Below are 117,796 nucleotides of genomic sequence, written 5' to 3'. Positions count from 1 at the left end.
GTCACATAATTTGAAGCATACAGGAATTTATTATTTATAATTTCGGCGGTTGTAGTTTTGAAAACGTTTTTTTACCACAGTGTCAAACTTGTTGTCTAATAAGAGTAGACAATACAATATACGTACTACAATAATTTTTATCTATTATTATTTTCAAACAGATGTAGCTTGTCTAAGATTGTAAATTTGTGAAATATAATTAGACGTAAACTTTTTAATAGTGATTTGCATTTGCTAAATGTAGGTCAAAAAACATCACCATAAAATTCCAAATGACCAAACGCTTCACTTAACAAAAACCACACTCAGAACAGACCTAATTTAAGACCTAATTTAAGTTATATACTCCACTTTTGCCATTATCAATTATTGATTGAAATAATACGTGCCCAATAATTGTGCGTATATGTTCTCCACACAACGAATGATTTTGTGTGAGGTGTTCATCATTCATCAAAAATGTGGCCATGTAGCAAATTGAGATTAAAAAGGGGGGAAGCATATACGCATTTTTAAAGGATGTTGTGACGGTCAAGTGCGAATTGCGATGTAAAATGTACCTGCAAAAAATTAGGCATGTCGAAATAATCAGAAAAATACAATAGAACGCACAAAGCTTAATTTTCCTATCAACGCAAGGAGTCAAATATACTTTTCATGGCTTCGACATTTCTTTCTGCTCCACATGGATTTCACGGTCTTATGTAAACAATACAGTAAATATATGCACTGTAAACGCCACCTCCCATCCCACGCAAATAAATCCCTCAAAATAAAATATTTGTTACCTTTCTATAAACTAATGTGGCACTCACATTGAATACAAATAATAACTGTACAAGTTGTAACTGACTTCATCTAGACTAATTTATTTTTTAATACAGGGTTCTCCCTATTGAGACTGCAGCTGTTTGGCCTGGCCTGTGAGGCACGATGAAAAGTGAGAGGAGAAGGTTTCAAGAATACCTTAAATGAGGTGGTGCTGGCGGCTGGACTGCTTATTATTATTGTCCCATCCGGGCTTCAGATGACTGGATCCTCTGTTCTCCGTCTGGAGGAAGTGGTGAAGGGGTCCCAGACCTCCTGCACTCAGCAGGTCCGTCTCGCACACCTTGAGCTCGGCCACAACTCGCATTTGTGTGTGGCATCAGAGGGCGAGGTCAACCCATTTCTCTGCAAACAATCACATCACACAGGGCCAAATACATTCCATCGCCCCTCCCTGCCTGCCTGCATCCAGTCGGTGAGGTGGTCTCAAGTGGGAAAAGCGCAGATTTGTGGGGGGCGGGGGGGCAGAGCTCCAGGCAGGACATGCGTCCAGCTGAAAGAAAACCTGGTCCTCATTAATATGACTTTATTGCTGTTGTACATGTTAGGAGAACCCACATCCACAGAAAAAATACTATGGTGTAAAATGAAAGAAATGTTTTGCCACTATAATAAGATTTCAGTTTCAATATTCCGCTACATTCTCATGATGACTGATGAATCTGATGAGGGCCTTTCGAAATTATTTTGGTCTAGAAATCTAGTTTACATTCATCAAACTGGTGTCATCTATATTGATCATGCATGAACATCAATGTCTAACTTTTTGTGCGGTAACCGGGTATAGCTTATTTTTCAGCCTTTAAAAAAGTACATATGGTCAAGAAATGTGTATGCAGTTACTTCAGAAAACAGAAAGAAGCTCAATTATTAACCACAAACTTTTGTTTGTTTCAGAGCTTCAATTTAGTCTAAAAATCTGCATATTTATGCACATTAAATTGTAAAAAAAACTATGGTGACATATAATTGTGGAAAAAAGTTGTGTTTCATTCGTTTGCTACTGACGGATGGTATTATCTTCCATTTATTCTGAAGATGACTATTGACGCTCCAGTGGACATTGTTCCCATGTGGAGTCTTTTAGCGCCCTCTTGTGGCTATTCCTTTGTAAACAGGAACTCAAGCAGAATTGGCAAAAAGAAAAGAACATAAGTTACAAAGTAAAAAAAGAAACAAGCCAAAAGCAGCATGACTTCATCAAACACTTCAGATGGTCCATGCATTCTCATGTACAAGTAGTAAAGCAACTTGTGCTCAAGTGAGACAGTTTACGTTGGAGTAATATTTAACAACGATAAAAAGTCCCAGTGAAGGCAGCCTGGTGCTGCTTATTCAAGTGGGAACATTAACATTTGGGGATGCAGAGTGTCTGGCTGCCTTAAGACATGCTGTCACTCAAATGCGTTAAGGTGAAGTGCCAAGTGACCTTTACATTGTGTGAATGCAAAAACAAGCAATTCAACCTCAACGGCTGAGGGGCTCATTTCTCATACTGTACATTTTTTAGAAGAAACGAGAGAAAGTTAAATGTCCAAATAATGACTATCGCATCCTGTTGGAACAAACTTGAACAGTCCAATTCCCATCATCCGTCTTTCTGCCTAGATTTCACTCAAACTAACCTTAGGGAGGTCTGTCTTTACCAGACTGAAAAGTCATTTGAACACAGCCAGCTGACATTTTACAGGCACTCGGGGCATTAGCCAACACGATTTAAACTGTTCTTTTGAGACATTTAACGTTCAGAAGCCCTCGCGTCCGCTGACGAGCACATGGTCAGAGGTCAGGACATGGTTTTAGGCGCTTTACCTAATGGCCCGCTGCACTGGACGTGTGAAACATTTCACTTATCACAAGTGTTTGGCCTTAACTGGACCCACGCGCATGGTTGTCTTTGTGTCATCAGCATGTGCATGTCTGACACGACGGGGGTGAAAGTGCAAACGAGTTGGCCTCGAGGCATGATGGCCCTGAGAAAGAAAAAAACAAAAACTTCAAGTGCTAACTAAGAATGTCTGGCCTTACGGTAGATACCAAAACAGTCGGAACATAGAAAGAGTCCCATGGTGCCCAATAGCAAAAGTAACTCATTTTTTTTAAACCCAAAAAAATTAATAAAAAGCTTATTTATAACACTGCTAGAGTAATAAGGGAAGGCCTCAAGATCCCACCAAATATTCGACGAGATTTTAGTTGTCGCCACCGGGAGGGTCGTTATTTGTTTTGTTTTTGTTCCATTTTGCCTACTAAATCAGCAAAAAAAATTACACTTGGAGCCCAAAAGACAAAAGATGACACCTATTGGACAAAGTGATGTACTGCATGGACGTGCCTCCAGCTAGGGCTCATAAAACGAATGTGTAAAGTACAGCACTGTACGTTATAAGACAAATATAAAATATTTATTATAAAAGAAGGAAAACCAACATGTGCAGACAAACGAGTGAGCAAAGCATTCAAGCACGAGTTGAAGCCTCAGGTGTTACAACAAACTATTTGAGACATCTTCGAGGAAGTTTTGAAAGTGGTTAAGCATATAAAAAGGTTTAAAAAAAACAAAGAAGTGCAAAATTGCTAATAAATTAAAAGAAACGGCAGCATTTACACCCCCACAATGCTGCAGGGAAGGGGGTGGGTCACATTTAGAAACCTCTGAACAGCTCATCTATATTATGTATTCTTCATCAAGTACCATATGGAGCGGCTGTATTATTTATTACGGCATCACCACTTCCTGCTTAGCAATGGCTGATGTTTCAATCTACACTGTTGTGTGAACTTTGTTTTCTTAAGATTGAAGTTGACTGAACACTTTCACTTGTCTCGTTTGTGGTCAGGAAATGCTTGTCGAATGCCGACAATCGCTGCGTCACACGTCTATCACGGAAAGAATGCTAAAAGAGGAGGCCTATGAACTACTAAAATATACAGTACATGCTGACAACATCTAGCATTTTTTTTTTTTTTTCTGCCCCGAAGGTCAAATTGAAGACAAGTGCAAATGGTTAAATGCATGTGCCATTTGTAGCCCTGCAGTCCAACAATCAAAGTTCAAGTTTTTGAGGAAGTTGCACAAACCAACAACAGAATCCTTTTTTTTTTTTTTTTTAAACAGCCCTCTAACAATTCAGCGCTACTGTTCCTCTTGGCTCCCAGATCATCTGCAACACATTGAGATGACTAGCTGGGGGCCCTCGTTGCTAGTCATAACATTGACACAGGGTCACCTTGTTAGTAAGGGGATATACCACAATGACCAGTCAAATAGACAAACAAGAACCACATAGAACCCACAGAACCTAGACATCAGTGGTGCGGATGCTGTCATCATCCAGGCTAAAGGGGAACATGCAGCCTGTGTGAGACTGAGGCTGCGAACGGTGCCTCCGACGCCCGCATGCCACGTCTCCGGATGCCGTGAGGATGCCCAATCCACTAATAGGCATACCGGGGCACGGGTTTAGGGTGGAGAGAGAGTTGGAGGAGGAGGACGTGGAGGAAGAGTTGGGGGAGGAGGAGAGTGAGGCCAATGTGGGCACGGTGCTGAAAGCGCTGTCGTTGTCGTCCGCATCCAAGATGGACGCCTCATTCGCAGGGATAGGCGTCCACGGCTGCCAGCCCGGTGCCACGGAGCACGACTTGACCAGAGTCGGCCGCTGCTCGACGACTCGGTGGCTTCGACTCGCTGAAGCGTTGTGACTCCGATAAAGAGATGAAGCTCTTTTAAATGAAAATCCCTGTCACGGACAAACGACACAAGAATCCCATCACTAAGGCTCGTGGAAGCTTTCGATTGTCACTGGAGAACAAAAAGCACAGACGCTTCACCAAGGATGAGGCCGATTACGGCAATGAGTGGCCTTCAAGCCAAACCCACACAAACCGCTGTGCTGCTGACAGCTAGTCGGGTGTAATTTGAATTCTACAATGATCTTATGACAAATGTCAGAGAACAGATGGAATATCTTCCCATCATAGAAACACTTGATTACATCTGTAGACAAGAGATTGCACACAAATAATCAAAGCTATAAATGTGTGTGGGGGGGGGGGGGAAAGAAAAAAAAAAACTACTCGGAAGCGGCAAATTGTGGAAAGACGGCGTTACCTTGCTAGGGCCTCTAAAATCCTGAATCTTCATCTCAATGTCCCTGATCCAACCATGCATGTCCTCTGGAGAGTCTGTCTATGGACAGAAAAGGCCACATGTCATGTCAATTAAAAACACATAATACAATGTCATGGAATTTTGGTTCAGATTTATTCGCAGTTTAACACGAACAATGCTCAGATTTGGGGCAAAATAAATAGTTCTTATCTGTTCTTCCATTTGACTACACATGTCTCTATTTCCAGCACAAAAACAAATGTGCTTATGCTGGCCATTTCTTTCAGCTGTCCTCCCTTGGGAAGGAATCAACAGGATGTTTTTGTTGTTATGGTAACAGATGGCTGCGGTTGCTTCACAAAAACAATCCTCGCAAGATCCTAAAAACTGAGTTTGTGCTGCACTTCAGTAGCGAAGCGTGGCAAGAAAACATCTCCAAACACCTGCTTGACTTCTCCATAAAACTACTTCTTGGTGGTCGTGACATTTTCAATTTTGCCTGAACGCAATACGGTAATTATGTGGTCCAACCAGACGTTTACCTGTATGTAGAAGGTTCGGGATCCGGTGATGATCTCAAACAGATTGTCTCTCTGCAGGAGCTCACTTATGGAAACAAATTGTTGCATGATATTATAAATGCTTCCATATTTGTCTTATTTGTATTTTGTTCTCATAAACTTTCACAAGGGAGGGGATTTGTAGAGTTTAGTGGTTCACCAAGTAGTTAGGTCCAAAACAACTTTAGGGTCCAAGTCAATAGAAATACAAGAGTATTATTATTCCAACACGGGATGTTAAAAATGATGCCAAAAAGCTGTTCTAGTGCGTTTATGGTACAAAACACTTGACAAGATGACCGAGAGCATTATCTGGCTGAGCACATACTGCATGTGTTTATAATCTATTACAAGCACGTGAGAAGGGCGGTGAGAGAGAGCGAGTTGGACTCTGCGGTCACACTGACTCACCCCGATTTGACGAGACATTCATGAACTTTCTGAATGTCCCTGAGGGGAATGGCTCGCAGAGGCTCTTTGTCCTGATACACACACACACACACACATGCACAACAGAGGTAAGCAGACCAAGGATAGATTTGCGAGAACCAGCGCATGTTTGTCCTCTTACCATCTCTGACTTGTAGTAACTGACCGCATTGTTATCGAGGGTAAAAAAGCGTCTCTTCCAGCTTTTTCTCTGAAACAAACACCACATGACATGCCAGTTCCTCATGCAGTGCCTCAACTCAAACGTAGTTAAACAAAAACAAAAAAAAGTATACTCACAACATTGCCTTGTTTGACACAGTAACCGAACCTCAGCACATCAGGCTTGATGCTCTCATTCTGCAAGGTAATGATGGTGTCATTAAAACAACCGCGTGTTATCAGCACATGCTTTTGGACAGCGCGTGTTTGACTCATCCATAATGACACGCGGAAAGTATTTGCTAACATACAAGTTGTAGTTTTAAGGTCAGGCCATTTTACCAGAATGGGTGTGTGCACTACCACGCCTCCGTGGATCTCCGTCTTATATGCTTGCTGCTTCCCCACTCGGTAAGTGTCACTGATAACTGAGGCCACGTCGGATTTTGCAGGTGCAGCACCAGTCTTAGGAACCTAAGTAGTAAATAATTATAATGATGTCACTTGGAAACATATAAACACACACAGGGAGTACATTTGATTGCAATGCACGAGTCACAACATTAGGTACACCTGTCCAATCTGCAACTGTTTGGAGTGGAGTTGACTAAAAATGTATTTTTTAACTTATAGGAAAACTAATTGTGTTAAAATGCAATTTAAAACATTGCTTAAAGAGTTCATAAAGTTGCTGATGGTGAGTTCAACCCCAAGAATTGATTCTCTTCAGCAGTTTTCTTTTGGGCATCATAAAAAAAAAAAGGAAAATGTTTTGCTAACCTCATTTCACCAAAAATGAAAGAAGCAAAGCTCTCTCAGCACAACTTTTGTAATTTACGATACTGTATAACTATTGGATTAGACTGAGCTTCTTTTATATCACGGTAAACAGACATTAATGGTGTTTCACGGTAAAAAAAAAAGAAAATCCCCATAAATCAGAGATTCATTTAATTTTAATTAATTTAATTGTTTTTAATTTAATTAATTTAATTTTAATTAATCTAATTCAATCTCTGCAAATTAAACACTATATGGCAAAATGTGATTTATTAGTCTCAGGAGTCGAATCTAAACTCGTGCTGCGTTTGCAGATGTAGCGAGAATTGGCAGAGCAAAAGAAAAGCATTCAGTGTGGCAGTTGAAATGCTTTGCTAATAGCAGAGCTGTCAGACAAATGAACAAACTGGTTTGAGCTGAAGAGGCAACTGGCATAACCACTGTTTTCAACACGGGTAGGAATGAACAATGAAGAGCAAGCAATATGTTGTGACTGAAGTGCAATAACACCAAAAACAAGCAGTTGAAACCTTATTAGCATTGGTACAAAAATCACGATAAATTCCTCAAGCCTGAAAAAGATATCTGGAGAAGCTCTTAAAAAAAAAAAAAAACTAATGTGGTACTTTGCTGTGCTTCACACTCACGGTGATCTTGCTGGCCTGGTTGAGAGCAGTGACCCAGTCCTTCATGTCTGTCGCGTCATTGGCTTGGAGGAAGTACCTTCGGGATACTGCATTGATGACTGTGGGGCAGACAAAGAAAAAATATATACATCAACAGCAGTTCCATACCTCCCAGCAATTACCTCTTTATCTCAGTTTAGCACATGTATAAATAATAGTGTGCGACTGTGACTCAGTGTTTCCCTGCGGACTCACCAAAGCAGAACTCTGTCTTTGGCTTCTGCTTCCCAGTAGCTTCATTTACCTGACAGGAAAGTAGACCAGACTGAATGTCATTGTCACGCATGCATCATTTGGGTTCGGAGAATACGTTTCAATGAAAGCCACACTCAGCAAAAGCATTCATCTATATTGTTAAATATAATTTGCATAGTGTTGTCTTTTACTCTCCATAAAATACATGCTTCTAAATAAAATGCAATAAAACTCAACCTTGCCCCTCCTTTTTTTTTTTTTGTATGAATTACAAACACAGGATTCTTGAGCAGGGGTTCCAAAAGCCCTTCTATGGCCTGCTGTCCTATAAACTGTCAAATGTTTTGCACCCAGTAAAAGAGAAGATTAGGATTGTGAAGGCAAAGCAGCACTGAATTTGAGGTTTTAACACCCTGTTCTAAAGTCACAGAACACAAAACCACCAGTCGCCCACACAGAAAAGATAAATTCATCTAGTTTGACTCAAGTAATGCTCACTTATAAACTCAGCAGAAAAACAGGGGACATTTAATAACTACCTGACTGAAACTGTATTTCAATCTGGTCAAGAAAAATAGAATGGTTCACCATTTGCCCATCATTTTACACTTTTAAAAAGTAAAAGAAGTCATTCTGGAGTTCATATCTCTGAGTGTGACCGTCCAGAGAGAAGCTGTCAGCACAGAGGCCAGATGCGATTATCTGTGCCGAAGTCAACATCTGGAATTCGTCAGCAACTCTGCTGCATCTCAACTCTGCATGTGACCATTAGTTTCAGCGACAGATAGATCAGACTGTTTCTGATCATGGTGTACTGCACGAAGGCCATTTCTGGTTACTGACAGGCCATTTCATTAGGTAGAGAAACATACTCTATCCAGTAGCAAACGTTCCGTCCTTACAAAAAGAATAAACACCGTCATCTGTTCATGCTTTGATCCGTAACATGCAAGAAAATAGAACATTTGCAAACGTAACACTAAACACGTGTTAGCAAATGTTTTCATTTTGATTCAACACAAAGATAATAATTCGGAAATATTTACTGTTGAGAGTTTGAAATATTGCAGATTTAGTATCAGAATAGTGGTTAGTTTATTTGATAACCAATTAGTTGTCGATTAATCGATTAACAGTTGCACAGCAACATTTTATTTTTGTTTGTTACCACTATTGTAATGGTTATGATTCAATCGTGCAGGTCTACCTTATTTCGAGACGACTGAGCATATTTCAAATTCCCACAGTGGTGGTTTACCTTGGAGATATAGGTTAGTCTCACGCTGCCAACAAAGCTTGCTCCACTGGGCAGGTTCTGAATGACAAACACACAGACACGCACGTCATGGGATCACAGTCCAAGGTTACTCGGGCTCATATTGATCATTTCCTTTTACTGTTTGTACAAGTGTGTTGCGTCATGCAGTGATGCACAAAGTACCTGAGGGTTGTCCATGTACCACAGCAAAGCATTCCCCTGAGTGTCCAGGATGAAGTAACGCCTCTGGAAACGGCAACTGTTCTCTTTCTCTTCGATATCCAGGAATCCACACACGCGGTTCAGTCGGTCCATGTACGGCATGCTGCCGCTATCACATGTCACTGGATGACACACACACACACACATTCAATCGAGATGCGTGTAAAGAAGAAGACTCGAGGGAGATGCATTTATAATAAAAGTAGGCCTCGGTTTCTAGCTCACACACACATGCACACACAGGAAGCGAGACAGCGAGCATCTCCCACTCAGCAGTTTTTCATGTGACGTGCTTGAGGCTGAGCGAAGCTGAGGCCCTCCACCAAAGCCAAAAATTACAGCGTGCACTCCAGATCTGCACACATTTCCACTGGCTAGACACCAGGCTGGCGCTGATGGTGGTGGTGGTGGCATGGGTGGGTGCGCATAGATGCTAAAATGTATTCATTAGGACCATGCTATGCATGTGAATCAGCGAGTTATTCATCTCCAGATGTTGGTATGCTGAAGATATTTAATAGCACAATAGCATCCAGCCAACGTCATGTGCTCACTCACGCAACCAACACACAAATACAGTTTTTAGGACTGAGTCAAATGAGTTCATTCCTTACTAATGTTGTCATCCTCTCTAAAGAGAAACTCAAGTCACAAACAAAATAGGTACAAAAAATTCTATGTGCCCCCAACTGCTTTGAACATGTTATTCTGATTAATATTGCATTTGGCTCATCTGTTTTCTGGGTTTGGTCATGTGACATTCGCAAGCTGAGCCCTAAGGCACTGTTTTGTCGTTTTCAGTCGACAGCAAGTGGCAAAATGTCCACCCCCCTGACATGGATAAAAACGGGTGGCTTTTACTAAAGCATTCACATTTCATGAAACAAATTATGAATCAGAAAATCAAGAAAAAAAAATGACTTGTATGAAAATACAATTCATTTGTGCAAAAATTGATTGTAATAAAAGAGAAGGACAAAATAGTCCAACTCCATGTCATGCGAGACAAAACATCTTACAATATCAAACTGAGCATTATTTTATTTGTTAAGACTAGCTTGTATCCCATTTAATTAAATTGTTAAACCAAATGTACCTTATGTTATGGCCAATTAGTACATGAGATACACAATCAGGAATAAATGACGCGCCAAAGGAATAGTCTTGCTTTCAATCTGGTTAGAAGACACCAACTATCAACATTTCCACAAATAGCTTCATGAATATGCTCCTTCAATGTTTCTCAAATGACACTCAAAATATTCAAAGCCTGGGACAGAAAAACAGCCCAAAAAGGAAAATGGCAATGCAGGAGTCAGACACACAAGGACATTGGCACACATGAAACATAAATACACACAAGATTCTAGGATCATAAAACATCTGGTTCAACCATTAAGGGGAGGAACAGGGAAGAAGTTGTGGCATTTTTGGTCAATGCGGGGAATGACACATATATTTCATCTAAACAGTGATAATAGCCACAAACATCTGTTTTATTTAAGGACTTGTTCAACCTCTCCTTAGATTTAGTGAGTCTACTGACTGGAAGCACATGTGACCTCATCAAAGTCTGAGACTAATAAAAAGAAAATCAGGAAGGCCCAAAGGTGATGCAATGAAAACAGAGACACGCTAAAATGCAACTCAAATCTTGTCGTGAAAAATGCAAACTATTCGCACTTCATTGAGGCTTAATTGATTAGCGCATTTATCAGCTAAAGGTAACATTTTCCTCTATCTTGTTTTTGCTCTACTCTTCTGACAAGATTTTGGCAGGGGTCTGGGAATGTTTGTCCGCCTCATAAGAATATTTGAGAGGTCAAAGGTCATTGGTGTGAAACGAGAGGGTCTGTGTCCCAATTGAAAGGCCGCATCCACCCCAAAATACAAAGAGGGAACAGACCACCCTGTATGTACAGTGGAATCTCGCCAACCAACTTTTCTTCATCGCTCATCTACTGTAGTTACACCTTTTGAATAGCGCCCCCTAGATTTCATACTAAGACACCACGTAACTGAAATGCTTTGTTTCAGGTAACGTTTAGTAAATTAAGAATTACAAGTTGTTACGCGAAAAGAAGTCATATTTGAGTGAAACGGCAATTCCCCGAAACAGTTGGTTGGCATCAGTTTGCGAATAGCACTTGACCAAACTCAGAAAACAGGTGAACCAATTTTTATTCCCTGAGCCCTTAGGCACTGTGATGTCATTGGCAGTTGACAGCAAGTAACAAAAACGGGTGAATTTCCCTGCTTAATCCATACTCAACAAATGCAATATTAATCATAAAGTGGTGAATACATTGATGAGGGGTGCATAATACATTTTGAAAATTTCAATTCAATGATAGGCCAGAGCACTGGAGTTCCTTCATCCAATCATTGCTTTGTGACCTTGCTGTGTGCACTGGGGCACTTGGGACAGAAAAGGGCCTTTCTCCAAATTGTTCCAATGTAGCTGCAACTTTAAAATAGTCCAAAATGCTTTATCCATAGCGTCAATCGACGTGCCAACTTGATTTCCCATGAACATTGGCATGAGTTGCCACTGAAGTTGCAATAAACGTGCGGCGTGCTAACAGGAACTACAAGTTGAGTTGGCGCATGCATGCACAACGTGACGATGATGATCATGATAATCATAATGATAATGATGATGATGGTGGTGGTGGTGGCACTTGTGGTAATGATGATGATTACAACTTTGAACGCCAGTACGCAGACTGTATTCAGCGACACCTGACATGCTCGTGTCGACCAATGCTAAACGCACACACGCACGCATCCATGTGCGCAAACACTCGGACTAGTAATGCCAATGTATTCGTTCCACTGTATGGACTTACCCGCCTCGCAGACTCTTGCCCCAACACAACCAGCTCCCAGGACCGCTACGAAGCACACTTGCGACGACACCAGTAGACCTACATGTCGGAAGCCAACAAGTTTTAAAAACAACTTTTTGGAGGTCCAGCGTGCACCAGAGGACCCCTGCCCGCCCTGCTTATTTGTCAGTGTGATCGATAACAGAAAAGTCTGCTTCTTAGCACTTTTTCCGGGTTGGAGGTTCGTTATTAGAATAAAACCAGCCCCGGATGTGATCCCCCGCCTCCTCCTCCTCCGCCTCCTCGCCTACTCCTTTGCCCTCCTCAATATGGGGAACTTAGCAGACACATTTCGACTAAATTGTGTGTTCTTTAACCTCGACCCTGCATTTCCACTGGATAATGTAATCGGTATAACCGCATTCTGCAGTTTTAGTTGTGATGGAAGTTGACTAAGTTTGCACAATGTGCATGCTCGTTTGTTGACGCTCCCCAAGTAGGTCAAGCACAAACGCACTCGAGTGTTTCCCAACCTGCAGCCAAGTCATTTATTATACATTAGGAATAAAAAAAAAAAAATCTGCCAGCACTCAACTAAATACAAATCACAAATGGATAAACAAATATGTACAAAGCTTCTGCCATCTAGTGGAAGAGCATGTGCTTGTTTTGCTTGTCACTATACGTCGATGGCAAAAAACAAAAGGTGAAAAATATTTTGTTGTAAATAATTCATTTTGGCCCAATTACACTGGTCAACTAATTTTCACGACAATTTTTAACAGCAGAGGCAAGCAAATTTTTTTACATGATTTTTGTGCGGATTCTAAATTGGCCCTGATTTGATTGTCTAGCACATAACTTTTAAAGAATAAATTAGCAAATTATTATTAATATTATTATTTATTTAGTGACATTTATGAATTAAGGGTAAAGTTCTAAATTATAATGCATGGAAAAAATCGGTATTGTGTAAACTTTCATAGTTCAAACTTAAATACAAAAAATGAAGACACTTTGAAAGATAAATAAATAAACATATAAAGACCATTTTTGAAACTTGCGTCAAAAATACATTAAATTTGCATCTTGTATACTTTGAAATGTGTGTTTCAGGTTTCATCCCTAAGCACACAATGGGATGATGAAAGATTGAGTCATGAGGTTAAAATGCTCTTCAAAACACTCTCGAATTACACCTTTGATCGTTTGTACACATCTGATGCGGGCTACGTGCCGGGGTTGGACTAAGGCTCATCTTTAGCAAAGAGCTCACCGCTAAGAGGAAGTGACAGCACGTCATGACTAGATTGGAGCCACAGATCCACCTCGCTGATTTCATATCCTGTCACTTCAAGTGGATGTTGCATCCTTCAAGTTTCCACAGAACCTTTCATTGTCTCTCCTGCATGTCTTTGATTGTCCATGTCACTGTCCTCAGGCCTTTCTGCATCAGGAGTTGAACTGTAAATGTCACAATATGCATTATGTAGTCAAATGTGTAGAAAAGTATGGTTGTCACTATATTGTTTATTTACACAAGCTGATACAAAACAAAAACAATTAAAGTACTAAACACAGTATGACAGCAATATTATGAGGGAAAAAAAACCATCCACTTATTCATTATCAACTCAAGACTGCAGCTGGTTTGGAATTGGGTTTATGAGATGTTTTTCTTGGGTACTATTAATGCGAAGTCTGATACATTCTCCAAACTGACAATCCTCACTGTGGCGGGAACACCCTAAACTGGTCGACAGCAAAAGGCAGGGGTCGTAGACTATTACAAAAATCCAACATAATCTTATTGTGTGCTCAAAATTAAAATCCAAAGAGCCCAACAACTCTGAGTGAAAACAACCTTGTGGTGGTAACAATGAACCAACTAGGCTTGAAAGGCTGTCATTAAAAATAACTTTTTTATTCACCACACTCTTCAAATGCCTAACCAGAGGAATGCAGCAGCTCATCCTAACATTCAAGAGGTTGTAAAAATCTCAGTGGGGCACTGCAGAAACAGCTGGGGGTTGAACTGATGGATCATGTAATAAAAGAGAATTACTGTAGGCGAATACAATAAACTGTGGCGTCAGAGTGTTTACACGTAGCTAACGGCTAGACGCAGGAGCACGACACTGAGCAGCAGGACGGGGCTGCAAGTTCGAGCTGCCGCGCCGCTATGGTGCTGGTCTCCTTGACTGTGGCTCCTGTGCGGGCCGTTACAGTTGTCGCCATAACAACACTCCATCTTGGCTCCAGAGTTGCTGCCGTGAGCTTTGTCACAAAAAGCCTTGTAGGTGCACGACTTGAGCACTGTGTCTGTAAGAGAAGTCGCACAAAGTTCAAGATTCTCTAAAGTAGGACGCAGATGCATCATACTCACCACAGATCCCAATTATTACATTTCCTGTGTTTATGGGTGTTGATTACTACTGTTCAGTTACCTCATGAAATTTGAGATATAATTGGTTAAAAAAAAAGTCGAATTGCTAAAATAGTGTAAGTAACATAGGCCAGCACACTTATTCTGAAGTTCCTGGCCAAACTAGACTGACATGGCAGCACATGTAAGCTGAAATCTGATTGGGCCCCTCAAAAAAAAAAACATACATCCATATACAGCCAAGAAAAATGCCATGGTTAAGTACGACATTCATAACTCAGAAACTTTTCAGGTGTATGTGTGTATTGTACTGACGGGGTCCGGTGATGGTGGCGCAGGCATCAGCATACTGCGGGCAGGAGGCGGAGCCTTGTTTGTTACAGTCATCCTCGCTGGATGCTGCACATGTGTGGCATTTGAGGGCACCGCCTTTACAGACAGAACAGGGAAGAACACCTGATTTCAAACTAAGCATGCAGTCTCACTTTGATACATCATCACAAACTGGTCGAGCATGTTTACAGATTTAAACCCTATCGAGCATTTGTGGGGCATCACCCAAAACGGCATGTTGTTCAATAAAAAGATATTATCCAAAAGCTAAACTTCCAATGACAAATGTTAATTTATTTGACCTCTTAGCAAGCCCACTAAAGAACATTGGAGTATGTGATGAAAACTTACTGTGAGTGGCCAGAGAGAGCACCAGCAGCAGGACAAAAGGAGCCTTCATGGCAGCAGGCGATGGGTCCAGAGAGCGAATGGATGAGACAAAGCAGCGAGAGCGACGGGGGGGATGTCCAAATTGGACGCTTCGGACATTGGCGAAGAAGCATTACAGTCTAATCTCTCTAATCTCAATTTATGCTGCACAGCCAAAAGACTGCACTAATTGACTTAGCAGAACAAGCTTCAACACAGTTCAGCTTTTTGTGGACCGGGTGATGGTTTTCAAAGGTGAATGTTGCGACGAACTTGAGATTCAAACGTCTATGGACCAATAGAATGCAACGTCACTGGTTGGGAGGGCAACGCTGTGGTGTATTGTACATACTGACAACACATGACTGTGCCAACTGTATTAGTATATTTAGGAATGCCTTAATAAATAGCCTGACATTACAGAAAAGTGATATCTGTTATTTATTTAAGCAAAAGTGCATCAGTACATTGAAAGGCTGCAAGATCTCCACACAAGATTTGACACAATGGAGCAATGTAATGAAATCAATGTGGTATATTTCCTTCCGTATACTTGTGGTGGGTTAGTGTTATTTGGGTAAAGTTCTGGTTAGTCTTTTTATTTAAATGAATCTCATTTCATGTAGTAGGTGCTTTTTGTAGATTCACATTGCATTCACATTTCTTTTGAAAAGTGTGAAAAGCGTGGCATGAACTAAAACACATGGTTCACAGATGGGAAATATGATTAGAATGGGATTGTTAAAAAAAAAAAAAAAAGAAAAAAAAAAGCAGCTGGTACTTGGCCTTCCCCATCCACAGTTGTTAGAGGAATTTAATATTTGCTGTTTCAGTCCCAATGTCTGGCTGGGTACTATTCTGATTTTTAACATAAACATTACTTGAATGAAAAAACAATGGCAGTGTTTATATAATCTGCATGGGGAGTCATTGATTGTCTGTTTTTATGATTAAAAGCTGTGCAATCTTTATGCTGTAGTGAAGTTGTAGAATTTTTTTAAGCAAAAGGGGAGCAGTCCAAAGCCATTCAGGCGCTTTAGTCCACCCAAATGACTCAATCTCTCTTGTTGTGCAACCATGGCGATCATCTGATGCCACACAATTCCATTATTTGAAGAATAAATCAAATTGCTATAAACATAAAATAAATCTTGTTTAAGTTTTTCTGAGCATACGAGTCAAAAGGGACTTCGGCCTGCCTTAAATTTGATGACGCCATGCAGGGAGAGTTGGATGACATTTACGTCGTTAAGCGGCTGGGAATTTCAGTCCAGCCACAAGCACATCGTTGTTATTGTTTGCAGGCAGGATTTCCAAAAGCACGAGGGGTCCACAAATTGCAATCGAAACAGACGACTACGCGTGAAAAGTCATCGGTAGCTTCAGCTCAGTGATGACTTGTCTCAGTCACCGGTGCCCATTTTGGCAATGAGCTCGTCACAGATCTTTGTGAGCTCCTCAATCTCTTCATTCTGTCGCACAAATTGGACGGAATGACAATGTACTCATTTAACAAAGAGAAAGATGGCGCTCGGGCCGGCTTACCTTCTGCTGCAGGGTTTGATCCAGTGACTCGTTCTTCATTTGCTCCTTTCTCAGGCTGGCGTTCAGCGCCAAGCTCTCGGAGGCCGCCTTTGTGCGCACCTGAGCGATCTCCTCATTGGCCCTGAACGGGGCCGGACCACGAAAAAGAATAGCCGTCATATTTTCAGCAGCAACCTCTCAGAGTTGTTAATGGTACCTACTTGTCGAGCTTCTCCTCTGCATGGACTTTGAGTGTCTGGTATCTCTGTTCCTCCTGCTTGACTCTGGCCAGATACTCCTGAGCACATTTCTTCAGCGCCTCTTCATTCTGCAGAGGAAGCGCCCATGACACATTTGACTTTTTTTTTTTTTTTTAAACGTTCTTCCCATCTCATGCCATTCTTCATCTGCTGTGCGTGACCTGAGACCTCACAACCAATCACAGCTCACTTTCCAAAAACTGGTGAGCACAAATGACTCATTGCTATAGTCGAGAAACCAAATTCCTGCGTCACAAATTTGTGGCATTGTTAAATGCTTTCTTCTGCAGGACAAACCTCCTGGATGTTTTGAGTTACAAAAATGGACAGATAGGTGGAGAAACAAGAGCATTTACTTTCTTAAAGCCATCAAGGGTACTCTTCAGGTTCTCATAGCGCCGAAAAATGTCAGACAAGGAGCGTTCCACTGAGTTTAGGTCTGTCAGCGCCGCATCTTTCTCCATGGTTACAGCATGCAGAGCCTTCTGGGAGCTCAGGCTGTTCCTCTGCTCATCCTCTGAGGGACGACGGAATCATTGAGATCAGTCAATCTAGTAGCAGCTCATAAGAATGACTGTCAAGATAGTTTGGACCTACTCACCAATCATCTGAGCAATTGTCTTTTCATACTCGGCAACAATCTTTCTGTAAAAGCACAAAACACAGTCATCGTCTGTCTGTCTGTCTGTCTGGGTTTGTCTGTCTCTGTGATCATCTTCACCTCATCTCATTGACTTCCTGTCTGCTGTCGTCATACTTCCTCTTCCACTCGTTCACTTCAGTCTCTTTCGTGAAGATCTAAGAAAAGAGTCATTAGGTGTGATCAGAAATGGAACGTGATCAATTACTGTTTGTAATGTTAAAAGTTGGTACCTCCTCTCTGATGAGCGTTAGAACAGCTTCTTTCTCCTTCTCATTGATGCAGATGGAGTCCAGAACCTCACTTCCCGTTTTCTGTATGCCACTTCCTCCTGATTTGCTCTTCCACTTACTCGAGTCTTCTTTGTGCTAAGGGAGGAAGGAGAAAAAAAACAGTTGCTTAAAACAAGAATATGCTGTATCATGAACCGAGAGAGAAGACAGATTTCAAATGCCATTATTTGGATACGTCAGAGAAAGGGCAACAAAAAGGAACTTGAAGAAACGACTTTTTACTATCAACAAAACTAAACAGCTCTTTATTTTTTCAAACCTTGCTCACCTCTCAGCCTTTATCACCCCCCCCACCATCATGCAGTCTCTGCCCTTCCTTGGGATTAAAAAAGGCCCAACCTAATCTCCCAGATGATAATCATAATCCAAGGAACTCAGCGGCCACCATGAGACGCACGTCATTGTGCTGCAGATTCAAGGTATAAGTGGAAATGTGGCCATCTTTGTGGAGTGTATTGCAGCAAGACTCTTGCATCTAAGATCATGTGACTTACTAATAAATTCTGAAATAATAAAATTATATACATTAAGTGCAGTTCTCACCAGTGTGCAGCTGTCTGGCTCTTCCGGTGTGCAAGACTCGTGGCAGATTTCGTCTGAAAGACATCATTTAATATGAGAACTAGATCCCTGCAAGTGAAAGGTACAACAAACTGTGAACAGTATTGGCATGATTTACTGGGAATAGGTTTAAACGATATTCAGCTTTCTTGAAAAGTGCTGGTTTTTGTTACTAGTCCAAACAAAGAGTTCATTTCCATGTTAACTTCTGAGAAAGTATGTTTACATGGCAAGACACGTCTTGTTTGTCTTCTCATGCAGATAAGCGCAGACTGCACTGTAGAGTCACACGACTAACAGCATGTTGGCGCAACACAACATGGTAGCCCCCGTTAATCATTTACGTTGTCTGTATGTGTAACAGGAAGGACTAATGACCTTCTCCCTGGATTTGGTCGAGAGATTGCTTTGAAGCGTGTTGACTAAACTACAAGAGCTATCTGGTCCTGGGACAATAGTGACATTAACTGAGTTATGTGTCAATACAAAAGTATTGGGACAACTGCTCATTACGTCTACAGGAGGATAAATAAAAGATGGATGAACAACTGAATGCTGATAACTGATAATTGATTTCCTCACCGCTTTGGTCCTTGTCTGCTTTGACACATGTGCTACAGGCCAACTTCTCCTCATCAGTGGCATGGTCGCCTCGATCAGCCTTAAAAGTAAACAGTTAGTAATACAAAATTAATACAAGGTCCTTGCGATGATGCGACGAAACACATCCATCCTCACCTGGCCACTGAGGTTCTTTTGTGTCGGCTGCTCTGACTTCACTTTACATGAGTTACTGAACATGAACAACAAGAAAAGTAGAGTGAACATAAACAAAAAGGATGGCCCAGCAATTTCTCAGATGTTATGTGCTCGGCTGAAAATCCTCAATTGTGAGGATTAATAGTGTCAGATTAAAAAAAACATCTCCTGAATATTATATGGAACAACAAGCCCGTCACAAAAGCACAAGCAAGTTTAGTAAATAGTGAAACAAAAATAAAATATGAAATTAAAGTGAATACTCTCTTCAAAACACAATAAGGCATTCTTCTATAATATTTTTCCCAACTAACTATCCACTCGTTTAACCTGGAGAATGTCTCCCTCTTGTGGTGTGGCTGTGTAGTGTAAATGTCATGACAAATTTCTGACTTTTAAGTCTTGTTTCTGCATTGGACACATACACGCACGTACATCACAAAGAATTATTAGTGATACTTTTTATGGGGAGGAAAGTTTTTGTTTAGCAGACGCACTACACAGTCAAACCACAAGAGGGAGACAATCTACACATTTAAAGGAAAACACCAAAGTGTCAAGATCACTGAAACGCCACCAAAGACTTAAATCAATAATTACAAAATGTACACACCAAACGAAAAAAATATATAAAACTTTGTAAAAGCATAAATCATCTTATGTGTAAATAGCTTCAGTCTTTTGGAATCCTGCAGGAGGGCATTTGGTTTGATTTCTACATGGAGCATCTAAAATTGTGCCACACAAGATAAGCAATTGCTACTTAAGACTAGACAAACATAGAGGACACTACATTAAGAACACCTACACAAGCCAAATTTCTCTCAGTAGTTACTATGACTGCATAGAAGTTCACTTGCCTGACTTGCATGTCAGCAGCATGCACTCAGTTGCCACTCAGTAATGGTGTATGACGTGGATGGTTGCCCCCTTTCTTGAATGGATGTGTGTTGTGATTGCCTTTTAGAGACTCCAGGGGCCTCAGTACAAAAACTGGCTAATCTTTCAAAATACGGCACATGGCCACTAACACTTGCAGAGCTTTATGAATGCGTACGCACACAGTAATCCATGCAAATAGTTTTTTTCATGCATTTAAATCAATATGCAATTGGCGGCACATGTTGGGAGCTTCAAGCCCCTCCCACTTCACGCTCTTTACTACGTATGCAAATGAGCATAAACAGGGCCTGTGATGGTAGTTCTTCACTCTGGATGATCAAAACTTCACAAAATCTAAGCGATATATGCATGTAAACCAAGTAACAAAAAAAAAAATTTAACACACGATCCTCTGGAGTCCATAATAAGCAAAACAACATCCACTCATCCAATTCCAAACCCCTGCGTGTGTTAATTGCTCATTTGAGTATCTCTCAAGTGAACATCACTGAAAAATGACCGTTTTCACATCACTAATTCTGTCACAATAATGGGACATTTCAATGTTGTCTGCTAATTGAAATACGCAATAAGGTCTCTGGATAGAAGTGATACAGGAAGTACGGTTTTATTCTCTCATTGCACGTGCAAAAAGACTATTACTGTATTAAGAAAAACATAATAGAATGAATGTTATGTAACATATACTTTTATGTGCTGAGGCCCCTGCTTCACAGAAACCAATAGAACAAGCAATGAGAAGTTCGATGGATGGATATTGTTCAAGTCTAGTTCTTGTTTGAGTGTGCATGTGTACCTAATGAAGTGTCCAATCAGCTGCTGGATCCAATAAACATTCAGAGCTACACAAAAAAAGCAATTACTACACACTTTGATGGGCTCAGGTTCAGTGCGCACAATAACGTGCATTGACTGTTGTTCCCTTCAGCCATCCGAGACAAAGCTGTGTTTGTGCAGCTTGAAAAATGTGAGTCACAGAGTCCAGCTGGAGGAGTCTACAGTAACTGGAATTGGGTACAATGTGAGCATTTCTATTTTTCTTACTCACGTGATAATGTCGACAGCACTTCCCTCCTGGTAGCAGGCCGGTTTTGCATTATGGGAGTTCACATTGCCATTGAGCAAGTCATGATGCGTTTGGAGGTCATGGCCTGGGTTCAAGTTTGAGTCTGGGCTCAGGTTGGAGATGACAGGCGCCTCATCGTCCACCTCTGAAGGATCCGGCGTGTTCAGCGGGGAGCGGACTGGTAGAGACGGAGGTCGTTGCGCTGGCGATGCGGCCTTTGATTGGTATGAGGTCTTCGGTGTCAAAGTCAGATTGAGGTTCTGGTTCAGACCAAAGCTGTTGTTGTTGGGGGACGAGCCAGTCAGGTTGTTTAGAGCGTCAACCTCATCCTGGCTAAAATTCTTGTCGACAAATTGGTCTATAACAAAGAGAGAGAAAACAGTACGAGAGCTGTTTACAATATTTAGGAAACATGCCATATTGCTATATCTAAACAATAACGCTTTTTGAGCATTATAATTTTTATAATTTTTGGGGGAATATAATTTGTTAGGTTATAGTCACTGTAGAAAACCATAAACTTCTCCACCGACTATAATATTTTTGTCATCCAGGCATTTCACCCTTAAGTGGTGACCCTTCCTTCTTTCTCCTGTTAGAACACTTAGAATGGCTGCAGGCTCGCTCTCGGAGAGCCTTCACATCCTGTTAACAGCAAGCTAACGACCACAGCAGAACCATCTGAGTTGAGTCATATTTCTCATGTGTGGAAAACAGAATGCGAGTACAAATATCCCCCCCCCCCTCACACCCACACAGAGAAGTGTATGGTACAGTATACACTATATTTAAGAATAAAACAACCTGTCGTGAAAGAATAACAGCATATCACAGCAGACGGTGCCATTAATGTGCGACTTGATATGCAGCCCAGAATCGGGTCTCTCTCGGGCACGCACGCCCTTTTGAGAGGGAACAGCTGAAGAGGAGCCCCACCCAGTCAGACAGAGTTCACGGCACCAGGAGGCCTAGCAACAATGTCAACATTGGCCTTGAATGCCCTTTCTAAGCTAATTGAAGGAGATGAGAAAATGAGGCACGGACAGAATCAGAACATCCTTACTGACTCAGTCAGTATAAATAATCATAATGCTCATGAACACATGTATATAGATTTTTTTTTTCAGCATATTTAATATTATGGAAAATATATTTGTATTTTGTACACTTAATATCTCCTAAGGAAAAAAAATCTTTATTGATGCATGATACTCTCTACAGTTGAAGTAAACATGCAGAAACTTCTAATGGAGTCAGGGAAAAAGTGATGTCACCCTTTTACATAATCAAATGTTTATTCATTAGCTGCTCTGTAAGTAGCAATCAGTTGCATAATCTCAAAACATTGAGGGGAATAGCAACTTTAAAAATAAATGTGCCATTTGGATGGAACAATGTAGAGCTGTGATGCACTATGAGGGCAGCAGCTAAAGTGATTACCTGTGAGTGTGGAGTTGTCCAGTTGACTCAGCAGTTTCACCACACCTGGAGACTCTGCCTCCGGGGTCTCGTAGGTTCCTTCCGAGTCTGAACTATACAGAGAAAAAAATGTGTTTTTATTTGCTCTGCCGTGTTGGTCGTGATATAAAAAGGAACAAATGGCTTATTCATCACAGAACTGTGCAGAAGCCCGTAGATGATAGTTTTAGCAATGCCATTATCCCAATATTTCTCATTAGTCTATTTATTAGAATGTAACTAGAAAACACAAAACCTAAAAAAAATAATAAAATCATTAGTCTTTTCTACTTTAGTTACATAAAAACAAATAAATAAACAAATATCTGGAGAATTTTTATTTTTTTATGCTAAGTGTATTAACAGTGTTAGGTCTTGGCTTTCAGGGTCTTCTTGGAATACCAAGAAACAATAAAAGGGGGCATCAACTAAACAAGATGATTTCATTTCAAGGGAAGTGAGGGGGAGGTGAGGAAGTAAAGCAGAGCGTCCGAGCAGACCACCTGCATCCTTTGCCCCACATTCACGCACACACTAAACACTTGCAGTCTTTTGGCTGCCTCGACAGCGAGGCCGAATTAATTTCCTCAACAGTGGTGGAAGTGAAAGAGTTGATGTGGGAAAGTGCAAGTGTGCCCATGCATGAACGTTAAGTAGTACATCAAAACACCCGCACTCTAATGAAAAACAGAACTCGGAACAGAGCTGTCAGAGCCAAAACCCAACCGCGCCCCTTCTGATACAAGCTTGCACCATCCACATCTAACCCACCAGCCTCCCTCTCACACACACACACACGCATTCACATTGGAGCCCATCCCAGAGATGGCCCCAATGATTGCAATGTTAAATGGTTACCTAGAAACTGGAAGGGGATGGAAAAAAAAAAACTCAAGGATTGGAAACTGTGGCTCCCCCTCAACCATCCCCCAACTTTCTACAACCAAACTGATTGCCTCTCGTTTTCCTCACATAATAACAGAGGTACTAGTAGTCACATTAAGCTTAAGAGGATTAAAAAAAAATGCAAGGAATCTACTTTTAGACCACTTGTACATCTGGACCTTGTGTGTCCACCTGTCAGGGTAACTCATTACCACCAAAAAAACAAATATTTGTAGTCCACCTGTAGCTCATCTGCCTCAATATGTACTTTATTTCATCCCAACTGCAAGTGTGAGCCTCTTACTTGTCATCGTTGTCATCTCCTGAGACCCCCGTCACTGCTGACCATGTCCATTTGGCCCACTGAACAGGAGATAACCAGGACATCTCTGCACAAGGTTGTGAGTAAACAAAAAAGCGAAAGAAAAAAACACTGCTGCTGTTACTTCCTCTGGGGTTCCTCTTCCTCCTCGATTAGTTTGTCTTCCTCTTTCAAACAAGCAGGCTTCTAAAAATAAACTGCCGTTGACGCTTTCTCCACAATGTACCACTTCCTTTGAGTTCTGCCCATCGCCAGCAGAAAAAAAGGTGTCTTTCCTCGTCGCAGCTGCCGTTTCAGTCGTCTGCTTTTGCTCTCCGATGCAGATTAGTGGAGCATCAGTGGTCACTCCTCCCCTCCCTGCCTTCCCTCCTCTCACTGGGAGGAACGATCAGCTGGTCAAACAGACGCAGCTTGCTCTGCTGCGCCCTCATGGTTGCATGACTTCCTCAGGAGTCAGCCTCTCCCTTCCTTGTGGAGCCTCCTCCCCTCCTTGTGAAGGACGAGAGGCAAAGCTTACTGTTTTATGAGGCCACGAGACGACCGACTCAAGTTACTTCGAAACAGACGACCAAACAGGATGCAAAAGACGTAAAATCTAAATTTATGAGACTTTAGTGTGCCTATGTGGCTGCTTACATCTTTTATGCGATAGCATACCACTGCACTCACAAGCTACCATGAAACAAGTTCTATTTTTTATTTATCTGGCCTCAAGGAAATGAGGCAGTGTGTGGGAGTGTTAAAGAAAAAAAATCACTGAGGCCTTTTATTGCATGAAAACAGTAAGTGTAATGTAGCCGGAAAAGCTTTAAAAGTAAAAAGTTGGACTTTTTCAACAAGCACATCAAAAGTGAAATCATAAACAGAAAAGCAATGATGATATGGTGATGTCATGACATCCAGGAAGAATTCTCTGATGTCATTCCCATCGTAGGTGCTCACAATCTAAAGGGTGATTCCCGATTTCATTATTTCAGTTTAGATACGTTTTTCGTGATACTTTAGTCGTGTGGTGTGCAGAAATATTTTTCAATGTAAAATATATGCCTTGGTGCAATAGAATTCGGGAAACAATCTGAGGACACACAATGGAGCGCTCAAGTCAAAAGCTCATGAGTTCTTGCAATTTAGATTTGGGACAAAATTTGAGGGTCACAAAAATGCCACCCGCTGGCTTACATTGTTCAATCTCTGGTCGTCATGGTAGCGAAACCCATACTATCCTCACACCACCGGTAAAATACTGCAATTGCCATGCCGTTGCTCATTTGTATATGTTCACATTGTTTTCAACAATTCAAAAATAGTAAAACAATTTGCTTTAGCATTATTTGAATGGTTCACCCCGCTCTAACTTTCCCTAGTGGGTCTGTCCAAATCGCTAATGAAGTCCTTTTTTTTTCCTTCACTGATGTGTGAACACAGCCACAGAGGATCCATTGTTCACATCGAGGGCAGACAGCAAACATGTCAAGAAAGCAAACCTACATTTAACAATATCAGTGCACAACACTGATAAAGAAATCACTCCTGCCTGCTTAATCATACGATCGTGGCTGGTGGATTTTACATTATTGCATCACACTCAGCCACAAACACTTGCACACATGCACGCAAACACCGAAAGTAAGCCATCTGAAACTTACTCTTAGAAAAAAAGAAAAAAAAAACACCAACAAAGAGAAAGGCTAAAATAGTTAATAATGTGAACAGGAACAACCATTGCATTATGTTTAACATCATAAATACGAGATTCAAAAAGAAGATGATGAGGTAGGTTAGCACATGAAATTTGGTGAAAACAGAAAAGGGCCTTGCTCCGTTTGTGATGGGTCTGCAAAAAATGGGATTGCATGGATTAGTATTATTTCACCTCTGAAAGTGGGCCAAATACTAAATTCACAACATAGACTTTCTGTCAGTGACAACATCTGAGGAGAGACAAATCTGTCATGAGGAGAGGGCAAAGATGACAAAATACCGTCAATGTCAGATGGATGTGCTTTGTTAGCATAAAACACACACCATAAAGCACGAGTTGTCCTGCTTCCTCTCTCTAAACTAAAAAAAAAAAAATGCAATAAACGTAGGGAGGCGGCAGAACGGCTCTTATGTAATACCGTAAGACCACAAATAGCTCACGGGGGCGGCACTCATGCGTATTCTCACTCAGTAGCGTCACAGGAACTGTGCATATACCATCCAGTAAATCACGTGTACTGTGTAATCCAGCAAGAATGCCCACCCTTAATCATCCATCACACTGTGACTGACATGTGTGCTTATTCTGAGCTAATAATAAAGAAGCAATCAATGACTGATAGATTGTGGAGATGTTATTCTGGATTAGATCATTATTTTGGTGCTCGCGTGTTTCTGTGCACAGAGAATTGGCAAATCTTTGCAAATGTCAGCCATCTATCTTCCCACCCACACAGCCCACTGAAAAGGTGGATCCAGCTTTCATCTAGCGCCACCTTCAGGTCAACCAGCTGACAAGCAACCCTGCTGATGCATATGAAATACAGATGGATACTTCTCAAAAAGTGGGTAAATTACGATTTGTTCTTGCTGTATTGTACACATCCAGTCCGTGGGTCTACTCGCTTTCCGTGGAAGCATTCAAGGAGGACATAAAATCAAGGCATCCACTATACAAAACACCATCAGCTATAACTGAATACTGAACGAGCACTCAATCTACTCATGCAGAAAGATTTGCAGTCAGGGATGAAGCCTGATATTTTTCATTGGGTGGGAGGGGGGCGGCAATATAAGGTGCACACGCACACATGTATGCCTGAAGCCTCCCAAGTCAGCAAAAACAAATCTGGTAAAAAGTAACATTTAGCTGAGTTTATATTTTTAATTCCAATATTGGAATTAATTGTTATTCTTTAAAATTATATTAAAGAGTAACAATGACAACCCTTTGACATGGCCGTGGACAGCGGGCGTGGCTCGAGAATATGTAGCGCCGCCTCTGGTTATATGCTTACAGCCACACAAAATTAATTTTCAAGAAACCTAATTTATACTGAGGGAATTAAAAGTACCACAAGACTTATTACTTCCTGTGAAAAACATTTTGTGTAGTTCAGAGTCACTGTAGAAAGCTGAGTGATGTCACTAACTGCTATAAAAGGGGGCTCCAGAGCAAAAAGAGCTTCAGACTACACAATTGCCAGACTGTAGTGCGTCATGCACATTGTGCAGCCATGCATTCACCCGGCAAGTCAAGCAACACTTCCTGCTCTGCTGTTGTACTTTAAAGATTTTACACTTCATCTAGTAGGATTCTAAATTTAGCTCAATTAAGAATCCATTTCTAGAGGACATTTTCACAACATATTTGACAACACTAAGATGGAGATATCCTCTACTGTAACATTGTTAAAGAACATTACCATAAATCTTTAATTTCACTTTTATATTTCATTCATGTGTATTTCGTTTTGGTGAAATATTTTTTTTAGGCAGTGCAATTGCCCTCTCCATCACTAAATCCACACACCGAATGTGCGTAATACATGTGACAGAATCGTGAGTCGCGTTTTTTCTTTTTTTAGATAAAAGCACTGCTGGGATTAGCTGTGCTGCAACAAAGCAAAATGACTCATTGTAATCGCTATGAAGGATAAAAGACAAACAGTATTAGTGCTGTTTTGACCTCAGTCCTTTAAAAGCAGCGGAATCAATCACACGCATAATTTAAAAAAAAAAAAACATGTACGATTAAAAGTCAGGAATGAAGATCTAAATCGATGCATATTTCATCATTAATGGCTGCTTTTAAAAATGCTCATTGAAAAGAGAAGCAATCACAAGGTGTGTTAATGCAGAAAGCATGACCGTCAGCCCGGTTTGTTCCTCTGCTATCTTGTGACAAGCTCAAAAACAAGTCATCAGATGAGACTGCACATCTGTCGACGCTCGGGTATCAACTGCATCCTTCCCGTGACTCGGCTATTCTTGAGCATCCTCATCAAGCGTACAAGACAATGAAGACTCTTACATGCTGTTCTTGCGAGGTGGATTCTTCTCGTGCTGGCTGACGGAGCCCCCCATGGCATACCCCCAAAAAACCGCCGTAGTATTCCCCAAATTCCAAAGTCTTCAATTCAGCTCTCCTCCAGTAAATCAAAACTCTGAGGTTCTGGTTGTCATTTCAGGTCGGTTACGTCACCACGACTTGTGTGGATGTTCCGTAAGGATCAAACATAAACACTGGTGACAGTTCCGCCTCCTCACTCCCTCACTTATCCTCATCCTCGCTCTCTTTGGGCCAGATTACAGTCACACGGAAGAATAGAGGCGGGGTGCAGAAGAGGAGGGATGGAGCGTCACAAGGGGTGTCCCAAAAAGAATGCTAAAAACCTTTTGGGACTACTGGAGAAACCCTAATCCCAAAGAGTGACATTAGTGACAAAAGCAGATCTATATTCAACACCTTTAATCAAAATATTAGTCAAAGTATTTTGCAGTGAACTCAATTCACTTCACAACAAGAAGCAGTTTGGCAGAGTTAGTGAACAATTCTTCAAAAAGACCCCTCAAGATGTTTAATGCCAATCCAAATTGAAGTTAACAACAAATTAGTTGTCTTCATTAGTGCGTTATACTGCCCCTTAGTGGCCTAACCTCGCACATCAAAAGAAGCTGTTGTGGTTCTGGATTCAAAGAGAGTATGTATGGACTTGAAAGGGATGACTGATTTTGCTTTGTGTCCTTTTGTGTGATTTATTAATGTAAATGCTCAGAATTGCGAATCCAAACTGCAATGAGTGAGTGTATCTGGGCTCGGAACTTCACTCGGCATGCTTCCAAGATCTGGCACTTAGGTGATAATAGATAATAATGCTAGCTTCAAACCTGCTATCATTTTAAGTTTCATTTGCATCCAATAAACAATGTTGACATAGCGGTGGAATAGAAGCCATTGTTTTATTATGGCACACAAAATAGGTATAAAGAGTCACTATTGTGCGCATCAACATACTTGTCAAGGGTGCATTGCAAAAGCAGAGATGTCAAGTATACGATAAAACAAAAAACATGTTCAGTGCTTCTTTGGAGAGTGTAAATGTCAGATGCACATGCTTGAGATACACCTTTAACTAGTTAAAAACGTCAGAGTCTAGTAAACAATTTAGTTGCGAGAAGGTGAACAAGGACTGCTGAATATGAATACAAACTTGAGTTACCTTAGATTGTTTTTAGGTTTTGATTAAGCTCTGAATATGACAAAATGGCAACTATGCTACTTCAGCACATACCTGCATAAACTGCAGTCGAATGTTGAGATAATCAAACATAGCAGAACTACTGTACATGAGATATCAAGGCAAACTCTTAATGGTGTATAATCCCTTGCTTGATACACAAGAGTGCAGAATTTGGTCCTTCACATGATCAAATCGAGCTGTGCAAACATCTTCCCATCTTGATAGTCGACAGTATTATATCTTAAGAGCAAAAATTTGAAATGGATAGATTAAGGATTGATTGCTAAGTAAAAGAATAAAAATTTTCCAAAATTATACATCGTAGCAGCAGCAGCAGCTTTTGGTTTCTTTGGATGGGCAGCAAGCAAATTTTGGAACACAGCAAACACTTCACTTTGCTGACTATACAAAAATAATAATTCAGTCAACCAAAACAAAATAATACGAAGGAGCGTTCCCTTGAACACTTTCTATTATAAATTGTGTTTGAATGTTTCAACACGTTCTTTTTTTTTTTTTTTAAATGATCTCTTGGTCATAATGTAAAACCGTCCACAATATCTAGTTACGGTTGTGTGTGAGATATGCTGATAGCAATCCAAGTGCAAGGAGGTAAGGAAACGCACAAAAAAAGTGCAACACATAGCATGATAAGAGTTGGACACCAACACCACTTGGGCGGTGACTGAAAATTTAACTGACATCTCTAACCAGAGATCACCTGACCAGAAGGCATTCTCGAGGAAGATATCTGTTAAGTGTCCTTCTTGAACAAACTCTCAGGTCCCTGAAGTGGATTTTATTACGCAAAATCAATTTACGGTTAAATCTATTCTAATGTCACATCCAGTTTGTCGTAAATCTCCTTCAGCAGCAACAGAGCGGTATCCTCGGATTCCCTGAGAGACAAAAAGTCAGAAATAAAAATCTTACAGGGAAAAATAAAAACAAGTAATTCAAATGAAAGGGGCATCTCTTCTGACTATCACGTATGACTTACCAATAGCAAAGGTGAGACTGAATGGCAAACAAATATTCGTTGAAGCTCTCGATGGGTTTTTCCTGAAGCACATAGTCGATCCGTCGCCCTCCATTCAACATTCCCATTTTTATTTCTGCGTGCTCTGCCTGCTGCGGCTGCTCTGCTGAGCTTGACGATTCCACATCCTCGTTCTCACCTGCAGGGGCAACAGAAAAATATATTAGATATCTGCTTATTAGGACTATTCTTCAAAAAGTCCAAAGCCGGAATCAAACCCTGCACCTTTGAACTGTGAGGCGGATGTGCTAACCAGTGATCCACCTTGCTTCTATAACCAATCAAATATAAAATTAGTCCTCACAGGACCAGAGCGCCAGCCCTCAATGGTATCAGCATGTTTCCGTCCTCTGATTGGTCGGTCAGAGCCAAATTTCAACGAGCAAAATTAGTCTGTACATATTTTTAAATTGCACCACCTGCCACTGACATAATAATACATACTTTGAACATGCGTGCATGACACCTGAAAAGGGAGCACCACATAAATAGTCCTGAACTATTTAGTTCATGACAGTGTTGAAGAAATGTTTTGACAGTACAACAATTTGTAAAAAAAAGCAATCAGTCATGGAGCTGTCAAACGTTACATCGCCTAAAGTATGACTCTCGGTGACAAGAATGATGTAGCTCACTGTATTGTGTTCAAAAAGGGGACAAAGATTTCAAATTAAAAAAATGATGACACAGTCGTGATTTTTTTTTGCCTTTCACAAAATGTAAAAAATCCATTCATCCATTTTTTGAACCACTTTTCCTCACGGGGGTTGCAGGCGTGCTGGAGCCTATCCCATTTTAAGTAAATATTATACCTCTTCCATGTTAGCCTGGCTTACCTTGGAAGTAATGCCTATGAAGGGCCCTGGGCCACTCCAATATTTTAGTCCAAAAGTCACCTCTTTGTTCTTCCCTCTGAGCAGAGGCGCAAACTGGAGCCAACGCTGAGGTTCACAGTAAAGTGCAAAGAAGTGCAGGAAGCAGATGTGACCACCAGACAGAGTTAAGAGACAAACAGGCAGGATGTTGGCAAGCAGAGAATGAGGAGTGCGAAGACAAGGGGGTTAGATGGGCACATGCCCACGCACACACACATTTACAATACTCCACATATTTACACAATATGCCGTCAATTTCACAAAGCACAAAAACTCAATCTACCTTGCGTTTCCTGAAGTTTTCCATCTGTTGTAGTTACCCCTTCATCTATTGGGGGCAGTGCAGCAACAGACGGTCTGGAAAATGACTTCCAAGCTGTCCTTATCGATCCCAATAGATTATTTTTCAAATCTATGCTCATGCGGGCCAAGCTGTCCTTCAGTTCTAGTAGATAAAAAAAAGGCATATTTTTAGGATTCCTGAAGAAAAGGTCATGCTATAAAAGTGTTTGACATAGATTGGGGAAGGGGGGGGGGGGGTCCATACCCAAGTGCATCCTCTTGCGGCCTTTGTGGTGTGGAATGAGCATGGGCTCAAACTCAGCTTCTGAAATAATCATGGGTTCAATCCGGTAAGCTACAGGATCAAACTGCACAACACAAGACAAGACAGATGATTTTGCGTTTTCATCCAAATGATCAGACATGATTACATCAACCCAATGTCTGATAGTATTTTTTTTTTTGTTGCCCACCGGGTGGTAGATGTTATAAAAGCTCTTGCAGGTTGGGAAGCTGTAGTTGAGGTCAATTCGTTTAAGTCCACGGACTGTTAGGAACATGCCAATCGGGGATCCAAACGCAAAAAAGGTCTGAGGCTGGAACGCCAACTGTGGATAATCAACAGATACCTGTAAAGAGAGAATGTTCAATCGCTTTTCTCAAAAAGCAATCATAAAAGATTTTCAAAACAACTTTGAAAGTGAATGAGCGCATGCAAGGAAGAGAGCTGGTCACTCATGCAGGAGTGGATGAGAACAGAAAGTGAGGATGGTCCTGGGTTCCACAGTCTGTTACGACCAATAAAACAATATTGATCATAAGTGACTATCCCAGGGGTCACCAATTTTTTTAGTTAAATTGAGAAATACCTTCTTGGTACTGATAAATTGAAAGCTTCTACACCATACTTCAGTGATCACAATATCGAACCATTGGCGAACTACTTTTGGAACAGGTCTTCGGTTTACTGATGCACTTTTTGGTGCCGGCGAGCATCATATCAGTGACCCCTGGACTATGCTGTGTTTCAAGGCTATCATGTGGAAACCACTTGAGACAAACCTGTCCCTTGGCTATGCCTCCACTGGTCTGTCCGGGTAAGCAGGCGGGAGAGAAGCAGGAGGGTGATGCATGAAGGCTGGAAGCAAAAATAATCCTTTCCATGCATGCATGCTTGGTACCTGTCCGATGCCCATGTTGAAATATTCATAATCTACAGCGCTGGTGATGGACTGTGTTCTGAGGAACTGGCCCTTTCCCACTGCCGATTCCGGAGACTGGTTACCATTGTCCTCACAGCAGAGGGAACCTTGTCGCATTTGTGCCAGGCGTCCTGTTTTGGAATCCTAAGTGAACATTTTTAAATACAGTAAGTAACTGCTGCTATCACAGATAAAGCACCTAAAACACATTTAAAGAACCTTGACTTTGACAAAAAAATAACCATTTCTGACCTCTGAAAAGTATTTTCTCTTGACATATTTCAGGATCTTCTTCCGGGGTCCAAGTGGAATTCCAATATCTTTGAGATCTTTTTCCTGGCAAAGAGCCTAAAGAAAAAAAGTACATTATAAAAGTTTCCTCAAGACATTTTGCTTTTTCATGTTTATGTGTCACCAGTGATTCCAGATCCAGGTTTTCTGCCTTCAATATTGTTGAGTATTGCTGTAGTCCCAGTCGGGTGAGAGTCTGCTCTAGTGTATCATGGTCCTGATGACATGGGTCATCAGACAGCACCTTCAGCATAAAGTTGTTGGGTTTTTGTTAACTCTCTATTTCGTGCAATTACTGAGAAAGCAATCATTGTGAACACACGTGTACCTCCTCTTTTGCAGATTCTTTTGAACCATTTAGCTGGTTGGTTAGCAAGTCAAACAGGATCAATGAACCTATTGAAAGAACGATAACAACACAAAATGTGTTTCAATGCTCAAGGTGACTTGAAAAGTTGAATGTGTTTCTAACCGAGGCTATGACCCACGACGGAAATTTCCCCCTTGAACTTGGGGTGTCTCTGTTTGAAGAGAGTGTGCAGTCTGTTGATCTCTGAGACGACTGTGTCCACTATGGTCTGGCAGTAGGTGGGACTATTGTAAAAAAACAAGTCTAGCAGCGTGTCATTGGTGAAATGTCTCAGTCTGCTGATGCTAGGCAGAGTGATCCGATGGATATCCCTGGGAAATGAGAAGAAAAATAAATCGAACAAAATCCAGTGAGTCCGAAATAATGAGGTAGCTTTGTAAGTGTTTACACTCAAGTTTTTTTTTTTATACACTTACTCATCCACACCAGTGGCACCTCCATGTAATGCGCTGTGCCAGTTCACTGGGAGGAACTCGACTTTGCCAACCTTGCCCTCGAGCTGAGCATTCTTATAATGAGAAGCCAACAAGGACAGTGACACACTTCGGAAGTCGTTCACTAGACAAGGAATGATCAATTTCAGTACAGTGGAGAGAACATGCATAAAAATGAAAATAAAAAAAAACCTACCACACTGTATGATTGATCTGAAACGCAGGTCACATGCAGGACCGATACCATGGACCATAAACACAAGGTGGTCCACCTTTTCGGGTTCACCTTTAAACAAATAGTAAACGTAACTGTTATCATATTCTAAAACAGCACTTCTAATGGGTTACCAAAATAAAGTAGCCAGTATGGGAATGTTACAATGTTGGAGGGAAAAAAAAACATACCATCAGGAATTTCTACAGGGATGTTGTTAATGCCACGTTTGACTGTTCTAGGACGGGTGTTCTCAGATGGCGAGGAGATCCAGTCTTCCTGCAATCCTATTGGCTGATAATGCATCATCAGCTGAAAAAGTGGGAGAGGAAAAGATGAGAATATATATTTTTTTTAAAATAGAAGAATGCAGCTTTGTCATAAATGTAATTACGGCGACATTCTAGGTGAAGGAATCACCTTGGGATTGTGTAAAATGACTGTCTCTCCCGTGGGAAAATCCAGCTTCCTTTTCCACTCGTCTAAAGTAACCGCGATCATGTAAGCGTCCTGTAAAATTGGAACAAGTCAACGATTTATTGAGGAACGAGCCAGATGTGAAGGAGCTTCCCTGGTGCCAGACTACCTCCAGACTGTTGCTGAAGTCTTCAGAGTATGGCGTGAACCTCATGTCTTTATCTCCTTTGGAGAACCACGTGCAGCGGCGAACCTCAATAGGTTTTTGTTCCCAGTACACGGCATAGCACTTCCTCTCCTTGACATGCACATCATAACGCTCGCCCTCCACGGCCACCACCACCTCCTCATTGTTGCCTCCTAACATAGAGCGACATGACACGTTAGACCAGGTGTAATCGAGGTGTCTAGGCACAGTTTGAGCATGCTTACTTGCATTGTCGGCATTCTCTAATTTGTCTGAGTCTTCCCTGCTAAAAGGGAGCCAAAGCACATTGTCATCGCCCTGTTTGTAGAAGAACCAGTGAGGCTGCACTTTTTGATAAGGAGGTGGGACAGGCTCCATATCGAGCATCTCAAAGGATGAAGTCGAACCGGGAGAGGCTTCATCTCCTGCCGGCAGTCCCTGTAAAAAAAATAATAATACATTTAAAAAAACACACCAAATGTGTCAATATGCAAGTTAAACATTATAAAGGTCAGAGATCCGTCTGTTTTGTACCACTAAGCTCCTAATGTGACAATTTGCCAAAGTAAAGAACAACAAACAGGAAGGAATCAGGCCTGCTTTCCACTTGGTCAGGCAGACAAAGCTCTATTCTACTCTGCCCTCTGCTCATCCAGCCCCCCCTCTTTGTGCGAGTGACACAAGTCCAGCTTGTAAACAACCCTACTTCCTTGAATCGTAACCATTTGGAGCCTTCCACTACTTGACACATCATCACACAATTGCTAAGTCAGGAAACAAGTCAGGAGGGTGTTGACATTTACAGAAATAATAATGAATAATTTGGAAAAGGTCTTTCCTAAGAGCCATTAAAAGTTGCTTAACCTTGGGAAAGTAAATGCAATACCCTGTCACCAAATGTTAACAGTGTGTGCAACCACAAAAAAGAACAGTATGTGATTTCCATGTATAGCCTAACTATTTCTTTCTCAAGACACAAGGACAGTGTCTTCATTTTGCCGTGCTGTCGCTCAGCAGGTAAAGAATGTAGCAGCTATTTTTGTCCTTTAGAACAGGAGCACAACCCAAGTCTCACGCTAAATAAGAATTAGTGAGCACAGAGATTGATGGACCCTTGAGTGGTGTGAATTGTGACAATGCTGAGTCAATAGACTATTTCAGTCCTGCCTGGCACAGCCTTGGAGTTGTGCAAGGTGTCAGAAGTTGTTGCAGAGAGCCACATTGTTTCTTTTATCACATGTTCAGGACTTGGTCAAGCTTTTCTCTGTGGCCTGAGGCTCAGTCAAGGGAGGGGGGCATACCACTGGATTATAACAGTTGCTAGTCGTTTTCTTTGCTAATTTGCATTTCACTAATCACTGTTGACATACTTTCCAGGAACCGACCACAATAAAGATATGGAAGCACAACAAAACGTTCAATCAGATGATGAAACAGTTGATGAAACAGCAACATTGACACAATTTTCAACATCTGTACATCACCATAACGGATTTGAAATCAAACAATCAAATGTGCTCATACACATAAAAAAAAAAAACACTGATGTCCAGATCTCGCCCACAAGCCTTGTGTATGACACCTATGATAAAAAAAACTTCAATCAGTAGGGTACATTTGAGAAAAGGATGTACAGTTACCACACATCACAAACTCCTTCCCACTCAGGATATCACCAAGCCTGATCACCCTGAAATCAACACAACACTAACAGTAGGTTGCACAAAAAAGGATGCACACACACCTGGTCCACATGTGTGTTCTCTGCAGTCACAACTTCATCGGGACAGTTCGACTGGTCCTTGTCTTCGGTGGATGGGGCGGCCTGAGTAAGACCACCCTGGTCAGCAGAACTAAGGGACATTGGCTCAATCTTATGCCAAGCCCCTGCCGTGACCTGTGGGAGGGTGTTTGACTCAAGTCAAGTCAAGTCAAGTTTGACAACATAAACACACTCCTATTAGTCAAACTCGACCTTTGGGAGGACGCATATTGGTGTTTACATTTACGCGAACTGTCATTGCATAACCACGAAACTAAAATATAGGACACAAACTATGTACACACAATGTACACAGCTGCCCAAAGATCACATGTAGCAGCATTTAAAAAATATTTTAATTAAACGTTTCTTGTCCACCATCACAGCTTTGAGGAGAAATGTTTGTTTACATGCTAGCTTGGTAAAGGTTGCGAAACGGAAAGCGACGTTTACGAGTCTCACATTCTAGCTACATTCAAGTACAACATAAAAGCTAGACTTAAACTCACCGACAAACTGCAAAATGCTAAGGTGGAAATGCTTCGTAGTTGTTATTGTGCAAGCCCCGACCAGCTGGGTAGCCATTAGCCAAGGACGGTTGACTGTCAAATAATGCAACATTGAGGTAATATCGGGAATTTGAAAATGCAGTGTGTATTTGAATATTACACATGACGCGTTAGCTGGGGGAAAAAAGGACCAAATCTAAATGTTTTCCGATCAAAATTATTTCGGTTATCAATGTTAGTATTTGTACATTTTACTGTAGAATGTTATCGGAAATATGCCGTATAAATAATCTAAAGTGTCACGTGGCAGTAAAATATACGAGGAGAACCTGAAGACACCATTTTCCCGCCCCCACACTGCGATACGTCACGAGTGACAACGTTTTCCGACGCCACGGTGAGTACGATGCTGTAAAAAACACAAAAAAGCGTTCCATAATCGCAGCGCCCGTCCTTTATTTTTCCCCTCATTCAAATGCTGTAAACATAAATAGCATATATGAGGTAAAGAATCAACGTTACGATTTACGTGCGTGACATCTCCGTTCTTCTGAGATGTGTTGAAAATAGAAATGTTATGTTTATGGAGTCCTGGTCCAACATAGAATGAAGTCGGTCGATTTGTAAATGAATTTTTCAGTAATTCGTGAGTAACCACATCACAAGGCAGACGCACCCAGTTGAGGAAGCGGCCAAAAAAACAACAAAACCAAAAACACGCAACCATTTATTTGTAGTAGTTTCATTTATATATGACTGCCCTAAGACATAAGCACGTCACCCAATGTTGCCAGCATAATATTTCAAATTGAATGATTCATGGGTTGACTGAGGTCTAAACTGTCAATCAAAACGTGTACGTACTTAACTTCCACATTCCCCTCCCTCTAGGCTCAGGGAGTGAAACATGCCTGGGGTAGAAAGTGAGCACAGAATGCATAGACACACCCAAGCAAGCTAACAAAAAAGTGTTGGAGACACGCAGAGTAGGCTGACTGTGGAGCAACAAGAGGGTGGGGCTTTTTTTTTCTTTTTTATATACAGAGTGAGAACAGATAAGTTGAGTTTGCAGAACAGAAGGGGCAGGAGTCATAGTCCTACACAGTCATTTACTTTCATTCTGTAAGGTTTACAAGTTATCCAGCTGCACGTTTTTAAGGACAATCATTGCATTTCAGCTTGAAGCAAGACTGCAGCACTTTTCAGCATAGTAAAGCCAAAACACCAAAAGAAAAAGGGAATCAACACACAGACATGAAGGACAAAGTGAGGAAGGGAGCAGCAGGAAGAACTCAAGCCAAGACGAACGGTGAGAAATCCAAACATGCTTGTGACTTTACTTTTCTTTTCCTTCTTTTTCTTTCGTACCTCCCCGTTGGAGAGTAAAAGGGGGGTGGGACATTCAACATGCTTCTGCTGCTACGAGTATGTCTGCCTTTTGGTATTCATAGTGCAAATTCAGAGGGGAGGAAAAAACTGATATCCAGGAATTAATGAGTCTTCATTCTCCTACAACTTAACGTTGCCACTCCCCTTAGACAGATTGGAGTGGTTACGGTAGAATGTGTGCTGGCCTGTCTGCAGGTGAGAGTGCCCCAAGGCCTTCTTATCCTCCTAAATGTATTGGCACACTGTTCAACGCCTTATTACAATGTGACGACAAGTGACCTTTGATTAAATAAGTTTTGGGCATGAAAATTAACTTGTCAACTATGAAGGTTTGTGCAGTAGTAAGAAAAGGCTGGTGGCGGATGGCCAGAAAAGGGGAGGAAACTTCCTCCAACCAATTGTGAAGAGTGAAGCTGTTCTTTGGGTGATTTCCAGTAGTGGACTCCCACGCTGACAGCAAGGGTTTTATTGTAGAACAGCCACATTCCTCCTAAATGAGTGTGCACTGCTTGGAAAAGGTGTAGTAGCATGCACATGCATGCATGTATGCAAGGCTGAAGCCGTGTTAGTTTGGGTTGTAGCACTTTGCAGTTTCCACATGCCGCTGCTGGGTGTGGCTGTCACTTCAACCTTGGATGACATGAAGGCTGATAGGCAAATTCAACAGGTTTAGTCACAATGTAGGTTATACATGCTAGGTCCTGCTTCTCCTGATTGAGTAGTTATTTGTATGCCAGTAAAGACACACCCTTTTTTTTTTTGTTGCCGAAATTCACTTTCACCTAGCGCTTGCTCATTCTCCCTCTTTGTGTGTCATGTATACTACACATTAAATTGTTTATTGACTTTAGGCCTGAGAACTTTTTACACCAAGTCCTACGTTAAAAAAATATTATCCAAAGGATCAACAAAATGACTAACAGTGTAGTTAACTTATGGTAATTTGTGCTCATCAGAACCAATTTAATATTTATCAGCGTAAATGATCCATTTAAAAGGTATTGCAGAAAAGTTCAATACAAATTATACCTGAATGTTAAGTTAAATACAGCTCAACTGTGCTTCAAGCGAGAAGGGAAATATTTAGTGCAATACTTGGCTGTAACCAGCAGAGGTACTGTTGATTCAGTCTCAAATACTTTGTGGTCTCCAGAACAAGTTGAGAATACGGTAGCTACATTCAGAGACCTCAACTATGACATAACTCCTCCAAGCAGTAGTCGAGTCAGTGCAAGACTGGATTTGAACCTGAGCTGAGGACATTCCAAGGGATTTGTTCATTTTCTCTGCAGCCATTTAAGTCAAATGGGCAGTATTGAACGAACAGTATGAAGACTGACTTCCTGGTTTCTCCCTCCAAACAGACGTTATCAGTGTTACTCATGGAAAAGATGCTCCGACAATCAAGCAAGACGATGACTCATCATTCCCGGTCAAGATCCAGGGAGCAGGATTGGAGCCTTTTGAGTTTCAGGTACAAAACGCACTTGTTTTCCTCATTCTGTATCTGATCTCATCGGATTGTGCAAGTTTGGCTAATGTTGCTATTGAGAGCACAAAGAATATATTGGGCATTTTATTAGGTACTAGCAACAATTTTAACAGTCATAGTGGTCACTTTTAATTGTCCCTGTCAGAGTGGTGTTCATTTAAAAATATTATTGTTTATTATACTTTGCATTTTTGCCATAAAGTATATACAGTACAATTGTGACTATTTCATTCCTGTGTTGTTGTTTTTTTGTGTGCGAAGGTTCGTGTATTTTGGCTGGTTCAAGACGCGCTAACGACTTTGCTCTCGAGAGATGAAGTTGCTCCGCGCACCAACCTGTCCCTGGCCTTCGCTGGTGCAACCCTCGACCCCCTTGTCGGATTGCAAAATGTCAAAGGACTCAAACCTGGTGCAATCCTTCGTCTGGTTGAAGGTATAGCACCTTGTTTCTGTCATTGATTTCTACTGAATGGGTTGTATTTACAGCAAATATATTGATTGGCATCAATGGCATTTTTCGTCAGCATCGATCATTAAATCAGAATATTGACTTTTGAAATGCTCATCAAATTAACTCATAAGATACAATTTTCAGAAATAAATGCACAGTTGGGGTGAAATTTTTCATTTTCCCTCATTCAAACATTTACTCTACTTCTATGTGACTTTGACTATCCAGAGCCTTTCACCGCCCGCTCAGCAAGGCAGCACTTGTCTCGAGTCCTCGAGCTGTTGCGGGCTTCTGGACCTCGGGATGCATTGAGAGAAGGACGTTCACCAAGCATACTGGAAACACTTACGCTTGCGCAAACATCAGGTGAGCACGTTTGCATACTTCACGTGTGTTCATTTCAGAAGGTCATTGTTGAGACAAATCTGAAAAACTGTACATTATTACTGCTGCAGAAACGAGCTTGCCAAATGGAAAGAATCTGAAACGCTCGTCAAGCAACCCAAAACCAGAAGCAGCCAATAATGACTGCACACCCCCCCAGTACCTCCTTCCTGGTTCCTCTGACAGACCACTGATGGCCCTATTACCACAAAGCTCCAAACCACAAGTGGGATACTGTCTGTACTAATACATTCAATCGGATTGCGCAATTCGATACTGTCATTAACCTGTTGAGTTTTGTCATCATCAGGTCCCAAGCTACCTTCAGGACTTGTCTCTTAGCTCTTGGGACCCTCCTCCAGGACACAGGAAGCTGCAAGGAGACTTTATGTATATTACAGTGGTGACCACAGAGGGACAAAGGTGTGACATTACATCATGTCCGAAAGGTTTCTTTGTTAACAGGTAACGATTTAAGATTATTTTCAGTTTTATATTATCATTGCTGTAGATCGTATCATCAACTCTTGGTCTGATTCATTTCAGATCTACACCAGAAGCATTTGATCCCCGCCCTTCCCAGTCATCACCATTGTGCCACTGCTTCACTGATCTGCTCTGTCACATTAGTCCTGCCTTCAAACAAGCTTTTACTAAAAACAGGTAAAACTACAAGAGCATGAAATAGGAAAAAAAAAAACATAAAGTACTTGTGTTTGAATCAAAACACTGCGGTGAGCGGAAGTTTCATGAGTAAGGCAGAAGATACAAAAATTGCTTTTATTTTGAAGTCGGACACAAACATAAATGGCATAGTCCTCTTCAATCCTAAAGCCATTTAACTAAGACAGTTTAAGTAAGATGTATGTTGTGTTGTGTCTAATTTTATAGCGACTCACACTATAAAAAAAAAAAAGAGGAAGAAATTGTGTAACAACCATGCAAAAATCATGGAGGATCATCTTGCTTTTGTTTGCGCTTTACTGTACTTAGCAGGCAGGATGATGCATGTTAGGATTATATTTACCAAAATTCCATTTGCATTATCAGTCAAAGGGAACGGTTCCATTGTTACTCAATGACAGGAAAATGAAACAATAGATCACCCACAAACTGACACTTTGCAAAAGTAACTCTTTACTACCTGATTATAATCCAAAACCAAAGTGAAATTTTACAATATGGTCTGTATGGATTGAGATTGCTTTTGTGGTTTCTTTCAGGCATGACATATCCCAAGTGGACATGATGCCTACTCCTTATCAAACCCTGTGCTGGCTCGGTCCTCCCTGCGCCACCCGCACTCACAAAAACACCTTCAGCAGGCTAGGAGTGGATGATCAACCAGCAAACCAGGTTATTAATACAAATGGGAATTCTTAACGATATACGTACCGAGGGAAGTGACGCTGAGTCCTTCATGCATCTCTGCTATAGGCTCCAGACTGGAATGAAGAGCTGCAAGCAGCCAGAGATCGTCCACAAACAAGCCTGGAGGAGAGATTGCAGCGAGAGCGAGCTCTCCTGCAGGTAACCGAAAAACATCAATTCAAATTCGATTACGATGAGTGTCATTAGAAATCTTTGTCTTTACACCTTATTCTTTCCTTAGGTAAACAGTGCATTTGTGAGAACCGTGTCCCAGGGGGCGGAGACTGTGGTTGAAGGTTTTGCTGAACCAGTCAATGGTAACCCCGAGGATCCAGCTTTCCTGTTTGGTGGCCTCTTCATGAGCCAAGGGGCAGCTAGTACAGTGTTTGGTGGGGAGAGGGGCCGCAGGTAGGGACAGTATATTGTGGTTACTAGACTGTTTCGATTAGCTTCGTGACTCGGAGGTGATTTAATTCAATATTTTGACATTGTGTCATTTCAGGGCTGCTCAGAGACTGGAGCTGAAAGGAGTGCAGGTGTACAGTGATCTGCAGGGGCTGCAAGGTTTGCACACTCTACCTACAGCTATTGTCGACTACAGAGGCGTGCGCCTGTCAGCCCAAGGTTTAGCTCCTGGCTTGGAAGGCACTGAGCAGGAGGAGGGAACCCCACCCGTCTCACGGTACTTCCTTTTAATTCTATTTCTGTGTACATCACTTTTACATCCGCATCAATAGCTTGTATTCATTGGTGTGTATCATTGTGCAATTTACCGCTGACAGATCTATATACATCAACCTTCATTTCTCTGGAGGATCACTCAGGGTGTCCGCAAAACAAAAACATTTTTTTGTATACTGAAACAATTATTCAGGAAACTAAAGATTGGATGGATGGAACTGTGAACAACAAATCCTGGGGAAAAAAACTGAAAATACCGGGGGCGGGGGCAGTGCCCCAGCAAGGCCCTCTCTAACTGACTTCACGAATGAAAGCGTTAGTCTTAGTCGACGTTTCCTGCTGTATTTAGTTTAATGAGCTCATCCATTTGTCTTTGGTGTAGGGGGTTGCTCTATGGAGTGAATGCTGGCTTGCAGGAGTCTCCCCGTCGCAGACGCATGCTGGAACTGCTGGCTCATGCTGCCAAAGCGCTTTCTCTCCAGAGACATATTGTCTTAGCACCCAATGGACATCGGGTACCACTGTTTACATCAGTGGACGCACAAGGACTGCTGGGGGCCGACGAGCGCTTCTACATACTAGATGTGTTTAGGACTTTTCCAGCTGATGCCAACTACTGTCTAGAAGTCAAAAGTCAGATAATAAGTGGAGAAGAGGAACAGAAAGAAAGCTGCAATGGGGCTGAGGAAAAGAGTGTAAATGATGGCTGGCCACTGAATTATCAGAAAGACTTTGACGTTCCCAAGAGATTTCCTCACAGCTTGTGTCGGCTGAGACCAGAGTTGATGCAGATTTTCATCCAGCACAAGTGAGTTGAATTGGATTCGATGAACATCTTTTATTTGTTTTCATTTCATTAAAGTCTTGTGCTTATTTTAGACACACTCAGTTCACACAGCTCGTCAGGGAGAAATTGGACAACAATGGAGGCTTTGAAGAATGTGCGACAGCTTGTAAGAAGACGGACTCATTCGATAAAATGCGCTTCATATTGCGCAAAGTTGACAATTTACATCAAGGATTCTGTTTTGCAGGCGACTCTCGAGCTACTGATGCAATACGGGCTGCTTGTAAAGAAGTTGGCTCCCTTAGTGAAATCATCTTTGAGATGCGATTTTGCCCAAATGTCCTCTCTCCAGGTACCAAGAGAAATGAAAGTTAATCAATCAATAATTTGCACAAGCGTTACATCATATGCTTCTCGTCGCGTGTATACAGGAGTATCATTCCCCAGCGCTGAAAGTGAATCGCTACAGAGCCATGAAAAGTTACTGCGAGAAGCTGCGGCTTTCATCGTCACGCATCAGATACCAGCTTTTGTACGTACTTCCATTGATTATATTGCGTAAACATCCGTTGTTGGATGGTTACAGTACTGCTTTAAATACCAATGTGCACATTTCCAGGTGGAGTCTAATCTAGAAAGTAATGTGACCCCAATGGATGGAGCTTCTCTAAAGGAAGCCCTACACGAGAAGGGCATCAACCTACGCTATCTGGGCCATGTTGTCAAAACCATCAACCAGTCAAAACACAAGGAGCGCCTCAGGCATTTAATGGTATGTTGAGCAAACACAATTCAGTTGAACTAGCCTTGATCATGTGAGCACTTTACAGAAAATATTGACTAAAATTCCTCGTGTTTTCGCCAGAGAATAGTCATGAGTGAAATATTAATGCGCTCAACAAGGAGAGTCTTCAACAGTTTCCTCCAGGTACTTTGAATTTTTTTGAATTGACGTTTTACATTGTCATGAAATAGCATTTGGGTTTCATTTGAATTTTTGCAGGGCGTGGACATGCCTTGTCTAGCAACAGCAGTCAGTCACTTCCTGTGCTGCCTATTGGTCCCTCACTTCACAGCCACCGCCCTGGGAGAGGAGACGAAAAAGAAATCAAAGCGCCGCGGCAAAGGGCCCGGGGCCTCGGAGAGCACGCCCTGGAGCACGCTCACTGCGGCCGAGCTGTGGAATCAAGTCTGCCAGGATGCTGTTGAAACATACAGCCTCTCTGACACTCTTGGGTAAGACCATTGCTTTTGTTGCTAAAGTTTGTTTTTAATGCGAGTTACAACAACTGCCATTTTTCTTTTTGACAGGTCCGGTCTGAACCAACTGGTTGAACGCTACAAGCTTCAGAAAATCTCCCTGCTTAGAGAGTTCTGTTTAAAGACTGGAGTACAGGTAGTAAAGAAAATACAATAGTGCTCAGTTTATAATTGGTTTTTTTTTTTTTGGGTTATACGAGGGTGTGACGCGCTTGTCAGCATTTTATAAAGTTAGGATAAATACAAATCAGTTAGTGTCTAGATTTTGTGTAAATAAGCTAACAAACAGAAATCAAAGCAGATCCTGTTTGTTCATTCATGTTTATTTTGTGTCTCCACCAGCTGAGACTGAGGGACTACTTGTTCGACAGCCATGGTAAAGCTCCCATCGGACCCGACGACATCATCAACATCTTCCCTCTTGTCAAACACGTTCAGATGCCAATTTCAGATGCTTCCAAGGCATTCCGCGCTGCACAGAACTACTTTGAGAAAGGTGCGGCAGTCAATCTGAATCCTGGTACTGAGGTGTTTGACCTTTTTTAACCTCAACATTTCTTTCCAATGGCAGGTCTGTTGGATCAGGCCCATGAACATTTAAAAGATGCTGCATATTTGTTTGGTAGAGTGTGTGATGATCTCCATCCTGAGGCGTGTTATTGCCACAGCCTGTTGGCCAAATTGGCATTCCTACAGGGTAAAACTGCTGAGGTAGGCTGCAACTTTTCTCGCTGTCCACAATTACAGGCAGTTTTATCACACAGCACGAGACCAAATTTAATGTGAGCAACTTGGCACATTGGTGCAAGCATCATGCTGGATTATCTCAGCAAAGAAGAAATAGCAAAGGAGGGTTGCCATTTTGAAAAGGCCTTTAACGTCATTCAATGTATTTGATAGAATTTGATGAAAAGCAAATCATGTAAAATATACACACTATTCAATTTGTCTTCCATGTTTGTCTGGCAAGAAGAAGAAAAACATGACCTGAATAATATTTTCATCTTTCTTTGTTCCTAAGGCCCGCAGTGTCCAATTGAGAGCAGTGGTAATCAGTGAGAGGGTGCTCGGGTTTGACCACCCCAACACTATCCATCAATATGTAAGTACAAAAACAAGCTCTCCTTTTCACCCATTACTACCCACAACTCCAGCTGTCAAGGGTGACAATGATTTCTTCATTTATTGATTTATTTTATGCTTCTCTTTCCATAGGCCCTCTTGGCCGTGTATGTTCTTGCCGGAAGGGAGACCAACCTAGCCCAGAAATGTTTGCTTAGAGCACGTCTACTTCTGCTAGCCATCCATGGCGAAGACCACCCATACATTGCCAGGCTAGATGTAGGTTATTTCTAAATATTATTATTGACCTTGTCACCATTCTAAATAACATTGTTGTCCTTGCAGAGTTGTCTTGGCTTGCTTTTAAAAGGGGACCAAGCAGGGAAATACTTAAAAAACGCCCTCAGACTCAACGCTTCTTTCTTCGGCCCAACAAATCTGCACACTGCCCTCTCGTAAGATTCACCTATGCCATCATTTGGCCACATTCCCAAACTCGTGACTTTTCCCTCTTTCTTATGCAGTCAGCATCTGGTGTCCCAGTGGCTGTGCAGTAAAGGAGACTACAGAGGTGCTATGAATCACGAAAAGGAGGCCCTTGCTGCTTTTACTGCCTTGGTCAGCATCACTTTTTGTTTTGTTTTTTCTTTAGACAACTCAATTAGAATCAGTTGCATTTAATGCCACCGCTTTTCTCTTCCGCAGTTTGACGAGGATCACCCTCAGGCACGATGCAGCAAAGAATTTCTCTGCACGATAACCAAGCAGGCCGTGCAGGTAGAACGTTCCCTCAGACAGGCTGGACCTAATGTTACCGAACAAACAGTGGAGGTAAGAAGCAACTTGTTTAAACGTTCGGAGGGATGGTCTGTTAAGCCCTTGGTGCCCTCTGGTTTTTTTCCTCCCAGTGCCTGACTCCTACAAATGAAACAATTCTGGAGCAGATGGTTCTGATCACTGGGATTAAGAAGATTGCGGTCATGTAAATTGAAGAAAATATTAAATAGGAGATTTTCAAGATAACATCACCCATGCATTTAAATTAATTCTTGATTTGTGTGTTGATAGTGACAAGTTCCAGGAGTTCAAGCAGAGACACAAGGAACTGAAGGCAGCCGTGGCAAAAGAGCTGATGAGCAAAGCAGCTAACGAGCTGTTGGAGGTTACGAACGGACAAGCAAAGGAGCCAGCTCAAGAAACAGGAAGTGGCGAGGAAGTTCTGAACAGTCCAAGCCTGGCTGTGGAGGAAACTACTGAGAGTCAGCGAGTGGAAGAAACCTCAGTCGACACGGTCGCCCCAGCTAACGGTCACGTGGTAGAAGAGAAAACAGAAGTGGACGGAGACGAAGCAGAGCCCAGCCAAAGGGTGGTTTTGGATGCTGAAGCCAAAATGGAGGATTGTGCTGATGTTGATTCAAGTGCAACAAATGGCATCAAAGCCACTGAAGACGTGCGATGTGACCCATCTGACGAGACCAAGTCAGATGACGTTACTGAGAGCCCCAAGAGTAAGGGGACATGGGCAGATGTTGTCTCAAACATGACCACAGCTGGACAATCAGGAAGCAACGGTGTGAAAAGCATCTCTGTAAATGGAACAGATCAAGTTTGAAAACATCGGACGGAAGAAATTAGTGTAGCAGCCCACTGTAACGTAAACTGAGACGTCCTGAGCTGTACCACGTGTCCATGCTGGGGGATGTCTGTATTCTCCAGCGCTATTTTTCTTTTAACAATAAACTTTTTATCGTGGTGCTTTCTCCTTTTTGTACTGATTGAATCTTTTAAACACTCACACTTTTACAAAACCATTGTTCATGTAAATATCATTTGCAGTCACAGTTAAGAAGCAATAGATATGATTTCATGACAGCACGATGCTGACGTACATCAACGTCTGCAGTTTTGAAGATTAGGGTTCAACTCTGGCCTTTGTTTGTGGAGTTTGCATTGTAATTATAAATTGATTGAAGATTTTAAATTGTCCATGGATGTGAATGTGACTGGTGTGCCCTGATAATGACTGGCAACCAATCAAGGGTGTTATTGATCAAATTTAGTGGGGATGGGCAAAATGGGAGAAACAACAATTTACGGTCCCTTTTCAGTTCAGAGAAATATCCGAGTCCACGTTTTGCAGCTAGCCTTTGTGATCAAACGTTAACTGTAATTACGGAAGCCTACACACGCCCTGTTTTCTCCAACTCCTGTCAAACACATAAAACAGGTCTACAGAGGAAACCACACCTATTTTTATTATCCCCAAAATCCCAAGGCGCGACAAGATAGGTGCAACAAAAACTGCTCTTACGTTCAAGTTTCCTTCTGTCGTTTTGCTCATATTTACTATAAAGCTAAAACAACTACAGAGGTCCTGTTTTAGATAGTTCTTTTGCCAAGGTGCAAAAGCACTGAAGTCAGTCTCAAAGAGGTCCATCTCCTTTCTCCTCAGTGATGTATATCTTAATATCAAATTAAAATGACTTTGGTGATGATATTACGCTGGGCGTCGGCATAGCAGTAGTAAAGGAGGCCGTGAGCGCATATTTCCAAAGGGAAGCAGAAAGAGGATGAACAGGAGTGGGCCATCAGGCCCTGAGGTACACTATGGGAAAGCACTTCCCCACCCTTTAGAACAGGGGTGTCAAATTATTTTTATGTCGCGGGCCGCATCGTAATCATAGTTTCCTTCGGAGGGCCATTATGACTGTCAACCCAAATAAATGTATCAACATCTCATTATATACAGTATATAGGTTAAACAACAAACTGATGACTAACTAGTTTTGAAATCAGAGACTAGTAAAACCAGTTTATTTTTAAAAAGATGAATGGTAATGATGAAGCAACATATCTATTTTTTAAAAGTGAAGACAATTTGCAATTGTATTGACACAAAGTCGATGCACAATTTGTCTTTGCAGGCCAAATATAATTGCACTGAGGGCCACATTTGGCCCACGGGCCAGGGACTGGTTAATCCAGTAGTTCATGTCCTTTCTCCATTCTGCGATTCTTTTTGTATTATTTCCAAATCAGAGCAGTGCTGATAATGTGGCTCAGGCGGCTCTGTCCAGGTAGACTGATTAAGAGTGTTTAGTTTGCTATAATTAAAGGTCATGAGTGCAGTGTCACTAAAGATGTCAGTCAGATGAGATGGACAGTTCAGTTTTCTCTCCTCACACATAGTCACTGCCTGGCTGATGAAACTGTAGTCCCGCTTGAACTCTCTTTCAATCATTCTGTTCGGATGGATGGGAAAAAAAACAAATTAATAAAAATTACAATCCTATTTCCAATCCAATATGTATTGTACAAACCTCTCCCTCATGCCACCAAAGCTGTTTCCGATTATTACCACAAATGGCAGACATTTTGGACTCCAGTTCTTCCACAAGAGGTTGTTGTACAAGGCTTTCCCACAATGCATGAGATAAAAAAGCGTAGGTTTTGTAGCCAGTCGTTTCCCTTCCTGCATGTCAGAGGGTGAAAATTCAAAGTTAATGAATAATCGCATGCCTAACTATGCATGTATACCAACTCATTATCTCACCAACCTCATTATCTGTTAGCACAGTCAGGCCCAACTCTCGGAGTACATCTTTTTCTCCATGGGAGAAAGCAGGATCAAAAACAAAACAGTCTTTTAATGGAATCTAGGAGAGGCACATTCAGTTAGGTTAGTATACTTGAACATTGACATACACAACTGACCACATCAACATATACTTTCACCATTGCTGCATCCAGAAGAAGGAGCATTAGTGCAAGCTGATAACGAGCAGACACGCATGAAGAAAAGGTGCCCAGTCCGTAACACACACATTCAAGTGGACATATTTTGGCATCTAAACTCTCTTGCAGCTGGCCTGTAGAGACCTCCTTGTCCTTTTGGTTCAATGACACCGCCGCCAGCATCTGCTCTGGTGACATAATCAGAGACAATAATGGTGAATCTAATCTGCTGTTTTGGCTTTTTAGTAGGAGGAATAATGAGAAATAACTTTTGTCTCAATTGAAGGGACACTCACCATTCCATTCTTTCCAAAACCCTTCGCATCTCATTTCAGCCCTGCAGAGAATGACAATTAGTATAGAAGTCTGAAATGATTGAATAAATCAAAGTTATAGCTCCGTTAACACATCTTACACAGTTTCTCTGATTCTTTTAAGAGTCTTCCCAACATCCAGTGGTTCAATGCAATGGGATGGAGCTCTTTGGAACGACTTCAAACTTCTGGATGCGCCTTTTCGTCGACGTTGCACTTGCCATTCGCCGTCTATGTCAGACATCTTAATTTAATTCAAATATGTATATGTAACGAATAAATGCCGATTTTGCATTTTCTTTTATTCGCTAAGAATGTTAGTGGCGCGAGGGTATATTTTTGTGTGACACCAGTTTTCTACTTCCGGAGCGATGTCTGATCCGGGGGCAAATAATATTTATGAGTGACCTGAGAAAAAAATACCTAGAATCTATACCGAAATTTGATGAGTGGTCTTTTGTTTCCCATGATTTATAACTACATTTTAAGATCAAAACGGTGGTCAATAGCGTAAATATTTTTTCCCCCCGGAAGTACTCAAAGTGTTCCTGTGTGTGGTGCGCCTAGAAGCTAGTTACTGTTAGCTATCGGACTATTTTTGATGCTACAAGAAAGAACACCCATTTATTCCGTATAGAAATAGGTAATGTGAATTAAAAGTAAGTGGTTGTCGTTTAATGTATTTTTACTAATACATCAAAACGCCGGTTTTATTTATTTACGGTTTCCTAATGACATCTACAGTTCGCAAATAATTCAGATAGATGCGAGGTTTTTGATTTGTTACATTTCTGATTCAAACAACAAAATGTATGTTATTTTGGATATGAATATAATGGATGTTCACGTGCATGCTCTCAATGCATTTGTAATGTTTTTAATCTTGACCCCGGTTGGGTTTGTTTCATCGTTCTTTTCAGAATGTCAATGTCACACCTGTATGGACGGAGGGATGCAGAGGAAGATGGTGTAGATATTGAAAAATTTGAAATCACAGATTGGGATTTGGCCAATGAGTTCAACCCAGACCGCCGCAGACACAGACAGACCAAGGAGCAAATGACTTATGGCATCTGGGCAGAAGGTGACTCTGATGAGGACGAGAGACCCCAATTTGGAGGCAAGAGGTAAGTCATGGTGCTGTTTCCATGCTGAGCCACATCAATCCACGATAATCATTTGGAGGGAGCAAACGACAACTCGTTTTCAAAGAATAGATCATTAAATCAAGTGTTTTTCTAGATCTAAAGACTACACTGCTCCAGTGAACTTTGTGAGTGCGGGATTAAGAAAAACTCCATCCGATGAGAAACAGCAAGAAGAAGAAGAAGAAGAGGAAGGTCCTGATGATTCTGATGATGACGTTCCTTCTGCACCACCGCCGCCTCGAGTGCTAACGACTAAAAAGCTTCAAAAGGTAAATGACAGTTTGATAAAGTGTTTGTTATTCCCTGAGTTGTATATTCTAACAGGTTTGTATAGTACAGTAAAACAAACAATGTTTTATTGTTCTTAACTTGTGGAAAACGTGTTGTGACTTTGCAGCAATAGTAAGATGCGGCTCCCAGGATGACAACAGTTGAGAAGCACTGCTTTTTTGTTTTTCCAGGGTAATATCCGTGGAAACCAGTCTCAAAGGTTTGCAGGGGGTATCCAAACTGGACAAGGAATTGGTTCTTGGGAGAAACACACGAAGGGAATTGGTCAAAAGCTGCTGCAGAAAATGGGCTATCAACCAGGCAGAGGCTTGGGCAAGAACGCGCAAGGTGTGCAGAATTATGGGTACTTAGTTTTAGGTTTGAGGAGGACTGAGATGCACAGTTTGTGACCATTTGCTTTATTAATCCTCCAGGTATCGTCAATCCTATCGAGGCAAAGGTGCGGAAAGGAAAAGGAGCCGTGGGTGCTTATGGCAATGAACGAACCGTACAAAGTCTTCAAGATTTTCCTGTAGTTGACTCGGACGAGGAGGAAGAAAAGGTAACATGCCACTGGTCTTGGCATTCCGATCTTCACCCTCAATTGTCTTAGCAATTGAAAGTAACCTTACGTTGTCATGACATTCTAAATCATCTGTCTCTTTAGGAGTTTCAGAAGGAACTAGGTCAGTGGCGTAAAGATCCAGCAGCCACCGGAGCAAGGAAGAAACCCAAGTACTCCTACAAAACTGTGGAGGAACTGAAGGCTACAGGCAAACTTGCCGGGCGCAGCATAGGAACATCTGCTGGACAGCTGGCACAAGTCAAGGTGAACTAATTAACCCTTTTTATTTGAGACTTGCTGTATCAGCAATAGAATGATGTGTAGAAAACCACCCCTTGATATTGCAAGTAAATATAGTCTACAAGAACGCTCCCCACCTCAGACATATCTTCCCATGTTTAGGTCATCGATATGACTGGAAGAGAGCAAAAGGTATATTCCAGTTACAGTCAGATGTCCAACAAGCACAGCGTGCCAGAAGACGGTCCGCCAAGCACGTCCATGCGGGATCAGAAGGGATCCAGCTTTGCACTTCCTGAGCTTGAACATAACCTTCAACTTTTGATTGACCTTACGGAACAAGACATATTACAGGTACAAGCAAGCTTCTTACAGATAAACACTTCATCCAAAACGTATCACATACCAACATCTGTTTTGCGGTCTCACAACCAATTGTGTAGTCGGCCCGCCGCTTGCAGCATGAGAAAGATGTGGTTGTCTCGCTGAGCCATGAGTCTCAGGCGCTGCAGACCAGGTTGGAAGAAGAACAAGACGCCATCTGTAGAATGGAAGCGGTGCTGGCATTGGTGGATCGTTTCCCTTCTGGAGACACAGCACCAGGCGAGGGACCCACTTTGCAGGTATGTTTTTTATTTTTTTTTAATTGAGCACCCCACAGGACTGACAATCAGTGAGATGTGCAATTATCCTTATTGAAAATATGTTCTTAATTTTGCCTCCTTCAGGAGTGCGCTCGCATCTTTGAGACTTTACAGACAGACTATTATGAGGAATACAAGACGTTGGGTTTGGCTGACTTGGCTGTAGCTGTAGTTCACCCCTTACTCAAAGAAAAACTTTTTTCCTGGAATCCATTGAAGGTGTGTTACTCCTTTCACGTGTTATCAAGTAGGCTGGTATCTTTGATTTGCTCCTGTCAGACTTTGTTTTTGTTTGTTTCAGGACTCTTCTTATTGCCTTGAAGAGGTTGGTAAATGGAGGGTAATTCTCGAATCTCGAAACCTTCTCAATAATGGGCAAGATTCAAACATGGACCCTTACCACAGGTAAAAGCAAACACATGAAATGGCCTCAACTTGTTTTGATGCCACGTGTGTGTGTTGTTCCAGGCTGCTGTGGGAAGTGTGGATCCCAGTGATGCGGTCCTGCGTGTCCGGTTGGCAGCCTCGCATGGTTGGGCCAATGGTGGACTGCGTTGAACTGTGGTCTTCTCTTCTTCCGCTTTGGATCTCAGATTATTTGCTTGAGCAGCTTGTTTTACCGCGGCTGCAGAGAGAGGCAAGACATATTTACGTTAACGCTATATTAGGGGTGGTTTTCTGCGTATTTCTTTTTACTGGTTCTTCTTTGTGTACAATAGAGCACTTTGTGTTGCATTTTTAATACCTGAAAAGTGCTAATCAAATAAAATATGATTTTGATGATGAGTGTATAATCTGATATGATATTTGACTTTGTATCTGCATCTCTCAATCGTGTTTTGTGATTACCAGGTGGATGCGTGGAACCCCTTAACAGACACTGTGCCCATTCACTCATGGATCCACCCTTGGCTGCCTCTTCTCCAATCACGTCTTGAACCTTTATACGCGCCCATCAGGAGCAAACTAGCTAATGCTTTGCAGCGGTGGCACCCCAGTGATGCCTCAGCACGCCTCATCCTGCAACCGTGGAAAGATGTTTTTAGCCTTGGAGCTTGGGAGGCCTTCATGGTGAAAAACATCATCCCTAAATTAGGTAAGCGTCTCCTTCTTGTCTTTCACGCCTTTTTTACCCCCTATTCTTTTTCTGACGGTAAAGTGTTATTACATCTGGCCTCTTACAGCTCTGTGTCTGGAGGAGCTGGTTATCAACCCTCACCAGCAGCAAATGGAGCCCTTTAACTGGGTGATAGACTGGGAGGGAATGCTGTCACCATCTAGTCTGGTCTCCCTGCTGGACAAAAACTTCTTTCCAAAATGGCTGCAAGTAAGGAACTCTCACAAGCAAAGCAATGGAGCAACATAACTTCTAACTCATATTTGACTTTGTTTGGTCTGTTCACAAAAGGTCCTGTGTTCATGGCTGAGCAACAGTCCTAATTATGAGGAAATCACCAAATGGTACCTCGGTTGGAAGACCATGTTCAGCGATGCCTTGTTGTCACAGACAGTCATAAAAGACAAGTTTAATGAAGCGTTGGACATCATGAACCGTGCAGTATCTTCGGGCATGGGTGGGTTTCAGGAAATACGTAGCGGTACAAGCCCGTGTCTGCATTTATTTCATGAAATATTAAGAGTCGAAGACATGGCATGACAACTTAGTGTGCTTCGTGTGTACCCACAGGTGGATACATGCAACCAGGTGCGAGAGAAAACATTGCATATCTCACTCAGACAGAGAGAAGAAAGGACTTCCACTATGAAGCCATGCAAGAGCGCAGGGATGCGGAGTGTGTCGCTCACAGGGGTGCCAGTGTTAGTGTACCCACAAACTTCAAAGATCTCATCCAGACCAAGGCTGAGGAGAACAACATTGTGTTCATGCCCATAGTGGCCAAACGGCATGAGGGCAAGCAGCTGTACACATTCGGGCGTATTGTCATCTACATAGACAGGGGTGTGGTATTCGTGCAAGGAGAAAAGACGTGGGTTCCCACATCCCTGCAGAGTCTGATAGATATGGCCAAGTGATTTTAAATACCAGTTATCGTGTAAAAGTTAGGTACAGTAAATGTTCTATTTTGTGTGTGTGATTCCATCAGCTAGTATCACAATAATTATTGTATACTTGTTAAAACTATGTGGAGTTGCAAATAAATGATTTTCCGTAAAAAAAAAAAAAGTGATTTCCCTATATTTTAAAAGTCAATGTATATGGCAAGAATGTCAGCCCTTTGTTTTCGTACAGTCCAAGTAAAGTGGTCATAGTCATAACAAATAACATACGAATTAAAGGATATTTGATTTTCTATTCAAACTCAATCGCATCTTAATGCCCACAATATTTATAAACTGAGATGCTCCAATGTGCATAAAATAAAGGAACAGGAATTTGACTAAATATGAAATAATAAATATGGTTTTATTAAGTTACAGATGTTAAAACACCAAACAGTATTTTAATGTTGAAATTAGAAAATATTTACGCAAAATGTGCACACATTGAACTATTGTAAAAATGTTTAAAACGACTTAATGTACTGCAGACTGTAGTTTATTGTTATCACTGTCCTATAGGTGGCAGTAGAGGACAGCTCGCTTCGAAATGTCGAAGTTTTTGGCCCTGAACAGCTTCCGTTTGCAGTTCCGTACTTCAGAATGCGCTCTGTGTGAGAATTCCGCCTTTATATTCCTGCACATCATACAGGTACGTAGGTGTATGTAGAAGTCCTACCAGTATGTATCTGTTATTATTTTGTTTATTTGAACTGAAAAAGGCTCTATAAACCGTCAACCTAAGCAAAACGTATTGTTAAAGCGAGTTAAGCGTGCTAGCTAACTAGCCCAGCCGTCCCTGCATTGTTAGCATAAAAATCCGTGGCATTGAATGTAGTTATTTTTTTTCCCCGTCTCTCACATTATAGAATATTTTGATCCCATCCAGCTTTCAAATGTCTTCCGACGCACTCAAAAAGCGAAAAGCGAAGGTTCTTCGCAACGAAGCAGGAAATCCAGAGGTGAAGCGAGGCAGAGGTGACGGAGATCAGCAGGTAAATTGAATGAGCTCAGAAACCTTTTGCACTAGATTTCCATTTGTGTATGGTTTTAAGCGCTGATAACGCACATAATATCATTTTTGGACTGCGCACTTTTTGTGTTAAGCAAATGGTTAATGTGTTGGTGAGGAAGGGGAAATAGCGAGTCACAAACACGTAGAGAAGTCCCACTGCTTGAGATGAGTTCACCTTGCATTTCCAGGATCAGAGCTTTTGGGCCTTACTGACCGCTGTTGATTCACCCAATTATGTGTATGTATATTTCTAGGATGTACGTGTCTACAATGAGGAGGTGGAACTGGATGGCCGGGACCCTGAGGACGACTTCCTCCAGTTTAAAGAATCCTGTGACGGTTTGGCCACACTGATGGGTGAAATACAGAAGCTCAAAGCCAGTGGGGCAAAGGAAGGGGTGAGATCAATTCTCTTAATCAGTTAAGTGTGGGTTGAGGGCTCTGGGAATAACGTGTAGGCACATCATCTACCTGTGTACTAATTTCTTTTTTACCCTGAAAAGCAAATCATTGTCAATGTGTCTTGCAGTGCGCTGAAGTTGAGCGGAAACGCTTGGAGAGTTGCAACCACTTTATGACTCTGAAAAAACTCAACCGTCTGGCTCACATGCGTCTCAAAAGAGGCAGAGATCAGACACATGAGGTAAGCACATTGAGTACTTGAGCAATCATTTAGACTCACATATTATTGTTGGTCATTGGCATGTAGTGTGACGGCGAAAAGTGATTTATGCTCCACAGGCAAAGCAGAAAGTGGATGTGCTTCACCTCCAGTTGCAGAATCTTCTGTATGAAGTCCTGCATCTTCAGAAGGAAATCAGCAAATGTTTGGAGTTCAAGTAAGCATGAAATACCTTCTTAACCTTGAATCAATTTTAGACAAAGCTATGGTCAAGTGAAGATATAAAGTGTTATTCTTACTTAAACTTGTTGTCTTATCTTTTGACAGTTTGTCTTGAAAAATGCGACTTAATTAGCGTCTATGTTGTCGTCTCAGGTCTAAGCATGAGGAAATAGAACTCGTGACCGAGGAAGAGTTTTACAAGGATGCACCGCAGGAAATTTCCAGGCCGCAACTCACTAAAAATGATCCGCACCAGCTCACACTGGCACGGTTAGACTGGGAGCTTGAACAGAGAAAAAGGTACTCAAACTTTTTGTACACCACAGCTCATTTAATGCACGATGCCCCGAAATTTCTACATACGGAAAGTTTAATTACTAATTGACGCAGGTTGGCCGAGACATACAAAGAGTCTCAGGCCACCAAAGAGAAGATCCAGAAGAGTATTGAGGTTAAGAAGGAACAACTGACGAGTTTGCAGCCTGGCCTGAATGCCATCATGCAGGTATAAGTCCCATTTGTTGTAGCTAGGCCGGTGGATCGATACAAGATACTTTAGGCTTATCTTGGATTGTACATCAACAGTCTGTTTGTATAGGTTTGTTTTTGTATTCCCTGAGTGCCGTTGTGATTATTGCGCCCTCTTCTTTGCCAAGGCCTCCCTCCCGGTGCAAGAGTACCTTGCCGTGCCTGTTGAACAGACCCAGAAGCACACCGAGGTTGCTCAGCACTTGCCACCACCCCTCTACGTCCTTTTTGTTCAAGCCAACGCATACGGACAAGCATGCGGTGAGGAAGCTTCGCTTACACACTGGAATACTGGCCACTCTTTTATATTTGCTCCTATACCTGGAGTTTGGAGAACAAAGTTCTACTCTGAGTGATTTTGTTTTCATTCAGACAAGAACTTGTGTGTAACAATCAGCGGGGACGTGGATGAGGCCAAGGCTATGTCCAAACCTCCAGAGGATTCTCAAGGTGAACGTCAATAGTATATGTGCACCATTTATGTGCAAACAAAACAAGAAACCCACACTGCACTGCTATTTTATCAACGCACTCGTTCTGTGTCGTGCAGATGATGACAGTGACTCAGACGCAGAGGAGGAGCAGGAAAAAACGGTGAGTCTCGGCTCATCCTAGGCACACACGGGTCGGTGAGGTCAGCCAATCCTTCAGATTCGCATCCCTGCGACTGTCACAACATGTCCCCTGAAGCTCCAACTGTCGCACTGAGGATGGAGAAGGAATGTTGATCGCTTTCTGTATCAGAATGGCTGCCAGCTGACAGATTGTTGGTTTATGTTTCTTTTGCCAGGAATGGCTGAGTAGCTTTGCCCTAAACACACTTTAATGGAATGACAATATATATTTATTTTTACATGAAGTATCTCAGAAACTTTCATGTCATCAGTTTCTCTATAATTAGATAGCTCAGGTGTAATATGTTTTGTCAACTAAAAGGTTTCTGTACATTATTAAAACATTATTATACACTTTGCAGAAGAGGAGACGGTCAACTGCAGGCGGCCACCTGGATGACAAAAGACGAGAGATGCTCAAGAGGCACCCACTGTCCCTCTCTTTTGACCTGAAATGTAAAGGTAATTCATTTCCCACTATTGATGCCTTGAAATGCCAAGTCTACACAAAATTTGATGAGGACAAGCTCTCCCCATGTCATTTAAAATCGCACATTACCCTTTGTGTGTGGTGGGAAAAGTGAGAATTAATAGTTGTGCTTAGATATCACACTTGAATTTTGTGTGACTTCTGTGCTGGTGACTAAAGGTGCACATATAGAGCTGCATTGCAGGTTTTACTTACCCTAAAGGGGGGGGGGGGGGGGGGTGCGCTCATATTTGTGCTTATACAGCAATTCAAGGTGCTGTAAGCACATTTTCTCATGAGTGCTCTTTGTCTAACTGCTGAGCTCTCTCACACCTTACCTCTGATCAGCTGTCGTCTGCCAGCTTCACGCATCGCTTGGTATGTCCTGAAGGTCATTATGACTCCATTGTGCGTCATCACAAGCGCATCCTGTTTGATGCACGAGGAGGTCCGAGCGGGACAACCACGTAGTACTGTAGCAGGTTTAAGTGTTCACAGACCGTTTTGTGGCCTTTAGATGATATGTTGTTAATTAATTAATAAATATAATATATAACAATTGTTATATATCATTATTGTTATTTATACAGTCGATTAGAATATAGTATTTCCGTGAGGTATCTACGTCGTAGATGATCCTAGTATCGAGTTGACTTTGGAATGTACTAATTACCAATTTGTTTTTGCAGATGGCAGCGTCCTCAATCTGTACTTCTACTACCTGATAAATCTCAACATCATGACAGTCAAAGCTAAGATTTCTGCAGCCACAGACCTCACCACAGCCATCAGTGCAGGGTAGGTTCACGTTTGCGTCTAGATTTAAGCCTTCACCTCTCCGCTGCTAATCATGAGCACTGCCTTTATAGGGCACTGGTCGAATCCGAGACCCTTCTCAGCTGTTTGTACTCCAACGATCATGGAAGAGAAACACCCAATCCAGCCAACCGTTATCAGTTTGATAAAGTCGGGTAAGGAGGCCGTTCTAAGCAGTCGTGTCGAAAACAATTTAATTCGGTACGATTTACAAATGTCACGTTACCTCCCCAGTATTGTTTCTTTTGTCGACTACGTGGAGGAGCTGGGTCATCCCTACAAGTGGGTACAGAATCTTGGAGGGCTGCATTTTCCCAGTGATACCTCAGATGTGAGTGCTGTGCTGTATGCATGTGACATTTCCAGTATTTTACATGTTGCTTGTATAAGCACCATCATTTGGTCTCACGTCTTACTGCCTGTTTCCCCAGGGTGTGCTTGTGGGCAGCTCTTTGAGCGCGAGCCATATGGAGAACACCATGAAGCTTCTGAGGGGGCGGGTCCTGTCCCGCTTGGCTCTACATAAGCAGTTTGCTTCATTAGGTAGGTTCAAGCTACCATTAATTGTGCACAATTGGTCCTAATGAAGATCTCTTCAATCGAGGCTGAGGTTGTTCTTCTCTCCAACAGAGCACAACATCATCCCCGTCACCAGTGAGTGTTTGCACATCTTTCCAGCTAAGATTATTTCCCGGTTAGCTCAATGGACCACCATCACCCACGAGGAGTACATGGTATGGACACACACTCCAGTCTGAATGCTTGATAGTGGCGTTTTGAGTGTTTTTTTTTTTTATAGTTGGGTCATTTAATTATGCATCTCTTCTCTGCTAGGACCTGACCTTTACACGCCATGTGACTGATGCTGGTCTGGCAAAAGAGACTGACATGTACTTTCTTGGAGTTGTTGAGCGGGGCACTGGTAACCTGTTGTTTTATTCCACGACATTTTGTTACCCCTTTATACAAATTTCTCAACCCATATGATATTTGTATCCATGTTTGTAGCTCGCCTGCAGGCTGCGGTGGTGCTGAATCCCCGGTACCCAGAAATCTCTCCTCTTTTCTCACTCTCTCTCAACTGGAAGGGGGAGCGCAGCGGACGCGCTGATGACAACCTTCGGGTAAAAACTTTTTATAATTATTGTTAATGTCCCGTACACTAAAAACAAGCTGACTCGCGTGGTTTGGGTCCAGGCCATGGAGAGTGAGGTGAACGTGTTCAAAAACGAACTGCAGGGGCCACGTCCAGGCTACCAGCTCTTGACCAATCAGATTTCACGCCTGTGTGTCTGTCTGGATGTCTATTTGGAGACTGAAGAACAGGATGATGGTGTGGAAGGACCACGGGAGTTCCCCCGCGAAAAGATGTGCCTGCGTACTGTCAAGTGTGTACTAAACAGAATAAAATGCACTGATCTCTGACATCCACTTTTATCTGACTTGCGTTCTTTTTTTTTTCTTTTTTTTTTTCTTCTTTTTTTTCCCTCCTAGGGGTCCAAATCGTCTGAAGCCATTCAAATACAACCACCCTCTGGGCCTCTTCAGTCATCGCTAAAATTTGACTTGTGATTCATTTGACAAATTTTAACTCATGTTTGATTTGAAGCATTTTAGACAAGCTGTAGACATATAAAATAATCATATGAGTTGAAAATAAACTGATCCCTTATTTTCCTGAAAAAAGAAAATGTGTCTAGGCTGTTTTTGGTTGTCTAAATTGACCACATTTCATGTTGCCGCTACACCTCACTGCTGCTTTATTTATAAAACGTGCACTCACTCATTGTGTGATACATGCACAGCATTTTCATTGAATACATCTACAAACGGCAAATCAGTCACGTATACTTTGTGTTTCGTTCTATTAGTTGCACACACTCAAATCTAAGACAGAATATGGAAATATGCAACCAAAGAGGAAATTGACTGGTGTCACGACGCTCCTCACTTATACATGAGTGAGGTTTGCGAGATGTGAGGATAGCTGCAGTCTCCACCCCTTCTACTGCAATGCAGGCAAGTTTTGCTGCATTTACCTTTCAAACTTCCCTTAACAAATCCTCACATCAGGCTAGCATGACAGCTTCCCCTGCACACCACAATATATGATCATTCTTTTCTTTTGTGTTGCATATTTATCAGGTTTATTGATACACATGACAGTCAAGTGTTGTCAGAGCATGGCGGGCCAGAGTGAGATGTCTCACCTGTGAAGCCAAACATTAAAGTGCACAAGCATCCAAGATTGTCTCACTAAGTTCTAACATAGCAAATGTAATATAGATATTTGTATAGACTATATTGAAATATATTTTTGGGCATCATGATATTCTCATCCTTGAAGGCTAGTGCAGGTAAAGTGCACTTATTATTGTCACATTCACTTGAAGAGCTTGCCTACAAACATGGTAGCATACGTACATAGGAAGTAGCACAATAAAAACAAAAATTGCTTATACTTGAGCATCCTTCCTGCTCTCACCTGAAGAGTTTGTTTTTTTTAGTTGGCTGAAGCTTCACTTCTCCTTTTTGTCTTTGGACTCTGTGCCAGGAGATTTTGCCACCGTCTCTTTCTTCCCTGCGTTATCAGCACCTTTATTTATCTCCTTTTTCTCTTCTGGTTTCTTGCTCTCTGGTATCGCAGGCTCAATTTTAGGCTTCTCCTCCTGCTTCTTATCTGGCTCTGCCTTGGCCGGTTTAGGAGCTGAGGGCTTCTCCTCAACTGGGGGAGGAGGAGCCTCTTCTTTTGGTTTGGAGGTTGGTGCTTTGCTCTCAGCAGGTTTTGGAGTTTCTTCCTTTGGCGCCACAGTTGTTTGGCTGTCTTTCTTCACGTCAGGTTTGTCATCCTTCTTACTCTCTGCTTCTTTCTCCTTGTTCTCCTTCTCCTTTACTGGTTGTCCAACCTTTTCCTCTTTGACTGGTGGATCCCTCTTTTCATCTTTAACAGGCTCCGGCTTGTCTTTTTTCTCCTCTTTAGTGTCGTCTTTGGCAGCAGGGGCTGGTTTGACCTTCTCAGACGGTTCAGGTGTCTTGGGAGGAGGGGATTTAGACCGTGGGGATTTGTTTGGAGGAGATTTGGGTGACTCTTCAGGGGATTTAGCAATGGGAGATTTAGCCGGTGGTGATTTGGACTCTGGCGATTTTGGGGGAGATTTAGGCTGAGGAGACTTTGGGACTTTCTCTGGTGATTTAGCAATGGGAGATTTAGCCGGTGGTGATTTGGACTCTGGCGATTTTGGGGGAGATTTAGGCTGAGGAGACTTTGGGACCTTCTCTGGTGATTTTGACTTGGGAGAATTCGGGACTTTCTCTGACGATTTGTCAATCTCTTGTTCACCTGCTCCCTCTATTTTGTCCTCCTTTTCCTCTACTTTGTTTTCTTCCTCTTCTACCTCTTTGTCTTCCTCCTCTTCTTTAGTCTCCTCACCTTCTTCTTCCTCTTCTGCCTCCTCTGTCACCTCTGTGACCTGGGTCTCATCTGTCTGCTCTTGAACAATCACTTTATCTTCTTTCACTTTGAGATGTGCCGAAAGTCTGTTATCCAAGTAGGAGTAGGGACTGTCTGACACAAGACGACTCTCTTCTCCCTCCAGTAGTTTCCTGGTTTTGGGGACATGGAAGCTTTGATTATCAGAAAAAATGGAATGAGCAACATGTAATATTTTATCAGGGCACCAACCTGTAGGCCGCTATTTCAATATCTAGAGCCATCTTCACATTCAGAAGTTCCTGATAGTCCTTTAGCTGGCTGGCCATCTCCCATTTGGTGTTTTTCAGCTCAGAGTCCAAATGATTGATGGTGTCCTGCAGAATGAACACATGATTATGACATGGAGATTTAGCAAACCATTGTCTTTTGCTTGCTTCTATTGAGATGTTTGTGGTTGTCCTGCCTGGAGTAAATCAAGGTCGTCTCGGTGTCTGTCCTCGCTCGCCATACGCTGCCTCTCCAGCGACTCCTTGGTTCCCCGGAGAGTCTCCAGCTCGATGGTGCGACTCTGGAGCTGACGACGATATTCCACGATTTCCTCTTGGGTCCCCCGGATGGCATGTTGATTGGATCTGGCCGCCTCTGTCAGACGCTCCATGCGTACTATACAAAGTCAGCCCAGATGTTTGGTTGGTCGGTCACAAGATGCATAGGACAAACACAGCACATTTTCATGTAGCTTCCCCACATACTCTGTAGTGTTTCTGACAAAGCATCATGCCCAGTTCCCCTCTTGTAAGCATGAGTGAGCCTCACTGCTGCAGTCAGCATGACATCACATACAGTAGACAAGGTCATACTGCTACCTGTGGTTGTTTGGTCCCAAACAGATCAGCAGGGTGTTTCTTTCCATACAATGTGAGCCTTCTAAATATACTTGAATGCTTCATCTTCACCAATTTATCCAATAATAACAACAATAATCTGTCTTACAGGCTAGATATATGTGCAAACACTTGGTGCATATATCAATCAAGTTATTGTTAAGAGATGAAGGTTACTCGTCATAGCCTACTTCCACACCAACAAAAATTCGAGAATTCATTGACTGTGACCTTGAAGCGATTATACTGTATTTGTTGATGTTTTAGCTTCAAGGTTAAACAACTTAAACACCAATACTTCAGGCGAAAAAGAAATAAGGCTTCCTTACCAGTATTTGGTGCTACACTGCGGCATGCAAGGCGTTTTGTTTCACAGAATCACTTATTTGCGTTTCACAATTTTTCATGACTTCTGATATCAAAACAACATACTACATGTATTTATTAGATGCAGCCTGAAATTAAAATGAGTTTGACACCTCATTACCCCTGTAACCCCTTAAAATAATGTTTTGGAACTTTTACTCCCGCTGGTACCCGCCTTACCTTTGAACCAGTCCTCGGCTTGGTTGGCGTTATTTCCTGTGTGGCGGTCAAGCTGTGCGCGGATCTCCTGCAAGGCTCCGGTCACGTCCACTTTTGGTGAGTCACGCAGATCAAAGGTCATCTAAGTAAGGGAAGCCATTTATTTGAAATCCTACTAGTGCAATGACTTGTCAATATACCAGTGCAGTCATTTTTCTCAATACTGAGACAACTCAGCACACTAAGGACTAGTATTGTACAGTAAGATATCGAACGCCATGCCACACCTGTGCGCCTTGAATTTCAGCAAGGAGCTCGGCCACTTCTTTCTCGTGGTTCTTCTTGAGGAAGGCGGCCTCCTCGTCCAGGGCGCCGAGCTTCCTGTCCAGATCCATTCGGGTCATCTGGCACTCGTTTACGTACTTCTTCATGGCCTGCACTGTCGCGTCCAGCTCCTCGCGACCGCGCGCCTCATCTTCCAAACGGGTGCGCATCTGCTGGATGTCTTCCTCCAGGCGTTCGTACTCAACAGCCGCGCGACCTTTTTCTCTGTTAAGTTGCCCTATGAAAGCCCGGAGGTCGTCCAGTTCCCGCTCGTAGTTCTCCCCCACGGAGGCGCGCCCGCTCTGGCTCTGCCGCAGGGCTGCCGCTTCGGCTTCTAAGTTGCGGTTGTGCATCTCCAGGCTGCGCACCTTGTCGATGTAGCCGGCGAAGCGGTCGTTGAGCGCCTGCAGGATCTCCTTCTCGCTCCTGCGGGACATGTCCCCGTTGAAGGCGTCCAGGTTGTCCCCGCAGGACTGCGGGCTGCTGTAGGTGAGGCGACGGCGCTGGGAGTGGAAGCCACTGGAGGACACCGAGGCTGGCCGAGCCTTACGGAGCCCGCTCGGGCTGAAAAAGTGGCTCTCCACGGTGAAACTCATGTTGAGGACTGCAGCAAGAGGTGGGGAGCGTCTGGCTTATATATGTGGTGGTGGGGGTGGGATCACCAAGTCAGCACCACTGCTGTTTAAAGACACACTTTTGCACGAGTTTTTTTGCTCTAATACAATGTTTGTCAAACTTTCTACACCATCCCTCAAACCCATCATGACCAACATCGGAACGCAGTAGTGTGTAGCAGGTTTAAGTGTTTACAGACCGTTTTGTGGGCTTTAGATGATATGTTGTTAATTAATTAATTAATATAATATATAACAATTGTTATATATCATTATTGTTATTTATACAGTCGATTAGAATATAGTATTTCCATGAGGTATTTTTGGAACATTCCCAAATAGCACGCAGTCAAATATACTTTTGATGAGTTGTCATCATTAAAAAAAACAACGTAATTAATCAACCCAAACAAATAAAAGATGCCAAATTGAAAACATCTATTCAGTTAAAAGAAAAATACACTCGAATCCTATTCCTATGATAAAAGCCCTGCAGAATTAATATACGCAGGTAGCATGGCTGTGCGATGTGCATTCTGCTGATGCTTAAAGCCTTGATGCTGCAGTGTGAGTTTGCAGATCCACACCAGTCCCACGGGGAGTCTTGGCCCCACACACACAAACACACATCAAATAATTCCATTGTTTTGTTGCTGCCCTTTTGCTTTCTTACCCCGCGCACACATTATTCATTCCAGTCACTGGCAATTGTTACATTCCAAATGAGGTGCTGACAGCATAAAGCAAATAGTGTACATCATGTTGTGCACAGTGTTGTGCTGATACAGAATGACATAACCTGTCCTTGCACTTCTGCTTCGAGAAGAGGTCATGCCCATGACTTATTTCTGCAAATCATAGTACCGTGGATATTGTTGAAGGGTAAGTGGATCAGAGCGTACTGGTTAATTTCGCTGCGTCAGCCTCTCTCGCTCCCAATGATGTCACAACAATGTCACCCATGACCGCATCCTGTCATTGCATTCTCCTGAGAAGCACACTTTGAACTATTTCTGTCATTTGTATATATATATATATAAAAAAACAAAAACCTGCTATGCAGTGTACAGTGGGTACATCTATTTATGTTTGATGTAAGAAGCTGCTTATGGGTCAATCAATAGCATGTAAGATACAAAAAGTTAAAATGACAATTGCTTCTGTGTGATAAAATAGTTAATCGGTATCACCCACAACAATTAAAAAAAGACCTATTAAAGATAAATAGAACCAAAGACAAATGAACCCAACACTGTAAGCATACACCAACATCAGTCAGTGACAATGCATTATTATTTTGTTAGTGAGCCTGTTAGGAGGTTCACTGCATGCTGTTATAATGTCAGCACTGATTTAATACAATGATCGGAAAGGGGAGTATGAACTTGGAAGGTTGTGAAATAACCAAACACTTGAGGGAGGTTTCAGACTACAGGGGGCAGAGGATAAATGGATGATGCCGAGTGACGCATGGATGGGACATCGGGCAGACAGAACACTGAGAAGGGAGAAAATAAGGGAGAAGAGTCACCTTCACAGGGACAGCTGGAAGAAAATGGCTGCCATGGTAGTTTCAACGATGACTAAGCTGTAATTTTATTACAGCATTGGAGTTTCTTGAAACATTTCTGTTCTTAGTGTATGAAAGGAAAAGTAAGATGCAACCATGCAAGGCTGCACATTTGACTGCATGTATGCCGTATAATTAAAAAGCACTTAACAGACAAATAAATAAGTTCCCAGGTCGTTGTCTTCATCACATTTCTGTGACCAAGAACCCTTTCATTCGAGGGCCGCATGCAGAAAAGCCGAAAGATGCTAAGGCTACTGAAATTATTTGGTACCACCTATAGTTGCTGGAGATTTATCCAATCTGCCAACCAGCCACAAGGGGGCAGGATAGCCTCACTGTTTTTCGTTACATTTCCGGTTGTGCTGCAAACGAGGGAAACTTTAACCATTTTGTCTGAAATCGGAACCTAAATGTCCATTAATAGGCAACAATCATCGTCTAAGTTAGCAGAAAGATGGATCCAAGAAAACAACGAATTTGTCAACGAATGGAAGGTAAATCAAACTGATTTCCTTACGGCTTCTAGATTCATGGTGGTCAATGAGGATATGTTTCAAGATTCAAGAGTTTTTGTCATAAGCACATTAAAAAAAAGAAAGAAACATGCAATAAAATGCTTATTCTCACGTTTTCCGTTACCCGTTGGACTCTGCAGAGCTTCGTCCCAGAGTACAACAACTTGAGCCCACGTAGCCCATCTTGGGCAGTGAAGAAGAATGAAACTGATACAAAAAACAACTGCTGAGTGGTTTGTGAAAATATCTGCACAATATGCATTATTGGATATGTAACTTGTGTTTATTTATATAGCTGTGTCCAAAGAAAAAGTATTGAACATGTAACTTTTTATTTGTACTATAGCTCCATACGAATATTGAAAGGAAAGCAACATATTTGTATAATTTTTAGATTATTATCATTATTATTGTTGTTGTTTCCTACATGGAACATACAGAAGCAGTATGCGTAATTGACTTGAGCATGGTGTTGCTTTTGATAAACTGCCGAACAATTACAAGTTTGACACAGCATAACTAATGTGAATGTTTGATTAGTGTACTAAGCGTCAGCAAAGAAATGTCACTTGGATTGTTTGAACCACAAAAGGGTAAAAGCACACGATTTAATTGGAACTGTTATTGATGTACTTTTTTTGGTTTGTAACAATTCGCCAGGAAACCAGAGTCCTTCTGACGTAGCAACACATCCACGTTGTCCACGAGATAAACACCAATCAAAGAACACACGTTATGTTGACGTCTCAGGCATGACAGAGCGCCACAAATGACACGCTTATCGTAGTTGTTTCACCGTTTGGTCGGATACTAAACACGCAGGTGTCACGTTTATTTTTATATACTATTTTTATTTTTTGTAAAAAGTATTTATCGTATGACTGAAAAAGAAGGGTGGAAGTGTGTTTTAAAATTTATTGATTCTTAAACGCGGTACATGGTCATTGGTTTACTCTACGTTTACCCCGTCTTAACTGACCAATTAGATCAAAGTAGGCGGACCATAGAAGCAATTCATACGTTTGCAATTGGCCGAAGGATACGTTACTCAACGTGACGTCATACACTTTTCTTACTTTCTCATTGGTCAGCGACTTTGACAAACGGCATCAACCAATCAGAATCAATGGAGCATCAAGAGCTCTGTACACCAGTATAGAAAACCACGGAAACCTCTGGACATTCGCGGATATTTTGCGGAGTAGGATAACGAAAGCCGGCGAAGCATCGTAACTTTAGCTAGATTTTCTGTATTTATTGTTGTTATCCAGGTGGACAACCATGGCATCGGGAGGGGAGTAAGTAGACACATGAATATATGTTTTCAAAAATAATGTAATGTTAACGTGTCAGTATACACAAGTTTATTAAAGTTAGCACGATTGCTAAGATATTAGCGACAAAGCTAACGGGGTCAGTTACTTGTCCATTGCCTACAGAGGCGTCAACATTTAAAACCTACCGATAGTGAGGTGTTAACCCGACCAAATATTACTAATTGGTGCAATCCCCACTGCTGTCGTTCTCCAGTTACTAGTTTTCAGCAAATACTCTTGCGACAACGGCTTGACAAAGCACAGTCATTGCTGTTGGATTGTTGCGCGTCTTAGCTTAGCAACACTATCAAGGCCAAAGCCATCCACCATTACATAGGGATGGCCTTTACATAGAAAGCAAACACCATCTACTGGTTTGGAGTCATTCTAGTGTTGGCCTGGAACCGAGGCGTGGTGCACATTAAACGTTAAGCCAAATAATGCCGATTGTCAATGCTAATATGCTAGCCAATAGCGTCACAGCTACTCACAACAGTGCCGCAAAGCTAGCTGGTTAGCACAATTAGCTTTTATGCTCAATGACAGAGTTAACAGTAATGGTGTAATATTTATTTTCATCCGGTGAATATTCGACACAGTGGAAGCGATCGTAGGAAACTCCACAACTGGCAGTTTGGAAATGCACATATATTTTTGTGTGGATCAAGAAAGCTAGCCAAAGTTTTCTTCTCGATTCTTTTGCTGTGTCATCTGGGCTCGCTTGCGTGCCCGTCTCTTAGCGTAAAGGCTAACATTAGCGTGCTAACGACACGGAAACGCATTCTAAAAGCAATATAACAGTACCCTAAATACTAAATTTTACGGGAATATAGCTGTTATTTTGCAATTTTCTGTTTGACTGTACATCAATCATGAACACATATATGCTAACTTTTAATTGTTGACACAGTCAGTGCATTTGTATTGTATGTATAAACGTGAGTCAGGGGAAACCATTTATTTGTATTGAATGCTCACAAACGGTTTGACTCATTCAGTACATTTGTGTCATGAATAAATGTCAGTCAGGTTAAAAACATACAAATCTAATTAGAGTGAAGCTTCACGTACTGGAGAGTTTAGGACATTGAGCACAGACTATTGTACATTTGCTTGCAAACGATATCACTCAATTGAAAATAGGAATCCTTGAGTGCACATTGTGGAATCTATGTAGTGGGATGTAAGTAAGCGCTGACTTTGTCCAATTGACTAAGCAGATTACACCGTTTGAATAAACAAGCTACAACTCCGTTTTACTTTGATGTATTGATACATCCAAATTGTTTTCAATTTCTCCTTTAGATCAAAGAATGATGACTTAGCCACTGCAATTCTGAAACAGAAGAACAGACCCAACAGACTCATTGTGGATGAGTCTATTAATGAAGACAACAGTGTCGTGTCTCTCTCTCAGGTATATTGATTGTATAGAAAAGTGCTGACATTGATTGTATAGCTCAGTGCTGTTTGAACAATACTCGCATATCAATGATGTGAAATTGATCCTACATTGTTTCTAGACCAAGATGGATGAGCTGCAGCTCTTCCGTGGCGACACAGTGCTGATGAAGGGCAAAAAGAAACGTGAGACCGTGTGCATTGTATTATCTGATGATACATGCTCTGATGAAAAGGTTAGAATGAACAGGGTGGTCCGCAACAACTTGAGGGTCCGACTGGGTGATGTCATCAGGTAGGAGAATGATGCACCACTGTCTTGGCTCCTTCTCAAACTCGGATATAAAGAGTACAATGTTTTCCCCTCAGCATTCAACCATGTCCTGATGTAAAGTATGGAAAGAGGATCCATGTCCTACCAATAGATGACACAGTCGAGGGAATCACTGGCAACCTGTTTGAGGTTTATCTCAAGCCATACTTTCTGGAGGCTTACAGGCCCATTCGCAAAGGTCAGTGCAAGCAAGATCTGACTGCTATATATTTTCTATTCCTTTCTGTGAGTTGTAACTAAGTAAACATGACCTGTTTTGACTTTAAAGGTGATATGTTCCTGGTCCGAGGAGGCATGCGTGCTGTGGAATTCAAAGTGGTGGAAACTGATCCTTCCCCCTACTGCATCGTTGCTCCAGACACTGTCATTCACTGTGAGGGTGAACCAATCAGGAGAGAGGTGGGCACTAAATCGTCAAGCTGCCCCACAACTCGACAGTTATCTTATTCACATGGTTTATTAAACCCACAGGATGAAGAGGAGTCTTTGAATGAGGTTGGCTACGATGACATTGGTGGAGTAAGGAAGCAGCTGGCTCAGATCAAAGAAATGGTGGAGCTCCCGCTTAGGCACCCTGCACTTTTTAAGGCCATAGGTGTCAAGGTATGCTGTACTGATGTGCAATCTTTATAGATAATACAATGTTACTATTATCCTACTCATGATTATAATGGGTTTTCCTCAGCCCCCACGTGGAATCCTTCTGTATGGACCCCCTGGAACTGGAAAGACCCTGATTGCCAGGGCTGTGGCCAATGAAACAGGAGCCTTCTTCTTTCTGATCAATGGTATAGTGACAATGCTGCCGTGCATATGTTCTTTGCCATTGGGATTTCATTCTGTCATCCATCCAGCTCCAGCTCATTGCATCATTGTTTGAATGTATTGTCATTAGAACTGGCTAGACGAGTTCATTTGTCACAACAGTTGTCTTCTGCATTATAAAAATGCAGTCAGTCTGTGCCAGATTATGCAAATACTGTATATAAAACTAAAGGATATTCCTGCCACCTCAGTCATTATCTTTTTTTTTTGTTTTGTTTTTTGAATGTGCATTCCGCTAATGCAAATGTCTGTTTCTAAAGGCCCTGAGATAATGAGCAAGCTGGCTGGAGAGAGCGAGAGTAATTTAAGGAAAGCCTTTGAAGAAGCGGAGAAAAATGCTCCTGCCATCATCTTCATTGATGAGCTTGATGCTATTGCTCCAAAGCGAGAGAAGGTGAGGATTATTGTATAGGGTTTCTTTCTGTGTCCCAGTTCTTTTCAAAATAGTTGGAAACCATTCATAGGGTTTAATAACTTTCATATTAGTGTTGTGTATAATCTTCCCTTTAAATGCTGCTATGTGTTCATTCTGCTGTACCTGTGTATTTTTGTAGACTCACGGAGAGGTGGAGAGGCGCATTGTGTCGCAGCTACTGACTCTGATGGATGGCCTCAAACAGAGAGCTCATGTCATCGTCATGGCCGCCACAAACAGACCGAACAGTATCGACCCAGCTCTGAGGAGATTTGGTAACTAACACCTCAAAGCAACATGCTATCCGTGGCTGTGGCTCACAGTCAAGCACTTGTGCGACATCCATCTGCACTACCGTATTTTCCGGAATATAAGCCGCACCAGCTAAAATTAGGGGAAATTCTTGTTTTGTTCATATATAAGATGCACTGGACTACAAGATGCAGGTGTTTTAATGTTTAATTACCATTTATAAGCGAAAATGCACAAAGAGGATTGTCTGGGAAGAAATGGTTCTTTGGGAACGCATACCTTTTATTAACATAACGTTTATTGACAAAGATGAAGGAGCGCTACAAATATACAAACATGTATAAATCTCAGCAACGACCATAATAAACTTAATGTGGGTGAAACACTAGCAACACACAACTAATAATAAATCAAATGGGACCACTTGCAGGGGTAAACTTGGTAATGCGATACGGGCTACACGTAAAGCACCAGAGAAGGCATAACCTGAAAAAAAAATACTAAAAAGGGTGGCGCAACAAGATGTCATCAACAATAGCCCAGTGCCAGCTAATGGCCGGCGGGAACCTCTACAGTACGTGCAGCAGCTCCATTTCTTTGAAAAGCCAGCTGCCTTTAACTTAAAAGCAGCATCATATGCATTTCTTTTGTAATGGGGGTTTGTGTATAAAAGCTTCCTTTCCTCAGTAATGTCCGTTTTGATCTCAATTCTGTCTCCTTTGTGTCAATTGTGCGGCACTATTTGCCTGGCGGACGGGCATGCGATCTTCTCGCGTGACCGTGAGCCTGCTCGCATATCCCTCCGCCAAGCGAGGTGGTAGCGCTCAACAGCGGTCCACAGCCGAACGAGTGTATAAAGTGTATTAGACGTGTCAAAGTCCGGAAAATATGGTAATAAGAATGTTTCAATGTCCTCAGGCCGTTTTGATCGGGAAGTTGACATTGGCATTCCGGATGCCACTGGCAGACTCGAGATTCTCCAGATTCACACCAAAAACATGAAGCTGGCTGATGATGTGGACTTAGAACAGGTTTGTACCAGCATTGGTTAGGTGTCATTGTTAGATTGCTGTATGACAGCAGCGACTGAAGTAGACTGTAGCTTGACTTTTTATTGGGACGCCGAAGGTTGAGTCTTTCTTTTCATATGTTGGGCAATCTAATTGTAAAGCTCGCAGTACTTGTGAGCTGTCAGGACTTAATTGTCCTTGTTGACAATTGCAGCATTCCTTTTGTCCATCTATTTTCTACTTCATCAGTCGCTGACTTGCCAGTTCAGCACTATTGAGCTGTGTGTATGCCGTGGCAGGTAGCCAATGAGACCCATGGTCACGTGGGTGCAGACCTGGCTGCCCTGTGCTCTGAGGCGGCACTGCAGGCTATCAGAAAGAAGATGGACCTGATCGATCTGGAGGACGAGACCATTGATGCGGAAGTCATGAATTCTCTCGCCGTCACCATGGATGACTTCAAGGTAAAACTCTTGCGTGGAAGGCAATATGCATGCACATTTCTTTTAATGATATTCACTTAATAAATCCAATGTTTAGTGGGCCCTGAGCCAGAGCAACCCATCAGCTCTCAGAGAGACCGTTGTTGAGGTTCCCAACATTACTTGGGAGGATATCGGTGGTCTGGAAGATGTCAAGAGAGAGCTGCAAGAGTTAGTACAGGTATGGAAAACCGATATAACTGAAATATCCATCAGAATGCAATCTGCAAGCTTTCATAAACTGTCTTATCTTCCTCCAATCATCTTGAATTCAGTACCCAGTGGAGCACCCAGACAAGTTCCTCAAGTTTGGCATGACCCCATCCAAGGGTGTGCTCTTCTATGGGCCTCCTGGTTGCGGTAAAACACTGCTGGCCAAAGCTATCGCCAATGAGTGCCAGGCAAATTTCATCTCTATCAAAGGACCAGAGTTGCTCACCATGTGGTTTGGAGAGTCTGAGGCAAACGTCAGGGAGATTTTCGATAAGGTTGGTGACCCTGTTGCCGTTAGATCTTCACAAATGGTCATGGTCCTAATGAGAACCAACATCTGCATACATCCAGGCTCGTCAAGCAGCTCCCTGCGTTCTCTTCTTTGACGAGCTGGACTCCATAGCGAAGGCTCGCGGCGGCAACGTGGGAGACGGTGGCGGAGCGGCCGACCGCGTCATCAACCAGATCCTGACAGAGATGGACGGCATGTCCAGCAAGAAGAACGTCTTCATCATTGGCGCCACAAACAGACCCGACATCATCGACCCCGCCATCCTGAGACCCGGACGTCTGGATCAGCTCATCTACATCCCCCTGCCTGACGAGAAGAGCCGAATGAGCATCCTCAAGGCCAACCTCCGCAAGAGTCCCATCAGCAAGGTGAACTTTTAACCTGGCAGTGAAACTATGACAATGTGTGCTCCTAATCTTTTTAGGAAAGCGTAGTACTGTTCACTCCTGTACTGTGTATTTCACTACACAGAGCTTTTTCTTCTTTATTGCGTCCTGGCTAACTTCATCAGATCTTTGTTTTTCCTCCCAATGTAATCCCAGGATGTGAACCTGGATTACCTGGCGAAGATGACCAATGGCTTCTCTGGAGCTGACCTCACAGAGATCTGCCAGCGGGCATGTAAACTGGCCATCAGGGAGAGCATCGAGAACGAGATCCGCAGAGAGAGGGAGAGGCAGACAAATCCTTTAGCCATGGTCAGTCCACTTCGTTGTCGTCTTTGCTCAGCTTCCATCATGTTGGGTACACTTTCAACACCATCTCATTTTGTAGGAGGTGGAAGAGGATGACCCCGTGCCTGAGATTAGGAAGGACCATTTTGAGGAGGCCATGCGATTCGCCCGCCGCTCCGTCAGCGACAATGACATCCGCAAATACGAGATGTTTGCACAGACGCTGCAGCAGAGTCGTGGCTTCGGCAGCTTTAGGTACACCTTTGGACTTATTAAAATACATCCAGACTCTGTTCTTTTTCTTGGGGCGGGGGGTTAAATGTGCACCATTTTAAGAGTAATGTAGCAGTTTTAGAGATTATGTCTGATTGACAGATTATGGTCTCCAAAAATACCCCAACATGTAATCCTCTTGAAAAATGCTCTCTCGTGTTTGTCTAAACCAGACTGAGGCAAAGTACAGCCTGCAGGCCACATCTGGGTGGTACTCGTGTATTAGCGACATCATCATCCCGATGATGATGTGCCCAAGTAGGAATTGCTAATATGTGTTAGCAATTGGTGCTCATTGTCACCTTCCTAGAATAATGGCCCAATCATATTCACACGAAACATTTTTTTTTTGCCGTAAACATCAACATGCTGGCAACCTGTTCTAAATTCAACTACATCTTTAGTTAAACAGATTATTCAGTTTTACCTATGAAATGAATTTATTAATACATATAATCAACAATTTATTCAGTTTTTTTTTTTTTTTTTTTCTTAGTGACAGACCATGATTTTATAAAGGTGACAATATTGAATATGTTATAATAATTTCACTACAGGGGTAAAATTGCACTTTAGCAGATGCAGCTACATCATAAAATGACAATTTGAATTCAGACATTTTATAATTTCAGTTGCATTTCGAAATTTTTCTCACTTGTACTCTCGGCTGAAACGCTCCCATCTTGTTTTTCCAGGTTCCCTAATAGTACCACAGGTGGCAGTGGTCCAAGCCACAGCACAGGAGGAGGTGGCACAGGTCCTGTTTTCAATGAAGATAACGACGATGACCTTTATGGATAAATGTACACACTGCCCCACAGTGGTCAGCACAGGAATGACACCTGTAAAAATTCACCAGATTCCAACTTTTTAGGACTTTGTGCTTCTTTCTTGTGTTCCTACGTTGTTTTTTTTTGTATGAATTCCCTTGGAGACAGCATGTTGCCACTTGGCTTGCCCTGGCTTTATTGTGGGTGGGGAGAAGGGTGATGTCTGCAAATGGAAGGTGAGTCCTGGAGCATTTCCAGTGGGGATGGGACGTTGAGTGGCCTCGTTTTCAGTATACTAAGATACAGTTAGTGGTGGGATTCTATGCTAGACCTTGAGAAATGGAAAAAAAAAAAAAAAATTGCTAAATTTACTTTTTGTTTTTTAAAATAAAACAGTAGCATATAATGTTGTTAAATTTGTCAAGGTTATGTTGTTGAAAATAAAATCTCACAAGTGTTATAAATGTATTGGCTTGAAATTATTTTAATGAAAAATCTCATGACCCCCCATGTGTCTGTGTGATTCAAATCAGAATTTGTCAGCGGTACGCAATCTTGCTGCTGACCACGCAGTGTCACTGCAGCGAGGTTCAATCCGAGACAATTGCCAAATTGTATTCCTGCACTCCCAATTGCCATTTGGCCAGCAAAAACATTTTCAGGCAGGTTGAGTGTGAACTCGTGTCAAAGTGAATCAAAACATATCGATTATCAAATTAATCTGACTAAGTTTTGAATAGTTTAGAGCTATTGTGTGATTTAAAACCGAATTTGATTTTGTTTTGACTCAATAAGGATCATTGAATGGGAAATGAGGGTGTTCAGCATCTCGCCAAAGTGTCTTGCCATCCCTCTGTGGAAAAAACAAACTAGTCAGGCGTGCGTTTGATCTAAGAACACAGAATTGTTGACATGTCACATGATGGATCACCTTGACTGTTGGGGCGATGAAGCGTTGGCTGCGATTTAAAGCGTCCATCAACTTCATGTGCTCCTCTGACAGGGCAAAGTCAAAAAGCTGCAGGTTCTGATGGATCCTGGAGGGTGTCACACTTTTGGGGATACACACAATATCCCTCTGAATGTGCCACCTGCATAACGTAATTGACATTTTGAGACACACCCTATTTAGTCCAAATCAAAACACGGGAGATCAGAGGTACAAATTTGGATCGTGTGCAAATTAGAATGTTTATATACGTTTGCATAATTCTTAATACTGGATCTCTTTAGAGTTTTCAAATGAAATCGAAGCCCTACAACCTGAGTATGATCTGGGCAGGTGTCTTGTGGTATTGCCGAGATATTTCTCCCACTCTGGGATCCTGCAGCAGGCAAGGTTCTTCAGCGGAGGCCCAGGGTCGATCCCTGCTACCCAGAGGGCTGTAAGCCGTCAGGCAAACAGCCACTGACCTGACATGTACAAGTATGAGGGCGGCCTCTGCTTTCAATCGTAAACAAAAAAGAAATCCAACATTGATCCTCACCTACAGTGAGCCAGGAGATCTGCTTGGGACAAATATGGATGACATTCCACCTGCGGCAACAAGGAGACACTTGTTTTTGACAGTGTCCATGTATTAGGTAGTGGAGATAGTTGTAGTCTACCTGGTTTACCACAGGCTTGTGTCTGGCCATTCTGACGATGTCATCCATCTGCCTCGCATTGAAGTTGGACAGCCCGATGGCTTTGACCAGGCCTTGGTCCACGAGGTCCTCCATGGCGGCCCAAGTGTCTGTGTAGTGTGTGTCAGAGTAAAACACACTTCCATCTTGACGCCGAGGCAGCAGCTCCTTTCCAGGCCTGAACATATGAAGAACACGCAACGTGACTCTCACATACAGTTCAGTGCAATCCTCTGGCAAAGAATCCCTTACTGAAAGGCCATTGGCCAGTGCATTAGATAAAGGTCCACGTAGGAAAGACCCAGGTGGGCCAGGGTGGTCGTGCAGGCTTCCTCAACTTCAGAAGGGTCATGTTTGGTGTTCCACAGTTTCGATGTCACAAACACTTGGTCACGACGCAAAGCCTGCAGGGAAGACTCGAGTGACTCTCGATTGGTTTGTCTCCAATGACGTCATCAAGAACAGTAATGATAATAAGCAGCATTCAAAATAACAAATAATTGTTTTAGTTGTGTAGAGGTGCACTGATTCATATGGAGAACTCTTTCTGATCTTTTTGTGACAATAGTTGCATTTTTCAGGAACAGAAAGTTTCTGCAATTGGATTATCTACCGACCTGCCTGTCTGGTCCACTTTAAAAGGACCAGGGTTCGATTTCTAACGCTGGTGCGGGCCTGTCATGCAGGTGTGACTACACGTAAACGAATCCTGATGCGGATTAATGAACCAGACAGAGACCCACTTTTTAAAGTGGTCTCGGTTCTCTTCTGGTGCAGTAGGCTTCAGGTGTGAATACAAACAGCGTAGATTCGAGCCAACTCAGCACAAATATGCAGAGCAGGAATGCAGCACGTAGGACTCGCATATTTTCCTCCGTTTCCGGGTCTGTGTGCCCGCCTTCTCATTGCTGTCCAATGGAAGCACAGATCGTCACAACCGTGGATGTGTTTACAAAATACACTTCACTTGCAAAATGTACAGTCTGAATGGAAACCGCAACAAACAAACAAAAACTTAGACCGCTTTTGACCCGGACCAGCGCTGATCTAAATACGAACTTAGGTTCACTAAACAGCGGTCTCCACAGCAGAGCAGAGTGGCGCAGCGGAAGCGTGCTGGGCCCATAACCCAGAGGTCGATGGATCGAAACCATCCTCTGCTAGTCGTTTTCTATCACTTACCTGTGCAAGCAAAATCATTTACACAACGGACGCGTATTGCCTAATGATCTCTGATATTTACTCTTTATGTCCTCTTCCACTTTGCTTTGTTTGCTGCAGTACTGCTGCAGGCTCCAAAATTAGGAGATCACTAATCGTGGGTCTGTAATGAACACTAGTGGTATGATAATAGTGGGAATGAATAAATGAATAAATAAATAATCGACCTCTGGCTAGTTTTAACATAATTGGTTTAAGATGATTCTTATATATATATATATATTATTATATTGTGAATGTGCAATTATTACAATAATATTCTAAATAAGGGATGACCGATTTGAATTTAATTTTGATTAACCCTAATCCTATTGTTTTTTTTTTTAAAAAGCAGGATTAAATCCCCCCCAAAAAACTACCTAAAAAAATCTAAATAAACCTACCAACCTAAATTCAATCGGACGCAATGCTAGGGATAGCCACTAGGGGGTGCCCGAGGGTGACCGGACGACGTGGCGGCCATTTTGGAAAAATCATGGAACCGTGAGTGTAAGGGACACCCAAAATAAGGACCTTCAGGTAAGAGCAGAACACAATAAAAGATGCTGTGGAGATTGCAGTGATCCTAAGCGATCACAGCTAATGGGACACCCTGCCGATGGAATCCCCAGATGTCAAAACTAAAGTACATTTATAAAATGAAATGTGATAGTTAGATGTTTGAATTAAAATAGAAGTACAATACCAATAAACAGTAATTGACAAACTAAAATTGACAGCTGAACATTAAAATCAAAGAGATCAAAGGTATAGGGGATAAAAAAAAAGTAAGATAGTGAATGGTATGAAATGGATAAGCAACTTTTGTACTCAACAGGATGCAGCCATATCTGAAGACACACTACTCAGGGTTGAGAATATTAAAATAGGTTTTGACTAATAATCGGAAATCCAATGAAGCCACGCTCAGGGCCGCTCGAAAGTATATCCAAATTACCGGAGTAACTGCCGGAGAACGAGAGGTAGTGCACAAGGGACACACAAGAGGGAGGCACCAGGAACCTGAATGAATGGGAACCGTGAGTGTAGGAACCTTCTGAAATAGTGACCCTCTGGCAACAACAACAACAACAGCAGGTTGGCCTTCCCTGGGGCCTTGCGGTGTATGAAGCACAGGGAAGTGGAAGGAATAAATCCAGCATCTCCTTAGGTCGTGCGTTGTAATGGGACAAAGGAGATTGCTCAAGAAGAAAGGAGCATACTTTTGTAGGCTGGGTCTCACTCTGATCAGGGTGGATTGATCCTGAGCTCTTCTGCCTTGAGTGGCTTGACCTGGATACCTAGCGGTGTTAACGAAGGGTCAAGGTGACTCAGGGCTCCAGTGCTCAGGGGCTCCAGTGCTCTTGAACCCTGATGAGAGGAGAAAGGCAGCGGTTCACCGCAACTGGCCTACTCTGATTGGGGAGGATTGATCCCCAGCTCTTCTGCCCTGAGTGGCTTGACCTGGATACCTAGCGGTGTTAACGAAGGGTCAATGCGACTCAGGGGGTACGTATGCGGCCCCCCTGAGTTCCGACTCTAGGAACAATGCACGCAGGGTGTGGTGGTCCATAGCGGAAGGACCTTAATCGAGGCTCAGTCTTCTATGAGGGTTAGCCTCGCTCATGCAACAGCACATTGCACCACACACGTTAATATTGGACTCTAAATGGTGACCTGGAACAGGTTCCAAAATTTTACCCCTAATATTCACGTCCCCTAGTCCAGCTTAGGTGACTAGGCCGAGGATGCACCGGGACCTAGGCGATGTAGAGTAGGGTTTCTTTTTCAGCCATTCCCTCCACAGGTATTGCAATACAGGTGAGTCCCCTCTAGGTGCTTTGACTTCCCTGGAGCCTCGCGATGGAGGAAGCACAGCAAAGTTGGAGGAATGGATCCAGCATCTCCTTAGGTCGTGCGTTGACATGGGACAAAGAAGATTGGTCAAGAAGAAAGAAGCCTTTTTTTGTAGGTACAACCGGGAGGAGAGCACTGGGGAGGCACTGCTTAGTCAGGGCTGGCTCCAGTGCTCTTGAACCCCGATCAGAGGAGAAAGGCAGCGGTTCACTGCGGCTGGTTCTCACTCTGATTGGGGAGGATTGATCCCCTGCTCTTCTGCCCTGAGTGGCTTGACCTGGATACCTAGCGGTGTTAACGAAGGGTCAATGCGACTCAGGGGGTACGTATGCGGCCCCCCTGAGTTCCGACTCTAGGAACAATGCACGCAGGGTGTGGTGGTCCAGAGCGGAAGGACCTTAATCGAGGCTCAGTCTTCTATGAGGGTTAGCCTCGCTCATGCAACAGCACATTGCACCACACACGTTAATATTGGACTCTAAATGGTGACCTGGAAATGGTTCCAAATTCTTACCCCTAATATTCACGTCCCCTAGTCCAGCTTAGGTGACTAGGCCGAGGATGCACCGGGACCTAGGCGATGTAGAGTAGGGTTTCTTTTTCAGCCATTCCCTCCACAGGTATTGCAATACAGGTGAGTCCCCTCTAGGTGCTTTGACTTCCCTGGAGCCTTGCGATGGAGGAAGCACAGCAAAGTTGGAGGAATGGATCCAGCATGTCCTTTGGTCGTGCGTTGACATGGGACAAAGAAGATTGGTCAAGAAGAAAGAAGCCTTTTTTTGTAGGTACAACCGGGAGGAGAGCACTGGGGAGGCACTGCTTAGTCAGGGCTGGCTCCAGTGCTCTTGAACCCCGATCAGAGGAGAAAGGCAGCGGTTCACTGCGGCTGGTTCTCACTCTGATTGGGGAGGATTGATCCCCTGCTCTTCTGCCCTGAGTGGCTTGACCTGGATACCTAGCGGTGTTAACGAAGGGTCAATGCGACTCAGGGGGTACGTATGCGGCCCCCCTGAGTTCCGACTCTAGGAACAATGCACGCAGGGTGTGGTGGTCCAGAGCGGAAGGACCTTAATCGAGGCTCAGTCTTCTATGAGGGTTAGCCTCGCTCATGCAACAGCACATTGCACCACACACGTTAATATTGGACTCTAAATGGTGACCTGGAAATGGTTCCAAATTCTTACCCCTAATATTCACGTCCCCTAGTCCAGCTTAGGTGACTAGGCCGAGGATGCACCGGGACCTAGGCGATGTAGAGTAGGGTTTCTTTTTCAGCCATTCCCTCCACAGGTATTGCAATACAGGTGAGTCCCCTCTAGGTGCTTTGACTTCCCTGGAGCCTTGCGATGGAGGAAGCACAGCAAAGTTGGAGGAATGGATCCAGCATGTCCTTTGGTCGTGCGTTGACATGGGACAAAGAAAATTGCTCAAGAAGAAAGAAGCTTTTTTTTTGTAGGTACAACCGGGAGGAGAGCACTGGGGAGGCACTGCTTAGTCAGGGCTGGCTCCAGTGCTCTTGAACCCCGATCAGAGGAGAAAGGCAGCGGTTCACCGCGGCTGGTTCTCACTCTGATTGGGGAGGATTGATCCCCTGCTCTTCTGCCCTGAGTGGCTTGACCTGGATACCTAGCGGTGTTAACGAAGGGTCAATGCGACTCAGGGGGTACGTATGCGGCCCCCCTGAGTTCCGACTCTAGGAACAATGCACGCAGGGTGTGGCGGTCCAGAGCGGAAGGACCTTAATCGAGGCTCAGTCTTCTATGAGGGTTAGCCTCGCTCATGCAACAGCACATTGCACCACACACGTTAATATTGGACTCTAAATGGTGACCTGGAACAGGTTCCAAATTCTTACCCCTAATATTCACGTCCCCTAGTCCAGCTTAGGTGACTAGGCCGAGGATGCACCGGGACCTAGGCGATGTAGAGTAGGGTTTCTTTTTCAGCCATTCCCTCCACAGGTATTGCAATACAGGTGAGTCCCCTCTAGGTGCTTTGACTTCCCTGGAGCCTTGCGATGGAGGAAGCACAGCAAAGTTGGAGGAATGGATCCAGCATGTCCTTTGGTCGTGCGTTGACATGGGACAAAGAAAATTGCTCAAGAAGAAAGAAGCTTTTTTTTTGTAGGTACAACCGGGAGGAGAGCACTGGGGAGGCACTGCTTAGTCAGGGCTGGTTCCAGTGCTCTTGAACCCCGATCAGAGGAGAAAGGCAGCGGTTCACCGCGGCTGGTTCTCACTCTGATTGGGGAGGATTGATCCCCTGCTCTTCTGCCCTGAGTGGCTTGACCTGGATACCTAGCGGTGTTAACGAAGGGTCAATGCGACTCAGGGGGTACGTATGCGGCCCCCCTGAGTTCCGACTCTAGGAACAATGCACGCAGGGTGTGGCGGTCCAGAGCGGAAGGACCTTAATCGAGGCTCAGTCTTCTATGAGGGTTAGCCTCGCTCATGCAACAGCACATTGCACCACACACGTTAATATTGGACTCTAAATGGTGACCTGGAACAGGTTCCAAATTCTTACCCCTAATATTCACGTCCCCTAGTCCAGCCTAGGTGACTAGGCCGAGGATGCACCGGGACCTAGGCGATGTAGAGTAGGGTTTCTTTTTCAGCCATTCCCTCCACAGGTATTGCAATACAGGTGAGTCCCCTCTAGGTGCTTTGACTTCCCTGGAGCCTCGCGATGGATGAAGCACAGCAAAGTTGGAGGAATGGATCCAGCATGTCCTTTGGTCGTGCGTTGACATGGGACAAAGAAAATTGCTCAAGAAGAAAGAAGCTTTTTTTTGTAGGTACAACCGGGAGGAGAGCACTGGGGAGGCACTGCTTAGTCAGGGCTGGCTCCAGTGCTCTTGAACCCCGATCAGAGGAGAAAGGCAGCGGTTCACCGCGGCTGGTTCTCACTCTGATTGGGGAGGATTGATCCCCTGCTCTTCTGCCCTGAGTGGCTTGACCTGGATACCTAGCGGTGTTAACGAAGGGTCAATGCGACTCAGGGGGTACGTATGCGGCCCCCCTGAGTTCCGACTCTAGGAACAATGCACGCAGGGTGTGGCGGTCCAGAGCGGAAGGACCTTAATCGAGGCTCAGTCTTCTATGAGGGTTAGCCTCGCTCATGCAACAGCACATTGCACCACACACGTTAATATTGGACTCTAAATGGTGACCTGGAACAGGTTCCAAATTCTTACCCCTAATATTCACGTCCCCTAGTCCAGCTTAGGTGACTAGGCCGAGGATGCACCGGGACCTAGGCGATGTAGAGTAGGGTTTCTTTTTCAGCCATTCCCTCCACAGGTATTGCAATACAGGTGAGTCCCCTCTAGGTGCTTTGACTTCCCTGGAGCCTCGCGATGGATGAAGCACAGCAAAGTTGGAGGAATGGATCCAGCATGTCCTTTGGTCGTGCGTTGACATGGGACAAAGAAAATTGCTCAAGAAGAAAGAAGCTTTTTTTTTGTAGGTACAACCGGGAGGAGAGCACTGGGGAGGCACTGCTTAGTCAGGGCTGGCTCCAGTGCTCTTGAACCCCGATCAGAGGAGAAAGGCAGCGGTTCACCGCGGCTGGCCTACTCTGATTGGGGAGGATTGATCCCCAGCTCTTCTGCCCTGAGTGGCTTGACCTGGATACCTAGCGGTGTTAACGAAGGGTCAGTGCGACTCAGGGGGTACGTATGCGGCCCCCCTGGGTTCCGACTCTAGGAACAATGCACGCAGGGTGTGGCGGTCCAGAGCGGAAGGACCTTAATCGAGGCTCAGTCTTCTATGAGGGTTAGCCTTGCTCATGCAACAGCACATTGCACCACACACGTTAATTGCTCAAGAAGAAAGAAGCTTTTTTTTGTAGGTACAGCCGGGAGGAGAGCACTGGGGAGGCACTGCTTGAAGGCAGCGGTTCACCGCGGCTGGTTCTCACTCTGATCGGCGTGGATTGAACCCCAGCTCTTCTGCCCTGAGTGGCTTGACTTGGATACCTAGCGGTGTTAACGAAGGGTCAATGCGACTCAGGGGGTAAGTATGCAGCAGGGATGTGCAGTCAGAGGAGGCGAGGGAGGGCAACAACGCCAAAACAGGACTGGTGCTGCAGGTGGAGGCCATTTCAAGTTCCTCCCTCTTGATCTTTTTGAACTAGTGCTGGCTTTAGCTAGAGTCATTATCACGACTGGGAGCATGAGGCCCTGTGCTCACTGCTCAGCACCGTGGAGCTCGATTGGCATTTGCCATAGAACACCAGAATTGGCAAGTCCACCACTGGCGCCCTGTGCTTTTCACAAATGAGAGCAGTTTTACCCTGAGCACCTGTGATAGACGTGAAAGGGTCTGGAGAAGCCAAGGAGAGCGCTATGCTGCCTGCAACATCATTTAGCATGACCGGTTCGGTGGTGGGTCCTTTTGGGGTGTCTCTATACTGAGCCCTCTGTAGGCTGAAAACTTTATTTCCATCAAAAGATGTCTCATCCTTTTGTTCCTGAGACATTAAACTGTCCATATCAGTATAGATATCCAACATTTTTTTTCACCATTGAAATCTGATGTGTTTTAAAAGTGTTCCTTTAATTGCTATGTAAAAATAAATGTGCCTTTGAATCTGCAAATTCAAATCAAACTAGGTCACTGACATGGGAATTTAGACAACATCACCTTGCCTGGACCGACCCTGAGAGCCAGAGCCTCTCCCACCTCCTGTTCATTCCCATACGCTGCCGCGCAGTCTATGTGCCGATAGCCACAATCCAAAGCTGTCAGCACGGCTTGTTTCACCTGAAATGAATCAATTATCAACCTTCAGAACACAATATTAAGAATTTGTCATCCAGCACTCTTATTATAGTGGCCATTGAGTAGTTAATTGCCTCTACCTGTCCCGGCACACTTTTCCATGTTCCAAGGCCAACCATTGGCATCTTCTGGCCTGTTGTGAGAGTTACAAAGGCACTCATGTTCTACCACTGTGGAGTTGACACATAAAGTGAGGTTCTGTGCAGACACTTTAACTGGCCGGTCACCACGACTAAGTCCAAAGAGTTACTGATTAACAAAGTTAACGATAAATTACGGAAAGAAAAAGTCTGTGGTGAAAGTAAAAGTACTGCTATGACTCCTTAAGTTGAAAAAACAGTACAGACTCTTGAATGTATAAGCACAAAATTATTAGTGAGCTTTTACCGTCAGTTATACATATAATTAAACAACGATAAGAAGTCATGAAAAAGTACTCCAATCAAGATCTGAAAAATTGACTAAGTCACAGCAGCAAAGTATTTGTACTTGGTTATTTCTGACAATTGTCAACTTCTGAAGACATTAATCCCCGGACAAGGCAGAGATGGTTGAACTCCATTCAACCTGGCAAGAGCTCATCTTTATGGCTTTCCTGTGGTGCACTCATGCACATGACTTGAGTTGGCCTTAACACTAAGTCACCTGCTCTGCCTTTGGATTGTAAAAAGTGTAAAGAAGGCATGGACATGCCCGAGCCAGTGCAAAGGAGACCATTTGGTCTGTCTGGTTTTTAACAGACCAAGGTCAAAGTCTTCCTATACTTGTTTATATGTAACCAAAGCTGACGTCCAAACTCCACGCGATTCGACGCATCGGCACACATGCTGTCAAAATGCAAATGTAGCGGATTCGAGAAAACTGAGAGAAACATGCATGGCGAAGGCATGCGTATCATCAAATTGCTTGAACAAGAAAGTCTAACAAATGTCAAATGGTAAATGTTCATTTAGAATTTGTATATTGCAAGAAGAAAAAGAAAATCAAAACACTCAAGTATCTACACGGACAGAAGTCACATTTTCCTCAAACAAAGGTTTAAATACAGTTTTTATTGATTGTTTTGACGTAGCCATCAACTCAAAATCCACATTTTGAAAACAGGTAATGCAGAGGCCTAAACAGTGCCACAGTGGTCAAAATGACACATTTTGTTTGCGAAAGGCTCTTCCTGTGCAAATTTTGCCTTCAAACAATTCAACTTTGACATAAGTGTAAAAGCACCTCCAATCAATCATTACACAATGGGCAACAAAATACAGCCCTTGTGTGATTCCGTGCACCATTGCTTGTCATTGCAGCCTATAACTGCATGTAGAGTAGCTTACATTTGTTTGTTTGTTTTATTTATGATTCCCATTAGCTATGGCAATGCCATCGCTACTCTTCCTGGGGTCCTTAATGCTAGTGCCGTTTGGAGTCAAATTTGCCCGCTTGCAAAAAATGCTGCTCTGCTGAGATGGTGATGTTGCAGACTGAGAGGTTCCCAGTTTCTTCAAACAGGTCATAGCGATCCATAAAAACTGTAAACATGGCTGCTTGTTAACTGGTGTTGAAATAGCTAAAGGGGCTAACAGAGCCCCCGACATGTGAAAGATGTCACAGCTGATGCACTACTATACATACAAAGAGTTTTACTTAAAAAGTGCAAGTTTCAATGTATAAATGATACATGTGGTACAAGCAAATTTTAAATACGATACATAATCTATCAAACAAAAAAATAGACACCACGGTGTTGGCACTGCTCATTGTAGCACCAAGACATGGCCTTCCAATGAAATGAGAAAGCAAAACAAAACCTCAAAATGGCATCCCCAGGAGAATCACGAGTACACTATTTCTTATTCCTCATTCAATCATACTTGAATTCCTCTGGGATGTCCAACTTATGCTGAATTGCACTTAAGATGAATGAGTCCTCATGAGGATTTCTACTATTGTTGCGTATAATACAGTACAATATGTAGACTGCTTTTAAGAATGTTTGTCATCTGGTGTGCATTTTACACGGCTGGTTGGGTGTTACATTTGTGTGTGTGTGTGATACAACACTTGGCTAAGGCACATAAATAGTGAGCCTGGTTGTATGGTTCGAACGGAAAGCACCGATTTTCTGTGCAGGTTTTGAGCTTAGACTGCTGTTTTAGTAGATGATTGTCATTCCATGTTATTATTCCAATGACAGTTGATTGTTTTGCAAAACAGAGCCTAAGACAATTGATAGTGAGGGAGACAGATGATATCTGGAGAAGTCGTAAAAAGGCAATGCTTCAGTAGATTGAAAGAAATGCTGAGCTGTTGGTACGCTTGATGAAGAAATGTTGTAAAAGTCGTAGAAATAGACGAGGAGCACACAAATGGCGCATAGGAAACCACAGATAGTTTTGAAAAGAGTTAAGAAGATATTGAGGTAAAAATGAAATAAAACCGACCTGTGTCTCAACTGCTAGCTATTTGAATATATTGAACCGAATAGTGTCAAGTAAGCGTGTAATTCCATGTTATGCAGTCTATCAAAATGCTGCGTGGAGAAACATGGAGGCTTCATAAGAGAGAGGCTCCACAATCCATCATTGTGTGGAATTCTTCTTACGACGGAGGAAGGTGTAGTCTGATGATCTCTTTGGACTGCGGTGGGATCCTGTCGGGAAAACGTACCGAGAACGTCACAATGAGGTCGCCGCGTTGTGAGGGGTTCTTAGGGAACGGCAGGCCCTCCCCTCGGAGTCGCTTCACTGTCCCGGGTTTGATGATGTCACGGCAGGGCAGGGAGATGACCCGCTTCTCCAGCGTGGGGATGCTGAGGGTGCAACCGCACAACGCCTGCGGGGCAAAGAATAGATGCAGATGAATCCTCTTAGTTGGAAGGAATAAAATTCCAAAATCACAAGTATATTGATGCTTCCAAGAGCTAGTAAAATAAAAAAGTATCTTCCTGACACGAATGAGTAAGCACCAAGGTGGTGTGAAACCTTTTATGGGAGCAATAAAATGGAGCGCCACACAGACAACAAGGAAAAAAAACGACATCTAGTGGCAAACTTTTTTTTTCTGCTTGAGTGTGTGTGTGCGTGTGGAGGAGTTCCACATTGCACAGAGACTAATTTTAGCAAGCTCCTCAATGCCAGCGCTAATGAAGAGAGGCGGGAATTGGCTGAGCTCTTAAATAGTTGAAGGGCTTGTCACACGGTCTGGCAGCACGCACGCTCACTCGTACACACGTGCACACGCATTTCATGCATCAAACTGAATAAAGTCCATCAGGACTTCACATGTTTCTTGCCCATGGCTACAACACAGGAAAAACAAAACAAAAATGTGAGGTCCATACTAACATTAAATAACCACCTGCTGGCTGCAAATGGCCCTTGGGCTGCAGGTTTGAGACCCCTGACTAACATCATTTTCAATAAGTGTGAAGGTTAAAATGGAATAGACAAAAATATACAGCTTTGTTTGGATGCTTTATAGAGTTCATCACAATTATTTCAAAATTCAAATGCAGACATGTTCAAAAAAAAAAAAGTTGTTTGCCCAAAAAAAAAAAATCGATGGGACGCTATGATGTCGAAATAGGATATTGGCACTTGCTTAAGCACCAAGTTGAAACAGTCGCTGTCATTCCACTCACATAATGTGCTGCTACTTTGAGGGGATTTTAATGTCTCGTCTGGTGGGAATTTTAACCACCGGGGTCAGACTTGTGAACTCCTGGGATGGTTCAGTTCAGCTCAGCTCAGCTGAGCAGCCAGTTGCCCACCAGAGGACATGCTGACTTTTTCCAAATGTGACATCAGCTGCTTTTTCTGTGACTAGAATGGACAATACTGGCTCATCCTCTGGTTGGTTACACAATTTCCACATCATTGATGTAATGCATCAGATGCCACATGTCAAAGCCAAGGCAGTTGTCCACAATATATGGACAAAAAGTATTGAGACACTTCTCTATTATATATTATATATATATATAAAAAACTTCCAATCAGTACAGTTTAGCGCTTGGATTTGTCTTTATTTTCAATTGCCTTGGTTTACAAGCTGCCAGCTTTGAAACACAGTAGTCACAGTCTACCTGGTTGAAACAGATATGTCAGTCTCACTCCTATTCACGGATGTAAAAAGTGTGAACGGAGGGAAGCGTATAAGAAATTCCAATCATGTTTCACTTATCACTGATTGCTGGAGACTGCTGTCACAGGCTTGGCAGCACCGAATGCGGTTGCGACACCTCATGCGATCCGGTGAAGATGATTTGTTTGACAATAATACCGGTTCACTTTTGACTGCCAGATAAATATTTATTTGGGGATTTACAATTACGGTTGTGGTTTGCTCTTCCACTTAGTGCCAGAAAGCGCTATTTGGAAGACATTTTAATGTACGTAGTTCACGCACTGAGAAGTTCAAGTCGTGTTCCAATTCATTTAATGTGCACCTACTCACAGTAATAGCAGGCAAGTGCACACCACAGTCTGTCAGTCTGATGATTACTAAATGTGTTTACACACAGGCGGAGGCTGCCTGTGTACATGTTTACATCAACCATGTGAACCTTCTTATGGCTGTTGACTGCTTCCAGTTACACGGTTGACTGAACGGGACAAGCGAGGCGAGCCCGCGACAGTCACATAAGGACACCACCCCCTCAAGGCTGATTCGAAACACACACACACACGCACACACACACCACTCTTCGAGAGGTAGAGTCGATACGAATGGCGTGTTTGTTCCAGCAGCTGTAACGTTTACCAGCCACCAAATTGTTAGGTGCACCCTCGGTACGCCAGAACGCTCAACGTGGTGTAGAGCGTTCTCCGGTATCAACCTGACAGGGAGACTTGTTGGCCGGTCAGACCACTACAAATAGCTTCCATCATGCTATCATTTGCTGTCAGCTGGTAGCCAATGCTAGCTAGTCAGAAGAAGCTGTTGAATGAATGAGTGCTACCAATCATTTCAGCAGGAAATAAAGTGTCTTCTTGGTTGTGGGATCTGGGCTGAGATTGATAAATAAATCAGAAATGTGATGAAAGTGAGCGTCTTACCTCTTTGAGACTGATCTTGCAGTTGTAAATGATATTGGAACCGTCTCTCTTGAAGTGGGCATGGCCCTTGTCTTTGAGCACAAAGGCAATGTCAGCAGGAATATTTTCAGGGGTCTGGTCGCCCTCCTTAGGGAAGGTGATCCTGGTGCCCTCCTTCCAGCCCTTCTTAATCACAATGTTGAGAATCTTGTCCTCCGTCCTCAAGCTCCTCCCATCTGGGTTCAGCCTGCGACGTGTGATCTTCATGTGCTTGGTGCAGCCGTGGAAGATCTCCTCCAGTGAGACCTTAAGCTCGTGGACCAGCGGGGGGTCCTGCTGCTTTCGGGCTCCCTTCAGGCTCTCTGAAGGCGCGCCCCTTCTTCTGCGGACCTCTGCCGGGAAGCTGTTTTTCATCCCTCCCGCAAAGCCGAATTGCCTCCCTAAGTGAACAAGGTGGTCATCTTCCTCTAGCTCGGCGTCCTGCTCGGCGTCGTTGCCGTGTTCGTTGTGGGAGGAGAAACCGTTGGGACGGGCGTGGCTGCGATTCACGCTGAAAAACACATCAAAGGGATTGGAGCCGCCGAAGAAGGAAGCAAAGGTGGCGTGGGGGTCTCCATGGAAGGCGTAGTGGTGCGTTGTGGTACCAGGGGCACCGGAGGAACTGCTGCCTCCCGTCTTGAAACCTGTGATGATGTCACAGAAAGTACGGGTAAAATAACCGTTTTTTATTATGCTCTTTCTTTCTCATTGAGAAGCACACCAAACTTGTGTGATGAACATGTGACCACCTGCTTCTTTGATATGCAAAAGATAGCATACATGTTCCAATATTTCATGTATATTTACAATATTGTAATTAGGATGTTCGATACCACATTTTGTCAGACCGATACCCGTATGACTACTCAATTCTTGAGGAGTCAGCGATACCGATACCAAGCGCCGATACCACTAGCATTTTTGACACATAATATTTCCCCTCAAAACAGTGACAGAGCATTTTTTAAAGTATTTATATTCCAAAATAGCAATTTTACATACATGAAAGTAATGGCAATTTTCTAGTCTTCGAATTTCTAGCTCCTGATCATAAAACCGACACAATAGCAACAATAGCATCAACGTCTCAAGCACTGATACCTGAACTAAGACTGGTATCGGCACTAATACCATATTTCGTTCCCTAATCAATAATATAATTTGTGATTCCCACCCTTAGTATATGGTCCAGACAAAGGACATAGGCCGAAACGAGTGTTTGTTAGCGTGAATACAATACTTGGCAACTCCATCGCTAAGGATAAAGTCATACACACACATATACACCCACTGAGCCTGACACAAAACACCCACAAATGCAAACTCTGGCAGTCACTGCTATTCATATCTCATCTATCTTAGCCATGTGTGTCTGTAAGCTTAGCGAGTGACACCCTCAAAAGTCCAGCACTCGCGTCTAAGAAGCTAAGTTGGTTCCCGAGCTATTTTGATAACTTCACTCACAGCTCACAATAGGTACAATCAATGTAATGAGACTCAATATGAGAACCGTATCAATTTGCCTTTGACGTGGCAGCGGTCAGAGATGTTTTTATTTCACGTGTTTATCATTGTGGCTGTAGTTTGCATTGCATCTGTTTTGCTCTTTGTCAAGGTCATAAAGCCCCCGCTTACCTTCCTCCCCTAGCTGGTCATAGACGAGCTTCTTCTTGGGATCGCTGAGCACCTCGTAGGCCTCGGCGATCTCTTTGAACTTCTCCTCGGCATTGGCCTCTGTGTTCTTGTCAGGGTGGAAGCGCAGGGCCATGCGCCGATAGGCCTTCTTGATCTCCTCCTCGTTGGAGCCCTTGGGGATGCCCAGAATCTTGTAGTAGTCTTTCCCCATGGCTGCATGCACTAACAAGCCCTTTTTCCACTCACGATGTGGCTGTGGAGGTGCAGGAACAATTGTTATGGTCTTGAACCAAATGAACTAAAACTGCCTGAAGGGAAGTCGGACAACTATTGAATAATCTGTGGATATATTAAATAAAAACTGCTCATTTGACATTTGTTTTCATTTGATTTGTTGGACATATGATAGGTACTGGTAGCTGCTCTAAAGAGTCATTTTTGATAGTGACTGGCCGTGACCTTCACAAGGTAGCAGCTACGTCCGATTGGATTAGCAAGAGAGTGAGAAAATTAATTGCAATACACTACTACTACGTTATCATATGATGAAACAATGACTAAGATTTTTTTCATGTCTACTATAAAGTGTGTGTGAATCACTTAAAAGGTTTTATTTTGCTACACTTTTAAACCTTGGTCTTTTGAAAATGTTCAGCCACGGGAAGTTCACTCAAGGACTCTCCTGCAAGTCAAGAGTGTGGACAAAAAGATTGATAGTGTTGCCATGGTGATGCTGATTTAGTTAAATCAGGTACGGAAAATGCATATGACTAGGAATCCCCATCACCTGCTTTGTCAAAGGGCTTCTCCCAACCTGCTCAAAATCTACAGCATATGAATGATCGGTGTCAATAAAGCAAATTTACACAATGATGGCATCTATCTCCTCCACCTTTACTTACTGTCCACTGCAGTGGACACAAAGAGCACAAACGGTCTGGCAAATACAAAAGGTAGGTACAACATTATAAGGAGACGGTCGTCACAATACAACATGTCTCGTTTTTTTTTTTTTTTTTTTCTCCGGGTGGGAAATCCCGTATTGCCGCACTCATTCTTGAAATGCGGGATGAAACGACCAAATAAGTACACACAATAAGGCTATTACATAAAAGCGAAATAAAGAGAATAAATTGAATTCATACCGAAAGGACAAGGTTATTGGTGTTCACATCATCATGTTTCGGCTCCCCGGCTTTTCCTTGCGCTCCAGCCCGGTTCTGTGTTGCCGGTGCGTGCAGTGGCCGAACCGCCGGTTCCGTCTCCAGTGACGTCAGGAGAGAAAATAACATGAGAGCAGAGCCGAGTGGAAGACCTCGGCACATACACCCACGAACCCAGTGATTTGTTTGAGAATAACTCTCTTGTGATTAATCTGCAGTCAACCCCCACAGCACAGCCATCTACCCAACCCAACAAAAACAAATCAATCACCACTAAGCGTTGCAAAAGCCGTTTTTGCACAATCAATTTCCCCGAGTCATTTTCTTACCTTATGCCTGTGACTCCAAATCTAATAATGTGAAAATGTGTCGTCAACGATGTATGACCAAGGCCAGCCTGCAAAAGGGTTCTGCCCGCAACGTGTGCGCGCTACACACGTGCGCGCGCGCACACACGTTGTGGGCAGTACCTGTTTGAGGCATCTGACGTCACCTTGTACTATAAGGGGACGTCAGAGGCATAATTCAGGATTCTCTCTCACGCACTAGTGATTTTGTTTTTCTTGCTCCCAGGCAGACTATTGAACCACTCACCAAGCAAAATCAACTTTTACCGTGTATAGAATGATTGGAAGAGCTTATGGAAGGTAAAGGAACAGCACATTCAATCATGGTGGAAGGAGGCAGTATTATGGTATGATGAACGTGGGCTTTAGAATTACTATTTCAGTTAATGCTTGTCCCCATGTGTCAAAAATAATGTGCACTGTACATTATATTGTATATAGAGAAGCAGATCAACAAGCAACCCACTGTTTTCTAAAGATAAACTTTGTATAGTGCACCGGTGGAGGTCTGAGTCATTACTGGTGACTTTTAAGTGCTAAGTGCAGAAGAAGGGCGCTCAAAGCAGGGCAAAGTGTCCTGATGGGTCACCTTGAGTGAAGTTCAGACTTGAGTCATCAGGCCCTCTTCACCTGTTGGTCTTCAAGCACACACACACATTCAGTGTGGAAAAAAAAATCACCTCCTGTTTCAGGTTAAGGATGAGTTCTGCAAACCGATTCTTCAAGTTCTGTTGTTACAATGCAAAATACTGAACTGTTCTGTAATCCATGTGCTCGATAGTGGTTCAGACAAAGGCTGTATCGTACACAATTGTTTGTGCTCCATGAAAGTCTAGGACCAACAATCCCTGATCTGATGCTGGGTTTCCATGGTGACACCGGGACGTGCTAGACAGTGATGTGTCTGGCAGGAGGGATTGTCTCATTTTTAAAAATGTGTTTGGATGAAAATGTGTTATGTGCTTCCCAGCGTGGCCAAGTTACATAAATTGGGCATACATCATTGTATCCTCCACCACCTGAGCTGAAAGACAAGTGGACAGAAGGTTGTTAAGAGCGCCAGACAGACACTGCATAACGGCATGTGTGGGACGGCGGCAGGAATGATAGCATATACAGTACCCCCTCCTCTTATTTCTTTCTTAGATACGCATCCTCGCCTCCTCCTCTCTCACTTAAAATCCTTTGTGTAACCATAGAGACCATCGCAGCCTCAAGTTGTGTCAGACGAGGACACTTAACGTATGCGCACGTGAGCCTTGCCTCACACACACCTTTCTTATACAAAGATGATTTATTTTGCAGTTTGGACACCACCAGGGTTGCTCCTGGAAAAAACAATATGCTTTCTCTCTTGACATGCAAGGATTGTTCCTGCTTTCTCTACCCAACACCGAAGGAAACAGCAGGTGTGAGACGTTCGGTCCTCGTTGGCTCGTTTCCTATCACTGACGCATACAAAGAAATGCATTAACAGTCACCGCATGACACACACTGTGAAATGTGAACATAAGAAAAATAAATGTGTCAATCTAAACGTAAGATCTTACATAACACCATTTGTGTGCGCATGTATGATTTTTCAAGGGGGTCGTGGTACATTATGAGCACTTATGTAGTTTTTTTGTGCCAGACTTGATTCTCCATTATTATTATAATCATGCAAAAAGAGGAGGGGGTAAAAAAAAAAATGTCCGTAATGGAAAAAAGCTATCAAGGAGTATTACAGCCACAATGAAAGAAAAATGTAGTAAATGTTAAGAAAAAGTATGAGGGAAAAAATCTTGTATTTTTTTTTTCCAGAAGAAAAACAATTACAATAAAATTCCTAATTTTATGAACAAATTCCCACATGCACTCTCCCCATATCTGTCAAATGTATTCATTGGATAACATGCACGTGCAGTTAATTCCCAAGTTTAGATATGTTATTACACAATCGTTTTGAAAGTATAATGAGGATGCTGATTGTGTTTTATTATTTGTGAAAGCCTAATTAAAATGTAATATCATCAACAATCCATGTCTTAATAGGTTATACCTTGGCCAGGAATACTCCACAAGTAATAATGTAAAATATAATACTTTCCTGTAACATTACAACTTTATTCGTAGAACACTCGGGCTTTTTTCTTTCACACTTTTGTTTCTTTTCAGTGTGGCCATTAATATTCTTAGAAAGCACTTTTGGTTCAACATACTTCAAAAAGGAAGCAGTCTTTTGTGTGAAATGTAACCGAGGCTCTACTTTGTGGATTTTCTCCCAAAAATATTTTTGTGCGGTATGTCCTTCAGTTTCCTCTTTGTGTTTTCTTGTTAGATCTCCTTTCGGAAGTGTCTTGAATTGTGATCTTGCTTCAATAAATACTCCATGATGATCAATAGATGAGTCACTATAAGATGAAAAAGTCTGGATAAGAGGAACTAAGTGCAATCAAAGGGGTGCAAATAAAAGGGATGTTTGGGACGAAGGCCACTTAACAGCAATCCCAATTTCTGGATCATTGTGCTCCATGTGTCCCCCTCCAAAGAAATGTCCTCCCATCTGGCAGCATTTGTGTCCAGGTCAATGTCAATGCATAATGTGCAAGTATCTGAGGTCAGGGTAGAGCAGGTTTGTCAGCAGGGCCAGGAATCGAGGTCCATCTTTGAGACAATGACCTGGGTAGCGGATGAACTGAAGGGCTTTTTTCAACGAGTTTTCCAATTCAGCGTAGTACTTATTGCTGAGCATGGCTTCAAGCATTGCCAACATCTGCACAGAAAAATTGTATATTAATAAGGGGATAATTAAAGAGTCTAAAAGGCATACTGCCTACCTGCTGTGCTTTTGCAGAGGGTTGCAAGCCAGTGGTAGGCTGAAGTCGGAGCTCATTTTCCGATGCTACCTGCACGGAGAGGAATGCTGCCAAGCTGCGGACCACCACCCTAAATCTAGATGCACACCACAGTTTGCCTTGGCAGCACTCTTATCGTAGCCTCCAAAAGTTTGATTGTTATACCGCTAGAGAGCTTACTTGTTGGAAACAGGGGACTTCTTCCCAAGACCGATGGCCCCGAGTAGTCCAGAGTTGAGTCTTTCTTCTCCGAGCTGAAGCAGCCTGCTTTGCAACCTCAACAGACCCGTGACCACCCCTGGTAATTCACCGTGGCCCGCTTGAGGCTGCAGCTGCTCCAGTGACAGATTCAGTGCTTTGTGCCACCACAGAAACAGCTTGGCTTCATTACCGGGCCCACTTGAGACACATAATATGTCATGTTAAATGATGCATAGGGCTTACTTTATAAAATTCTAAGTGATTTTGAAGCCAAATGCGAAAGTAATGAAAATTAGCGTCGCTATGCTGGCAAGTCGAGTTAATGACGAAGGGCACGGAAATTAGCACTGTTTTCTGTATCTCGGCGCAAACCATTTGTCTGACCATGACACGTCATACCAACCAGGTTTTGCAATGAAACTCGCAAACCTGGGAAGAACCTGATTGGTCCATGTGTTGATTAGAGCCAGGGTCTTCCTCTCATTGGCTGCCGTGTGTTCGGCGTTAAGGCGCTGCAGAATGAAGGCATGGAGCGTGAGGAAGCTGCCTCCTGATTGGCTCTCAGAGAGAAAGTCTTCCACTGTGAGCTCGGGCACTTGCAGCGATGCCAGCACGGGACCCCAGCCAACACACTCGTCGTCAGCTGAGCAAGGAAATGTGATGTTACGTTAAAAACAAAGTCGACAATTAAAGCCAATAGGCATTAAGTGCAAGATTTCTCCCTCACCGTGATTAAAGTGGGCTGTGATGCACGCCTCCATGATTCGTGTCATGTGACTCACTGAGGCCAGACAGTTGGAGCAAGCAGTGAGGAGAGGCAGAATCGGAAAGCCCCTCCCCTTCTTGTCCAACCAGGTGATGACACGAACTGCGAGGGCTTCGCCTGCAGGGACGCCGACTCCATTGAGCACAGCCAGTGCCGCGCTGAAAAGGCTGCAGAATGCCATGTGCCTCTGCTCCAAACCCATTTCTGTGGTTGGGGGGGGGGCGAGAAAGAGCCAGATGGATCCGGAGTACCTGACGAAGATGTTTACAGAAGGACATGAGCTCACCTGGTGGGCTGAACGTGACGATGCTTTCCAACAGCGTCTCCAGCTGTGTCTCCAGGATGCTCACACTAATGCTGCCCGCTTGCTCCAGAGCCATTAAACACTGCACACACCAGCACACGTACGCGACCGACTTCTGCGTCTCCTCCTAGCATGGACAACATCACACTTTGCGGTGATTGATTGACATAACTCGCCAGAAAATAAGCTTATGGAGGGAGAACAACATAAGCGACACAATGGGTCAGTTGTCTGGCCGCACATGGAGAAAACCAAGTGCTGCTTAAAAAGGGTAAAAAAAAAAAAAAGTCTCATTCTTTTCACCGCATGTAACTTCTGTAATGGATCACCCAGGTTGTCAGTGGGTTTATGAAACTAACTTACCGTGTGAGCGGCTTCAAAAGGGCAGGGGTGAAGTCCAGCAGCACTACGCAGTGATTTCAGCAACAACTGAGATGCAGAATCTGTGTTAAGAAGCAGCGAGGGAGTGTAGTGAGTGTTGACATATCCCAGAACCCCTTGGTAGGATGACAGATCCAGCTGGTGCCAAGGCAACGATGTGCATTGGATCAACAGATTGAGAAGCGGGGAGTCCTGGAGAAAGAGGGACACATTATAAATTGCTGTCGTGCCTTAGTTGGGATTAGTTGGGATTTTGGATCACCTGTTGGCTGAGGAGCGGCTCCTCTTTTGCCAGAAAAACCAGCATGTATAACAGATACACTAGCATGGTGTGCGATTCCTTCTTCTGAACGTCCACACTGGACGGAAGGCTTACGGATTCTGTGGGTGGGTGTAAGTGGTTGCTGAGGACGCTGATCCAGTTGACTTCACATAGAATCTCCCCCATAAACAAAAAGCAGCTTTTGGGACTTCCTCTCTCCACCTGAATTGACAAATGAAAATCGGACTGTTTTTTTCCACCCACAGATGACTGTGCATTATATATTTAACCCTAGCAGTGTGTCATTAGAGCGCAAGCATATGTCCTATCAAAAATAACTCACAATGAGTCATGAGTTGCTCAGATTGAAGTCAGAAACAAGAAACATCAGGAAATGAGTTTGGGGAAGATAAATGCGGACAATGTGTCAATGTGCACGGCGAGACGAGGGTCTCACATTGAAGAGCTTCTCCATAAGCAGCGTGTCAGGATGCAAGTATCTCCACGGCAGGTTGCGCAGGTGAGACTGGTGCAGGTACAACAGGTACTCTGGTGTCCGTGGAGAGGTGCAGCTCTCACAGTACTGCATCACACTAAGCCACAGGGCACCTCTCTGGCCGGGCAATAGGCGGTCTGCAATGCACACAGTGCAGTTCGATATCCAAACGGAAGAACTGGCACACAAAGGCTTGGAGACCCACCTTTGAATCTCTGATGCAGTCTGTCGGTGGTTTGAGCATAGAGGCCGACCAGACGTCCTGCTTCAGCTGCATCCGTCTCCAGCCATGGATAGCACTTGAGATTGCTGTAGCGAAAAACAGCGTGGTGAGTAAAAATGAAAGAGTAGAACCGTGACCGCACGAATCTCCCAAAATAACTACAGTTGTTATCCTGTACTTGTATCGGTTTGCTGACTGAGAAGGATAGGCAGAATGGAAAATGGCCGCTAATTGCAACCAAATGTAAACGAGCACTACATACCTTCCATCTTCAGTGTTCAGGGGGAAGATCCAAGGCTTGAATAACTTCACAATTTTACCGTGCAAGTCATGAAGACCTGTGAGAGTGCCAGACTGGTGTTATGATGACATAACAAACCATTGTGTTAAGTGAATTATAATTGTGACTCACTTTTCAATATTCTATTGCTGCCCACTGAGTCTCTGGCACAGTTGCTGAGTGACACGCTGCTTAGACAGCTGACCAAGTAGTCCCAGAAAGAAACAACCTCAGTGATGTAAGGAGACCAGGCAGAGTAGAGGCCAAAACTACGCAGGTCAGGCTTGCTGAGACGACTGCGCAAGAAATAATCACTAAGCCAATCTATTGTCTCATCCACCTGTCATGAACATAACAAACATGAAACATCGGCAGGCTTTATGAGATAAGATTTTGTGTTGAAACTAACAATTTAGGTGCTCACCTGCTGAGGAGAAAGGGTAATTGGTGATCTGTGGGGAGAACCAGGCGATGCCGAAGCGCGGGCAGAGATGTCACCACCGAAACCTTGGGCGGGTTTGTTTTTGCCGCCGCGGGTTGGAGGTGAGCAGCCGAGCACTCGCATCGTCACCTTCCAGCATTCTGGACTCAGTAACTGGTTTGAGGAGCCTGGTAAGAAAACAAGGTTTTAGAAAAATGACTACTTTTTGGGGGGGGGGGGTCACTATATTCCTTGTCTTAAATGTTTTGTAAGAGTGAATGAATGGATGACAGTACTTCAATGGGATGATGTGTGCTTTGTCTAGTGCAAACCATGCAAATGAGATAAAAGGCAAATATGAATACACGGATAGGAAAAACAAGAAAGTCTCTGTTATGACTCACTGTCAGTAATGAAAATCTTTTTACCATTTGTTTTGGAGGCTCTTGTGTAAACTAACTTGATTTAAAATGATAGCTGACAAATAGGAACGTTTTTACTCAGTCTGAGGAGACTACCTGACCTCGACTACCGTGCAAAAGAGACGCACTTACTGGTCAAGAGCAGACGCAGACAATCGCTGTAGTGGTCTGGGAAGCGGTAGCGTAAAAGTGAGGTCCAGTGTTTGGTGAAAAGGTGAAAAGGGGTGAGAAGTTCCGATTCGGGGTCTCGGCCGCAGACACAAAGACCGCCGTGGACTAGCTCTAGCAAACGGGTCCGCTCGGGAAAGACGGGATGTGCATCATTGAGCCAGGCCGACAAATCAAACTGAAAGATGATGCACAAGGAAAGTGAAATAGAACAGCTGTGGTTGTATTTTGAGATGTCTTCACAAACCTTGGTGAGCAGCATAAAAATGACATCTGCGCTATCAAGGTGTAGTGACGTCACCACATCTTGGTAGAGGAAGACCAGCTGGGCAGGGGCTGCATTAGGCGTGAAAAAAGGAGATATGAGAGGGCAAAGACGACTTTGCTCCAAGATGGTCTTCAGCACGCGGCTGCATTCTTCAGCGTTGCCCTGGATGAACACCTTGAAAGAAAAGAAGACAAAAGGGGTTCATAGTTTCACTTTTTATGACCTCAGCCAGGAATGTTGTTTTTGCATTGTGTTTTTTTTTTTATAGAAGAATTTACTACCACTTCATGAATATGCGTGAGGTGGGTTGTGTTATAATCATTGGCACAGGTCTGAATGTGATTCTTAGCGTTATCACTAGTTTGTCACTATTGTAAACACACGCCTAAAGCAACGTGTGTGTGTGTGTGTGTGTGTGTGTGTGTGTGTGTGTGTGTGTGTGTGTGTGTGTGTGTATACCTGTCCTAGTATCTCCACACATGAGGAGAGATATTGGCGTGTCGGCGGATGACGTAGTGTGTCTTCACACACATAAGAGACCACCTGATAGAAGGCTGACACGCCAACTTGCTGCACTGATGGGGATTTTTGTGATTTGTACATGTTCACCAGAGCCCTGTACACAAAATAAATTCCAACAAAAAAACAAGCCATCTTTCTCCAAATGTTGCTTTTGGTTGTTGTTTCAGACTACATAGCTGATGTGATTATATTTACGTGATAAAGTTCTCTGTATGGACAGCAGCTTCAGCCAGGCTTTGAGGTGGCGGAGCCATGGCATCAGTTTGAAGGTTCTTGATGTCCCTTCTCAGTGACGTTATTTGAGTTTGCACTGCCTCTTGTCGTTGGACACACTCACACTGCACAATTAAAACACACAGATGAACAATTCGGGCCGAGACGTCTTCAAATGCTTCTGCGGCACAGTGACAGTGGTCATACCGTGACGGTGATGTTAGCTGGACCCTGGCATGGTTGCCCTCCCCTGCCTTTACATTCAAGGGTCATGGTCACTTGCTCTGGGCGGTTCTTGTAAAGCAAAGGAAGAGTCTCCAGAAGCTCCTGTTCCATTGCCACTTGCTGGGCTTCACGTGATACTGCAATCCTGACACACCACAGCAGCACCTTTGGTTGGCATTGGGCCATTCCCATTTTTCCGTGTTTTAAGGTTTCAAGATACCTGGCTTGGTCCTGCAGTATGCTGAGGTCCCGCTGCAGCAGTTCAGCGGCAGCTTTGGAGTCAGAGAGACATACGTTGGGAATTTCTGCCACTGGGGATTTCATGTGTTGGAGCTCAGGAGGTGGACGTGGAATTGGATGCTTCTTCAAGTTGGACTGGATGCGCTCCTTTGCTGTAGAACAAGACAGATGGACGGACAGAGACAGAGAGCGACAGAGACAGACACACACACACACACACACAGTGAAGTTTTGTTTCAATATTTTTGGTGCTATATCTCAAACCAAATGAAGAAATCAAGTTGGTGAACAGAACTAACAAAACATGCTATCTGTAGTTAAGAATGTTTGGATTTCATAACTGAGGTTCTACTTCTGATGGGCAATAATTTGTACTGCTCTTTTATACCATTGCTGAAACTTGTATAGTCCGTGAAGTTGGAGTTTTGGCTTTGAAGGAAAAATGGCTCGCTCTGCACCTTCTCCCACAGGGACAGAACCTCTTTCTTGTCATACTGCAGACGCTCTTGGTCCACATACTCCAGCCACAGTTCCTGAACAATTGCAGTAGATTTTTGAAGGTATAATGTTTAATAATGATGCTTAAATATTTGACTTTTTCTTCAATAAGTATGAGACAGACCTGTTGCTGCTGCATAACCTGTGCAAGTCTGTGTGGTTCATATTCGGGAGGAAGTGAGGGAAGATAAACTTCCTGCTTCTGAAGAGTTTCATCATCCAGCCACACAGCAAAAACACCAAACAACCTGCAAAAGAAGACATTATCATTGTTTTCGGCTAAACGACATAGTGAGAAATTGACAATTGAAAGTATTAAGTGAAGTAGGTGACCTACCTGACTAACTCTGTGTGTAACTGAGGTGAGGTGAGGTAAGAGCGTGAGGGGCTGCCGGGATGTTGGTTGTCTTGGTGGTCCGCTGAGGCCGTGCGTGTCGGGGGTACTTTCAGGGCCTGGCTGGCTGCGTGGTGGAAATCAGATATGGTTTGGATTCTCTGTCTCAAATCTTGGAGCAAAGTGGCTTGAGAGGAAGCTTGGAAGAATCGCCGTCCAATGCATCCAGCTGCAGCCATTCTGGAGGGCACATAAAGCATTTCCTTGAGTCCTTGAGCAATGAGTCAACATCCACTTAACAAAAAGTTATTTTTCATAGTTGCAAAAGCTTACGATTGAAATATGTGAGCATCATACCCATAATCGGGACCAGGCTGCCTGAGGTACAGTTGTAGGAACTTCTGCCAAACCAAAGGTACCAGTGGGTGGTCAGGGGGCGTGGCTAAAGCCTGCCAGGCCCAACGGTACACTTGTAGCCGCTGCAAAGATGGGGTGACTGGCAACTTCAGCCTCTGCTGGGCCCTCTGGCTCAGGCAAATCATTTTATAGCATGTTAGTTCAAAGGTCATACATCCAGTCTGATCTAATTCATTTTTGTACCTTCAAGGCTTGTTCTGGAGAGATATTGGGTTCTGACAGGAGCTCATTTTCAACACAGCGCCTGAGCTGAGAGTCTTCCTCAAATGTGCCCTCCATATTAAGCACCAGCCAGGCAAACCAAACCTGTCAACAACCAGTGAGATCAATAACCTTTGTGCAAACTCTTGTGGCCACGGAGCCTTACCTCTGCACTCAGTGATTGGCCCTCTATGAAAGAAGGTGTAGCGTTTCCAGCAATCCAGCCAACCAGAGAGGAGAGCAGACCTCGATCTCCATGGTAACCTAAAGCATTCTGCATGAAGCATTCAAAGCATGGCATTACTAACATCTCATTCCCCGATTGGATCAGACATTGAATTCTAATGGCTGACGTAAAAACCTTATGTAGTTGGTGCAGGAGCTTCAGCAGACAATCCTCCTGATGATGTGTGAATGCAGCACAGCACAGCTGATCCATGAGGAACAACACTGTTTTGTCCCGGTACCACAAGTTCTGCTGTGTCAAAATCCCCACCCAAAACTCCAGCACGGCTGCAGCGCCAACGCAACTGGGCTGCGAACTCTCAACCACATGGCTCTGGAGGACAAACATACTTGCGTTTATTAATGATGGATGGAATATTTTCGATAGCTACGCACAAGAAAGGTTTCGCAAATAATTCACCTGAATAACACTGTTCAGCAGTCGGACATTGTCTCCATAGGTTGTTCCAGTGAGGAGTGGCGCTACCCGGTGTGTGACGTGCTGCGTCACACCCTGAGGACATACGCTGTCGTACTGCAAGAACAACTGAATGCAACTCACAAACCTGATGTGAACAGAAAAAAAAAGCGTCTATGTCACAACTGAATAGTTAATGCGTGTTAAAAAAAAAAAGGTGCATTTTGTTTACTGAGAGTTGTTGACAAGGTAGAAACTGAGTGGATAGATTTGAGGAAGGATGGTATCCAGAAGATGCACAGCAGCTCGCAGGTGGCGAGACTGAATCAAACTCTTTAGCAAGCTGACACCATCAGTGCAAAAGTGCTCCAGGCTGATGGGGGGAGAAAAAAACATCAAGCACGTAGATTGATTTCATTCAGTGACCGGTAAACACAATTATGAACGCACGTGTCCATACCTATGTCCCACTGTCGTCATGGCGATCGACAGGTATGCCCCAATAGGAATGCCTGCTTTTACAGCTCGAAGAACAGAGTGCATGCTGGGAGAATGTGTTAATTCCGCAGGAGGTACTGACACTAAAGCAGGTACTGACCAGGCCCCTTTTGGGTTCTGTGCATTGGCATGAAGCTTTAGCCTTAGTAAAAGCTGCCACGCCCATTGACTGAACGACGCTTCAGGGGACACGCCTAAGCGAAGGACACTCGCAAGATAAGACACCTGAAGAGGGGGGGGGACAAGTTCTCATCGGTGAAAGTGTTTTAAAATCAAGTAGAGTGGATGTCTGACAATGAGTTACCTGTTTAATCCCTTCTGATATCAGGCCACTGTAGGGTTTGTCAGTCAGGTACTTTTGATAGGCCTCAGCAACCAGCAGAGCCACCTTACTGTGGAGTGATGACGACAAAGCCAAGGATCCGTCCTAACAAAAAAAAACCTGGTCATTTCAAAGCTAAAGCGGACATGAGACATTTTGGGAAACCTTTGCAAGCACCTCTGAGTATCCCCAGTTCAGACCCTCCAGTATAACGCATGCCAGACGATTCTCCACAGCCGATAGAGGATGCTGGAGCAACCACGCTCCGATCACACATATCTCCTCTGGTTCTGGACGCCACAGGCTCAGAGGAAGCTCTTTACACAAGTAGAGTGCCACCTAACAAACACAGAGAGGTTTGAGTTTGAGACCTGCACTGGACATATTGTCCTCTCGGAACTCACCATGCCCACAGCTTGGATGGTTTCTCTCAACCTCTCCAGAAGCACAGAGATAATGTAGGGATGAGCCGCTGCTATTGTAGCCAACAACTCTCTTCCAACTTTAGAATAAATTTCTCTGGTGGACATGCTCACGTAGGACACCTGTAAACAAAACAAACGATTTTATACACAGGGACATTTATAAATTAATGTAACTCATGTGATCATGGAAAGGAAATGAGATCTTCTTGTCACACCTGGTAGATAAGCAAAGTGACGGTTGTGACGAAGGCAGGATCCGAGTACTGAGTGGGTGTGGCCATGTGCGCCAGTGCAGTCAGGAGGGAGATACCATCAGAGCTGTTCACCTCACACAACCACAGCTCAAACCTGTCCTGGTGTTCTGGTTCTGTAACAAAGATGGTCAGCCCGGGATCACCAGTGGATCTCGTTTCAGGATCTCCCATGAGTATCAAAAACTTTTGGTTTTATACACGGCCGAAACCAGGTAGTATTATGGAACACAATGTAAACATTCCTATCTCATTTTGGCTTGCTTGTTTACCTCTTAGAGCCTGAATGCAGGATTGAGCGTCACTAGAATGACTTAGAGTTTCCAATCCTGCTGTTTCGGCACACTGCATCACATAAAGGATTCTCCAAAGCATGGAGCTGGACAAAGTCCCGTACGGCATCTCAGACATGAATAACCAAATCCCCAACCTGTAAGAAAATAGTAAAGGAGTAGGAATTCCTGTTTCTTTTTCTCAAAAGAAGATCTTGAGAATAGTACCACACCTCTTATTTTTGAGGACATGAAGAACAGCCCTGAGGAAAAGATGATCGTATTCCACCTGCAGCTTTTCCAGAGGCAGAGAGTGGACATGAGAGCTGGATCCACTGGTACCAGTCACACTCGCATATTGTGCCCAGTGATCACTGACGTAACACAGTGTCATCCTGCAAGAGAGGGAAAAAAAAAGACTGATGAGATCACGTTTCTGCTAATAATTGCATGTTATGCGGGTCAATCAACTACACTGACCGTATGATGCGTCCGATTCGTTTCACTAACTGTCTGTATCGAGCCCTGTTATAGGTTTGTAAGCCAAGGGCGAGAATTTCAATAAGCGAGGAAGCGAAAGCAAACACACGCATCATCTTCTGACTGGAGTACCCCTGAGGCTCGTAGACACCTACAAACAGATGAAAAGAAATCCTGATTTATTAGCCACGAGGTTGTTCCCTACATTATAGCTTCAGGAGACAAAAGTAAAGGCACAAACATTTACCGTGCTTGCTCATTCCCAGCATGTGTGAATAGAGCTGCCCGAACGGAAACTGGGACATAAAGGTGACAAGGTCGTCTTCACACAGCAGCATCCAACTGCTCTCTGGATCTTCGTCCTAAAAATGAGGACAGCGCATTGGTACAAACTATTTGTCCAGCAAATATTTCCAATATAAGACAGTCAATGTCCAAGAGGAGTGACAAAAACAGGCATTCTTGCCTTTCATTTCCATTTCAACATTATCTCCAAAGTGACACTTTAGCCCAGATAATATCTTAATATTTGGTTTAAAGAGTCTTTTAACCTAGAAATGGCAGCAGTTGGCAGATTTGACCCATTTCCCGTTCTGTGGGATTATCACAAAATGGATAGTTGTGTTGAAAGCAATTCTTTTGCAACAATTTAATTTAAAGCATATATGAAAGATGTAGTTGGCTAGCAATAACCACTATGTACCTCCTCTCCTCCTTCATCCACAAGCGTCCAGTTGCCTGACTCAGGTCCAGATGAAGCTGAATTAAGGCTCTCACATGGTTTCATATGACTCAAAAACTCAGCGCGGTGTCTAAAGTCATAACAGAAATGCAATTGGGTGCGGTGTTTTTGATATTGATGGGACATTTTATTTAGTGGGCCAAAAACAGTAAGTACATGTCTATTAGTCCAAGACATTAACTGTATCATAGCAGATTTGGCCCGGTCCTTATTTTGATGGTTAAAAAACATTTTTTTTGGTTAATGCTGGGGGCAGTGTCTTTATTTCTTTACTTACCGAGCAGGCGACATTAGAATTGCTAACGCTTGCATGAAGTCCTGCACTCCACAGGTGTTCTCCCATACTTCAATCTGAGCAGATCATAATGTGGTTAATGTGTATATGTGATGACTGATAGAAGAATGTTTTCTTTGCCAACCTGAAGAAAAGGGGCAGCCCACTTGCCCACCCCAGCAGGACAGCACAGCAGATGACACAACACAAACAAATGCTCTCCAGGTCCTCCAACATGCAGCAACACTGCCACCTGATGAGGGGTAATCACATCAAAATGCATCAACTGAGCAGTGCAGACGGAATGCACACAAAATGGAGCGCGAGTGTGTCCTGTAAATATTTACCAGTATTTCCAACCACTGATGGATGTCTGCCTGAAACTGTGTGTCATCAAGGACTCTTCTTGTGAAGCTAAAGAGGACACTGATGGCGTCTTTCAATGGTTGAATGGAACAGGGCTGTCTTTGGCTAGCTGAGCAATCTGATGAGAAAAATACAAGAAAAAAAACAAAACGTCACGCTGACAACTACTGTTGCTTGCCTGCGTGTGTGTCTGCTTTAATGAGCCGTATGCAACAAAAATATGACGCAGATTTCAGTTTGAGAGCTCATAAATATACAATACAATCACCTTTTAATAGGCGGTACAAGTACGATTCCACCTGGAGGCGAGACAGCGAAGCAGTGTATGCATGTAAGGCCACCTTCTGATGGAGCAGTTCACTGCGAAGTTCGAAAAGTTTGTTCAGCTCAGCCAGCACGCTCTGATTGAACTCTGCCTGCTGGAAGCGATGGTATCCACACACTTTGGATTGATCTGCGCACACACCCTTTAAGGGAAAAATTCTAATCAATCAGCAAATCATTTTTATCACCCGGTTTACCGCTTATTTGTGTTTGTTGTGGGTTTCCACTGAACCTGGAGTGTTAACTGTTCATCTCTGAAGCTCCACAGGCGATTTTGAGTGCTTTTACAGTCGGACGACTGTGTGTGCAATTGTGCGTGAGACTGAGTCAGCTGTCTGCGACAACGCCAGTAGTTCTGCAGGAGTTCAGCTAATTCGTGGTTCTCCTGTCGAGCCAGCGCGCAAAACTGCGTTGTGCATGCTTCAACGCCTTCGAGCCAAGCTCGCAAACCTCCTCCAGGCTCCCAAACACTCAGCTGCTCCAAAGAGAACGGCTGCAAAAGAAACAAATATCATGCTCGATAATGAATATTTGATCCTAATGATGAGCCAACAAGAGCTTTTTCTACTCAGGTGAATTGCACGAAATCTCCTCACACATATTTTGACAATGTTGTTTCATTTGGCTAAATAAAAAATATTGAGCAAGGTAAAATGAAAAATAACCCTCCTCTCTAAATATGGCCAAACGAAGAAATGTTATGTGATGTCGTATGTGAAATTACCTGAACTTCTGTTGTGGTTCTTGGCAATTCAGGATAGAGTTTGTTTTTGGAAAGTTCAGCAACAGACTGCAGAGGCTGCAAACTAGGAGGAGAAGATTCCTGCTCGGCAAGGGCTAAAACTGCAGGTCCTTTCCCACAATTCTTTACAGCTTCTCTGTGAAGCTCTAGCAAGGATCCCTCCTCCAGTGCCGGGACAGATGGGTATAGTGAAGGAGCGCTTGGGACATGTTTGATGTCAAAATGTGTTGAAACACACGACACTTGAGATGTGCCCCGAAGCTCGGACACCAACACGTTTGCGCCCTTGTTTTCTTTCTGTTGTATCTGTTGCACTGAGGCTTGTGCTGTTTGTGATGAACCTGGAGCGGGTTGTAATGTCTCTGTTAATGCTGATGTTAATTCAGTTTGTGATGATGTGATCTCATGAGACTCTGCATGCGGATCTAATGCCTGAGCTTTAGACTCGGAGATAAGAGTGGGCTCATGCTTTTCCTCTTGTGGTTCTTGGTGTGGGAGGCATAAGGGGATGCTGATGAATTCAGAGGTGGAAGCATCATCACAAACGGCAGCAATTATCTTGTCTTCTGTTCTTTTGTGCTTCCTGACCAGCTGAAAACAGAAATAAAACACTTAGAAAATAGATGGCAGGGCTGATCAAGTCATCAGCACAAGTAAATAATGCAGTCCTATAAAAGACCTCCATGCACCATTCGTTTGCGGCTTGTATACTGTAATAATGTTATAGCATATCAACTCATAATAAGCCCCTAAATATAGTGCAAAAGAGAACAAGTACAGATATGCAACAGTCACATTTTCACCTACTTTTGCTTTGGTCTTCTTGGGCCGCACAGCTTCCATCTTTAAGCAGTGTCACAACATCCCCAATAAACACTTTCCTGACAGAGTGCAGACAGAATCAACAACCCATCGTTCAAAGATGCAAACGACGTTTTTTTTTTTCTTTGATAAGCAGCAAGTGTCAGGCTGTGTTGACAAGATAAACACCGACAGGACAAATATTTTTAGAAGGTCGTTAGCCACAATTAAGAAGGCAATCGCCGGCGTGTCTACTTCACAAGGTAGACATAGAAGATGACATAAGAGGTACCAGAAGAAAAAAAAATACGATAGTTAAGGCTAATCTATGATGCTAACGGGAATCGGCTTGTTTGTTCGTCACGCAGTCTACTTCGACATTAATGGATCTTCCAGCATCTCCGACGTCCTTATTTTGTTTCTCATGTCATTAAAATAAAGAAAACATCTGATGCAAGCGGCGACATGCTACGGTAGTTTCGTTTGCGGTTCAGTTGTTATTTGTTTTGTTTTTCAGGAACTGTGCTGAGTCACGTGGTAACTCCACCTTACTACGGAAGTCGAGAATGGCTAAACTTTTCTTTTTTATAAACAAGCAGTGAAGCTCAACTAGGGAAATATTGCTCAACCGAATCGTGACTATTTTTTTTCTCGTTGACAAAAAAGAATCAAGTGCCGAATTTTTTTGGTATATATATTAATTCATCCCATAATCGGAAATATGCATCGTTTCAGCAACAATAATGGATACAAAAAAATTAAAAACACATCAGGCAAAAGAAGACATTAGTGCCAGAAACATGATTCACAAATTAAACCTAAATTGCTTTCCAATCCATTTTTCTAAGCCAATTCAATTGTTTTCTACAATATTCAAATTAATCGGGATATACACTTGTATGCACAGATATATTTATATGACTACATATTTGTCAATATTCAACCCTTTATGTAGGATTGGTTATAGAATGGTTGTCCTTGGTGAAGTATTTGAAAAGCCGTTTATTCAACATTACATTTACAGTATCAGTTGGTGGTTTAATTGATGACAAACACGTCTTAAAACATTGTTTTTATTTATTCAAAATTCCAAATAAAATCTGAAACACAAGTAACTGCAATCATAATGTAAACAGTGACTGACTGAGGGACAGACATTATTACAGATTTTCCCTTTTCAAAATTGTATTAGATAGTAATCTCATCAAATAGAGACGTTTAACTAAACCTCATGACCTGGTCTCTAAAAATGAGATAATTATGTAATTTAGATCTATAACAACTTCTAAGATCATCATAAATGGCTTGTCACCCAACATGTTTCACAGTTGCTTTTGGGATTCATATCAAACATCTACATGTCATAAAAAGACAAAGAACATGGCAGTGAGTTGTTTAGTATACCATAAAGCTGTACAATTTCATTATTCAGCTAAAATTATACAGTGCAGAGTGCACAGAATGTTAATTCTTACTCATAGTCAGTGTGCATCCTATATTATGCATCAAAATGCTCGATTTCTGGCTCGTCCTGAATGAAATGAGCACTTACTAAATATATTACAACTGCTATTGTGTGTAGTGCTATGTAAATATTTTACAGAATTTAATTTGACATTAATATGGCAAAGACATGCACGTGAGAATCGACTGAAACTTTTACATTTCATGTATCCTCGAAATTCTGGTTGAGTGAATGCATGTGAGTGCAAAGCGAGCAGGTTGAGGAACACTCAGAGGGAACGTTCCTACCACAAATTTTACAATCTGCTGGATCTGTGTGTTCATGACGGGTTGGTGATGGACTGCAGGATGACTTTATCGGCACTTCTCTCCCGTGGGAGAACATTGTTAGCAAGGGAACTTGTTCGTCCTTGTTATCATGTGTCTGGCTGTAGACTTCAGGCGCGTGGTGAATATATGCTTGACTGAGAGCCAAGGTGAGAATGCCTGTCTTTTCCTTATAGAACCGCAGCTCGATGCCCCGACGTCGGGCCAGCAGCAGTTCCCTTTGCGCCAACTGCAGCTCTTCCCCCAGTTGACCCGGTGATCTCTGCTCCCGCCCAAGCCAGTCCAGAGCCATGCTACTGCGCATATACTCGTCAAGACCACGCTTGTTGTAATAGGCAATAACACTCTAAATGAGAAAACGAGGGGTTTGCAGAAAATATATTACTTGGAAGAGGAGAAAATGATGCTCTTTTAACATACCTGACGAGAGCATTGCCTTTCTCTCAGAGTTTTTAGGGTTCCATTCCAGTGCAGCAACTGAAAAACTGTCATCATCTCCTGCAGTTGTGCAACAAAAGGGAAAATGTTAACTGAAAGAAACAAAACAAAACAAAACATGCAGAGCAAGACTTTACCTGGAACTCCAGCATGGTCCTTCCCATGTAAGAGTGGAGAAGCAGACTGTATGTGCCTATATGTGTGTTTGAATCTTTTGCATCTGCTATAGAAACCTGGTCAGAGACAACACACAAGTTTCAGATAAATCTTGATGACAGAATCAACACTTTTTCTCCTGCTGGCTGAATTCATTTGAAGTGGTGATATCGAATGGGCTCACGTTAGTGTCTATGGTGGCCTGCTGCAGACTCTGAGCGATAAATTGAGGGCAGATGCGTCGACAAGGCAGCTCATTGACAAGCGAGTTCATCAGGGCCACTCGGGCAGCATCGCGACGGGCCTCTGCCTGAGTGTTGCACAGCTGGGGAATGAGAGAGAAGGTGTGGGGAGACAAATGAACTTTCTTTCTTGAGTCCGACACGCTCTTTCAGATATGTTTCCATTTCACACTTGACTGCAAATAATCACAGGATCACAGTTGAAATCTCAAAGGAGAGGCAGCCACAGATAGCTGATCACATGATACTGGAGGCTCCTGTCTGGGTCACGATGCACTAGTGAGTGGCATCACGAGATTAGTGAGTCATGTTAAACAACATTAAAAGGATTATTTGGCCAGGAAGGCCCATTTTTCACACTAAAAAAACAGGATGTATTGTGTGTGTGTGTTTTATAAGGAAAATGAAACTTGCTTGCATTTTCAAATATATCAATTTGTTTTGAAGAAATCAGTAAATCCTGTACCGCCTCTATTTTTTCTGCAATAATCTGGCCTTATGTCAGTAGAGGAACTGCACACAATTTGTACATTCTAAATCACTGAATGTTCATCGCTTATAATGAAATGTCTTGCTTCATTAAATGTGATATAATGCTGACTGTCACAGAACAAATGAAAATCAATGTAACTGTTACATAATTTAAAATCAAATTGGTATTTTTGTATGGTGACAAAATAATTACCGATGAATAAATGGCAATTAATTTGTCTTTTTAATTGAGGTACCTGCAGGAGTCAAATTTGTGCAATACATTTCAAATGTGTTATTGGTCTTGATCTTAAAGGCTTCCAATCGACTATGAACATGATTAAGTGTAATAATATTTAAAGAGAAGTTAGAAAAGAAATCTGCACATAGACAAACATTTTTAACATTTTCATTACCAGAGGACTGCTACATTGGAAATAATGTTGATTGGATAAACACACTGAGGTCGACGTTACAACATTCAGAATAGTGAATATTTTTAGCTATTAAAACCAATGATGACGCAGCACATTAATTCATTGGTTTTAGTTCCACATTTCCAATGCTTTGTGCATTGATGGAGCATAAACACACACCAGATGATTTATCCAATACCAAAGTAAACATTAATAATTTAAACCTTCATAGAGCACTGATTGAAATATTTTAGGCTCAAAATAATGTTGTGGAATTGTTACACAGTATATTTTAATCATTAATGCATGCTAAAGTTATCTGGAGCCGTTATGACGTCATTAAATACAGTCAAGGTCGATATACAAGAGAGTGTATTCCAAATTTTCCTACACACCTTATAGTTGCCAAAGCAACTTCCTCCTGGCAGTGTGACATAGCAGACAAACGGTGGACCAGGGCAAGCAGCAGATTCATATAGGAGCAGGGTTCTTATCTGGCCCGCTGCATCCCTCACAGAACCATCTGATCCAGGGGAGGATCCCTCTACGTGACCCACTTGCTTCTGTTCCCAGAAGTTATGGAGCATGGCCACTACATTGACTGGACAATTAAAACAAAAGGTGATGTAACCCAGTGGTAAAGTCTGTCCCAGCTTTTATTTTTTGAACATTTTGCAGCCATAAAATTCCAAGATAACAATTATTTGCAATTGCCTTTGAGGTGTATTCAATAAAATATTGCTGGTATTATTTCACACTAGAGCTAAATGTGGGCTTTGTTAAATGTTTAAACGTCTTTGTCTTAAAATGTTCATATGAATATCAATATGAAGCTCTCTTAATACATTTCCTGTAACGTGGAACTATAAGTTGAAAGTTTACTCACAGTCTTTTGGGCTGAGCTCAATGTTGTTCTGGGACAAGTAAGACATGAAACTGTCCTCATCTTCCTCTTTATTCATGGTCATTCACGGATTCGGGAAATTTCAGTCCACTCGCCTCATTCACCTGCCATGTCAGCGCAGGATGGCAACATTACAAGGAAATAACTCAAATTCTAATGGCTCAACGCCCTCGTCCTCTCTCCGCCTACTAAACCTCCTTTCCCCCCCTCCTTTGGCTCTGGGTCCAGCCAGTCTTATGTTTTTGTTTGAAGCAGACCACCTTTGTCACTCTTGCTGCCAATTAGCTGAGAGGGCCCCCTCACTCTCTCCACACGCAGAGGTGCAAGCCCTGGAATGCTGAGCCCCTTCCATCGAGCTGTGCAGCTGGCTAATCCCTGACCGGTAACTTTTAAAGCTGCTTATTGCTGCAAAATCGAACATACGACAAATCGTGAACCTCTTGATATCACTGTCGTGTATTTGCTGTTCACATTTTCGCCACCCCGCTATCATAACGCTGCTAATTTAGTTTGCAAACAAGTGTGGGAAGGGGCGGGGTTCACAAAGCACTCGTCCCACAAGTTTTTGGGCCCACTGAGCCTTGGGTCTGAGCTCCATTCATCCTCTTGGAAATGAATAGCCTTTGTTCAAGTAGGAATTCACCCGCTTTCTGAATACCTCCAACTTCTGAGAAAACACTTATTCAACTGCCAGATCCACTTTTTTCTTCATCGCTCAAATTGTCGTGCTAGGATTCGATTGAAATAAGCAACCATTTCCTGCATCTTTCGAGATTATGTTTATTTCTCTAAGTAATTGCTTTGTTTGCGTTACCTTTCATGATTTGAATTCCATTCCAAACATTTCCGATCATTTTAAAGCTTTTCAATCCAACATGAGCATATTTTCCTTCAATATTGAATGTTTGAAAAAGACATAAAAGACACATTAAGCAATTGTTTGAATGGTGATAGCATTTGTGTCACATAATTTACATTGAATTGTAGGCTGATAGTTGACCACAACAGACATCTGTCTATTCTGGACATAACGGGGTGTTACTGGTCCAAAACAGTTTGTTTAACAGATGTGATCATGATAACCCTCCTGAGGCAGACGAGTACCAGACGAGCATTCATCCCCAGAAGGTGGCGCTCTCCAGACTCGACTTAATGTTGTTTTCATTCTCCCGTCTAGATTTGGTAACCAAATTGGCTTCCCCCTTCTGCAGACGCCTCCTCTGTGCTGACTTCTGTGTTTTGGTGAGCTGTCTCCGCACCTTTTGACGGACCACATCCTGCAATAACAACAGGCACTCATTTATTTGTCAACGCAAACTTGCGATTCACAGTGTCTAGACTTCAGCTTAATTTTTACTTACCGGTGGGATGGTTGAGCAGCTTCCTGTGCTTCCCATTGTTCCCTCACTGTCTGTCCTTCTCCTCCTATGTTCTGCCAACTGTAGAAGGCTGTCTGGGTCTCTACAAGAAAGTAAGAAATGATTGTATCGTGTGACGATTTGCTGAGAGACTGATGGTGCACACATACAAAAAGCAGCAACCAAAATGACATACAATTAATGCTAAGTCAACTTTTCATTGTCAGTACCTGAAAGGTTTGAACTCTTTGTTAGATGCAGAAAGGTCTGAGAGTTCAGGGACTTCATCCTCCAGCTCTTCCTCCAAGTCATTCACCATCTTGTCAGTGCTTCTGGCCTCAACATTTATCTCTTCCTCCCCTGGTCTTTTTTCACTAACCCCCTCTTCTTTTTCACTCTCCTCTTCATCCTGTACATCGTTATTTGTGTCACCAACTTTCAGGCCCTCCAGTTCCAAAATTGCCTTATAGTAGTCAGTCGCATCCACACTTTGCTCTTCGGTTTCGACTTCTTCGCCGGTCTCCTCTTTGTCGCTGTCCTCGTCCTCTTGCTCTCCCTCAGGCCCAACTGGATGAAACACTGCAGCATCTTTCTCCATATCTTTAGTGAAACCACTCGCTGAGACCTCAACATCGAGAGAACATGAGCGCCTGTAAGAAAACAATTTTTTTAAAACCGAATCGAGAAGGCACTTTATCACCACAGCCAATGTTTAAAGACTTGACAAACTCATTTTAATTTGCCAGTGAAACATTACCTGATATCTTTGAAGGTTGGGAACAGCTCGCTCTCATAACTATACCGTCTTGCAAAGAAATCTCGTATGCATTTGACGTCTCGATCAAAATACCTACAAAGACCACATAAGGGAGCGAAAAGGTGATGAATTAGTTCACTCAATCAAAAAAAGAGTTGCGATGAGGTGTGTGCAGGTACAAGCACTTACCATTCAGCATTAGGGTGCGAGGTGGACACCATCTGAGGGAAGTCGATCATTGTTATGTGATCCTGGTCGTCGAGCATCAGGTTGAACTCGTTAAAATCTCCATGAATCAGGCCGTGGTTGGCCAGTTTGACGATGAGGTCCATGAATTCACTGTAGAGGGCGGGTGGATCTTGCAGTTCGTGCACCTGACACCTGATACGGGAATGAAAATAATTGATTTGAAGATTTGTGATGAGTCAAGTGAGTCCAGAAAGAGGGGTGGCTGATTTCCATACAGTGGATATCCATTGATGAGTTCCATTACAACGGCATGTCTGTTGTAGTCTACAGGCTTGGGTACAGGGAAGCCTCGGTCATAGAGTGCCTGGGGGACGGATGAGACGATATAAATGATGCAACCCATTCAACAACACTTCTGCTGTACGCTGATGATATTCCACATACTGTAAAATGCACAAAACACATTGTGTTTGCATTACCTTCATGTAGGCAAACTCCTTCATGGCAGAGAGGCGAGAGAGGTACAGCCAGGACATGTTTTTCCTGTGCTTGTGGTAATCTCTCTTATTCTTCAGATTTCTGAATGAGGTGCGACCTAATCTGTGAAGCTTCAGAGCGTACTGCTCCCCATCTTGACTTGCCACAATATAAATATCTGAAGGAATGAAATGCAAATAGATCCGTTTCAAACAGTATACGTAGGTGCACAACCGTGGAAGCTAAATAATATGCTGTCAAAGCCTAATCACATACTGTCAATACAATAATGCAGAATTTACATACACTGTTAAGCAATATTAGTTTGAGAATTATGTATGCTCGGTATTGTAATTGCAGTTTGTGCTGGTGTACAACAGCTGCACTTCACAACACTAAGAGTGCTTTCTATTTTGTTTACCTCGTGATGAGATGGGCAAAATATTCATAATAAGTCTTTACATGAACCCAGTAATGTCATTGATTAACTGATACATCACATTACAGTAGGCTACACAAAATTGTGGTTAAACCCCTGGTAGCTATTATGGTCAGTGAGTGCAGACTGTAAAATGTGTAAACTTTACCTGACTCTTTCCCGACACCCATTTGGTTTCCAACTGAGGCAATAACATCTCGTGAAGACAAAGTCTTGAGGGCTAGGTAATCATATCCTCCAAAGTTTAACCTGTAGCCTTGCACAGCTGAAATATAATGCATATCCCATAAGAACAAAACATACAACAACATTCTTTAAACAACCAAACATGCAAGGTAGAATCATTAAGATTACTCTTTGCGCGTTCATAGACCACAAGTTTATGTTTGACCAGCTCTCGGAGGATCTTGTTGCATCCACCGTGTTTGAGGCTGGCGATGGAAGAGAGGAGACTCACTGGAACAATCTCATGGTTTTTCATTCCCATCTCAACCTACAAGCAGAGATGAGATGATGTTAATAAAAGCAGACCTATGTTACATTTGTCAGTTATCGGGAAAACAATTTTCCACTGCAAAATACAGGCACAAATCAGAGTCAGTCAGTTGTTATGACATTTTCAAAACATCCACAATAATGTCATTTGTGGATTTTGTTTTGAGAAAAAATAGGTACAAGTATGCAATCTATCAAGATATTACTATTACTAATATTTGCATCTTTCATTTTTATTGCTGCTGCAGTGTTGTACAACCTTAGAGTGCCATTTTTCATCGCAACCAACCAACCAACAAACAAAGAGTAATTTCCAGTGACAGTCTTTGATCCAATAACAAGGACTAATTTTACGTTGTGATCCTAAATTTAGATTACGGAAAACATGTACAATATTCAGTCCCCACTCAACATCAATCATTGAAAATGACGTGTTTGTTCTCATATTGTGGTTGAATTTAAATCAGATGCTCACTGGGTTACTTTGCAATACTAATATTAATATGAATATATCAACTGTAAAGCAATAACCACAATCACTTCACCGTTAGTAAAATATGTTGCTATCATGTTGAATACAATGGCAACAAAATTAGGTTAGCCAAAGCTAACTGGATAGTATGGACAATAGAAATATTTATTACCGCAGTGAGCACACGGAAGTCATCTCGAGACAAGTATCTCAACACCACCACATTCAGCTTTCCCATGTTTTAAACGCCAAGTCTGTGTCAAATAATTGGATGAAATAAGTCAAAACAAGTCGCACATATTTTTTTGTAAACACATGGACATAGCGGAAGTAGATTTACGGAAGTACGTCATGTTGAGGGGAGGGCATTGAAAGTAGACCAAAAGAAAAGTGAGCGCCATCTCGTGGTAACCGCTTAAATATAAATGTTTTGATCGGATTTGATTTGGCTGCTATGCTGCAACAATGAAAATTACCTTGAATAATTAGAGCTGAAAAGCTATTTTGTTTGTATTCATATTTAGATCTTTTTTTTGCCTTACTTTTCCACCTAAAATAAAAATATTCGATTCATTTTTCCATTGAACTCTATATAAAACAGACACTATACTAAATCTCAAATCTGTGTTTGAATCTTTGTGATGTTAACGGAGAAATACTCGTACCACAAAGGTTCCTTGTAGTAAGTCATAATGATGCTAGATGGCACTGTGACACAATTTGAGTGCAGTACAGTCAGTCCTGGTGTCTTTGTCTCTTCAATGCATTGTCTCAGTTTTAAGTCTAGTTTTGAATATCACTTGT

At 42.9% G+C, this 117,796-nt stretch overlaps 15 protein-coding genes and 1 non-coding gene across 24 annotated transcripts; 5 read left to right on the top strand and 11 right to left on the bottom strand.

Annotated features, from left to right (window-relative positions):
- Positions 1-3,211: 3,211 nt before the first annotated feature.
- Positions 3,212-12,350, bottom strand: si:ch211-204d2.4 (uncharacterized protein LOC100003662 homolog). 2 transcript variants are annotated; one of them, XM_037258820.1, is made up of 12 exons: positions 12,081-12,350; positions 9,193-9,353; positions 9,010-9,066; positions 7,752-7,800; positions 7,518-7,615; positions 6,433-6,564; positions 6,229-6,288; positions 6,071-6,139; positions 5,911-5,981; positions 5,482-5,545; positions 4,940-5,017; positions 3,212-4,568 (listed from the first exon to the last, which is right to left on the bottom strand). In XM_037258820.1, exons 2-12 carry the CDS (start codon positions 9,331-9,333, stop codon positions 4,131-4,133), a joined length of 1,257 nt encoding a protein of 418 aa, XP_037114715.1. In that variant the 5' UTR covers positions 9,334-9,353; positions 12,081-12,350; the 3' UTR covers positions 3,212-4,130. The 2 variants fall into 2 exon arrangements, with proteins under 2 accessions (XP_037114715.1, XP_037114714.1); XM_037258819.1 differs by having other exon boundaries at positions 6,229-6,564.
- Positions 12,351-13,569: 1,219 nt separating this feature from the next.
- On the bottom strand, positions 13,570-15,474 carry si:ch211-113d22.2. Of its 2 annotated transcripts, none has more exons than XM_037259263.1 (3): positions 15,130-15,474; positions 14,761-14,901; positions 13,570-14,381 (listed from the first exon to the last, which is right to left on the bottom strand). In XM_037259263.1, exons 1-3 carry the CDS (start codon positions 15,176-15,178, stop codon positions 14,161-14,163), a joined length of 411 nt encoding a protein of 136 aa, XP_037115158.1. In that variant the 5' UTR covers positions 15,179-15,474; the 3' UTR covers positions 13,570-14,160. The 2 variants fall into 2 exon arrangements, with proteins under 2 accessions (XP_037115158.1, XP_037115159.1); XM_037259264.1 differs by having other exon boundaries at positions 14,761-14,874.
- A 342-nt stretch (positions 15,475-15,816) lies between these two features.
- LOC119127361 (transforming acidic coiled-coil-containing protein 1-like) lies at positions 15,817-28,090 on the bottom strand. Of its 3 annotated transcripts, none has more exons than XM_037259260.1 (13): positions 27,834-28,090; positions 22,594-22,685; positions 21,136-21,511; positions 19,164-19,218; positions 19,008-19,086; positions 18,390-18,460; positions 17,805-17,939; positions 17,653-17,729; positions 17,533-17,576; positions 17,288-17,448; positions 16,893-16,999; positions 16,693-16,813; positions 15,817-16,619 (listed from the first exon to the last, which is right to left on the bottom strand). In XM_037259260.1, exons 1-13 carry the CDS (start codon positions 27,884-27,886, stop codon positions 16,551-16,553), a joined length of 1,440 nt encoding a protein of 479 aa, XP_037115155.1. In that variant the 5' UTR covers positions 27,887-28,090; the 3' UTR covers positions 15,817-16,550. The 3 variants fall into 3 exon arrangements, with proteins under 3 accessions (XP_037115155.1, XP_037115153.1, XP_037115154.1); XM_037259258.1 differs by lacking the exon at positions 27,834-28,090 and adding an exon at positions 23,801-24,275; XM_037259259.1 differs by lacking the exon at positions 27,834-28,090 and adding an exon at positions 23,801-24,272 and having other exon boundaries at positions 18,408-18,460.
- Positions 28,091-28,743: 653 nt separating this feature from the next.
- ddhd2 (DDHD domain containing 2) lies at positions 28,744-36,760 on the bottom strand. Of its 3 annotated transcripts, XM_037259252.1 has the most exons (20): positions 36,626-36,760; positions 36,099-36,251; positions 34,600-34,792; positions 34,337-34,527; positions 34,171-34,260; positions 33,942-34,062; positions 33,733-33,822; positions 33,519-33,660; positions 33,205-33,413; positions 33,061-33,128; positions 32,857-32,976; positions 32,694-32,789; positions 32,421-32,585; positions 32,302-32,328; positions 31,713-31,868; positions 31,505-31,607; positions 31,241-31,402; positions 30,919-31,023; positions 30,044-30,221; positions 28,744-29,942 (listed from the first exon to the last, which is right to left on the bottom strand). In XM_037259252.1, exons 2-20 carry the CDS (start codon positions 36,216-36,218, stop codon positions 29,873-29,875), a joined length of 2,406 nt encoding a protein of 801 aa, XP_037115147.1. In that variant the 5' UTR covers positions 36,219-36,251; positions 36,626-36,760; the 3' UTR covers positions 28,744-29,872. The 3 variants fall into 3 exon arrangements, with proteins under 3 accessions (XP_037115147.1, XP_037115148.1, XP_037115149.1); XM_037259253.1 differs by lacking the exon at positions 30,919-31,023; XM_037259254.1 differs by lacking the exon at positions 32,302-32,328.
- A 193-nt stretch (positions 36,761-36,953) lies between these two features.
- Positions 36,954-47,270, top strand: si:ch211-166a6.5 (clustered mitochondria protein homolog). The gene is made up of 29 exons (XM_037259248.1): positions 36,954-37,022; positions 37,804-37,934; positions 39,379-39,488; positions 39,768-39,939; positions 40,186-40,323; positions 40,413-40,567; positions 40,652-40,806; positions 40,888-41,004; positions 41,565-41,697; positions 41,779-41,871; positions 41,954-42,120; positions 42,215-42,394; positions 42,776-43,201; positions 43,273-43,346; positions 43,428-43,532; positions 43,612-43,712; positions 43,800-43,952; positions 44,046-44,108; positions 44,184-44,416; positions 44,492-44,576; positions 44,783-44,936; positions 45,012-45,151; positions 45,462-45,542; positions 45,656-45,781; positions 45,848-45,957; positions 46,027-46,120; positions 46,208-46,333; positions 46,411-46,484; positions 46,571-47,270. Exons 2-29 carry the CDS (start codon positions 37,880-37,882, stop codon positions 47,112-47,114), a joined length of 4,164 nt encoding a protein of 1,387 aa, XP_037115143.1. The 5' UTR covers positions 36,954-37,022; positions 37,804-37,879; the 3' UTR covers positions 47,115-47,270.
- A 1,066-nt stretch (positions 47,271-48,336) lies between these two features.
- On the bottom strand, positions 48,337-49,894 carry srrd (SRR1 domain containing). Its single transcript, XM_037259262.1, has 6 exons — positions 49,653-49,894; positions 49,534-49,574; positions 49,238-49,425; positions 49,060-49,158; positions 48,823-48,974; positions 48,337-48,744 (listed from the first exon to the last, which is right to left on the bottom strand). Exons 1-6 carry the CDS (start codon positions 49,793-49,795, stop codon positions 48,492-48,494), a joined length of 876 nt encoding a protein of 291 aa, XP_037115157.1. The 5' UTR covers positions 49,796-49,894; the 3' UTR covers positions 48,337-48,491.
- A 177-nt stretch (positions 49,895-50,071) lies between these two features.
- Positions 50,072-54,603, top strand: tfip11 (tuftelin interacting protein 11). Of its 3 annotated transcripts, none has more exons than XM_037259250.1 (15): positions 50,072-50,210; positions 50,472-50,678; positions 50,794-50,968; positions 51,161-51,317; positions 51,404-51,531; positions 51,637-51,798; positions 51,937-52,128; positions 52,218-52,397; positions 52,503-52,637; positions 52,720-52,823; positions 52,887-53,055; positions 53,271-53,514; positions 53,603-53,745; positions 53,827-53,992; positions 54,106-54,603. In XM_037259250.1, the coding sequence occupies exons 2-15, from the start codon at positions 50,473-50,475 to the stop codon at positions 54,450-54,452; spliced, it is 2,508 nt and encodes an 835-aa protein (XP_037115145.1). In that variant the 5' UTR covers positions 50,072-50,210; position 50,472; the 3' UTR covers positions 54,453-54,603. The 3 variants fall into 3 exon arrangements, with proteins under 3 accessions (XP_037115145.1, XP_037115144.1, XP_037115146.1); XM_037259249.1 differs by having other exon boundaries at positions 50,090-50,361; XM_037259251.1 differs by having other exon boundaries at positions 50,100-50,194.
- A 449-nt stretch (positions 54,604-55,052) lies between these two features.
- On the top strand, positions 55,053-60,453 carry thoc5 (THO complex 5). Its single transcript, XM_037259257.1, has 20 exons — positions 55,053-55,128; positions 55,366-55,471; positions 55,746-55,889; positions 56,021-56,134; positions 56,233-56,330; positions 56,489-56,635; positions 56,726-56,840; positions 56,992-57,124; positions 57,236-57,313; positions 57,414-57,457; positions 57,840-57,939; positions 58,636-58,744; positions 58,816-58,917; positions 58,997-59,093; positions 59,194-59,305; positions 59,393-59,496; positions 59,597-59,684; positions 59,771-59,886; positions 59,960-60,150; positions 60,257-60,453. Exons 2-20 carry the CDS (start codon positions 55,373-55,375, stop codon positions 60,318-60,320), a joined length of 2,055 nt encoding a protein of 684 aa, XP_037115152.1. The 5' UTR covers positions 55,053-55,128; positions 55,366-55,372; the 3' UTR covers positions 60,321-60,453.
- A 399-nt stretch (positions 60,454-60,852) lies between these two features.
- LOC119127358 (neurofilament medium polypeptide-like) lies at positions 60,853-64,547 on the bottom strand. Its single transcript, XM_037259255.1, has 5 exons — positions 63,892-64,547; positions 63,626-63,746; positions 62,659-62,858; positions 62,445-62,569; positions 60,853-62,365 (listed from the first exon to the last, which is right to left on the bottom strand). Exons 1-5 carry the CDS (start codon positions 64,522-64,524, stop codon positions 61,282-61,284), a joined length of 2,163 nt encoding a protein of 720 aa, XP_037115150.1. The 5' UTR covers positions 64,525-64,547; the 3' UTR covers positions 60,853-61,281.
- Positions 64,548-67,775: 3,228 nt separating this feature from the next.
- On the top strand, positions 67,776-75,351 carry LOC119126886 (valosin containing protein). Its single transcript, XM_037258392.1, has 17 exons — positions 67,776-67,928; positions 69,252-69,363; positions 69,470-69,642; positions 69,717-69,859; positions 69,950-70,080; positions 70,153-70,284; positions 70,367-70,469; positions 70,767-70,900; positions 71,061-71,196; positions 72,092-72,204; positions 72,483-72,647; positions 72,724-72,846; positions 72,941-73,153; positions 73,230-73,538; positions 73,713-73,868; positions 73,945-74,099; positions 74,813-75,351. Exons 1-17 carry the CDS (start codon positions 67,912-67,914, stop codon positions 74,916-74,918), a joined length of 2,421 nt encoding a protein of 806 aa, XP_037114287.1. The 5' UTR covers positions 67,776-67,911; the 3' UTR covers positions 74,919-75,351.
- Positions 75,025-84,667, bottom strand: akr1a1a (aldo-keto reductase family 1, member A1a (aldehyde reductase)). Its single transcript, XM_037258394.1, has 8 exons — positions 84,435-84,667; positions 84,217-84,336; positions 76,766-76,917; positions 76,496-76,691; positions 76,375-76,424; positions 76,151-76,300; positions 75,819-75,978; positions 75,025-75,740 (listed from the first exon to the last, which is right to left on the bottom strand). Exons 1-8 carry the CDS (start codon positions 84,513-84,515, stop codon positions 75,675-75,677), a joined length of 975 nt encoding a protein of 324 aa, XP_037114289.1. The 5' UTR covers positions 84,516-84,667; the 3' UTR covers positions 75,025-75,674.
- trnam-cau lies at positions 77,605-77,676 on the top strand. The gene has a single exon. It is a non-coding gene; the product is annotated as a tRNA-Met (tRNA).
- A 1,540-nt stretch (positions 84,668-86,207) lies between the features above and the next one.
- dnajb5 (DnaJ heat shock protein family (Hsp40) member B5) lies at positions 86,208-92,653 on the bottom strand. Its single transcript, XM_037258393.1, has 5 exons — positions 92,551-92,653; positions 92,204-92,320; positions 91,059-91,311; positions 89,406-90,067; positions 86,208-87,180 (listed from the first exon to the last, which is right to left on the bottom strand). The coding sequence occupies exons 3-5, from the start codon at positions 91,267-91,269 to the stop codon at positions 86,947-86,949; spliced, it is 1,107 nt and encodes a 368-aa protein (XP_037114288.1). The 5' UTR covers positions 91,270-91,311; positions 92,204-92,320; positions 92,551-92,653; the 3' UTR covers positions 86,208-86,946.
- A 1,190-nt stretch (positions 92,654-93,843) lies between these two features.
- On the bottom strand, positions 93,844-108,939 carry epg5 (ectopic P-granules autophagy protein 5 homolog (C. elegans)). Its single transcript, XM_037258316.1, has 45 exons — positions 108,394-108,939; positions 107,569-108,177; positions 107,077-107,337; positions 106,789-106,987; positions 106,502-106,638; positions 106,300-106,407; positions 106,158-106,231; positions 105,842-105,950; positions 105,386-105,500; positions 105,139-105,289; positions 104,892-105,053; positions 104,659-104,816; positions 104,351-104,502; positions 104,115-104,255; positions 103,888-104,049; positions 103,693-103,815; positions 103,351-103,613; positions 103,123-103,263; positions 102,894-103,038; positions 102,609-102,806; positions 102,414-102,521; positions 102,230-102,352; positions 101,987-102,153; positions 101,633-101,869; positions 101,420-101,543; positions 101,186-101,330; positions 100,778-100,949; positions 100,540-100,702; positions 100,315-100,457; positions 100,057-100,213; positions 99,577-99,771; positions 99,294-99,507; positions 98,743-98,927; positions 98,451-98,658; positions 98,301-98,376; positions 98,021-98,124; positions 97,777-97,952; positions 97,320-97,541; positions 97,040-97,249; positions 96,659-96,803; positions 96,334-96,576; positions 96,036-96,249; positions 95,586-95,804; positions 95,388-95,502; positions 93,844-95,323 (listed from the first exon to the last, which is right to left on the bottom strand). The coding sequence occupies exons 1-45, from the start codon at positions 108,427-108,429 to the stop codon at positions 95,141-95,143; spliced, it is 7,692 nt and encodes a 2,563-aa protein (XP_037114211.1). The 5' UTR covers positions 108,430-108,939; the 3' UTR covers positions 93,844-95,140.
- A 505-nt stretch (positions 108,940-109,444) lies between these two features.
- LOC119126851 (protein limb expression 1-like) lies at positions 109,445-113,377 on the bottom strand. The gene is made up of 6 exons (XM_037258318.1): positions 112,788-113,377; positions 112,297-112,502; positions 110,957-111,097; positions 110,754-110,849; positions 110,599-110,676; positions 109,445-110,524 (listed from the first exon to the last, which is right to left on the bottom strand). Exons 1-6 carry the CDS (start codon positions 112,867-112,869, stop codon positions 110,054-110,056), a joined length of 1,074 nt encoding a protein of 357 aa, XP_037114213.1. The 5' UTR covers positions 112,870-113,377; the 3' UTR covers positions 109,445-110,053.
- Positions 113,378-113,565: 188 nt separating this feature from the next.
- On the bottom strand, positions 113,566-117,349 carry riok2 (RIO kinase 2 (yeast)). The gene is made up of 10 exons (XM_037258317.1): positions 117,165-117,349; positions 116,380-116,518; positions 116,174-116,290; positions 115,589-115,764; positions 115,385-115,473; positions 115,110-115,301; positions 114,921-115,013; positions 114,394-114,813; positions 114,167-114,266; positions 113,566-114,082 (listed from the first exon to the last, which is right to left on the bottom strand). The coding sequence occupies exons 1-10, from the start codon at positions 117,228-117,230 to the stop codon at positions 113,921-113,923; spliced, it is 1,554 nt and encodes a 517-aa protein (XP_037114212.1). The 5' UTR covers positions 117,231-117,349; the 3' UTR covers positions 113,566-113,920.
- Between the last annotated feature and the right edge of the window lie 447 nt (positions 117,350-117,796).

This window comes from Syngnathus acus, chromosome 9, assembly GCF_901709675.1.
Source record: "Syngnathus acus chromosome 9, fSynAcu1.2, whole genome shotgun sequence".
In the NCBI taxonomy this organism is placed as follows: Eukaryota; Metazoa; Chordata; class Actinopteri; order Syngnathiformes; family Syngnathidae; genus Syngnathus; species Syngnathus acus.
Note: the sequence above shows the minus strand (reverse complement) of the source record. Positions and strands in the feature narration are given on the sequence as shown.

What these genes read in the sequence shown, in the direction of transcription:
- LOC119126851 (XM_037258318.1), bottom strand. Translation starts at nt 112,869, where the DNA reads ATGACCATGAATAAAGAGGAAGATGAGGACAGTTTCATGTCTTACTTG. An exon ending in TGAGCTCAGCCCAAAAGACT is followed by an intron (nt 112,503 to 112,787) that starts GTGAGTAAACTT and finishes TTAATTGTCCAG; the next exon opens with TCAATGTAGTGGCCATGCTC. An exon ending in GTTGCTTTGGCAACTATAAG is followed by an intron (nt 111,098 to 112,296) that starts GTGTGTAGGAAA and finishes CTCATTCCCCAG; the next exon opens with CTGTGCAACACTCAGGCAGA.
- srrd (XM_037259262.1), bottom strand. Translation starts at nt 49,795, where the DNA reads ATGTCTGACATAGACGGCGAATGGCAAGTGCAACGTCGACGAAAAGGC. An exon ending in AAAAGAATCAGAGAAACTGT is followed by an intron (nt 49,575 to 49,652) that starts GTAAGATGTGTT and finishes CATTCTCTGCAG; the next exon opens with GGCTGAAATGAGATGCGAAG. An exon ending in GTTTTGGAAAGAATGGAATG is followed by an intron (nt 49,426 to 49,533) that starts GTGAGTGTCCCT and finishes TTATGTCACCAG; the next exon opens with AGCAGATGCTGGCGGCGGTG.
- si:ch211-204d2.4 (XM_037258819.1), bottom strand. Translation starts at nt 9,333, where the DNA reads ATGCCGTACATGGACCGACTGAACCGCGTGTGTGGATTCCTGGATATC. An exon ending in GTTACTACAAGTCAGAGATG is followed by an intron (nt 5,982 to 6,070) that starts GTAAGAGGACAA and finishes TGTGTGTATCAG; the next exon opens with GACAAAGAGCCTCTGCGAGC. An exon ending in GAATGTCTCGTCAAATCGGG is followed by an intron (nt 5,546 to 5,910) that starts GTGAGTCAGTGT and finishes TGTTTCCATAAG; the next exon opens with TGAGCTCCTGCAGAGAGACA.
- epg5 (XM_037258316.1), bottom strand. Translation starts at nt 108,429, where the DNA reads ATGGAAGCTGTGCGGCCCAAGAAGACCAAAGCAAAA. An exon ending in GCCAATCACTGAGTGCAGAG is followed by an intron (nt 102,353 to 102,413) that starts GTAAGGCTCCGT and finishes GGTTGTTGACAG; the next exon opens with GTTTGGTTTGCCTGGCTGGT. An exon ending in ACTGCATCAGAGATTCAAAG is followed by an intron (nt 97,953 to 98,020) that starts GTGGGTCTCCAA and finishes TGTGCATTGCAG; the next exon opens with ACCGCCTATTGCCCGGCCAG.
- riok2 (XM_037258317.1), bottom strand. Translation starts at nt 117,230, where the DNA reads ATGGGAAAGCTGAATGTGGTGGTGTTGAGATACTTGTCTCGAGATGAC. An exon ending in ACTTCCGTGTGCTCACTGCG is followed by an intron (nt 116,519 to 117,164) that starts GTAATAAATATT and finishes CTCTGCTTGTAG; the next exon opens with GTTGAGATGGGAATGAAAAA. An exon ending in AGGAGTTTGCCTACATGAAG is followed by an intron (nt 115,474 to 115,588) that starts GTAATGCAAACA and finishes TCCGTCCCCCAG; the next exon opens with GCACTCTATGACCGAGGCTT.
- LOC119126886 (XM_037258392.1), top strand. An exon ending in TCAGGGAGATTTTCGATAAG is followed by an intron (nt 73,154 to 73,229) that starts GTTGGTGACCCT and finishes GCATACATCCAG; the next exon opens with GCTCGTCAAGCAGCTCCCTG. An exon ending in AGACAAATCCTTTAGCCATG is followed by an intron (nt 73,869 to 73,944) that starts GTCAGTCCACTT and finishes CTCATTTTGTAG; the next exon opens with GAGGTGGAAGAGGATGACCC.
- si:ch211-166a6.5 (XM_037259248.1), top strand. Translation starts at nt 37,880, where the DNA reads ATGAAGGACAAAGTGAGGAAGGGAGCAGCAGGAAGAACTCAAGCCAAG. An exon ending in AACTCAAGCCAAGACGAACG is followed by an intron (nt 37,935 to 39,378) that starts GTGAGAAATCCA and finishes CCCTCCAAACAG; the next exon opens with ACGTTATCAGTGTTACTCAT. An exon ending in TGGAGCCTTTTGAGTTTCAG is followed by an intron (nt 39,489 to 39,767) that starts GTACAAAACGCA and finishes TTGTGTGCGAAG; the next exon opens with GTTCGTGTATTTTGGCTGGT.
- si:ch211-113d22.2 (XM_037259263.1), bottom strand. Translation starts at nt 15,178, where the DNA reads ATGAAGGCTCCTTTTGTCCTGCTGCTGGTGCTCTCTCTGGCCACTCAC. An exon ending in GCTCTCTCTGGCCACTCACA is followed by an intron (nt 14,902 to 15,129) that starts GTAAGTTTTCAT and finishes GTTTGAAATCAG; the next exon opens with GTGTTCTTCCCTGTTCTGTC. An exon ending in CGCCACCATCACCGGACCCC is followed by an intron (nt 14,382 to 14,760) that starts GTCAGTACAATA and finishes CTTCTCTTACAG; the next exon opens with ACACAGTGCTCAAGTCGTGC.
- thoc5 (XM_037259257.1), top strand. Translation starts at nt 55,373, where the DNA reads ATGTCTTCCGACGCACTCAAAAAGCGAAAAGCGAAGGTTCTTCGCAAC. An exon ending in ACCACAGCCATCAGTGCAGG is followed by an intron (nt 58,745 to 58,815) that starts GTAGGTTCACGT and finishes CTGCCTTTATAG; the next exon opens with GGCACTGGTCGAATCCGAGA. An exon ending in GCGCTGATGACAACCTTCGG is followed by an intron (nt 59,887 to 59,959) that starts GTAAAAACTTTT and finishes GTTTGGGTCCAG; the next exon opens with GCCATGGAGAGTGAGGTGAA.
- dnajb5 (XM_037258393.1), bottom strand. Translation starts at nt 91,269, where the DNA reads ATGGGGAAAGACTACTACAAGATTCTGGGCATCCCCAAGGGCTCCAAC. An exon ending in TGACCAGCTAGGGGAGGAAG is followed by an intron (nt 90,068 to 91,058) that starts GTAAGCGGGGGC and finishes ACATCATCACAG; the next exon opens with GTTTCAAGACGGGAGGCAGC. An exon ending in GCAAGATCAGTCTCAAAGAG is followed by an intron (nt 87,181 to 89,405) that starts GTAAGACGCTCA and finishes TTTGCCCCGCAG; the next exon opens with GCGTTGTGCGGTTGCACCCT.
- LOC119127361 (XM_037259258.1), bottom strand. Translation starts at nt 23,883, where the DNA reads ATGTCCTGGTTATCTCCTGTTCAGTGGGCCAAATGGACATGGTCAGCA. An exon ending in GGACAACTCCACACTCACAG is followed by an intron (nt 21,512 to 22,593) that starts GTAATCACTTTA and finishes TCTTTGTTATAG; the next exon opens with ACCAATTTGTCGACAAGAAT. An exon ending in TGGTGAGAACTGCACTTAAT is followed by an intron (nt 17,940 to 18,389) that starts GTATATAATTTT and finishes TTCCTCCCTTAG; the next exon opens with CACAAAGAAGACTCGAGTAA.
- akr1a1a (XM_037258394.1), bottom strand. Translation starts at nt 84,515, where the DNA reads ATGAGTGCCTTTGTAACTCTCACAACAGGCCAGAAGATGCCAATGGTT. An exon ending in GATCTCCTGGCTCACTGTAG is followed by an intron (nt 76,301 to 76,374) that starts GTGAGGATCAAT and finishes TGTACATGTCAG; the next exon opens with GTCAGTGGCTGTTTGCCTGA. An exon ending in TCATCGCCCCAACAGTCAAG is followed by an intron (nt 75,741 to 75,818) that starts GTGATCCATCAT and finishes TTTTTTCCACAG; the next exon opens with AGGGATGGCAAGACACTTTG.
- tfip11 (XM_037259250.1), top strand. Translation starts at nt 50,473, where the DNA reads ATGTCAATGTCACACCTGTATGGACGGAGGGATGCAGAGGAAGATGGT. An exon ending in CGGACGAGGAGGAAGAAAAG is followed by an intron (nt 51,532 to 51,636) that starts GTAACATGCCAC and finishes CTGTCTCTTTAG; the next exon opens with GAGTTTCAGAAGGAACTAGG. An exon ending in AACATGGACCCTTACCACAG is followed by an intron (nt 52,824 to 52,886) that starts GTAAAAGCAAAC and finishes GTGTTGTTCCAG; the next exon opens with GCTGCTGTGGGAAGTGTGGA.
- ddhd2 (XM_037259252.1), bottom strand. Translation starts at nt 36,218, where the DNA reads ATGTCCCTTAGTTCTGCTGACCAGGGTGGTCTTACTCAGGCCGCCCCA. An exon ending in CAGATCAATCATACAGTGTG is followed by an intron (nt 33,661 to 33,732) that starts GTAGGTTTTTTT and finishes TTCCTTGTCTAG; the next exon opens with TGAACGACTTCCGAAGTGTG. An exon ending in AAAACTTCAGGAAACGCAAG is followed by an intron (nt 31,024 to 31,240) that starts GTAGATTGAGTT and finishes TGTGAACCTCAG; the next exon opens with CGTTGGCTCCAGTTTGCGCC.
- LOC119127358 (XM_037259255.1), bottom strand. Translation starts at nt 64,524, where the DNA reads ATGAGTTTCACCGTGGAGAGCCACTTTTTCAGCCCGAGCGGGCTCCGT. An exon ending in AGCCGAGGACTGGTTCAAAG is followed by an intron (nt 62,859 to 63,625) that starts GTAAGGCGGGTA and finishes GACTTTGTATAG; the next exon opens with TACGCATGGAGCGTCTGACA. An exon ending in ATTGAAATAGCGGCCTACAG is followed by an intron (nt 62,366 to 62,444) that starts GTTGGTGCCCTG and finishes CCCCAAAACCAG; the next exon opens with GAAACTACTGGAGGGAGAAG.